General features: G+C 43.3%; 5 protein-coding genes across 8 annotated transcripts; 2 read left to right on the plus strand and 3 right to left on the minus strand.

Moving 5' to 3' along the window:
• Positions 1–13,832: 13,832 nt before the first annotated feature.
• si:ch73-111k22.3 (pleckstrin homology-like domain-containing protein) lies at positions 13,833–19,935 on the minus strand. The gene is made up of 2 exons (XM_046291259.1): positions 19,764–19,935; positions 13,833–14,143 (listed from the first exon to the last, which is right to left on the minus strand). Exons 1-2 carry the CDS (start codon positions 19,929–19,931, stop codon positions 13,928–13,930), a joined length of 384 nt encoding a protein of 127 aa, XP_046147215.1. The 5' UTR covers positions 19,932–19,935; the 3' UTR covers positions 13,833–13,927.
• Positions 19,936–20,216: 281 nt separating this feature from the next.
• On the plus strand, positions 20,217–94,588 carry LOC123990620 (serine/threonine-protein kinase D3-like). Of its 2 annotated transcripts, none has more exons than XM_046291258.1 (19): positions 20,217–20,528; positions 20,972–21,825; positions 65,776–65,914; positions 70,595–70,726; positions 71,277–71,434; positions 73,672–73,861; positions 74,269–74,346; positions 74,770–74,950; positions 75,708–75,831; positions 75,959–76,036; positions 77,227–77,503; positions 78,715–78,767; positions 80,352–80,424; positions 80,878–80,984; positions 84,776–84,937; positions 86,728–86,826; positions 87,104–87,371; positions 91,224–91,309; positions 91,509–94,588. In XM_046291258.1, exons 2-19 carry the CDS (start codon positions 21,472–21,474, stop codon positions 91,680–91,682), a joined length of 2,733 nt encoding a protein of 910 aa, XP_046147214.1. In that variant the 5' UTR covers positions 20,217–20,528; positions 20,972–21,471; the 3' UTR covers positions 91,683–94,588. The 2 variants fall into 2 exon arrangements, with proteins under 2 accessions (XP_046147214.1, XP_046147213.1); XM_046291257.1 differs by having other exon boundaries at positions 20,218–20,528; positions 73,669–73,861.
• Positions 94,589–95,989: 1,401 nt separating this feature from the next.
• Positions 95,990–112,585, minus strand: ndufaf7 (NADH:ubiquinone oxidoreductase complex assembly factor 7). 2 transcript variants are annotated; one of them, XM_046291261.1, is made up of 11 exons: positions 112,322–112,585; positions 111,654–111,739; positions 111,383–111,546; positions 109,490–109,570; positions 109,207–109,317; positions 108,659–108,872; positions 100,642–100,700; positions 100,398–100,511; positions 99,261–99,404; positions 97,445–97,618; positions 95,990–97,189 (listed from the first exon to the last, which is right to left on the minus strand). In XM_046291261.1, the coding sequence occupies exons 2-11, from the start codon at positions 111,721–111,723 to the stop codon at positions 96,950–96,952; spliced, it is 1,371 nt and encodes a 456-aa protein (XP_046147217.1). In that variant the 5' UTR covers positions 111,724–111,739; positions 112,322–112,585; the 3' UTR covers positions 95,990–96,949. The 2 variants fall into 2 exon arrangements, with proteins under 2 accessions (XP_046147217.1, XP_046147216.1); XM_046291260.1 differs by having other exon boundaries at positions 111,654–112,584.
• A 2,405-nt stretch (positions 112,586–114,990) lies between these two features.
• LOC123990623 (protein CEBPZOS-like) lies at positions 114,991–117,731 on the minus strand. Of its 2 annotated transcripts, none has more exons than XM_046291263.1 (5): positions 117,653–117,731; positions 117,334–117,451; positions 117,197–117,241; positions 116,697–116,778; positions 114,991–116,570 (listed from the first exon to the last, which is right to left on the minus strand). In XM_046291263.1, the coding sequence occupies exons 2-4, from the start codon at positions 117,449–117,451 to the stop codon at positions 116,699–116,701; spliced, it is 243 nt and encodes an 80-aa protein (XP_046147219.1). In that variant the 5' UTR covers positions 117,653–117,731; the 3' UTR covers positions 114,991–116,570; positions 116,697–116,698. The 2 variants fall into 2 exon arrangements, with proteins under 2 accessions (XP_046147219.1, XP_046147218.1); XM_046291262.1 differs by having other exon boundaries at positions 114,991–116,573.
• A 10,912-nt stretch (positions 117,732–128,643) lies between these two features.
• On the plus strand, positions 128,644–131,202 carry LOC123991582 (forkhead box protein A2-like). Its single transcript, XM_046293209.1, has 2 exons — positions 128,644–128,988; positions 129,710–131,202. The coding sequence occupies exons 1-2, from the start codon at positions 128,920–128,922 to the stop codon at positions 130,892–130,894; spliced, it is 1,254 nt and encodes a 417-aa protein (XP_046149165.1). The 5' UTR covers positions 128,644–128,919; the 3' UTR covers positions 130,895–131,202.
• Positions 131,203–144,179: the final 12,977 nt, after the last annotated feature.

Here is a 144,179-nt window from a genome sequence, read left to right on the forward strand (position 1 = left end):
ACAGCTGTTTAAAACAGTCGTGAGAAGAAGATCTCTTAACGTACAACACCTTGAATAATTCAGGCTGTTGTGAAGGCAGGGGGGTCCTACCCAGTACTAGATAGGTGTACCTAATGAAGAGTGTACAGTAATGTCAAGTCTGAAAACATGGTCTGGAAAAGTGGTACATGGGACAATAGAAACAGTGTCTGATAAAGAATGATGATGAAATATTACATCCATAGATAATGTAGTCCAATTGGTTCACGTTCCACAGTAATTGGTGTCAGTGGATCTCGTTATCCTGAAACTTTCATGATCTAAACATGGAATATTGTTCGTCAGTTTCCATAAAACTATGCATTAAGAGTAATGCAACAGTTACTTTCATATTGAGCAGTTGTATCAATTGATAGTTAGATCATTGTAATGAAATTAATAGACTGTCATCTCAGATGTAATGTGTGAATTGTATTTTGAAATGGTAATACTTTGATGTTTAGTTGTGTCATTTTGAACAGGTGATTTTAGTCCAATGAACAAATGATCTTATCTTTATGTGTATTGTATCCAAGCAATTGGAAAACATGGTAGAGTTTTGAAAAATTTGCATTTTGATCATTGGTTGTGAGTTTTGTGTCTATAGAGTTTGAAAATGACATCAAGATCCCGAAATTAGTGCCAAAGTGATTGTAAAAAACTGTAATAAGACAGAAACAAGGGAGGTTTGTAGGGGGGTATGGGTGGGTGTACAATGCGAACGTCTAGCAATGCAGTGTGTTTGAATCTCATAACGGATAACTAGTATTTTCGCTACTCTGCAACTACTTACTATGTAAGCTAAGCTAACCCTGTAAGCATGTAAGCTAACCCTTCCCATATAACATAACTCCTCAACCTAACCATTTAACTTCTTAGCTAGCATGTTAACTCACCCTAACCTTAAGCCCTAAACCTAACCCTAAACTTAACCCCTAACCTTAACCCCTAGCCTAACTAACGTTGGTAACCTAGCTAGCTTTGCTAATTTTAGCCACAACAAATTGGAATTTGTGTAATGTACCAAATGGGTTATGAAGAAAGAAAATCATGTAATACACACTAAATGCGTAATGATGAAAATCGTGTAACATACATGAAAAAGTGAACTTTTTTGGAAGACTGTCAAAAATGTGTGTCTATTTCACAATAAACTGTCACAGTGTGTCGGAATTTATGTCTGTGCCCATTGGGTAATAACAGCTGTAGGATTTTAATTTGAGCCGGCGTCACAAGGGCACAGCGCTCAGGTTGATCAATGCAGCAGTTTGTCCTTCGGTTGGTTTTGTTGTTAGGAGTGGAAAACCATGTCCTTTATGAGAGCTGCACAGAGAGGGAAAATAGACATTCTCTGTAACAATAGTGTGCACGCGTATACAATTTATTACATAAACAAGCTTCTGAAGCCTTTTTAAACCTCAAATACACTACACGTTTTAAATGTACTGCATTGCAGGAAGGTTCTCCTGCACCAGGTGTACAATGCGAACATCTAGCAACCCAAAGGTTTTCACTAGTACACCCTCTCCAGCCTCTAGGTCATCAGGCTGCTGATTATCCCGCACACCTGTTACCATCGTCTCGCGCACCTGTGCCTCATGACACTCACCTGGACTCCATCACCTCCTTGATTATCTTCTCTATATCTGTCACTGGCCTTGGTTCTTTCCTCAGGTGTTATTGACTCTGTTTTCATGTCGGTGCGTTGTTTGTGTTTCAAGTTTCGTGTTTATTGTTTCTTTTATTTATTAAAACACTCACTCCCTGAACTTGCTTCCCGACTCTCAGCGCACTCGTTACACATCTGTACTTGACTTTAGCAGTTGGAGAACACTTGAAAGGGAAGTCAATGCTAACTCCCACAAAATACATGTACCAACTAGAAAAATTAGTTGGTATTTACATTATCTCCATAGCAAAATTGCTCAGATTGGCTATTTGGAACAAACACTATCTTTACGTGAAACTGTCGGTGAGACTGTTCATTGAGGCTCAGAGTCATATAATTACATACAGAATACAATATAATAGGATCGCTATGCAGACTAAATTAGGACAAGCAAGACATAGCATACAGACAGAGCAACATAGAACAAAAAGCAGCAAGACAAAATTCATAAAAGCAACAAAGTGTTTCCACACCTCACAAGCTACAGACAACAGACAACATGGAAAGCGGCGACACACAGCTAGGGACCATGTTCACAAATCTGATTGACCTTTAGCCATGTCTTCAAGCATTTTGTGAAAGTGTGATATGTGGTGCAGTTATGTGTGTCTGATGGCAGTGTATTCCAGACATGGGAAGCTCTCACAGAGAATGCAGATTTACTAAAGGTGCTTTTCCTTAGGGGAACTATACAGTCACCTCTCATGGCAGACCTTGTGGATCTGCTGCCATATGTCTGGGTTTTCTGTTTAACAAAAATATTGAGTGGAGGGGGAGCCAGGCCATTAAGGATCTTGAATACAAGACATGCGTCGGTGTATTGCACAAGATTTTCCCAACTCAAGAGCTCATGCTTTCTAAGGATGTGACAATGATGATGGCTATTGGGCTTCCTATCAAGCACTTTGAGAGCCTGTTTGTAGACAGACTGAATAGGTTTTAATGTTGTACAGCAAGCTTGGGCCCAACTAGTCAGGCAGTATGTTAAGTGGGGGAGTATCATAGATTTGAAGTACAGTTTTGATACCTCTGTAGTCAAACAATTTCGTATAGATCGGAAATGAGCTAGATTGAATTTAGTTATTTGAATTACCTTTTTCACATGCTTTTTAAAAGAGAGGTTGGAATCAAGTATGATGCCAAGGTACTTAAAATCGGATACCACCTGAAGCTTCTCCCCTGACACATAAACATCTGGCTCAGTAGCATCTGTTGCCCTCTTTGTGAAGAACATGCAAACAGTTTTTTTCACATTGAGATGCAAACACGAGTCACTGAGCCACTTTGTAACCTGGACCATTACAGTAGTGAGTTCTTGTGCAGCTTGTTGTTTGCTCTTTGCATGCACATATATCACTGTATCATCTGCATACATTTGAACTTCAGACCCAGTACAGACAGAAGGCAGATCATTAATGTACAGGCTGAACAGGAGGGGCCCCAGTATTGACCCTTGGGGCATGCCCACATCATAGCTACGAGTGGGCGACAGCTCATTGCTCACTCTGACACACTGAGTTCTGCCTTCAAGGTATGATTTCATCCATCTCAAGGCATCAGGGGAAAAGTTGAACTTGGACAATTTTGTGATGAGAATCTCATGGTTAACAGTATCAAAAGCCTTCCTTAGGTCCAGAAACACAGCCCCAACAGCACCCCTTTGTCCATCTTGGACTTCACATTTTCAGAAGAAAGCAGTTGGCCGTTTCTGTGGAGTGTTTCGCTCTGAAGCCAAACTGCATGGAGTGTAATGTGAAGGGGCTGTTGTTGAGGTGGGCAATCAGTTGTTCTGCTACACACTTTTCAACAACCTTTGACACCACAGGTAGTATACTAATGGGCCTGTAGTTACTCACGTCAGCAGGGTCGCCTGATTTAAAGATGGCCGTTATTATGGCCGACTTCCATACCCTTGGAAACACACCGAGACCAATAGATGTGTTGGTGACCTTAGTAATGGGGCCAATGAGTGACTCTTTGTAGTTTTTAAGAAAGGTAGAGTCCATCCCAAACACATCTTTGGCTTTAGAGTTCTTTAGTGAGCTAATCAGCTTGTTCACCTTTGACTCAGAAACCTCCCTTATGATGAAGACAGGTTCTGAACAATATTTCCCTTTCTATGCTTGACACGCCTGTGTTCCAAGGTTTTGCTATTCTGTAGTTTTCCACAGGCCAAGACTAATAGAAAAAAATAATGATGAAATTCACTGTGGGCCAGGAAAATGTATCGGCGTAACAAGGGCATGGCGCTCAGATTGATCAATGCAGCAGTTTGTCCTTCAGTTTGTTTTGTTGTTAGGAGTGGATAGCCATGTCCTTTATGAGAGCTACACAGAGAGGAAAAATATACATTCTCTTTAACAAGAATGTGTGTGTGTGCTTGCATGCACACTTGCGTGTACAATTTATTGCATAAACAATAATATTTTTTGTACTGTATATGTGTGATAATGAACCGGCAATGTCACAAAAGGTTTTCTTTTTGGTCCTTGACTTAGCATGCCTCCACAATATACAGTACAACCTCCATCACTGCCTTTGTAACACCTGTTACTTTCAGTGCAGTACGCTTTTCGCTTGCAGTGTATCTCTTGACGTCCTGTGTTCAGATGAGACTTCCTGTGTGACTGATGCATTCTTGTTCTGCCTTGAGCATTGGTCATCGTTTGTGATAGCGAAATATCAAACTGTCGGGGCGACAAAACAAACCCAGGCAAGACATAATGTTTAAAAAAACAACAGGCAAGACATCACAACATGCTCTATCTGAGAGTTATCTAGTGGCTGCTGGGCCAGCCACCCTTCGATCCAGCCTGGTCTCATAGACTAGACGTAACATAGTAAATGTAAATCCGACACACTCAAATTAGTATGCTATGTTACGTTTACATAATACAGAAGGTTACTTAGGGCAAAAATGAAAGGAGAGCAGTTGGTTGGTGTGGATGGGTGGGTGAATAATGCAAATGTATAGCAACCCAAAGGATGTGTGTTCAAATCTCATCAGGGACAACTTGAGCTAATTAGCAACTTTTAAACTACATACTACTTTTTAGCTACTTTGCAACTACTTACCATGTTAGCTAAGCCTACCCCTAACCTTAACCCTTTTATCTAATCCTTCCCCTAACATTAACCCTTTAACCTAACTCGTAAACCTAACCTTAACATCTAGCCTAGCTAATGTTAGCCAGCTAGCTAACGTTGGCCACAACAAATTACAATTCGGGAACATATCATACATTTTTCAAATTCATAACATATTGTACATTTAGCTAATTCGTAACATATCATACAAATTGTAATTTGTAACATATTATAAGAAATGGATGATGGACATCCACAAATTAATACATACCATACAAAAACGTAACATATTATACTAAATTAAGTGTCTCGGAGCTACATTCAGAATCATATGAAATGCTCTAAGACCAGGCAGCCAGCATCAGTCAGTATCTGACAGCTAGTGTTCTCATTTGATTGTAGCCTACAACTATCTTGTACTGTAGGTTACTTTACTGTATAAAAATGTACAAGTAGAGTAAGCTATGAATGCAGTAAAATGGAATTCTCACTTACAAATAATTTACAAAGTTCAACAATATAGGCAATCTAATGCGGTGCAACGATAGAGCCGTTATCCGCTTGATCTCTTTCAATGCAAACATGCCAGGAAAAGTAGACCCTTAGCAACTATAGGGTTGAATAAATTCACCATCAAAAGGTTGCCATAGTAAACTCCACATCGAAGAGGAAAACAATTAGCCAGCTAGAAACTCCAGCAAAGTTTGCTCGCTAGCTTGCTTCACTCACCAGTAGACAGAGCTGGCTTTTGTGATTATTATCCATAGTTTTCATCCATAGTTTTCAGCATGTTGCTGGCACTGGTGGTGCTGAGAATTAAGAAATATGGTCAAACTAGCAAGTACTGCATTTGGAAAATATTCTCAATCGTTTGCTGAATGAAAATCACCCACAATTCCAATTTTCATTCATAGCTCCCGCTAGCAACATCAAAGCAACTTTGTAATGACAGACCCAGCAGTGTTTTCAAATCAGACGGACTGACAGCCAGGAGCCAATACGACATGCATTTGTCAGCTAAATTACACATTTATTCTGTATCACTCAACTCTCATTTATGTGTCTCATTTGTATTGAGAGGGATATAGCTAGATACACTACATGTCCAAAGGTATGTGGACACCCATTCAAATGAGTGGATTCGGCTATTTCAGCCACACCCGTTGCTGATAGGTGTATAAAATCGAGCATACAGCATGGCACCATCAACATGGCACCATCATCCTTTCAACATGGCACCATCATAGGATGCCACCTTTCCAACAAGTCACTTTGTCAAATTTCTGCCCTGCTAGAGCTTACCTGGTCAACTATAAGTGATGTTATTGTGAAGTGGAAATGTCTAAGAGCAACAACGGCTCAGCCACACAAGCTCACAGAATGGGACTGCCGAGTGCTGAAGCGCGTAACACGTCTGTCCGCAGTTGTAACACTCTACTACCAAGTACCAAACTGCATCTGGAAACATCATCAGCACAAAAACTGTTGGTCGGGAGCTTCATGAAATGTGTTTCTATGGTTGAGTAGCCACACACAAGCCTAAGATCACAATGTGAAATGCCAAGCACACAAACCTAAGATCACCATGCACAATGCCAGGCGTCGGCTGGAGTGGTGTAAAGCTTGCCACCAATGAACTCTGGAGCAGTGGAAATGCGTTCTCTGGAGTGATGAATCATGTTTCACCATCTGGCAGTCAGACAGACAAATCAAGGTTTGGCGGATGCCAGGAGAACACAACCTGCCACAATGCATAGTGCCAACTGTAAAGTTTGGTGGTTTGGGCTAGGCCCCTTAGTTCCAATGAAGGGAAATTTTAACACTACAGTATATAATGACATAGACAATTCTGTGCTTCCAACTTTGTGGCAACAGTTTGGGGAAGGCTCTTTCCTGTTTTATCATTCCAATGCCCCTGTGCATAAAATGAGGTCCATACAGAAATGGTTTGTCAAGATCGGTGTGGAAAAACTTGACTGGCTTGCACAGAGCCCTGACCTCAACCCAATTGAACACCTTTGGGATGAATTGGAACGTCGACTGCAAGCCAGGCCTAATCGCCCAACATCAGTGTCCGACCTCACTAATGCTCTTGTGGCTGAATGGAAGCAAGTCCCCGCAGCAATGTTCCAACATCTAGTGGAAAGCCTTTTTATTTTTATTTATTTGACCTTCATTTAACCAGGTAGGCCAGTTGAGAACAAGTTCTTATTTACAACTGCGACCTGGCCAAGATAAAGCAAAGCAGTGCTACAAAAACAACACAGACTTACACATGGCATAAACAATCGTACAGTCAATAACACAATAGAAAAATCTGCATACAGTGTGTGCAAAGGAAGTAAGAAGGTAAGGCAATAAATAGGCCAATAAGGGCTAAGTAATTACAATTGAGCAATTTACACGAGTGATATATGTGCAGATGAGGATGTGCAGGTAGAAATACCGGTGTGCAAAAGAGCAGAAAAACAAAACACAAATATAGGGATGGGGTAGGTATTTAGTAGGATGGGCTATTTACAGATGGGCTGTGTACAGCTGCAGCAATCAGTAAGCTGCTCCGACAGCTGATGCTTACAGTTAGTGAGGGAGATATGTCTCCAACTTCAGTGATTTTTTCAATTTGTTCCAGTCATTGGCAGCAGAGAACTAGAAGGAAAGGCGGCCAAAGGAGGTGTTGGCTTTGGGGATGACCAGTGAATATACCTGCTGGAGTGCATGCTACGGATGGGTCTTGCTATGGTGACCAGTGAGCTGAGATAAGGTGGAGCTTTACCTCCCAGAGGAGTGGAGGCTGTTATTGCAGCAAAGGGTGGAGCAAATCCATATGAATGCCCATAATTTTGGAATGAGATGTTCGACAAGCAGGTGTCCACATACTTTTCATCATGTAGTATAAGTACTGTTGATGTGTTGCTGTACTCTTGGAACGGTCAGAGGGACAGGTAGTACGTGTGTGAGATAAACGATCAATAAGCGTAATTACCTGGAGAAATCCCATCTGCAATTTCTAAACAAAGCTGCTTTTATTTTTGTTTAATTTAACCTTTATTTAACTAGACAAGTCAGTTAAGAACAAATTCTTATTTACAATGACGGCCTACCTGTCACGATCGTTGTTGGAATGAGGTGAGGACCAAAGCGCAGCGTGGTAAGTGTTCATGTTTTTTAATTTTAATGAAACAAAACTGAACACTGAAATACAAAACAATAAACGTGACGTAATCAAACCGAAACAGTCCCGTGTGGCACCAACACTTACACGGAAAATAAACACCCACAACTCAAAAGTGAAACCAGGCTACCTAAGTATGATTCTCAATCAAGGACAACAATTGACAGCTGCCTCTGATTGGGAACCATACCAGGCCGAACATAGAAAATCCCAAATTATAGAAAAAAGAACATAGACAACCCACCCAACTCACGCCCTGACCATACTAAAATAAAGACATAAAAAATGAAGGTCAGAACGTGACAGTACCCCCCCCAAAGGTGCGGACTCCGGCCGCAAAACCTGAACCTATAGGGGAGGGTCTGGGTGGGTGTCTGTCCGTGGTGGCAGCTCTGGCGCGGGACGTGGACCCCACTCCACCATAGTCTTTGTTCGCCTCCCCAACAGCCTCCGTGGCCTCTTTGGATTAGCGACCCTCGCCTCGGACTGGGCTCCCTAGCAATGGGTCCCGAATGGACGGGAGATTCCGGCACCACCGGAGTGAAGGACGACTCTGGCAGATCCGGACTGGAGGGAGAGTCCGGCAGATCCGGACTGGAGGGAGGCTCCGGCAGATCCGGACTGGAGGGAGACTCCAGCAGATCCGGACTGGAGGGAGACTCCGGCAGATCCGGACTGGAGGGAGACTCTGGCAGCGCTGGACAGGCGGGAGCACCTGTCGGAAGGAGACGGAGAGACAGCCTGGTGCGGGGGGCTGCCACCGGAGGGCTGGTGCGTGGAGGTGGCACCGGATAGACCGGACCGTGAAGGCGCACTGGAGCTCTCGAGCACTGAGCCTGCCCAACCTTACCTGGCTGAATGCTCCCTGTAGCCAGGCCAGTGCAGTGAGGTGGAATAGCCCGCACTGGGCTGTACTGGCGAACCGGGGACATCATGCGTAGGGCTGGTGCCATGTACATCGGCCCGAGGAGACGCACTGGAGACCAGATGCGCTGAGCCGGCTTCATGGCACCTGGTTCGATGCCCGCTCCAGCCCGGCCGATACGAGGCGCTGCAATGTACCGCACCGGGCTATGCACACGCACCGGGGACACCATGCGCCTCACGGCATATCACGGTGCCTGCCCGGTCCCTCTCTCTCAACGGTAAGCACGGGGAGTTGGCTCAGTCTGCTTCCTGACTCTGCCACACTCCTCGTGTGCCCCCCCCAAGACATTTTTGGGGCTGCCTCTCGGGCTTCCAACCGCGCCGCCATGCTGCCTCCTCATACCACCGCCTCTATGCTTTCGTTGCCTCTAGCTCAGCCTTGGGGCGGCAATATTCTCCAGCCTGTGCCCAGAGTCCCTTGCCGTCCAGAATCTCCTCCCATGTCCAGGAGTCCTGCGATCGATGCTGCTGCTGTCCGTTACTACGCTGCTTGGTCCTTTCGTGGTGGGTGTTTCTGTCACGATCGTCGTTGGAATGAGATGAGGACCAAAGCGCAGCATGGTAAGTGTTCATGTTTTTTAAATTTTAATGAAACAAAACTGAACACTGAAATACAAAACAATAAACGTGAAGTAATCAAACCGAAACAGTCCCGTGTGGCACTAACATGGAAAATAAACACCCACAACTCAAAAGTGAAACCAGGCTACCTAAGTATGATTCTCAATCAGGGACAACGATTGACAGCTGCCTCTGATTGGGAACCATACCAGGCCGAACACAGAAAATCCCAAATTATAGAAAAAACAACATAGACAACCCACCCAACTCACGCCCTGACCATACTAAAACAAAGACATAAAAAACTAACTAAGGTCAGAACGTGACACTACAAAATGCAAAATTGCCTCCTGCGGGGATGAGGCCTGGGATTACAAATAAAAATATAGGTCAAAACACACATCACAACGAGATACCACAACACTACATAAAGACTGTACTTATACCTTGTAAAACCTTCATTTGAATCATTTTGAAGTGATCCAAATGGCAAATTCCTCTTTCATATATACATTTTGAGATACGTAAAACCAGAAAAAAAGTTGTATTTTATTTGGGAGTCTGGCTTTAAGGCTTGTTACTTTACATAACCTGGCCGAGACACCGAATGCATCCCAAATGGCACCCTATTCCCCGGCAAAGTGCACTACTTTTGACCAGATCCTTATTGGCCCTGGTCAAAGGTAGTGCACTATATAGGGAATAGGGTGCCATTTGGTAAGCAGCCTCTCACACTGAGTCTGGAGCCGATGTTTCAACATACTTTGTTGAACTGGATGTCTGATACAGAGCTCTGTGTTTTGCTTTAGAAATGTGTGAATGACTCATACTAGAAAACGTTGGCATATCAAGACTTGCTGTTAAACATAACATTAATTAGTCTTGACAGTCAACTTATTTTTCTGCTGACGATGTAACTTAGGTCTAAAACACTATTTCTCCCTCTCCCTCTTTGTCAGCATGTTTGGATGAGTGTGCATAACCTGGGTAATCAATGTTACATCCCAAATGGCACCCTATTCTCTATATAGTGCACTACTTTTGACAACTATACATAGGAAATAGGGTTCCATTTGGGGATGCAAAAAATGCCTCTCAGAGGGTGGTCTGGGTCTGGCACCAAGGTGTAGGACAACTGGACTATAAGAGGAACATCCATGTAGATATGACCTTCCTTCATTTTCCAAGTGAACCTGAGGTTTGGCGCCAATCTGTATTTTTCTTTCTACATGCTGTCAGATCCAGTTTCATTATGTTGTACCACCTACTTGTCAGTCGTCTCTTTCCTTCATTTAATCTTTAACCTCTAACTACTGTGTTTCCTGTTAAAAGGTCTTTCCATTTCTACTCCATAAAACTCATGCACACGAACACGCACACTCACACTCACCTATTAGGCCAATCTTTTAGGATCAGGATTACTGTAAAAGGGAATTATACCATGGCAACTAACTGCCAATATTTACAATACATTGTGGCCAGGTCCAGTGGTTCTGCTGTATGTAGATGAAGATAGAGGAGGTGGAGGTCAGAACAATGATGTATTATACACGTAGCACAGGAAACGGTTCTACTGGAGTCGAACCACAAATATTTACATAGGCCAATGTTTTTTTTCTTGTAGCATGAAAAGCATAGGTCCTGCAAAAGTCGATTTCCTACCAATGTCTAGTAGAAGAGTATTGCTCTCTAAAGAATAGCATTAAACTGAAAGAAAATACAAAAAGTGAAATAGTGAAATAGTGAAAAAAAACTATTCAGGTTATTTTAGCAGCACTGATTATATGCAAGACTAAAGGCATGTAAAGTAAAAATAAAATAAAATCACATTAATGCCATGCCTCCTATTGCCACATTAACACATAAAAATCAGACATTGCCACAGTCCAGTAGGCCTACATGAGTATAAAAGTATAAAACAATCTATACTGAACAAAAATACACTATATATACAAAAGTGTGTAGACACCCCTTCAAATGAGTGGATTCGGCTATTTCAGCCACACCCGTTACTGACCGGTGTATAAAATCGAGCAAAAAGCCATGCAATCTCCATAGACAAACATTGGCAGTAGACTGGCCTCACTGAAGAGCTCAGTTACTTTCAATGTGGCACCATCATAGGATGCCAACTTTCCAAAAGTTAGTTTGTCAAATTTCAGCCCTGCTAGAGCTGCCATCTAGGAGCAACAACGGCTCAGCTGCGAAGTGATAGGCCACACAAGCTCACAGAACGGGACTGGCAAGTGCTGAAGCGTGTAGCGCTTAAAAATCATCTGTCTTCAGTTACAGTGCTCACTACCAAGTTCCAAACTGCCTCTGGAAGCAACGTCAGCACAAAAACTGTTGGTCGGGAGCTTCATGAAATGGGTTTCCATGGCCGAGCAATCACACTTCACTTCGTCCAACGAAAGAATCAGGGTTTGGTGGATGCAAGGAAAACGCTACCTGCCCCAATGCATAGTGCCAACTGTGAAGTGTGGTGGAGGAGGAATAATGGTCTGAGGCTGTTTTTCATGGTTCGGGCTAGGCCCCTTAATTCCAGTGAACTGAAATGTATGCTACAGCATACAATTACATTCTAGACGATTCTGTGCTTCAAACTTTGTGGCAACAGTTTGAGGAAGGCCCTTTCCTGTTTCAGCATGACAATGCCCTCGTGCACCAAGCGAGGTCCATAAAGAAACAGTTTGTCAAGATCGGTGTGGATGAACTTGACTGGCCTGCACAGAGCCCTGACCTTAACCCCATCGAACACCTTTGGGATGAATTGGAATGCCGACTGCGAGTCAGGCCTAATCGCCCAACATCAGTGCCGACCTCGCTAATGCTCTTGTGGCTGAATGGAAGCAAGTCCCTGCAGCAATGTTCCAACATCTAGTGGAAAGTCTTCCCAGAACAGTAGAGGCTGTTATAGCAGCAAAGGGGGTAGCAACTCCATATTAATGCCCATGATTTTGGAATGAGATGTGCGACGAGCAGGTATACACATGATTTTGTTCATGTAATGTTTAAACACAACATGCAACAATTTCAAAGATTTTACTGAGTAACAGTTCTTATAAGGAAATCAGTCAATTTAAATAACTGAATTAAGCCCTAATCTATGGATTTCACATGAGTGGGAATATAGATATGCATTTGTTGGTGACAGATAGTTTAAGAAAAGGTAGAGGAGTGGATCGGAAAAACACCATTTGCCTCATGCAGTGCGACACATCTCCGTCGCATTGAGTTGATCAGGCTGTTGATTCTGGCCTGTGGAATGTTGTCCCACTCCTCTTCAATGGCAGTTTCTGGTTGTTAGCTGCAACTGGAACACACTGTCAAACATGTCGATGCAGAGCATCCCAAACATGCTCAATGAGTGACATGTCTGGTGGATATGCAGGCCATGGAAGAAGTGGGACATTTTTAGCATTCAGGAACTGTGTACAGATCCTTGTGACATGGGGCCGTGCGTTATCATGCTGAAACATGAGGTGATGGCGGTGGATGAATGGCACGACAATGGGCCTCAGGCTTTCGCCATGGTATCTCTGTGCATTCAAATTGCCATCGATAATATACAATTGTGTTAATTGTCAGCAGCTTATGTCTGCCCATATCATAACCCCACCACCACCATGGGGCACTCTCTTCACAACACTGACCTCAGCAAACCCTTCGCCCACACAACGCCATACACGTTGTCTGACATCTGCCCGGTACAGTTGAAACCGGTATTCATCCGTTAAGAACACACTTCTCCAGCAGGCCAGTAGCCATTGAAGGTGAGCATTTGCCCACTGAAGTCGGTTATGATGCCAAACTGCAGTCAGGTCAAGACTCTAGTGAGTACGATGACCATGCAGATGAGCTTCCCTGAGACGGTTTCTGACAGTTTGTGCAAAAATTATTTGGTTGTCCAAACCCACAGTTTCATCAGCTGTCCGGGTGGCTGGTCTCAGAAGATCCTGCAGGTGAAGAAGCCGGATATGGAGGTCCTGGGCTGACATGGTTACAAGTGATCTTCAGTTGTGAGGCCTGTTGGACGTACTGTCAAATACTCTAAAACTACGTTGGTGGCAGCTTATGGTTGAGAAATGAACATAAAATTCTCTGGCAACAACTCTGGTGGACATTCATGCAGCCAGCATGCCAATTGCACGCTCCCTCAAAACCTGAGACATCTGTGGTATTGTGTTGTGTGACAAAACTGCACATTTTAGAGTGACCTTTTATTCCCCAGCACAAGGTGCACCTGTGCAATGATCACGCTGTTTAATCAGCTTCTTGATATGCCACACCTGTCAGGTGGATGGATTATCTTGGCAAAGGAGAAATGCTCACTAACAGGGATGTAAACAAATGTATGCACAACATTTTAGAGAAATAATATTTTTGTGCGTATGGAACATTTCTGGGATCTTTTATTTCAGCTCATGAAACACTTTACATGTTGCTTTTATATTCTTGTTCAGGGTATGTAAAATCCAATAAGTGATCATCTATTGCACCACACATGCATTAGTAGCATGGTCCCTGGAGCTCAGCTGTGCTTCACATATAGCCTCCATCCATCCCTGCTGTTCTGCTATGGTGCCAGCCTTTAGGAAGAAGGTCCGCTTCCTGTCCTTAGGAGTAATAGTCCATTCGAATGATCCATCGCCTCCTTCAACAACCTCTACCACTGCCCCAACCAGGTTGATGGGCTTCAGAAGCTTCTGGATGAAGGAGAAGTGATGTTGTTTTAGATGGCAGATATGCTGTGCTTCCCAATTGGCACCCTATTCCCTATATATTGTGCGTTCCTATCGGCACCCTGTTCCCTATTTTGGCTGCAGAAAGCCTTTGTTGAACTGAAATTGGTACTTCATGGAAGTAAAACTAAGTGTATGTTATTTTCCAAATCATGTAAAAATGTATCTGAAGATTTATGCATGCATACTTTGGATGGTCCCCTCATTGACCGTGTCCCCGCTTATAAATATCTGGGCATCTGGATTGTCGAAAAGCTATCTTTCCAAAAGCATGTTGATGAGTTAGGTAACAAATTAAGAATGAAAATAGTCTTCTTCTATAGGAACAGGTCCTGTCTTTAGTTAAATAGCAGAAAACAACTAATTCAGTCAACATTCATTCTGGTTATTGACGATGGCAATATTGTTTATATGAATGCAGCCGCCACTGTATTGAAGCCATTGGATGCAGTTTATCATAGCGCATTGCACTTTATTATGGGGGATAAGTTCTGTACACATCCTTGCATTTTGTATCAGAAAGTAGGTTGGCCCTCCTTGAAGTCTCATAGATCGATGCATTGTACTCTTTTTGTCTACAAAGCCCTCGTGCATAAACTTCTGCCATACCTTACCTCATTGTTAAATAGAAGGTGTTGTCATTGTTAAATAAAGGTGAAATAAAATAAATAAATAGTTAACCTTCAGACATATAAATGACCAGACCTGGACTCGTGGAAGACTAACCCTGGAGATCCCTTCAATCACCACTGAGTAGGTACATCTGCTTTTAGTTTTTTTGGCCTCTCATGTTGAATGATCTCCAAAAGTTCTTAAAGTTGATGGAGTTGGTGCCTCTCGGGTAATTCAGGCGGATGTTAGAGGGCCTTTTTACTGAAGAATGTGTATGATTGTGTTTTGATTGTCATGTTTTGTTTGCTTTTCATGTATTGTGTAATTGATGTGTATATAGATATGTATAGTGTAATTGATGTGTATATACATATGTATAGTGTAATTGATGTGTATATACATATGTAGTGTAATTGATGTGTATATACATATGTATAGTGTAATTGATGTGTCCATAGATATGTATAGTGTAATTGATGTGTCCATAGATATGTATAGTGTAATTGATGTGTCCATAGATATGTATAGTGTAATTGATGTGTATATAGACATGTATAGTGTAATTGATGTGTATATACATATGTATAGTGTAATTGATGGGTATATACATATGTATAGTGTAATTGATGTGTATATAGATATGTATAGTGTAATTGATGTGTATATACATATGTAGTGTAATTGATGTGAATATACATATGTATAGTGTAATTGATGTGTATATACATATGTAGTGTAATTGATGTGAATATACATATGTATAGTGTAATTGATGTGTATATACATATGTATAGTGTAATTGATGTGTATATACATATGTATAGTGTAATTGATGTGTATATACATATGTAGTGTAATTGATGTGAATATACATATGTATAGTGTAATTGATGTGTATATACATATGTATAGTGTAATTGATGTGTATATACATATGTAGTGTAATTGATGTGAATATACACTACCAGTCAAAAGTTTTTTTTTAACTCTTTTCTACTTTGTAGAATAATGAATTATGAAATAACATATATGGAATCATGTAGTAACCAAAAAAGTGTTTAACAAATCAAAATATATTTGCGATTTGAGATTCTTCAAGTAGCCATCCTTTGCCTTGATGACAGCTTTGCACACTCTTGGCATTCTCTCAACCAGATTCACCTGAAATGCTTTTCCAGGTGTCTTGAAGGAGTTCCCACTCTGCAGTCTGACTCATCCCAAACGGTGGATTGTGGTCGGGGGATTGTGGAGGCCAGGTCATCTGTTGCAGCACTCCATCACTATCCTTCTTTGTAAAATAGCCCTTACACAGTCTGGAGGTGTGTTGGGTCATTGTCCTGTTGAAAAACAAATGATAGTCCCACTAAACCCAAACCAGATGGGATGGCATATCGTTGCAGAATGCTTTGGTAGCCATGCTGGTTAAGTGTGTCTTGAATTCTAAATAAATCACAGTGTCATAAATACATCACAGCAAAGCACCCCCACCCCATAACACCTTCTCCTCCATGCTTTACACTGGGAAATACACATGCAGAGATAATCTGTTCACCCACAACGTGTCTCACAATGACACAGTGATTGTAACCAAAAATCTCAAATTTGGACTCCAGACCAAAGGACAAATTTCCACAAGTCTAATGTCCATTGCTCGTATTTCTTCGCTGAAGCAAGTCTCTTCTTATTATTGGTGTCCTTTCGTAGTGGTTTCTTCTTTGCAGCAATTCTTTGCAGCAATTCGACCATGAAGGCCTGAGGTGATTGTGGACTAGAGGAAAAAGAGGGCTGAGCACGCCCCCATTCTCATCGATGGGGCTGCAGTGGAGCAGGTTGAAAGCTTAAAGTTCCTTGGTGTCCACATCACCAGTAAACTAACATTGTCCAAGCACACCGACAGTCGTGAAGAGGGCACAACAAAACATAATCAGGAGACTGAAAAGATTTGGCATGGATCCCCAGATCCTCAAAAGGTTCTACAGCTGCACCATCGAGGGCATTGGTTGCATCACTGCCTGGTATAACAATTGCTCGGCCTCCGACCGCAAGGCACTACAGAGGGTAGTGTGAACAGCCCAGTGCATCACTGGGGCCAAGCTTCCTGCCATTCAGGACCTCTATACCAGGCGGTGTCAGAGGAAGGCCCTAAAAATTGTCAAAGACTCCAGTCACCCTACTCATAGACTGTTCTCTCTGCTACCACACGACAAGCGGTACCGGAGTGCCAGGTCTAGGTCCAAGAGGCTTCTAAACAGCTTCTACCCCCAAGCCATAAGACTCCAACATCCCTCTTTCCACTGGGATTCTCTGCCTCTAACCCTATTACAGGGGCTGAGTCACTGGCTTACTGGGGCTCTCTCATGCCGTCCCTGCAGGGGGTGCGTCACCTGGGTGGGTTGATTCACTGTTGTGGTCATCCTGTCTGGGTTGGCGCACCCCCCCCCCCCTGCTGCTCCAGTTTCAACTGACCTGAGCCCTAGGACCATGCCCCAGGACTACCTGACATGATGACTCCTTGCTGTCCCCAGTCCACCTGGCCATGCTGCTGCTCCAGTTTCAACTGTTCTGCCTTACTATTATTCGACCATGCTGGTCATTTATGAACATTTGAACATCTTGGCCATGTTCTGTTATAATCTCCACCCGGCACAGCCAGAAGAGGACTGGCCACCCCACATATGCTCTCTCTAATTCTCTCTTTCTTTCTCTCTCTCGGAGGACCTGAGCCCTAGGACCGTGCCCCAGGACAACCTGACACGATGACTCCTTGCTGTCCCCGGTCCACCTGACTGTGCTGCTGCTCCAGTTTCAACTGTTCTGCCTTGTTATTATTCGACCATGCTGGTCATTTATGAACATTTGAACATCTTGGCCATGTTCTGTTATAATCTCCACCCGGCACAGCCAGAAGAGGACTCGCCACCCCACATAGCCTGGTTCCTCTCTAGGTTTCTTCCTAGGTTTTGGCCTTTCTAGGGAGTTTTTCCTAGCCACTGTGCTTCTACACCTGCATTGCTTGCTGTTTGGGGTTTTAGGCTGGGTTTCTGTACAGCACTTTGAGATATCAGCTGATGTACGAAGGGCTATATAAATACATTTGATTTGATTTAGTCAAATGGCTACCCAGACTATTTGCATTGCACCCCCCCCCTTCCCTCTCCACACCACTGCAACTCTGTTGTCATCTATGCATAGTCACTTTCATTAATTCTACCAACAAGTACATACTACCTCAACTAACCGGTATCCCCGCACATTGACTCTGTACCGGCACCCCCCTGTATATATTGTTATTTTTTACTGCTGCTCTTTAATTATTTGTTACTTTTATCTCTTATTATTATCCAGATTTGTTGAAACTGCACTGTTGGTTAGGGGCTCGTAAGTAAGCATTTCACTGTAAAATTTTCCTTATTGACTGGCTTTCATGTCTTAAAGTAATAATGGACTGCCATTTCTCTTTGCTTATTTGAGCTGTTCTTCGCAAAATATGGACTTGGTCTTTTATCAAATAGGGCTATCTTATGTATACCCCCTTACCTTGTCACAACACAACTGTTTGGCTCAAACGCATTAAGAAGGAAAGAAAAGCACACCTGTTAATTTAAATGCGTTCGAGGAGAATGAAACTGGTTGAGAAACTGGCCAAGAGTGTGCAAAGCTGTCAACAAGGCAAAAGGTGGCTATTTGAAGAATCTCAAATAATAAATATATTTTGATTTATTTAACACTTTTTTGGTTACCACATGATTCCATGTGTGTTATTTCATAGTTTTGATGTCTTCACTATTATTGTGTAGAAAATGTAAAAAATAGTAAAAATAAAGAAAAACCCTTGAATGAGTAGGTGTTCTAAAACTGTTGACTGGTAGTGTAGATATGTATAGTGTAATTGATGTGTATATAAATATGCATAGTGTAATTGATGTGTATATACATATGTATTGTGTAATTGATGTGTATATAGATATGTATTGTGTAATTGATGTGTAAAAAAACAAAAAAAAGAAGAATCTCAAATAATAAATATATTTTGATTTATTTAACACTTTTTTGGTTACCACATGATTCCATGTGTGTTATTTCATAGTTTTGATGTCTTCACTATTATTGTGTAGAAAATGTAAAAAATAGTAAAAATAAAGAAAAACCCTTGAATGAGTAGGTGTTCTAAAACTGTTGACTGGTAGTGTAGATATGTATAGTGTAATTGATGTGTATATAAATATGCATAGTGTAATTGATGTGTATATACATATGTATTGTGTAATTGATGTGTATATACATATGTATTGTGTAATTGATGTGTATATAGATATGTATTGTATAATTGATGTGTATATAGATATGTATTGTATAATTGATGTGCACATAGATATGTATTGTGTAATTGATGTGTTTATGCAGGGCTCAACTGCAAAAAAGAACACAATCTCAGCATGATTCCCTGGCTAAATAAAGGTTAAATAAAAATGTAATAAAATATAGTGTACATCCTATGGGGCCTGGTCAAAAGTAGTACACTACAAAGGGAATAGGGTGCAATTTGGAACATATCATTGACCTAGGCATAGTTTGCTGCCTTGTAATAAAATCCCAAAGTAAATGCAATATAGCCTACTGTCTCGACATTTCAAGCAAACATGTAAACTAAATAACAATAGCATACTTTTAATTGACGTTGTATTCCTTTAACAGTGTTCAAAACACCTAGCTAAGTGAGACCTTGCCACCTTGCAGCTGTAGACGTCAGTAAACGGCCCGCTGCTATGGTAACAGGACAACACTGTAGGAAGTAAGGGAACATGTTGCACTGACACCGCTGAAAGTTACAATGTATGTAACGCTTGGTCGCATAGCTACATTATTTGCTGCTTTGTCATAAACATAGGGGCGAAAATGCTGTCTCCTAAATAACAATTTAGTCCTATCTTGCGTGACAAGTTCCTTAGAAAATTAACTGTTGTCTTCTTACCTCTTCATTTTCACCATAAAACAGTATAGTTTCTTTCAACTGAAACCATGCGCGTTTCCACCGGTGCGTAAAATGAGTGCGCTTGGATAACCATCCTTTTTTGTCCTCTTTTATCTCAACGAGGTTTTCATCTGCGCCGTTAGAGGTCGCAGATACTACAGCCATCATAGAGTTTTGAGAATAACGGGATAAATAGCTGAGAAATTAGCCTATAATTCAAGAGCGTCACACACCCAAAGCCTAGTGGGTAATGTCGTTATTTTTGTCCAGCCGCACCATCAACTGATGGCGCGCGGAACGAAGACTAGAACTTCCAGTCCCAGAAAGCCCTGTGTTGTGTTGTTACCGAATGAGTGGGGACGGGAGGGTTAATGCCGCGTTTAAACACAAGTCGGAAGTAGTAAACACGGACATTTACGACTTGTCGATATACACGTTCGCGTTCAACCAGTTAGGAAGTCGGACATTTCCGAGTGTCCTAGTTCCGACTAGTACATGAACGCGGCATATTACAGTGAGATAAAAGGATACTGACGAACTGGTTGCTATCTGGCTACATGAAGAAAGTTAGGAAAGGAAAGTAGTATAGTTGGCAAAATGTTCAGGCTTTGCACTCATGCCAAAATAGGGAGTTTGGAGCCAAATCTAAACACTCACACCCGACCATCGTGATGTCACAGTTCAAGCGTTCGAACGTCTTGGAAGATAAGAATTAACACACACATTTTTCATCTCCAGAGAGTGAAAACCGTCCTTTTCGAAAAGGTAAATGTATTTCAAAGATTTTATACCTTGTCAAAAAATCACGTCTACGGGCTTTGTGTGGGTATTTATACGTGAAATAGATCAAGCATAGGCTATGTACAGTTAATCCTATTACAAGCAATTACATTAACATGTTTTACCTCTCCAAATCAAATGAGAGCACATTTCCAGATGTGTTAGGCAAGTTTAAATTAATTATGCAAAGGCACAACAAGTGATGATGATAATAATAATACTGTTGTTATATTGTTGTTATTATTGATACCCTTTAAATGGTTATATTAAATGATTGTATACAGTACAAGCTGTTTTGCAACCTATTCATTTACAGTAACTTTTGGCTAATCAATCAATAATCTGACTCATTGATCCGACAGGATAGTTTTTCCCCATGTAAATGTTCTCCATTACCTACTCTCATCTATAGTTTTTTTTGTTACCAGATCATTTACGGGGAATTAGAAACGTTCTACTACATGGAGTTGCAACTGAGGAGAACTGCTCTGTGGCTGTTTCTTCTACTCACCATAAGAACAGTTTTTTGTTGCGCTGAGGCTGAACATTCTCCAATGGTTGGGAACTTTTTGCAGAAGCACTTTGTCCTCGGAATGGTGTAGAGCTGAGAATGGAGCAAGAATCAACATGCTTTCATTGTTTCATTGTCATTATTGTTATGTGCCTCGTGTGAGCTGTCGAAGAGGAACGGACACAATTTACACTTCAGAGTAATTGTTTATTTTTTATAGAGTTGATGTTCAGTAATACATCAAAGATGTCTTATTTGTAAAAGTAAGCTAAACAGTGCTGCTAGAATTCGTTTCCCCCCAAATGATCTATCACTTATTCAACCGACTGGATATTCTAAACAAATGACCAAGATGCTTCAACAAAGCCAATGTTGTTGAATAGAACTTGAGAGCTGCTATTCGAAATAATACATTCGATGTCGGTCAACTTTGACTCTTTACCTCGTCAAGAAGACATAAGACAGCCAATGTCTGCCTGCAGCAGTTCTTCCCCTCCACCCTTACCCAGACTGTGCCCCCTCTCTGTGGCTCCAAATCCAGTCGCCCCACCGACTCCTTCGCCGTCTCCGAGCCCACCGGCGACACTCTACAGTCGACTGTCAAATGGGAGTCTCTGCGCCCCGAGCCCCACCAACTCCGGGTGCTCTTTCCATGGGGTGTCTTTTCTTATCCAGATCGGACTCACCAGGGAAACGGTGAACCTGGATGCCAGCGATCTGTCCGGGATATCTGCGGTGAAGGAGCTCGTATGTTCAATAGTGGACCAAAAGGTAAGGTAACAATTTACACCACAGGGCTGTTATTACTGTGTAACTAATTACAATGTAATTGCAGTGCAACAAATATTATAATGATTCATTATGACAATGTACTTACAGCAGTAACTCTAACTTTAGCTAACCTAACTCTAAAGACAAACCATTTCTTGGCCATATAGTCCTCATGATGGGCATGCATGGAGACAGATCAGATCTCATCAAAACCTGAACAAAACCTATACACTCTAAATTATTTTACAGTTGTCTGTGACTTGCTATATTCATCATATTGTATTGGGATTTTAGTTTAGTTGATTAATTCAACCATTAACAAATATATATACATATAATTGAATATGACACACAATCTCCTTTAGTGGTCTGTATAGCAAATTGTAATACACTTAATTTATTTGTAGGCTACACTCTTTAGACTGTTACACATGACATCGATTTTTAAAGACCTTGCTGCTTTCTAAGAGTTAGAAAACTCATATTTGGACAGTTTTTTGTAGTTATTACTTTTTTATAGAGCGTACAGGTGTGTAGTGTTGAACCATGAGGTGAGGCGTTACATTGTAAAGTAAGCATCAGTGTAAGAAAAAAAACAAGAGGTTGCATTTGAGAGAAATACAATTGAAACAGGGCAGATGTACTGTATAGTTGTGGTTTTCACAGGTGTAATAATTTGTTTTGCTTTCTGCTTATGAGTGTTACACCTGTTTTTGCACACAATAGATGCCCCAGGAGTTGTTTAGGTGAGAGGTGACGGATTCTCCCTCCTACTTTGCAAAATATTGAAATACTCTGGTAGGCTGGAAAACACAGATAACATATGTTTCTCAGAGTAGACTACATTACTCAACAACATCTTCACTTGCTCTTGTAAGGTATATGGCCTTATCACATATACCACTCCCAGTTTCTCATTGTGTGACAAATACACAGAGCAATGTATAACACGTTTTTTCTTGTATGGTTCTTGAGTAAAAGTAGAAAAAGGACATTTTGTTATGATGATGGGGGATTGACACAACAGCGATGGCACAATATACTGTAGAGGCATGTTTTTACTGTCTGTGTTAGATTTCATCAAAGAAAAGGGGTGTAACATTTTTCATTCTGTCTGAGCCATAGTGCAACATCAGCTCTTTTCTATTCCTCAATTTAAACATATGGGGCCTATTGCAACGACCACTGGCCAGCGTACTAACTCAAGGTCATCTCTGGTTAAAAAACATTGCCCTAAAATCACTCGCACAGCTGATCTCAATTGCAACCATCACTTGCCACCGATTTATGTTGAGGTTATCTTTTATTCCTGATTGCTGCCAAAAAAGTTCAAGAACACTCCTCCCTCTGGTGGGTATTATCAATTGAACAAATTGATCCTGATTTTTTAGTAGACTTACGATGAATTATCTATTTCGACAATCAGTCCGTACAACTGAAATAAAGTATTTCCTTGTTTACCACGGCAAATCTATTGTGGCAATTTGCCTGACACCTTGTATGAATGGAAAACTAATGGTCTAACCTATTGTTACTATATATTTTTCTCTCCAATTTATGTAATCCATTAATTACAACTTGTCTTTAAAAAGAAAATGCATCGCAGCGCTTGAGGCGACACTACAGACCTGGGATCGATCCCAGGCTGTGTCACAGCCAGCCATGACCGGGAGACCCATGAGGCAGCGCACAATTGGCCAAGTGTCGTCCGGGTTAGGGGAGGGTTTGGCCGCCCGGGATATCCTTGTTTCATCGCTCTCCGGCAACTCCTTGTGGCGGGCTGGGCGCCTGCAAGCTGCCTTTGGTTGTCAGTTGTAATGGTGTTTCCTCCGACACATTGGTGCGGCCGGCTTCCGGGTTAAGCGAGCAGTGTGTCAATAAGCAGTGTGGCTTGGAAGGGTAGTGTTTTGGAGGATGCATGGCTCTCGACCTTCACCTCTCCCAAGTCCGTACGGGAGTTGCAGCGATGGGACAGACTGTAACTACCAATTGGGGAGAAAAAGTGGGAAAAGTACAACAACAACAAAAATAAGTTGGCTTGAAAAAGTATGGTAATTTCTTATCAAGATCAGGGGGAAATATCCCTGTACTGCAAGGAAAGAAGGAAAGAAATTCCAGAAATAAACTTTTAAGAAGGCACACCTGTTAATAGAAATGCATTCCAGTTGACTACCTCATGAAGCTGGTTGAGAGAATGCCAAGAGTGTGCAAAGCTGTCATCATGGCAAAGGGTGGCTATTTGAAGAATCTCAAATATGAAAATATTTTGATTTGTTTAACACTTTTTTGTTTACTACATGATTCCATTTGTGTTATTTCATAGTTTTTATGTCTTCACTATTATTCTACAATGTAGAAAATAGTCCAAATAAAGAAAAACTCTTGAATGAGTAGGTGTTCTAAAACTTTTGACTGGTAGTGTATGTAGACTATGAAGTGACAACGATGTAGGCTGTGTGTAGCGGTAGGACGGTCATGATATGAAGGGTTGGCTTGTAAAGGTTTTTTGGTCTGGTCACAGAAAGTTGATGTGTTGTCCACAAGCAACGGGAAAAGGTGAGAGGAGGAGATAGTTGTGAGAAGGAATAATATACAGAATGATTAAAGTGCTTATGCTGTTTTTATGCGGCTGCTATGAAAGTGAACTGTGTGTGTGATCAGGGGTGTATTTATTCTGCCGATTCTGTATAAAAACGCTTCTTAAACGGAAGCAAACGGAACGTAACGAGGATAAAAAATACCTGATTTTGTCTAATAGAAACTCACATTTGCAACTTTTGGACTAATGATTACACCTTAGATCAGCTAGATGCAGGCAAGAGTGTGCAAGGCAGTATCGCATGTGTCACTGTCTGTCACCTTGATTACAAAAAAAATTCTCGACCTGTGCACCTACGTTTTAAACTTTCATTCATAGGCTAGGTTGTAGCAACCTCATGGTGGGTAAAGGGAAAATTTGAGTATCATGTAGTAGCCTAAATCTATTGATGTTACATTGTGTTATGCTGGTGAATGAGGACCCAAAAGCGACTTAACGAAAACAGAGTCTTTATTCCAGTTCTAGACAAAAGTGATAATCCTGGATATTATCAAGGTGAAAACAAAACAGGAAAACTGAAATCCACTCGTCAGTAGAGAGGAATGACTGGAGACTCGACCACAGACTGCAGGTTGTTTCGGGAAGGCACCGGCCGTAGCTGACACTGACACCTGCTCACACGCAGCATCTGAAGAAGGTAAAACACGACAGGGCGTAACAAGGACACAGAACAGCGAACATCATACAAGGATCCGACAAGGACAGAAGCGGAAAACAGGGGGAGAAATAGGGGCTCTAATCAGAGGGCAAAATAGGGGACAGGTGTGAAAAGAGTAAATGAGGTAGTTAGGAGAATGAGGAACAGCTGGGAGCAGGAACGGAACGATAGAGAGAGAGAGCGAGAGAGGGAGAGAGGGAGGGGGAGAGAGAGGGATAGAAAGAGGGAAAGAACCTAATAAGACCAGCAGAGGCAAACAAAAAGAAGGGAAGCACAGAGACAAGACATGATAATAAATGACAAAACATGACAGTACCCCCCCACTCACCGAGCGCCTCCTGGCGCACTCGAGGAGGAACCCTGGCGGCAACGGAGGAAATCATCAATCAACGAACGGTCCAGCATGTCCCGAGAAAGAACCCAACTCCTCTCCTCAGGACCGTAACGGGAGACGATGAAGAGGGAATCTAGGGCTACTACTCTTTAAAAAATGAGACACGGGTAGAGAACTGTAAGCGTTAGAGCAATCAGGACCAAACCGGCCAGGAGAGTAACAACTAGGGACAGACTGAGACACAGCAAGGCTAAGACCAGGAACAGGAGAGAGGCGGTGGCTGTGGACAGACTGAGACACAGCAAGTGCAGGAGCAGGACCAGGAGAGATGCGGTGGCAGGGGACAGACTGAGACACAGCAAGGGCAGGAGAGATGCGGTGGCTGGGGACAGACTGAGACCCAGCAAGACCAGGAGCAGAAGCAGAAAAAAGTTATCAGAGTTATTCTGCGCGCAGTCCGAACAAGCAGCCACGAAACGGCGCGTGTCACGCTCCTGAGTAGGCCACCAAAACCGCTGGCGAATAGAAGCAAGCGTACCCCGAACGCCGGGGTGGCCAGCTACCTTGGCAGAGTGAGCCCACTGAAGAACAGCCAGACGAGTAGAGACAGGAACGAAAAGAAGGTTACTAGGACAAGCGCGCGGCGACGGAGTGTGAGTCAGTGCTTGCTTGACCTGTCTCTCAATTCCCCAGACATTCAACCCGACAACACGCCCCTCAGGGAGAATCCCCTCGGGATCGGTAGACGCTACAGAAGAACTGAAGAGACGGGATAAAGCATGAGGCTTGGTGTTCTTAGTACCCGGGTGATAAGAAATAACGAACTCGAAACGAGCGAAAAACAACGCCCAACGAGCATGACGCGCATTGAGTCGTTTGGCAGAACGGATGTACTCAAGGTTCTTTTGGTCAGTCCAAACGACAAAAGGAACGGTCGCCCCCTCCAACCACTGTCGCCATTCGCCTAGGGCTAAACGGATGGCGAGCAGTTCGCGGTTAGCCACATCATAGTTACGTTCCGACGGCGACAGGCGATGAGAAAAATACGCGCAAGGGTGGACCCCATCGTCAGTATCGGAGCGCTGGGACAGAATGGCTCCCACGCCCACCCCCGACGCGTCTACCTCGACAATGAACTGTTTAGTAACGTCAGGTGCAACAAGGATAGGAGCGGATGCAAAACGCTTCTTGAGGAGATCAGTACAACAATCATACGACCGGTGAGGAGGAAGGGAGTTGGCTCTGGACCGACTGAAGACCGTGCGCAGATCATGATATTCCTCCGGCACTCCTGTCAAATCACCAGGTTCCTCCTGTGAAGAGGGAGCAGAAGAAACAGGAGGAATAGCAGACATTAAACATTTCACATGACAAGAAACGTTCCAGGAAAGGATAGAATTACTAGACCAATCAAAAGAAGGATTATGACACACTAACCAGGGATGACCCAAAACAACAGGTGTAAAAGGTGAACAAAAAATCAAAAAAGAAATGGTCTCACTACGGTTACCAGATACTGTGAGGGTTAAAGGTAGTGTTTCACATAATATACTGGGGAGAGGACTACCATCCAAGGCGAACATGACCGTGGGCTCCCCTAACTGTCTGAGAGGAATGTCATGTTCCCGAGCCCAGGCTTCGTCCATAAAACAGCCCTCCGCCCCAGAGTCTATTAATGCACTGCAGGAAGCTGCCGATCCGGTCCAGCGTAGATGGACCGGCAAGGTAGTACAGGTACTTGACGGAGAGGACAGTCTATTAGCGCTTATCAGTCGCCCTCCGCTTACAGATGAGCTCTGGCCTTTAACTGGACATGAAATGACAAAATGACCAGCGGAACCGCAATAGAGACAGAGGCGGTTGGTGATTCTCCGTTCCCTCTCCTTAGTCGAGATGCGAATACCCCCCAGCTGCATGGGCTCAACACCTGAGTCAGTGGGGAAAGATGGTAGTGTCGGGGAGAGGGGGGACACAGTTAACGCGAGCTCTCTTCTATGAGCTCGGTGACGAAGATCTACCCGTCGTTCAATGCGAATAGCGAGTTCAATCAAAGAATCCACGCTGGATGGAACCTCCCGGGAGAGAATCTCATCCTTAACCTTAGCGTGGAGTCCCTCCAGAAAACGAGCGAGCAATGCCTGCTCGTTCCAGTTACTGGAGGCAGCAAGAGTGCGAAACTCTATAGAGTAATCCGTTATGGATCGATTACCTTGACATAGGGAAGACAGGGACCAGGAAGCTTCTTTCCCAAAAACAGAACGATCAAAAACCCGTATCATCTCCTCTTTAAAGTTCAGATAATCGTTAGTACACTCAGCGCTTGCCTCCCAGATAGCTGTGCCCCACTCCCGAGCCCGACCAGTAAGGAGTGATATGACGTAGGCAATCCGAGCTCTCTCTCTTGAGTATGTGTTGGGCTGGAGAGAGAACACAATATCACACTGGGTGAGAAAGGAGCGGCACTCAGTGGGCTGCCCAGAGTAACATGGTGGGTTATTAACCCTAGGTTCCGGAGACTCGGAAGACCAGGAAGTAGCTGGTGGCACGAGACGAAGACTCTGAAACTGTCCTGAGAGGTCGGAGACCTGAGCGGCCAGGGTCTCAACGGCATGACGAGCAGCAGACAATTCCTGCTCGTGTCTGCCGAGCATCGCTCCCTGGAACTTTCGACAGTAGAGTAGAGAGAATCCGTAGTCGCTGGGTCCATTCTTGGTCGGATCCTTCTGTTATGCTGGTGAATGAGGACCCAAAAGCGACTTAACGAAAACAGAGTCTTTATTCCAGTTCTAGACAAAAGTGATAATCCTGGATATTATCAAGGTGAAAACAAAACAGGAAAACTGAAATCCACTCGTCAGTAGAGAGGAATGACTGGAGACTCGACCACAGACTGCAGGTTGTTTCGGGAAGGCACCGGCCGTAGCTGACACTGACACCTGCACACACGCAGCATCTGAAGAAGGTAAAACACGACAGGGCGTAACAAGGACACAGAACAGCGAACATCATACAAGGATCCGACAAGGACAGAAGCGGAAAACAGGGGGAGAAATAGGGGCTCTAATCAGAGGGCAAAATAGGGGACAGGTGTGAAAAGAGTAAATGAGGTAGTTAGGAGAATGAGGAACAGCTGGGAGCAGGAACGGAACGATAGAGAGAGAGAGCGAGAGAGGGAGAGAGGGAGGGGGAGAGAGAGGGATAGAAAGAGGGAAAGAACCTAATAAGACCAGCAGAGGGAAACAAATAGAAGGGAAGCACAGAGACAAGACATGATAATAAATGACAAAACATGACACATTGAGCTGGATGATTGGAATATGAATGACAGGTATTTAATAGATTTGCTGTAATAGAAATAAGGCCACGCTCATAAAAAAGAAAATCATCCTACCTCACTTAAATGACACCGACCGCCACTGCTGTACGGTCCAAACTAGAAATGTGTATTAAATCAATTAAATCGCGATGAGTTAGGCCTATGTCATATTTTTTATTTAAAATATATTAAAAAGGTTTAAATGAAATATATGTTTTAACACACAGGTGCATATCATCTCCCGTTTGTAGAATTTTAAGAAATCCAGCATTGACCTGCGTTCGTTGCAATCGACCCATCTAGTTTAACCACATGGTTATGAGGCTGCTTGCTTGGCCTTCAAACTTGCACTGTGCATTATCCTTAGCCTTCTCTGGAAGCCATGAGTGTATCCAGTATCCACTATTCACACTATATAGGTCAACAACAAAACCACATGTACATCACATTACTGATGGTGGTTCAAAATGTTGATCTCTTCCCACCACCTCACTTTCAAAAACTGTCCCAAATGGCTCTCTATTCCTTATGGGCCCTGGTCAAAAGTAGTGCACTATATAGGGAATAGGATGCCATTTGAGATGTAACCCCCCCCCCTCCCTGGTGTGGGAGTATTGAAACTCTGGGCCCATATTTACGGTATGTTGGACCATGTAATATTTGTTCTCCTGTAGGAGGGGAACAGGAACAGTCCCCGGGGTGTCCAGGAAGACAGTGGGGAAGTTCCCCTCCCTTGCAGGCCGCCATACTGTCCCGGGCTGCACCAGTCTGCCCGGCCCAGCTCAGTAGTCAGCCCCACCCTCCCTGTCCTGTCACATACCACGGTTGCAGGCTGCTGTAGGCAGCAGACAAAGAGGTGCTAGTGTGTGTAAAAGAAAAACTGAGATTGGGGTTCCGATAAGTGATGTGTGTATATTCTGGAAGAAACAGAGTTGAGGCTAAAACCGTTAAGTTAATTGATGCAATATAAATTGCAAGGTAAAAGAGCATGAAATAGAGCAACCTATTCAGACAGAGGGAAAACAATCTGCTTACAGTGTTTACCACTGGTTATGGCTTTCATTCATGTATTGCACATGTAGTCTTTGGGTCATTTTAGGGCATTTCCCGCTTACTACGAAGCTTATTAAAGCAAAGGAGCTGAATTGCAGATTGCTGACCTATTCCTTAATGTCCAAACAATTGCACTTTGCCCTAATACACAAATCTGTCTGTATTGCAAACTCTTAATCCAGTGTTGGAACTACAGAATAAGAAGGTTTTATTCTATCACATCATTCTATTTTCTATGGTTGGAACATTCCAGCTGGTGAAGTTTCACAGAGATCATCATCATCATCATCAGTTCTGAAAATCACTAGGCGATGGGCTACTGAGATACAGTAGGGCTCCTTGCCATTGTAATACTATTAGTCACCACCCAGCTAGCACATAACGTTCTGAGAATCACGTTTCTTAGAGCGGTGTCAGAGCGTTGTTATCTTATGGTCATTTTGCAAACAACCTTCCCACAACTTTCTGAGAATGGTGCAGGATAGTTGCTTGGCTTCAGAACAGTTTCAGCACATTTAAGGAACTTGAGAAAAAAACGTTATTTTCTTTGAATTTCATTACTTTAAGAGAATGTTTCCTAAATGTTCAAACATGGTTAGATCTACATTTAAATTGTGATGATGTTCTATGAATGTTCTCCAACTGGTTTGGCATTGGGAATGTTCTCAAATAGTTCAAAGAAAGTTAAGAAACAATGTTCTTCTGTGGGAATTTCAGTATTTCAGCATAACGTTTCCTACAGGTTTCCTCATGGTTCAATTTAAAGTAATGTTCTCAAATTGATCCAACAAAATTGGGAGAAATAGCGTTCTGACATGAGAATTTCAGCATAAGGTTTTCTGCAGGTTTCCTCATGGTTAATTTTAAAGTCATGTTCTCAGAACCTTAAGAAAACATTAGTAAAGCTCAAAGAATGTTCTAAGAATGTTATTTAAAATGTATACATTCCGTTCTCAGTGTCAACAAAACTCTCTCTATTCTCTATCTTGTTAATTGTGTTGGCCGCACCCACTAATTGGCCGCACCTGATCTTACTGAGTGATTGTTTCCTTTGAAATGGGGTCTGTTTGAATGGACTAAAATGAACAGCTTTGTATTAGTTCAAAAAAGATAACATGTTATCTCCATCCTGGTGGCGCAGTGGACTAATTCAATGGGTAGACAACAGAAGATAATGGGTTTGAATCTCACTGATGCCATATTAACTAAAATAAATGTATGTGTTTTTGTGATTAATGCCTAAGTAAATTCCTTTCAATGCATCCTATCTGTGCTTGCATCTAAAAACAGTTAACCTAAGCTAGCAGTCTTATTGAAATGTTTTAAAAGTTATTCAAAAACCTTCAAATAACCAATAATTTCCGTTCTCAGAACGTTAATAAAATCTCCCAAGAAAATGTTCAGGGAACCATAGTAAAACGTTCTCAGAACCTCCTTGCAAATTAACCTCCCTTCAAATTAACAGGCGACATTTTCACTTCCGTTCTCAGAACGTTGAAAAAAAAGTTATGTTTAAAAAATGTAATCTGTCACCTTTCACACAGATGAGGAAGTGCAACATCGGTGGATGGGGTGGATTGAGACGCATGCAATGAAAAAAAAAGATCTCTAGCTTAAATGTACACATTTTATGGGGATTTTTATATTATGCTAATTTTATTTCCGTGGGGGCGTCAAGTCTAGGGAGTAGGTTAAGTAACTTCATTATTCCGCCATTGTTTTCATGGCCATTATTAGACAACACACATTGTGTGACATGAATGACATAGAACTGTGCTGATGGTGAGTGACTGACTGACCACCCACCCCTCCCACAGTACTGCATGTGGAGCTGTGCCATGTTGGTGGAGTGTATTTCCTGCTCTAAAGTGCCATAGGCTAACAATTAGTTTCAGCCAGTGCACAGGACAAGACTGGAACAGCAGAGAGAACAAAGGTTAACTTTGTAGCCTAGAATCAGGTTTATACATGTTCTAATCCAATTTATCATTAGGAATCTGATGGTGTGGTGTTATAGTATGAAGATAACTGAGGTCCTCCTCTCCCACTACCAACCTTTAAAAAAGCCCTGGTAAAAAGTGCTGCAATATATATGGATTAGGGTGCAATTTGGGATGAACCCCTGGTTTATGGAAGAGTAGAGATGAGAGAAAGTGAGAGAGATAGGGGGAGAGAGAAAAAGAGTGAGGAAGTGAGAGAGAGAGCGAGAGAGAGAGAGAGAGAGAGAGAGAGAGAGAGAGAGAGAGAGAGAGAGAGAGAGAGAGAGAGAGAGAGTGGGGGAAGAGAGAGAGGGAGAGAGAGAGTGAGAAAGAGTGGGAGAGAGAGAGAGAGAGAGAGAGAGGGGGTGGAGGGAGAGAGAGACATTCTATCTTGCAAAACACACAATACATTGCCTTCATACCCCTTGACTTATTCCACATTTTCTTGTGTTACAGCCCAAATTCAAAATGGGATTAAATATTGTTTTTCTCACCCAATACCCCATAATGACAAAGTGAAAATGAAATACAGAAATAATAATACTCATTTACATAAGTATTCACACCTCTGAGTCAATACATGTTAGAATCACCTTTGGAGTCTTTCTGGGTATGTCTCTACGATGTTTTGCACACCTGGATTCTTCGTTTTAAATTCTTCAAGCTCTGCCAAGTTGGTGGTTGATCATGCTAGACAGCCATTTTCAAGTATTGCCATAGATTTTCAAGCAGATTTAAGTAAACTCTGTAACTAGTCCACCCAAGAACATTCAATGTCATCTTGGTAAGTAACTCCAGTGTATATTTGGACTTGTGTTTAAGGTTATTGTCCTGCTGAAAAGTACATTTGTCTCCCAGTGTCTGTTGGAAAGCAGTATGAACCCAGTTTTTCTCTAGGATTTTGCCTGTGCTTAGCTCTATTCAGTTTCTTTATATCCTAAAAAACTCCCTAGTGCTTGTCGATGACAAGCAAACCCATAACATGATACAGCCACCACCATGCTTGAAAATATGAAGAGTGGTACTCAGTGATGTGTTGGATTTGCCCCAAACATAACACTTTGTATTCAGGATATAAAGTAAATTTCTTTGCCTCTCCAGCAACTGAGTTAGGAAGGACGCCTGTAATCTTTTTTTAGTGGCTTGGTGTACTGATACACCATCTAAAGTGTAATTATTAACTTCACCATGCTCAAAGGGATATTCAATGTCTGCTTTTAAATTGTTTACACAACAACCAATAGGTGCCATTCTTTGAGGCATTGGAAAACCTCCCTGGTCTTTGTGGTTTAATCTGTGTTTGAAATTCACTGCTTGATTTAGGGGCTTTACAGATAATTGTTTGTGTGGGGTATGGAGATGAGGTAGTCATTCAAAAAGTATTGCACACAAAGTGATTCCATGTAACTGATGTTATTTAGGCTTGTAATAACAAAGAAGTTGAATATATTTTGACTCAAGACATTTCAGCATTACATTTTTTGATCAATTTATTAATTTATTAACAATTCAAAAACATAATTCCACTTTAACGTTATGGGGTATAGTGTGCAGGCTAGTGATACAAAATCTAAATTGAATCAATTTTAAATTTAGGCTGTCAAGGGGTGTGAATGCCTTCTGAAGGCACTGTAATAAAGGAATTCAGGGATAGCCCATAGGGAATAACAAGTGTTTTATAGGTCATGTTATCAACATTTGGTAAATGTACATGGTGTCTGATTGTGATTTCTCTGGGTACAACCTGTATTATTTGAGACAGTACACTGGGGAACCCCTTTAATGCATTGGTGATGCTGCTGCTGCTTGTGCGTTGGAGAATAATAATTACGTTTCGCTGTGAGATACATACAATGGAATTGCCGTTCTTTCAGCATGTTGTCATCTGTGTACGCTACTAATAAACATTGATTTGATTTGTTTAGTACCACGGCACAGTTCCTAAGGATTTATATGAACTTTTATGATTGCTCTTTTTGATTGATAAACCAGGCCTATTACTAGAGTAGAGGGAGGCACACTCATTTCATAATCTCCACAAATCATCTTATATAAAGCCCTGGTGGATTTGGGGAAATCACTTGAGCAGGTTTCGTTCAGTCTTTCTTTGCCTTGTTCCTGTTTCTTAAAATTCAGGATCACCAGAATGGAGGACTGTGCTTGGTGGGACACTATGTCTATTCTAGCTCTGGTCCAGGTCGTTATTGCGGCTTGCTAATGTTTAGGAAGGCTCTGCATTAGTAAGCCACACTAACGGCCTAGAACAGAGCTACATCCGACACTGTTGGCATGTTACCTCTTTATTGGACAGGCGAGGGTCATTATCACATTCCTGTAGAATGTGTTCAGCTTTAAGGGCTTCGATCTCTGTAGGAGCCTTAGGCCTTGTATAACATCCCTGGCCTGTTGGCATCCCAAATGACACCCTATTCCCTATATAGTGCACTGCTTATGACCAGAGCTCTGGTCAAAATTAGCGTACTATGTAGTGAATAGAGAGCTATTTGGAACGCACCCTCTGTGAAATGTTTAATGTAGAAAAGATTGTGCTGCCGAGGGGCTTGAACTCATCTGAAATCCCATGGTTATTCAGACTATGTACTATGAACTGTGTGTGATATGTTGGACCATGTAAGGGTGGCAGTGGGATCTCTGGTTTTGGAGTCTAAGGCGGCGTCCCAAATGACAACCAATTCCATTTATTCCCCTATGGGTCCTGGTCAAAAGTAGTGCACTACAGTGCCTTGCCTTTAGGACGCTTTTATCCAAAACTTACAGTCATGTGTGCATACATTCTACGTATGGGTGGTCCAGGGGATCGAACCCACTACCCTGGCGTTACAAGCGCCATGCTCTACCAACTGAGCTACAGAAAGTACTCACCCTCTTGGCATTTTTCCTATTATGTTGCCTTACAACCTGGAATTAAAATGGATTTTGGGGGGGGTTGTATCTTTTGATTTACACAACATGCCTCTTTGAAGATGCGAAATAATTTTTATTGTGAAACAAACAAGAAATAAGACAAAAAAATAGAAAACTTGAGCGTGCATAACTATTCATCCCTCCAAAAGTCAATACTTTGTAGAGCCACCTTTTGCAGCATTTTCAGCTGCACGTCTCTTGGGGTATGTCTCTATAAGCTTGGCACATCTAGATTTTTGCCCATTCTTCAAGGTAAAATTGCTCCAGCCCCTTCGAGTTGGATGGGTTCCGCTAGTGTACAGCAATCTTTAAGTCATACCACAGATTCACAATTGAATTGAGGTCTGGGCTTTGACTTGGCCATTCTAAGACAATTAAATGTTTCCCCTTAAACCACTCGAGTGTTGCTTTAGCATTATGCTTAGGGTCATTGTCCTGCTGGAAGGTGAACTTCCCTCCCAGTCTCAAATCTCTGGAAGACAAACAGGTTTCCCTCAAGAATTTCCCTGTATTTAGCACCATCCATCATTCTGACCAGTTTCCCAGTCCCTGCCGATGAAAAACATCCCCACAGCATGATGCTGCCACCACCATGCTTCAGTGTGGGATGGTATTCTCGGGGTGATGTGAGGTGTTGGGTTTGCGCCAGACATAGCATTTTCCTTGATGGCCAAAAAGCTCAATTTTAGTCTCATCTGACCAGAGTACCTTCTTCCATATGTTTGGGGAGGCTCCCATATGCCTTTTGGCGAATACCAAACGTGTTTGCTTATTTTTTTCTTTAAGCAATGGCTTTTTTTCAGACTACTCTTCCGTAAAGCCCAGCTCTGTGGAGTGTACGGCTTAAAGTGGTTCTATGGACAGATACTCCAATCTCCGCTGTGGAGCTTTGCAGCTCCTTCAGGGCTATTTTTGGTCTCTTTGTTGATTCTATGATTAATGCCCTCCTTGCCTGGTCTGTGAGTTTTGATGGGCAGCCCTCTCTTCGCAGGTTTGTTGTGGTGCCATATTCTTTCCGTTTTTTAATAATGGATATAATGGTGCTCCGTGGGATGTTCAAAGTTTCTGATATTTTTTTATAACCCAACCCTGATCTGTACTTCTCCACAACCTTGTCCCTGGCCTGTTTGGAGAGCTCCTTTGTCTTCATGGTGCCGCTTGCTTGGTGGTGCCCCTTGCTTAGTGGTGTTGCGGACTCTGGGGCCTTTCAGAACAGGTGTATATATACTGAGATCATGTGACAGATAATGTGATACTTAGATTGCACACAGGTGGAATTTATTGAATTAATTATGCCACTTCTGAAGGTAATTTGTTGCACCAGATCTTATTTAGGGGCTTCATAGCGAAGGGGGGAATACATATGCATGCACCACTTTTCCGTTTTTTTTTTGTGTTTAAAAAAAAAAAAAAGTTGTTTTTAATTTCACTTCTCCACAACCTTGCAATTTGGACTATTTTGTGTATGTCCATTACATGAAATCCCCCCCCAAATCCATTTAAATTACCGGTTGTAATGCAACAAAATGGGAAAAACGCAAAGGGGGATGAATACTTTTGCAAGGCACTGTAGCGTTGTTGAGGGAGTGTCACACTGTATAATGATAGGAGACAAGTGCAGGATTTTTAAATATATTTTTTTACCTTTACTTAACTAGGCAATGAACAAATTCTTATTTTCAATGACGGCCTAGGAACAGTGGGTTAACTGCCTGTTCAGGGGCAGAATGACATATTTGTACCTTGTCAGCTCGGGGATTTGAACCTGCAACCTTACGGTTACCAGTCCAAAGCTCTAACCACTAGGCTACCCTGCCACCAATTACATAATAGTGGGATTTATTTTCTCCACCCAAACAAAAGAGCGAGGTGTAATCCTTTAAACAATACATAGGACAAGACCCGTAAAACAAGTGCACAATAACACGCAGCATGGAAGCCGATACAACAGAACAGGTGCTCACAAGACCAACGGACATGGTAACAATAACCGACAAGGACAATGGGGAACAGAGGGCACATATATAACATACTCAGGGGGAATGGGAACCAGATGTGCGTAATGAGACAAGACAGTCCGGGGTTGGTGGTAATGAATCCAGTTCAGTGATGCCTAGAAGGCCGGTGACTTAGACCTCCGGAGCTGGTGAACGGAATGAGCAGCAGTACCAGGGGGATCCGTGGCAGGGACTATTGTTGAGGGAGCATTTTTGAGGGAGTATTGTTGATGGAGTTAGCACACAAGCATTTCTCTGCACCTTTTATACCTGCTGTAAACTGTGTATGTGATGAATAACATTTAATTTGATCTGAATTTCAGGCAGTCCCTGTCAGACAGTGCTATTTGTTTCTACATTGAAAGCCCTTTGTCCTTCACTGCGAAAAGGAACAGGAATAGACTCAGTACAATACAGAGTAAAAATAGCCTAGGATCTTTGGAGCTGTACAGAAGTGTGTTTATGAGTATTTGACTCAAACACTTGGAAATGGAATGACGTTATCTAAGTTGTCTCAGTAGTCAATGCCATGTAGTCAGTCTGACATTCCCTAAGGTATAGCTCGCTGTCAACATCATGTGCTCCTTATCGTTAATCATACTGATACAGTGGGGTTAGGAATGACATTTTGGGATTAGGTTTAGGACTGATACAGTGGGGTTAGGAATGATATTGTGGGGTTAGGTTTAGGACGGATACAGGGGGGTTAGGACTGATACAGTGGGGTTAGGGCTGATACAGTGGGGTTAGGAATGATATTGTGGGGTTAGGTTTAGGACTGATACAGGGGGGTTAGGACTGATACAGTGGAGTTAAGACTGATACAGTGGGGTTAGGTTTTTGGACTGATACAGCGGAGTTAGGACTGATACAGTGGGGTTAAGGCTAGGACTGATACAGTGGGGTTAGAACTGATTCAGGGGGGTTAGGACTGATACAGTGGGGTTAGGGCTAGGACTGATACAGTGGGGTTAGGGCTAGGACTGATACAGGGGGTTTGGACTGATATAGTGGGGTTAGGGTTAGGACTGATACAGCGGAGTTAGGACTGATACAGTGGGGTTATGGTTAGGACTGATACAGTGGGGTTTGGGTTGGGACTGATACAGTGGGGTTTGGGTTGGGACTGATACAGTGGGGTTAGGGTTAGGAGTGATACAGTGGGGTCGGAGTTAGTACTGATACAGTGGGGTTAGAGTTAGGACTGATACAGTAGGGTTAGGGTTGGGACTGATACAGTGGGGTTAGGACTGATACAGTGGGGTTAGAGTTAGGTGTGATACAGTGGGGTTAGGTTTAGGTGTGATACAGTAGGGTTAGGGTTGGGACTGATACAGGGGGGTTAGGACTGATACAGTGGGGTTAGGGTTAGGTGTGATACAGTAGGGTTAGGGTTGGGACTGATACAGTGGGGTTAGCGTTAGTACTGATAAAGTAGGGTTAGGGTTGGGACTGATACAGGGGGGTTAGGACTGATACAGTGGGGTTAGGGTTAGGTGTGATACAGTGGGGTCGGAGTTAGTACTGATACAGTGAGGTTAGCGTTAGTACTGATACAGGGGGTTAGGACTGATACGGTGGGGTTATGGTTAGTACTGATACAGTGGGGTTAGCGTTAGTACTGATACAGGGGGTTAGGACTGATACGGTGGGGTTATGGTTAGTACTGATACAGTGGGGTTAGCGTTAGTACTGATACAGGGGGTTAGGACTGATACGGTGGGGTTATGGTTAGTACTGATACAGTGGGGTTAGCGTTAGTACTGATACAGGGGGTTAGGACTGATACGGTGGCGTTATGGTTAGGACTGATACAGTGGGGTTTGGGTTAGGAGTGATACAGTGGGGTCGGAGTTAGTACTGATACAGTGGGGTTAGAGTTAGGACTGATACAGTAGGGTTAGGGTTGTGACTGATACAGTGGGGTTAGGACTGATACAGTGGGGTTAGGGTTAGGAGTGATACAGTGGGGTCGGAGTTAGTACATACAGTGGGGTTAGGGTTTGGACTGATACAGGGGGGTTAGGACTGATACAGTGGGGTTAGGGTTATGAGTGATACAGTGGGGTCGGAGTTAGTACATACAGTGGGGTTAGGACTAATATAGGGGGGTTAGGACTGATACAGTGGGGTTAGGGTTAGGAGTGATACAGTGGGGTCAGAGTTAGTACTGATACAGTGAGGTTAGGGTTAGGACTGATACAGTGGGGTTAGCGTTAGTACTGATACAGGGGGTTAGGACTGATACAGTGGGGTTAGGGTTGGGACTGATACAGTGGGGTTAGGACTGATACAGTGGGGTTAGAACTGATACAGTGGGGTTAGCGTTAGTACTGATACAGGAGGCTTAGGGTTAGGACTGATACAGTGGGGTTAGGGTTAGGACTGATACAGTGGGGTTAGGGTTAGGAGTGATACAGTGGGGTCGGCGTTAGTACTGATACAGTGGGGTTAAAGTTAGGACTGATACAGTAGGGTTAGGGTTGGGACTGATACAGTGGGGTTAGATTTGGGACTGATACAGTGGGGTTTGGGTTAGGAGTGATACAGTGGGGTTAGGGTTAGGACTGATACAGTGGGGTTAGGGTTGGGACTGATACAGTGGGGATAGGGTTAGGCGTGATACAGTGGGGTCGGCGTTAGTACTGATACAGTGGGGTCGGAGTTAGTACATACAGTGGGGTTAGGGTTAGGACTGATACAGGGGGGTTAGGACTGATACAGGGGGGTTAGGACTGATACAGTGGGGTTAGGGTTAGGACTGATACAGTGGGGTTAGAGTTGGGACTGATACAGTGGGGTTAGGGTTAGGACTGATACAGTGGGGTTATGGTTAGGACTGATACAGTGGGGTTAGGGTTGAGACTGATACAGTGGGGTTAGGGTTAGGACTGATACAGTGAGGTACAAGGGGGTTAGGACTGATGCAGTGGGGTTATGGTTAGGACTGATACAGTGAGGTTAGGGTTGAGACTGATACAGTGGGGTTTGGGTTAGGAGTGATACTGTGTGGTCGGAGTTAGTACTGATACGATGGGTTTAGGGTTAGGACTGATACAGTAGGGTTAGGGTTGGGACTGAAACAGTGGGGTTAGGACTGATACAGTGGGGTTAGGGTTAGGAGTGATACAGTGGGGTCGGAGTTAGTACTGATACAGTGGGGTTAGGGTTGGGACTGATACAGTAGGGATAGGACTGATAAAGTGGGGTTATGGTTGGGACTGATACAGGGGGGTTAGGATTGATACAGTGGGGTTAGCGTTAGTACTGATACAGGGGGTTAGGACTGATACAGTGGGGTTATGGTTAGGACTGATACAGTGGGGTTAGGGTTAGGACTGATTCAGTGGGGTTAGGACTGATACAGTGGGGTTAATGTTAGTACTGATACAGGGGTTAGGACTGATACAGTGGGGTTAGGTTAGGACTGATTAGGACTGATACAGTGGGGTTATGGTTAGGACTGATACAGTGGGGTTTGGGTTGGGACTGATACAGTGGGGTTAGGGTTAGGAGTGATACAGTAGGGTTAGGGTTGGGACTGATACAGTGGGGTTAGGACTGATATAGTGCGGTTAGGGTTAGGAGTGATACAGTGGGGTTAGGGAGTTAGTTCATACAGTGGGGTTAGGGTTAGGACTGATACAGGGGGGTTAGGACTGATACAGTGGGGTTAGGGTTATGAGTGATACAGTGGGGTCGGAGTTAGTACATACAGTGGGGTTAGGACTGATATAGGGGGGTTAGGACTGATACAGTGGGGTTAGGGTTAGGAGTGATACAGTGGGGTCGGGTTAGGAGTGAGTTAGTACTGATAGGACAGTGGGGTTAGGGGGTTAGGACTGATACAGTGGGGTTAGGGTTGTGACTGATACAGTGGGGTTAGGACTGATACAGTGGGGTTAGGGTTAGGAGTGATACAGTGGGGTTAGAGTTAGTACATACAGTGGGGTTAGGGTTTGGACTGATACAGGGGGTTAGGACTGATACAGTGGGGTTAGGGTTATGAGTGATACAGTGGGGTCGGAGTGGGTTTAGGGTTGGGACTGATTAGTTACTTAGTACTGATACAGTGGGGTTAGGACTAATACAGTAGGGTTAATGGGTTAGGACTGATACAGTGGGGTTAGGGTTAGGAGTGATACAGTGGGGTCAGAGTTAGTACTGATACAGTGAGGTTAGGGTTAGGACTGATACAGTGGGGTTAGCGTTAGTACTGATACAGGGGGTTAGGACTGATACAGTGGGGTTAGGGTTGGGACTGATACAGTGGGGTTAGGACTGATACAGTGGGGTTAGAACTGATACAGTGGGGTTAGCGTTAGTACTGATACAGGAGGCTTAGGGTTAGGACTGATACAGTGGGGTTAGGGTTAGGACTGATACAGTGGGGTTAGGGTTAGGACTGATACAGTGGGGTTAGGCGTTAGTACTGATACAGTGGGGTTAAACTGATACAGTGGGGTTAGGTTAGGACTGATACAGTAGGGTTAGGGTTGGGACTGATACAGTGGGGTTAGACTTTGGGGTTTGGGTTACTGATACAGTGGGGTTTGGGTTAGGACTGATACAGTGGGGTTAGGGTTAGGACTGATACAGTGGGGTTAGGGTTGGGACTGATACAGTGGGGATAGGGTTAGGACTGATACAGTGGGGTTAGGCGTTAGTACTGATACAGTGGGGTCGGAGTTAGTACATACAGTGGGGTTAGGGTTAGGACTGATACAGGGGGTTAGGACTGATACAGGGGGTTAGGACTGATACAGTGGGGTTAGGGTTAGGACTGATACAGTGGGGTTAGAGTTGGGACTGATACAGTGGGGTTAGGGTTAGGACTGATACAGTGGGGTTATGGTTAGGACTGATACAGTGGGGTTAGGGTTGAGACTGATACAGTGGGGTTAGGGTTAGGACTGATACAGTGAGGTACAAGGGGTTAGGACTGATGCAGTGGGGTTATGGTTAGGACTGATACAGTGAGGTTAGGGTTGAGACTGATACAGTGGGGTTAGGGTTAGGACTGATACTGTGTGGTTAGAGTTAGTACTGATACAGTGGGGTTTAGGGTTAGGACTGATACAGTAGGGTTAGGGTTGGGACTGAAACAGTGGGGTTAGGACTGATACAGTGGGGTTAGGGTTAGGAGTGATACAGTGGGGTCGGAGTTAGTACTGATACAGTGGGGTTAGGGTTGGGACTGATACAGTAGGGATAGGACTGATAAAGTGGGGTTATGGTTGGGACTGATACAGGGGGGTTAGGATTGATACAGTGGGGTTAGCGTTAGTACTGATACAGGGGTTAGGACTGATACAGTGGGGTTATGGTTAGGACTGATACAGTGGGGTTAGGGTTAGGACTGATTCAGTGGGGTTAGGACTGATACAGTGGGGTTAATGTTAGTACTGATACAGGGGGTTAGGACTGATACAGTGGGGTTAGGTTAGGACTGATACAGTGGGGGGTTAGGACTGATACAGTGGGTTGGGACTGATACAGTGGGGTTTGGGTTGGGACTGATACAGTGGGGTTAGGGTTAGGAGTGATACAGTAGGGTTAGGGTTGGGACTGATACAGTGGGGTTAGGACTGATATAGTGCGGGGTTAGGGTTAGGAAGTGATACAGTGATACAGTGGGGTCGGAGTTAGTTCATACAGTGGGGTTAGGGTTAGGACTGATACAGGGGGGTTAGGACTGATACAGTGGGGTTAGGGTTATGAGTGATACAGTGGGGTCGGAGTTAGTACATACAGTGGGGTTAGGACTGATATAGGGGGGTTAGGACTGATACAGTGGGGTTAGGGTTAGGAGTGATACAGTGGGGTCAGAGTTAGTACTGATACAGTGAGGTTAGGGTTAGGACTGATACAGTGGGGTTAGCGTTAGTACTGATACAGGGGGTTAGGACTGATACAGTGGGGTTAGGGTTGGGACTGATACAGTGGGGTTAGGACTGATACAGTGGGGTTAGAACTGATACAGTGGGGTTAGCGTTAGTACTGATACAGGAGGCTTAGGGTTAGGACTGATACAGTGGGGTTAGGGTTAGGACTGATACAGTGGGGTTAGGGTTAGGGAGTGATACAGTGGGGTCGGCGTTAGTACTGATACAGTGGGGTTAAAGTTAGGACTGATACAGTAGGGTTAGGGTTGGGACTGATACAGTGGGGTTAGATTTCGGACTGATACAGTGGGGTTTGGGTTAGGAGTGATACAGTGGGGTTAGGGTTAGGACTGATACAGTGGGGTTAGGGTTGGGACTGATACAGTGGGGATAGGACTGATACAGTGGGGTTAACGTTAGTACTGATACAGGGGGGTTCGGACTGATACAGTGGGGTTATGGTTAGGACTGATACAGTGGGGTTTGGGTTGGGACTGATACAGTGGGGTTAGGGTTAAGCGTGATACAGTGGGGTCGGCGTTAGTACTGATACAGTGGGTTTAGGGTTGGGACTGATACAGTGGGGTTAGCGTTAGTACTGATACAGGGGGTTAGGACTGATACAGTGGGGTTATGGTTAGGACTGATACAGTGGGGTTAGGGTTAGGACTGATTCAGTGGGGTTAGGACTGATACAGTGGGGTTAATGTTAGTACTGATACAGGGGGGTTAGGACTGATACAGTGGGGTTATGGTTAGGACTGATACAGTGGGGTTTGGGTTGGGACTGATACAGTGGGGTTAGGGTTAGGAGTGATACAGTAGGGTTAGGGTTGGGACTGATACAGTGGGGTTAGGACTGATATAGTGCGGTTAGGGTTAGGAGTGATACAGTGGGGTCGGAGTTAGTACATACAGTGGGGTTAGGACTGATATAGGGGGGTTAGGACTGATACAGTGGGGTTAGGGTTAGGAGTGATACAGTGGGGTCAGAGTTAGTACTGATACAGTGAGGTTAGGGTTAGGACTGATACAGTGGGGTTAGGGTTGGGACTGATACAGTGGGGTTAGGACTGATACAGTGGGGTTAGAACTGATACAGTGGGGTTAGCGTTAGTACTGATACAGGAGGCTTAGGGTTAGGACTGATACAGTGGGGTTAGGGTTAGGAGTGATACAGTGGGGTCGGCGTTAGTACTGATACAGTGGGGTTAAAGTTAGGACTGATACAGTAGGGTTAGGGTTGGGACTGATACAGTGGGGTTAGATTTGGGACTGATACAGTGGGGTTTGGGTTAGGAGTGATACAGTGGGGTTAGGGTTGGGACTGATACAGTGGGGATAGGACTGATACAGTGGGGTTAACGTTAGTACTGATACAGGGGGGTTCGGACTGATACAGTGGGGTTATGGTTAGGACTGATACAGTGGGGTTTGGGTTGGGACTGATACAGTGGGGTTAGGGTTAAGCGTGATACAGTGGGGTCGGCGTTAGTACTGATACAGTGGGTTTAGGGTTGGGACTGATACAGTGGGGTTAGCGTTAGTACTGATACAGGGGGTTAGGACTGATACAGTGGGGTTATGGTTAGGACTGATACAGTGGGGTTAGGGTTAGTACTGATTCAGTGGGGTTAGGACTGATACAGTGGGGTTAATGTTAGTACTGATACAGGGGGGTTAGGACTGATACAGTGGGGTTATGGTTAGGACTGATACAGTGGGGTTTGGGTTGGGACTGATACAGTGGGGTTAGGGTTAGGAGTGATACAGTAGGGTTAGGGTTGGGACTGATCCAGTGGGGTTAGGACTGATATAGTGCGGTTAGGGTTAGGAGTGATACAGTGGGGTCGGAGTTAGTACATACAGTGGGGTTAGGGTTAGGACTGATACAGGGGTTAGGACTGATACAGTGGGGTTAGGGTTATGAGTGATACAGTGGGGTCGGAGTTAGTACATACAGTGGGGTTAGGACTGATATAGGGGGTTAGGACTGATACAGTCGGGTTAGGGTTAGGAGTGATACAGTGGGGTCAGAGTTAGTACTGATACAGTGAGGTTAGGGTTAGGACTGATACAGTGGGGTTAGCGTTAGTACTGATACAGGGGTTAGGACTGATACAGTGGGGTTAGGGTTGGGACTGATACAGTGGGGTTAGGACTGATACAGTGGGGTTAGAACTGATACAGTGGGGTTAGCGTTAGTACTGATACAGGAGGCTTAGGGTTAGGACTGATACAGTGGGGTTAGGGTTAGGACTGATACAGTGGGGTTAGGGTTAGGAGTGATACAGTGGGGTCGGCGTTAGTACTGATACAGTGGGGTTAAAGTTAGGACTGATACAGTAGGGTTAGGGTTGGGACTGATACAGTGGGGTTAGATTTGGGACTGATACAGTGGGGTTTGGGTTAGGAGTGATACAGTGGGGTTAGGGTTAAGACTGATACAGTGGGGTTAGGGTTGGGACTGATACAGTGGGGATAGGACTGATACAGTGGGGTTAACGTTAGTACTGATACAGGGGGGTTCGGACTGATACAGTGGGGTTATGGTTAGGACTGATACAGTGGGGATTGGGTTGGGACTGATACAGTGGGGTTAGGGTTAAGCGTGATACAGTGGGGTCGGCGTTAGTACTGATACAGTGGGTTTAGGGTTGGGACTTATACAGTGGGGTTAGCGTTAGTACTGATACAGGGGGTTAGGACTGATACAGTGGGGTTATGGTTAGGACTGATACAGTGGGGTTAGAGTTGGGACTGATACAGTGGGGTTAGGGTTAAGGACTGATACATTGGGGTCGGAGTTAGTACTTATACAGTGGGGTTAGGGTTAGGACTGATACAGTGGGGTTAGGGTTGGGACTGATACAGTGGGGTTAGGGTTAGGACTGATACAGTGGGGTTAGGTTTAGGAGTGATACAGTGGGGTACAGGGGGGTTAGGACTGATACAGTGGGGTTATGGTTAGGACTGATACAGTGGGGTTATGGTTAGGACTGATACAGTGGGGTTAGGGTTGAGACTGATACAATGGGGTTAGGGTTAGGACTGATACAGTGGGGTCGGAGTTAGTACTGATACAGTGGGGTTAGGGTTAGGACTGATACAGTAGGGTTAGGGTTGGGACTGATACAGTGGGGTTAGGACTGATACAGTGGGGTTAGGGTTAGGAGTGATACAGTGGGGTCGGAGTTAGTACTGATACAGCGGGTTTAGGGTTGGGACTGATACAGTGGGGTTAGGATTGATACAGTGGGGTTAGGACTGATGCAGTGAGGTTAGGGTTAGGACTGATACAGTGGGGTTAGGACTGATACAGTGAGGTTAGGGTTGGGACTGATACAGTGGGGTTAACGTTAGTACTGATACAGGGGGGTTAACGTTAGTACTGATACAGGGGGGTTAGGGCTGATACAGTGGGGTTAGGGTTAGGAGTGATACAGTGGGGTCGGAGTAAGTACTGATACAGTGGGGTTAGGACTTATACAGTGGGGTTTAGGGTTAGTACTGATACAGTGGGGTTGGGACTGATACAGTGGGGTTAGTACTGATACAGTGGGGTTAGGACTGATACAGGAGTGTTAGGGTTAGTACTGATACAGTGACGTTATGGTTAGGACTGATACAGGAGTGTTAGGTTTGGACTGATACAGTGACATTATGGTTAGGACTGATACAGTGGGGTTAGGGTTCGGTCTGATACAGTGAGGTTAAGGTTAGGACTGATACAGTGACATTATGGTTAGGACTGATACAGTGGGGTTAGGGTTCGGTCTGATACAGTGAGGTTAAGGTTAGGACTGATACAGTGACGTTATGGTTATGACTGATACAGTGGAGTTAGGGTTCGGTCTGATACAGTGAGGTTAAGGTCAGGACTGATACAGTGGGGTTAGGACTGATACAGTGGGGCTAGGACTGATACAGTGGTGTCAGGATTGATGCAGTGGTTTAGGACTGATACAGTGGGGTTAGTACTGATACAGTGGTGTCAGGACTGATACAGTGGGGTTACGACTGATACAGTGGGGTTAGTACTGATACAGTGGTGTCAGGACTGATACAGTGGGGTTAGGACTGATACAGTGGTGTCAGGACTGATACAGTGGGGTTAGGACTGATACAGTGGGGCTAGGACTGATACAGTGGTGTCAGGACTGATACAGTGGGGCTAGGACTGATACAGTGGTGTCAGGACTGATACAGTGGGGCTAGGACTGCTACAGTGGTGTCAGGACTGATACAGTGGGGTTAGGACTGATACAGTGGGGCTAGGACTGATACAGTGGGGTTAGTACTGATACAGTGGGTTAGGACTGATACAGTGGGGTTAGTACTGATACAGTGGTGTCAGGACTGATGCAGTGGGGTTAGTACTGATACAGTGGCGTCAGGACTGATACAGTGGTGTCAGGACTGATACAGTGGGGTTAGTACTGATACAGTGGGGCTAGGACTTATACAGTGGGGTTTAGGGTTAGTACTGATACAGTGGGGTTGGGACTGATACAGTGGGGTTAGTACTGATACAGTGGGGTTAGGACTGATACAGGAGTGTTAGGGTTAGTACTGATACAGTGACGTTATGGTTAGGACTGATACAGGAGTGTTAGGTTTGGACTGATACAGTGACATTATGGTTAGGACTGATACAGTGGGGTTAGGGTTCGGTCTGATACAGTGAGGTTAAGGTTAGGACTGATACAGTGACATTATGGTTAGGACTGATACAGTGGGGTTAGGGTTCGGTCTGATACAGTGAGGTTAAGGTTAGGACTGATACAGTGACGTTATGGTTATGACTGATACAGTGGAGTTAGGGTTCGGTCTGATACAGTGAGGTTAAGGTCAGGACTGATACAGTGGGGTTAGGACTGATACAGTGGGGCTAGGACTGATACAGTGGTGTCAGGATTGATGCAGTGGTTTAGGACTGATACAGTGGGGTTAGTACTGATACAGTGGTGTCAGGACTGATACAGTGGGGTTACGACTGATACAGTGGGGTTAGTACTGATACAGTGGTGTCAGGACTGATACAGTGGGGTTAGGACTGATACAGTGGTGTCAGGACTGATACAGTGGGGTTAGGACTGATACAGTGGGGCTAGGACTGATACAGTGGTGTCAGGACTGATACAGTGGGGCTAGGACTGATACAGTGGTGTCAGGACTGATACAGTGGGGCTAGGACTGCTACAGTGGTGTCAGGACTGATACAGTGGGGTTAGGACTGATACAGTGGGGCTAGGACTGATACAGTGGGGTTAGTACTGATACAGTGGGTTAGGACTGATACAGTGGGGTTAGTACTGATACAGTGGTGTCAGGACTGATGCAGTGGGGTTAGTACTGATACAGTGGCGTCAGGACTGATACAGTGGTGTCAGGACTGATACAGTGGGGTTAGTACTGATACAGTGGTGTCAGGACTGATACAGTGGGGTTAGGACTGATACAGTGGGGCTAGGACTGATACAGTGGTGTCAGGACTTATGCAGTGGTTTAGGACTGATACAGTGGGTTATGACTGATACAGTGGGGTTAGGACTGATACAGGGGGTTAGGACTGATACAATGGGGTTAGGACTGATACAGTGGGGTTAGGACTGATACAGTGGGTTAGGACTGATACAGTGGGTTAGGACTGATACCGTGGGTTAGGACTGATACAGTGGGGTTAGAACTGATACAGTGGGGTTATGACTGATACAGTGGGGTTAGGACTGATACAGTGGGGTTATGACTGATACAGTGGGGTTAGGACTGATACAGATCTACATGAGAACACACTCAGTAGATCAGCTACTGATTGTCCTTGTCCACAAATGGTTTGATGCAACACATAGAATCATTTGAACATTATCAGAAAATGACTGCTGATGTTCCGTGGTCAGATGCGATAGGACAGCCGGATGCGCTGCTTTTAACCGTTCGTCAGTGCAGTCTGTTTAGTCCTTTAGGTTTAAATGTAATGACCCTGCTGGTCTCACTATCTCATGAGGAAATATCAACCTGACTTGCTGATAACTTCCCATATGAGGAAATATCAGCCTGACTTACTGATAACTTCCCACACAAGAAATGAGAACATAGGATTTGACTGGCATCAATGTCAAGCCCATTATCTTGTTGTGAGGGCTGGAGGACAAGCATTGACCCAGCTGATGAGGAACAGAAAAGTGATGTGGTGTGTTTCTATCATGCAGATTACTGTCATTGATAACAGTGCATCGCTTCTTATATGACCTGTTTTGCTTATTTAATTCCAATAGGCTACAGCATGCCTGAATGCTTGGCGTGATTTGACCTACACTTATTGGAGTGTCAGTACACTGTATCAGAACTGAATCAGTACTGTATCCGAACTGTATCAGTACTGTATCGTACTGTATAAGAACTGTATCAGTACTGTATCGTACTGTATCATACTGTATCGTACTGTATCAGAACTGTATCATACTGTATCGTACTGTATCAGAACTGTATCAGTACTGTGTCAGAACTGTATCGTACTGTATCAGAACTGTATCGTACTGTATCAGAACTGTATCAGTACTGTATCGTACTGTATCAGAACTGTATCGTACTGTATCGTACTGTATCAGAACTGTATCAGAACTGTATCAGTACTGTATCAGAACTGTATCAGAACTGCATCAGTACTGTGTCAGTACTAGAGGTCGACCTAATATGATTTTTCAATGCCGATACCGATTATTGGAATACCAAAAAAGCCAATACCGATTAATCGGACAATTTTTTTTTTTTTTAATAATGACAATTACAACAATACTGAATGAACACTTATTTTAACTTAATATAATACATCAATAAAATCAATTTAGCCTCAAGTAAATAATTAAACATGTTCAATTTGCTTTAAATAATGCAAAAACAAAGTGTTGGAGAAGAATGTAAAAGTGCAATATGTGCTATGCAAGAAAGCTAACGTTTCAGTTCCTTGCTCAGAAAATGAGAACATATGAAAACTGGTGGTTCCTTTTAACATGAGTCTTCAATATTCCAAGGAAATAAGTTTTAGGTTGTAGTTATTATATGAATTATAGGACTATTTCCCTTGATACCATTTGTATTTCATTAACCTTTGACTATTGGATGTTCTTATAGGCACTTTAGTATTGCCAGTGTAACAGTATAGCTTCCTTCCCTCTAGTTAGCGCGCGCTAACTAGCTAGCCATTTCACTTCGGTTACACCAGTTGATAGGCTTGAAGTCATAAACAGCGCAATGCCTGACGCACAACGAAGAGCTGCTGGCAAAACGCACGAAAGTGCTGTTTGAATGCTTCTGCCTACCACCGCTCAGTCAGATACTTGTATGCTTGTTTGCTCAGTCAGATTATATGCAACGCAGGACACGCTAGATAATATCTAGTAATATCATCAACCATGTGTAGTTAACTAGTGATTATGATTGATTGTTTTTTATAAAATAAGTTTAATGTTAGCTAGCAACTTACCTTGGCTTACTGCATTGCGATGGACTAGTTAACTGGTTGCAAGATTGGATCCCCCGAGCTGACAAGGTGAAAATCTATTGTTCTGCCAATGAACAAGGCAGTTAACCCACCGTTCCTAGGCCGTCATTGAAAATAAGAATGTGTTCTTAACTGACTTGCCTAGTTAAATAAAGGTATAATAAATATATATATATATATTTTCAAATACAGATTTCCCAAAAATACAGATTTCTGGCCATTCTGATTAATCTGTCGACCTCTAATCTGTACTGTATCAGAACTGTATCATACTGTATCAGTACTGTGTCAGTACTGTATCAGAACTGTATCAGTACTGTGTCAGTACTGTATCAGAACTGTATCTGAACTGTATCAGTACTGTATCGTACTGTATCGAACTGTATCAGTAATGTATCAGTACTGGATCGTACTGGATCGTACTGTACCAGTACGGTATCAGAACTGTATCAGTACTGTATCAGAACTGTATCTGAACTGTATCGTACTGTATCGTACTGTATCAGAACTGTATCAGTACTGTATCAGTACTGGATCGTACTGGATAGTACTGTACCAGTACGGTATCAGAACTGTATCAATACTGTATCAGTACTGGATCGTACTGTATCGTACTGTATCAGTACGGTATCAGTACGGTATCAGAACTGTATCAGTACTGTATCATACTGTATCAGTACGTTCTCAGAACTGTATCAGAACTGTATCAGAACTGGATCGTACTGGATCGTACTGTACCAGTACGGTATCAGAACTGTATCAATACTGTATCAGTACTGGATCGTACTGTATCGTACTGTATCAGTACGGTATCAGTACGGTATCGTACTGTATCGTACTGTATCGTACTGTATCAGAACTGTATCAGTACTGTATCAGTACTGGATCGTACTGGATCGTACTGTATCAGTACGGTATCAGAACTGTATCAGTACTGCATCATAACTGTATTAGAACTGTATCAGTACTGTATTAGAACTGTATCAGTACTGTATTAGGACTGTATCTTCCAATGTAGAATAGCCTCAGTATTTTAGACCCATAGTTTGACGGGCCTATTGTGGCATCAACCCCTCCCGGTCTGAAATAATATTATTTTAAATAAATTACTTTACACAAGATGAGCCAGACCTTGTGCTGTCCTTATCTCTCCCAGAAAAGAGAGAGACATACAGTGTGTGAGAGAGAGAGAGAGAGATAGAGAGAGAGAGAAAGTAAGAGAGAGAGAGCAAGAGTGAGAGGGAGTGAGAGAGAGAGAGAGAGAGAGAGAGAGAGAGAGAGAGAGAGAGAGAGAGAGAGAGAGAGAGAGAGAGAGAGAAAGTAAGAGAGAAAGTAAGAGAGAGAGAGATAGAGAGAGAGAGAAAGTAAGAGAGAGAGAGCAAGAGTGAGAGGGAGTGAGAGAGAGAGTGAGAGGGAGTGAGAGAGAGAGAGCGTGAGAGTCAACTAAATAAATAGAGAGGGAGTGAAGTAGAGAGAGAATGCGAGAGAGAGAGAGAGAGCAGAACAGAGGGAGTGAGAGAGAGAGAGAGCAAGAGAGATAAATAGAGGGAGCGAGTGAGAGAGAGAACACACGCATGAGAGAAAGAGAGAGAGCTCTCTTTATTGCTTATCTGAGTCTAATAGGGGTGTATATGGCTCCAGTTTACCACCCTCAGAGACCAGCACTCTTATCTGGTCAATATAGTAGTCAATGTGTGATCAGTCTCTCGTGTATTGTCAGCCTGTTAAGGGAGAGTTATCCCTGTGCATGTGATCATGCTTAAAATAAGCTTCTGTCAATGAGAATCTCCCCTAAATGTTTAATAGCACCCTATTCCCTACATAGTGCAATACATTTGACAAGAGCCCCCTGGTAAAAAGTAGTCCACTATATAGGGAATAGTATGCCATTTGGGAGGCAAACATGTGCTGGTATATCATACTTGTCTCCTAAACCTTAATACAAAAGATAATCTTTTTAGTGAGATTTGATTATACTGTACGTTGTTTATCCTGCCATTTACAAAGAGCTTCTAATTTGCACAGGGAGGGATATATGGGGTTTTTGGCTTACGAATTGGAAAAACTGTCCCAAATTGCCCCTAAAGGCAGTTTAATGAATAGCTTTACCTCGCTTCAACTCCCTGGGATGTACATGTGTTACCTCTGTGGTTGAAAGGCCAGTGTTTGTTGATGTCTTATAGCAGGCAACAGTTTGAGTGTGTGGCTTCCTCTCCTCTCCTGGTTGGTGCACTGCATAGTGAGTGATGGTTACACAACTGTAGCCCTAATTCAATCAATTTACCCTTGTGACTTTTTTACATTCTGTTGTTCCAATTCCTCTCAGCTTTTATGTTTGACTCCCCGTAATGGCTTTTAAGCATATTGGGAGCAAACAGGTAATTCATTGTTTCCAATTCCATCAGTATGTTGTGTTTCATAAGGTGTCTATCCATTTTTTATTATGCTGAATAGCTTGTTTACCTCTATCAAAGACTATAAAACATCACCAGAGAGAGAAAACCTCAACCATCCCACCCCATTCAGTTCTCTATGAGTCTCCCACTCTTTAACCAAAAGGTCCTTGTCGGTCGGGTATCACTTTTAAGTGTGTTGAGTGTTGCCCCGGTAACAGAGTCTAGGCCAGGGAATAGGCAGGACAGTGTAGTGGTGGTATCTAGGGAGGTATCCAGGGAGGTATCCAACAAGAAAGCACACCGCTGCCATGTGGACAGGGGTGTGTGTACCAAATGACATCCTTTCCCTTATATAGAGCACTGATTTTTGACCAGAACCCTATGGGATTCCTTACAGGCCCTGGTCAGAAGTAGTGCACTACATAGTGAATATGGTGCCATTTGGGGCACAGACATGGACTGACCTCTCTTCATACCTACCAGGAAACATTCACTTTGCCTCAAAACACTTTCTTCACATAGGATGCATACCAAATGGCACCCTATTCCCTATATAGTGCACTACTTTGGACCAGGATCTGTAGAGAATAGGGTGCCATTTAGGATGCAGACTCTTTGTTTTTTCACATAGTTTTCTCTGCTAAATGGAAGTTGTCACGGTGACCTTGACAAGCGATCTCATTCAGGGCTGCTTTTCATACTGTAAACAAGTTCTTGGAAAACCAAGTTCTTGGAAAACCAGAAAAAGTACATTTTCTCATAATGAATGTCATGAACTATACTTTGTAATTAAATTGTGTTAAAGGTTTTATAGTGAATTGAATTGATACCGTAATCATACAACTATATCTTTGGCTGCAGTCTTCCATGTAGATTCAATTGAGAGTCGAGGAGATTTGCTATTTACAAGTATCTCTCACAAACTAATCTAACACTGCATGAAATAACTAGTGTGTGTTGGGGTGTATATGTGTGTGTGTGTGTGTATATATATATATATATATATAAATGTGTATGTGTGTGTATGTGTGTGTGTGCGTGCGCGTGCGCGTGTGCGCGTGCGCGTGTGCGCGTGTGCGTGTGTGTGTGTGTACAGTACCAGTCAAAGGTTTGGACATTCCTACTCATTCAAGGGTTTTTCTTTATTTTTACTGAATTAAAATATTTTTTGGTTACTACATGATTCCATGTGTGTTATTTCATAGTTGTGATGTCTTCACTATTATTCTACAATGTAGAAAATTGTAAAAATAAAGAAAAACCCTTGAATGAGTAGGTGTGTCCAAACCTTTGACCGGTACTATATGTGTGTGTGTGTAAGTATATGTGCATCAATGTGGTTTTATGTACTGTATGTGTGTGTGTGTAAATAAACCTGCCCCACTGCCATACACACACGCACGCACGCACGCACGCGCACACACACACACACACACACACACACACACACACACACACACACACACACACACACACACACACACACACACACACACACACACACACACACACACACACACACACACACACACACACACACAGGTGTCTTTATTCCCTGGAGGTCCAGGGATGAGTTCCAAGTGGGCCAGGCAAGGCCATGTGCCGTAACCCTGCAGCCCCACAGACCTGTTTCAAAGCTGGCTTTGTGCTACGGAAACATGGCCTGCGACTCAAATAACACCCTATTCCCTATATAGTGCACTACTACTTTTAACCAGAGCCCTGTGGGCCTTGATTAAAAGTAGTGCACTATATAAGGAATTTGGGATGCTGCCATGGGCTTCTGCACTGAGATGGGATTATCCCTGTGGCCAGGGAAGGGCACGATTATACAATCCCCATTAAGAGTAGCCGAGTTTCATCCACTAGGTTTTAAGTGATTATTATATTAAAAGTGCCCTTCAGTCCATAGGCAGGCAGCCTGGTAATATTGGAGAGTGTAATTGTAATTTTGTAAATGGGGGGTTGATGATCTCTAGTCACCTCACACATTGTTCCTCACCTGTGTGTATCTGCTGTGCTCTTAAAACACACCATAATGAATGTTGGCCATGCACAGTAGACGCCTGCTGTCTGTCTACAAATGGTAGCGGTTCAACATTGTAGAATCATCTGGAAATGAATAGAAAATGACGGCCGATGTTCTGTGGTCGGAGGCAACCGGACAGCTACCTGCTGCGCTGCCACTGTTGGTCTGTCTTCTCCTCTAGGTGAAGTGTAGGAAGTGGATAGAGCTCTGTCTCTCAGTATGTTATCCTATAACAGGACAAGAAGGAAATAAGTCACGACCATATACCTTACTTCATTGTTTATTCCATGCTGCTGAACGTGCTAAAACTGACAGGGACATCTGAAGCTTTCAAGGCTAATTGGCATCTCTACCTATAGGTTTAACCTGCTTAACTCCTGATGACATACTCTTTGGTGTAGGACTGGATGCATAAATAACCTCTCTGTCACTAGATGAGACATCGACAGCTCCTTGTACTACACTGGTATTTACGGTGTTGAGGCTGTCCTAATATGGGCACCGTAGATATTGAGAGGTGTTTGTTTCCCTGGAACAGTGAATGTGTCTATAAACTCATTGCCCCCTCATCTTCTCAACAATGCAGTACATCCAGAGCAACCGTTAGTGGCAGTGATGTCACTGATATCACAGAAACAACAGTATAGTCCTCCTCCTTCAGTTGCTTTGAAACTGTAGCGTAATTTGCAGTGAATGTATTGCAATAAACTGGTGGTGTGTTGAAATCTGAGATGACTTTTCCTCACATACTGACCTGCTGGAGTCATTTCCTGGGACTGCTTGTCTTTGTGTGTGTGCATGTGTGTGTGTGTGTGTGTTTTTTCTTGTGCGTGTGTTCACTAATCTATCCTTACAACCAGCTAGCAAGGAAGCATAAGAGATTGTGTAAACTAAGCATCAAATTAAATCAAAGTGCATTTTTCAGTTTGATGTTTTAGTAACAGACTTTTAGGCCATTTTAAAGAAACTTGATCACTGGCTGTGACTCATACTAAACCAATCAAATCAACTAGCACGCCAGTGTGTTTTCTTCTTCTAAGCATTGACATGACACCATCACTCTCCTGGGCTACAGCCCAAATGGCACCTTATTCCCTACATAGTGCACTACTTTCGACTATTTTCCTATGGGTCCTACTCAAAAGTAGTACACTATGTAGGGAATAGGGTGCCATTTGGGAGGCAACCCTGTAGTTATGTTATTAAAAAAACACTCGCTGGTGATGTCATGAAGGACTTGTTTCTCTTCCTCCTCTGGTCTGTGGAAAAGGAGGGATGAGAACTAACATCCGTTGAAGGAAGGGTGAAGGGTTTCTATGGATGTGACGAGGCTGTGTGTACCCCTTCTCCTCTGGTCTGATGTGACGAGGCTGTGTGTACCCCTTCTCCCCTGGTCTGATGTGACGAGGCTGTGTGTACCCCTTCTCCCCTGGTCTGAAGTGACGAGGCTGTGTGTACCCCTTCTCCTCTGGTCTGAAGTGACGAGGCTGTGTGTACCCCTTCTCCCCTGGTCTGATGTGACGAGGCTGTGTGTACCCCTTCTCCTCTGGTCTGATGTGACGAGGCTGTGTGTACCCCTTCTCCCCTGGTCTGATGTGACGAGGCTGTGTGTACCCCTTCTCCTCTGGTCTGAAGTGACGAGGCTGTGTGTACCCCTTTTCCTCTGGTCTGAAGTGACGAGGCTGTGTGTACCCCTTCTCCCCTGGTCTGAAGTGACGAGGCTGTGTGTACCCCTTCTCCCCTGGTCTGAAGTGACGAGGCTGTGTGTACCCCTTTTCCTCTGGCCTGAAGTGATGAGGCTGTGTATACCCCTTCCTCTCCCCTAGTCTGAACTGTGTATGGCTCGGTGTATGATAGGTGTATTGCTTGGTGTATGGTGTGTGTATGGCTCGGTGTATGGTGTGTGTATGGCTCGTTTTATGGTGTGTGTATGGCTCGGTGTATGGTGTGTGTATGGCTCGGTTTATGGTGATATGGCTTGGTGTATTATGTGTGTATTGCTTGGTGTATGGTGTGTGTATGGCTCGGTTTATGGTGTGTGTATAGCTCGGTTTATGGTGATATGTCTCGGTGTATGGTTATATGGCTCGGTGTATTGTGTGTGTATGGCTTGGTGTATGGTGTGTGTATGGCTTGGTTTATGGTGTGTGTATGGCTTGGTTTATGTTGTGTGTATGGCTTGGTTTATGGTGTGTGTATGGCTTGGTGTGGGTCAGCTGCCTGCCTTGCCTTGCAACTCAAGAAAGCAGTGACTTCCTGAGTCACAAACAAACATGACGACTGATGGCTCAGAAGGAAGAGTGACAGAAGGGAACTGCTATTTGGAGTAGTTGCTAAGAACGGCATGTCTCAGAATCTGAGAAGAAGAAGAAGATGGAAGATGGCTGACAGTTGGTGTCTTTTGAGCCTCAAATCACTCTTTCCTCTTTTGAACAATTTATCCCATTTTAAATAAATGACATAGGGATAGCAAAAGTTCTGCAGTCACACACATTAGAGCACACACTTACACACACACATACTCACACAAATGCGTGTGTAAACACACACACACACACACACACACAAACACAATCCCATCCCTTAAGGGGGCAAGAGGGGCACAGGAAGAGCTCTGCCATTTGAAAAGAATGCCGGCGAGGGTCATAAACAGGTCATGGATTAGAACTAAAACACAAAGTCAAATCACTGGTCTCATAGGGACCCTCTTTATACACATTTAGTCCACCATGCAGTCTGAATTTATCAACAGCATGTTATTAAAACATGATATGTGTCTGGTATTTTTGTCAAGCACTGCATTTTCTCAATGCTACCTCTCAGACTCCTACATACACACAGGACGCATCCCAAATGACACCCTATTCCCATACATAGTGCACTATATTTGACCTGAGCCTTATGGGCCCTGATCAAAAGTAGCGCACTAAACAGGGAATAGGATTCCATTTGGGACGGAGATACAGTCAGACTCTGCAGCAGTCAGAGTGTGTTTACATATTCTCCACATGTCCAACTGTCTCTAAATGATTAGGTAAACTCTGTCTGTCTGTCTGTCTGTCTGTCTGTCTGTCTGTCTGTCTGTCTGTCTGTCTGTCTGTCTGTCTGTCTGTCTGTCTGTCTGTCTGTCTGTCTGTCTGTCTGTCTGTCTGTCTGTCTGTCTGTCTGTCTGTCTGTCTGTCTGTCTGTCTGTCTGTCTGTCTGTCTGTCTGTCTGTCTGTCTGTCTGTCTGTCTGTCTGTCTGTCTGTCTGTCTGTCTGTCTGTCTGTCTGTCTGTCTGTCTGTCTGTCTGTCTGTCTGTCTGTCTGTCTGTCTGTCTGTCTGTCTGTCTGTCTGTCTGTCTGTCTGTCTGTCTGTCTGTCTGTCTGTCTGTCAATGTCAATGTCAATGTCAATGTCAATGTCAATGTGTCTCTGAGGGCTGGGTGGTGGTGTTCTCAGATAGCTGTTCTTTGTATGATTGTGATGTTGTGTGTGTGTTGATTGTTTCAAACTTTTCACATCATCATAGATCTTAAAAGTATACGACTATTTTCTTAAATTTGTACCCTTAAATGAGCCTTGTTCATGGCCCCATTTCAGAGCAGAAGAATGGAATGCACAAACACTCTACCTCTGTTCCACAAAGAGCCACAAAATACACTTTTATCTCTCAGTTGTTAGGCTGTGAAGACTCAGAGCTATGTACCTTCTACAGACGACAGCACTTCCTCTGCACAGGAACAAGCGGTTTGTAACTTGGCAACCATATACTCAGGCTATGGTATGCATGGAAAAAACACAATTTTCTCTACCTAGACAATTGGGAGTTTTTAAAAATATATATATTATTAGCTTGTTCTGTCATATAGGGCTGAATCCATGAGATCTTGAGGTCTGCATGCGTGACTCGATTTCTCTCACAAATATACTATTGACATGATTTATGCTTAAGTCAGAGTTGCGTGATCGAGAGACACACCTGTCTATATGAGGTCCCACAGTTGACAGTGCATGTCAGAGAAAAAAAACAAGCAATGAGGTCGAAGGAATTGTCTGTAGCGCGCCAAGACAGGATTGTGTTGAGGCACAGATCTGGGGAAGGGCCCAAAAATGTCTGCAGCATTGAAGATCCCCAAGAACACAGTGGCCTCCATCATTTTTAAATGGAAGATGTTTGGAACCACCAAGAGACTTCCTAGAGCTGGTCGTGTGGTCAAACTGAGCAATCGGGAGAGAAGCGCCTTGGTCAGGGAGGTGACCAAGAATCTGATGGTCACTCTGACAGAGCCCTAGAGTTCCTCTGTCGAGATGGGAAAACTTTCCAGAAGGACAACCGTCTCTGCAGCACTCCACCATCAGGCCTTTATGGTAGAGTGGACAGACGGAAGCCACTCCTCAGTAAAAGGCACATGAGAGCCCGTTTGGAGTTTGCAAAAGGCACCTATAGGATTCTCTGGTCTGATGAAACCAAGATTGAACTTTTTGGCCTGAATGCCAAGTGTCACGTCTGGAGGAAACCTGGCACCATCCCTACAGTGAAGCATGGTGGTGGCAGCATTATGCTGTGGGGATGTTTTTCAACAGCAGGGACTGGGGGACTAGTCAGGATCGAGTCAAAGATGAACAGAGCAAATTACAGAGATCGTTGATGAAAACCTGCTCCAGGCGCTCAGGACCTCAGACTGGGGCGAAGGTTCACCTTCAAACAGGACAATGACCCTAAGCACACAGCCAAGACAATACACTTAACCCTAATTGCTCATGTAAGCTGCTCTGAATAAGAGCATCTGCAAAATAACTAAAGTGTAAATGTAATGTTCATTTTGCTGCCTCCAACTTTGTTTTGGAGAATTTGGCAGTAGGTCCAACCGGCCTCACAATCACAGACCATGTGTCAGGACCTCCACATCTGTCATTTTAACCTGCGGGATCGTCTGGGGGGTGCTGAGGAGTATTTCTGTCTGTAATAAAGCCCTTTTGTGGGGAAAAACCCATTCTGATTGACTGGGCCTTTGTGGGTGAGCCTGGCTGCCAAGTGGGTGGTCCTATGCCATCCAAGGCCCACCCATGGATGCACCAATGCCCAGTCATGTGAAATCCATAGATTAGGGCCTAATGTATTCATTTCAATTTCAACTGTAACTCAGTAAAATCTTTGAAACTGTTGCATTTTGCATTTATATTTTTGTTCAGTATACATTGCTGTAATGCCAATTGAAGATGTTCAAAACGATGGCCAGACAAAAACAATGGATTTTTCCCCCTTTAGAATAACAAATAAAACTATTTCATAGTCGATACTAATTCAGAGGGGAATGCCTTTACCATCCAAATTAATGAGGCCCTCTGGTTGACGGGGCTGTGGACGTCATGGCAACCTTGTCCCACTTATCTTAACTTCCTGTTGTTCTATGACATCTATGCTATGTGTTCTAGTGAGGTAACAGATCAGTGAGGTACAGGGAAACAAGCAAATACCTGTTTACCTTTTGTTTCCTATTGGGCTGCCCTGTCCGGAGCCTCTCCTCTCATCCAACACACTGATAGATGTAGCCTTAATGGCTTATCAAGAGCTATATACGGGGGTAATCTTAGCAACCAGAACCAAATCAGCTATTTACATTTTAGACTAATACGGGAGTGAAATGGCTGTGTCTGATTCAGGGTTTTAGATGTCTCGTTGAGTGCAACCCCAATTTAACTCAAGGTCTTGTTGTGCGTCAGTTGATAGCTTGATTTTGTGTTGAGGCTTGGGTTTTGTTTAACACAATCAAATTTGTCCATACAGTGCAACAGCACACCTATTTCCTGGTCTGTTGCAACTTCAGCTGGTTCTGCATTTGCAGTATCTTCTGTGCGATATGCAAACATAGCAGAAAATAGATCCCCCTGGCCCCTCATACACTCATCTTAAAGTTAAGACGCTACATGAGCCAGTGCCTGTGAGAGAGGAGGACTCTGCTCCGGATGAACTGATATGGCCTGATCTCATTGAAATCAAATTTGATTCGTCACAGGTGCCAAATACAACAAGTGTAGATTGTACAGTGAAATGCTTACTTACAAGCCTTCCCAATGATGCAGAGTTCAAATAAGGAAAAAAAATGAAGCTACACGAATGAAGCTAGAGTATATACAGGGAGTAGCAGTACCAGGTCAAAGTACAGGTTTACGAGGTAGTTGAGCTATTTGTATTTTTTTATTTGACCTTTATTTAACTAGGCAAGTCAGTTACGAACAAATTCTTATTTTCAATGACGGCCTAGGAACAGTGGGTTAACTTGTCAGCTCAGGGATTCGATCTTGCAACCTTTCGGTTACTTGTCCAACGCTCTTACCACTAGGCTACCTTCCACCCCTAGAGGTATGTACATGTGGGCAGGCATCCATCCTAGTCTGACGTGAACCACACATCGGTGTGTGGTTCACGTCAGAGTCTGATTATTTACCCTCGGTAGAGACTTACTGAGTCAATGGTCTCAGATAATGGCACATGAGTACTGTAGAGATTAGAGGGTGTACGACAAGACGGGGAGGTGGGGCTCAGCTGTTTAGATGGACTTATGTACCAAAGGCATCCTGTAACGGAACCAGGCCACCGCTGATGCTCAGTCTGCTCTGCTGTGGTTCTTGGGTAGTGAGCCGAGCAGGGATGGGATGGAGGAGGAGGGTTCAGACATGACCCAGACCTCTCTCTCTCCCAGTCTCCTCAGTGATCTGATCATGTTTAACGTCTTACTAGCGTGGCGGACTGAGTCGTCAGAATCAGAAAATCCTCTTTAGGGTCTGATGAGAGGGTGATAATAGAGTGGAGATTGTGTGTCTGCCAGAGTTAAGCTTGGTTAATAGTGGTTTAACACAGAGGGGATCAACTGTCTTCACATCGCTGCTTAGTTTTTCCCATTAAAGTCACACTCTGTAAGATGTGCTCACCCAATCAACGACTAGGCCACCGGCAAAATTGTAAACGTTACGGGGTAGCAAAAGTATCCCATGACATTTTCACATGCAAATAGCACTTGATTTTAAATGATATATCTGTGGTGCTCATTCCTTATGTGAGTCGAAGAATCAAACAATTGCTTATCGTTGTGGCAAGTATGTGGATTACAGATACATTTACATTACATTTAAGTCATTTAGCAGACGCTCTTATCCAGAGCGACTTACAAATTGGTGCATTCACCTTATGACATCCAGTGGAACAACCACTTTACAATAGTGCATCTAAATATTTTAAGGGGGGGGGGGGGGGGTGAGAAGGATTACTTTATCCTATCCTAGGTATTCCTTAAAGAGGTGGGGTTTCAGGTGTCTCCGGAAGGTGGTGATTGACTCCGCTGTCCTGGCGTCGTGAGGGAGTTTGTTCCACCATTGGGGAGCCAGAGCAGCGAACAGTTTTGACTGAGCTGAGCGGGAACTGTACTTCCTCAGTGGTAGGGAGGCGAGCAGGCCAGAGGTGGATGAACGCAGTGCCCTTATTTGGGTGTAGGGCCTGATCAGAGCCTGGAGGTACTGAGGTGCCGTTCCCCTCACAGCTCCGTAGGCAAGCACCATGGTCTTGTAGCGGATGCGAGCTTCAACTGGAAGCCAGTGGAGAGAGCGGAGGAGCGGGGTGACGTGAGAGAACTTGGGAAGGTTGAACACTAGACGGGCTGCGGCGTTCTGGATGAGTTGTAGGGGTTTAATGGCACAGGCAGGGAGCCCAGCCAACAGCGAGTTGCAGTAATCCAGACGGGAGATGACAAGTGCCTGGATTAGGACCTGCGCCGCTTCCTGTGTGAGGCAGGGTCGTACTCTGCGGATGTTGTAGAGCATGAACCTACAGGAACGGGCCACCGCCTTGATGTTAGTTGAGAACGACAGTTTGTTGTCCAGGATCACGCCAAGGTTCTTAGCGCTCTGGGAGGAGGACACAATGGAGTTGTCAACCGTGATGGCGAGATCATGGAACGGGCAGTCCTTCCCCGGGAGGAAGAGCAGCTCCGTCTTGCCGAAGTTCAGCTTGAGGTGGTGATCCGTCATCCACACTGATATGTCTGCCAGACATGCAGAGATGCGATTCGCCACCTGGTCATCAGAAGGGGGAAAGGAGAAGATTAATTGTGTGTCGTCTGCATAGCAATGATAGGAGAGACCATGTGAGGTTATGACAGAGCCAAGTGACTTGGTGTATAGCGAGAATAGGAGAGGGCCTAGAACAGAGCCCTGGGGGACACCAGTGGTGAGAGCGCGTGGTGAGGAGACAGATTCTCGCCACGCCACCTGGTAGGAGCGACCTGTCAGGTAGGACGCAATCCAAGCGTGGGCCGCGCCGGAGATGCCCAACTCGGAGAGGGTGGAGAGGAGGATCTGATGGTTCACAGTATCGAAGGCAGCCGATAGGTCTAGAAGGATGAGAGCAGAGGAGAGAGAGTTAGCTTTCTCCGTGATACAGAGAAGAGCAGTCTCAGTTGAATGACTAGTCTTGAAACCTGACTGATTTGGATCAAGAAGGTCATTCTGAGAGAGATAGCGGGAGAGCTGACCAAGGACGGCACGTTCAAGAGTTTTGGAGAGAAAAGAAAGAAGGGATACTGGTCTGTAGTTGTTGACATCGGAGGGATCGAGTGTAGGTTTTTTCAGAAGGGGTGCAACTCTCGCTCTCTTGAAGACGGAAGGGACGTAGCCAGCGGTCAGGGATAAGTTGATGAGCGAGGTGAGGTAAGGAGAAGGTCTCCGGAAATGGTCTGGAGAAGAGAGGAGGGGATAGGGTCGAGCGGGCAGGTTGTTGGGCGGCCGGCCGTCACAAGACGCGAGATTTCATCTGGAGAGAGAGGGGAGAAAGAGGTCAGAGCACAGGGTAGGGCAGTGTGAGCAGAACCAGCGGTGTTGTTTGACTTAGCAAACGAGGATCGGATGTCGTCGATCTTCTTTTCAAAATGGTTGACAAAGTCATCTGTAGAGAGGGAGGAGGGGGGGGGGAGGGGAGGAGGATTCAGGAGGGAGGAGAATGTGGCAAAGAGCTTCCTAGGGTTAGAGGCAGATGCTTGGAATTTAGAGTGGTAGAAAGTGGCTTTAGCAGCAGAGACAGAGGAGGAAAATGTAGAGAGGAGGGAGTGAAAGGATGCCAGGTCCGCAGGGAGGCGAGTTTTCCTCCATTTCCGCTCGGCCTTCCGGAGCCCTGTTCTGTGAGCTCGCATTGAGTCGTCAAGCCACGGAGCGGGAGGGGAGGACCGAGCCGGCCTGGAAGATAGGGGACATAGAGAGTCAAAGGATGCAGAAAGGGAGGAGAGGAGGGTTGAGGAGGCAGAATCAGGAGATAGGTTGGAGAAGGTTTGAGCAGAGGGAAGAGATGATAGGATGGAAGAGGAGAGAGTAGCGGGGGAGAGAGAGCGAAGGTTGGGACGGCGCGATACCATCCGAGTAGGGGCAGTGTGGGAAGTGTTGGATGAGAGCGAGAGGGAAAAGGATACAAGGTAGTGGTCGGAGACTTGGAGGGGAGTTGCAATGAGGTTAGTGGAAGAACAGCATCTAGTAAAGATGAGGTCGAGATAGTTCTGCAGTACCATGAAGTTGGCTTTTTTTATGCCTCTAACATAAAACAAGATAATGTCATGGTGCATCATGTGATCAGGCAGCCCACTGGGTACACACCAGTTGAATCAACATTGTTTCCACGTCATTTCAATGAAATGACGTTGAACCAAGGTGGAATAGACATTAAATTAAAATCAAATCAAAATCAAATCAAATTTTATTGGTCACATACACATGGTTAGCAGATGTTATTGCGAGTGTAGCGAAATGCTTGTGCTTCTAGTTCCGACAGTGCAGCAGTATCTAACAGGTAATCTAACTATTGACGTCTGTGCCCAGTGGGAGACCTCCACTCATGGGGCTGATAGATATATCCTGAGATTTCTATTTCCCTATCGCCCCAAGATCATAATCTTTCATTTTTATGATATTGAATCATGATGAGATTGACTTTATCCTTAAAGTATAACATGAGATGACCCTCTGTCTGACATAAAATACATGGGGACATATCACGTTGAGGGATCAACCATAAACAATCATCCACCCTGTGGGACATCACATTTACATTATTCCATGCAGGCTCCATCCAATGGGAGACCTAAATACCTCATTCTGATAGGATAGACAGAGGACATCTCACTTCCTTGTTTGCCTTGCTCAGTTTAGTCTGATTTGCATGTACATTATCTCTGTTACAGATTTCGGAGTCAGATTAACGTTCTGATTCTAACTCCTACAGATACTGTGTCCTGTCCCCTGGGTTGTTGGCTGTCCATTGCTGATGTGTCGATAAAGTTTGGACTGTAATATAAATGACACTGCCTTTGTACTATTAGCAGAGTTCAACAAGCAGTTGACCTCTATAGACACAAAGTATTGTCTCTTGACATACACAGGACTGTGTGGTTTTGTCTTCATGGGCTACTGCTTAACTGATGACTGCATCTGAATATTTTATGTGTTATTTGTGGTCACCGTCCCTTTTAGTAGTTCAGTGTGTCAAGTGGTGGGTTATTGCTTCTGGGGGGCGTCTGTATGCTGTTGGGTTGAACTGGGCTGGTTGGCTTGTGGTGTGGTGTATTTTAGTATGTCAGTCAATCAGTCAATATGGCACATTGTTTGGGATTCCCTGTGTGTTATGGTCAGTTGGGTGTCATATTGTTTGGGATTCCCTGTGTGTTATGGTCAGTTGGGTGTCATATTGTTTGGGTTGGGGATGTGTTATGGTCTTGTCAGTTGGGTGTCATATTGTTTGGGCTGTACTGTATCTGCAGCTGTAGGAGGACAGATGGCTAAAGGCAGGAAGGTGTCAATGACAGGACCTCATCATAATTCATGACTAGAGGAGATTCATCTCTGCAGCTCCTAATGAGAGCTGTGCAGCTACCAGTCCAGAGCCTGTGGGTTCAATTTCCTGCTGTCACTCGCTCTGTGCTGTGCTGGCTGCTGCACACACACTCCATGCAAACTGCAAACACACTCCATGCAAACTGCAAACACACTCCATGCAAACTGCAAACACACTCCATGCAAACTGCAAACACACTGCATGCAAACTGCGCTTCACTCGTTTCCTGCTAGTAGTGTAGGTTTACAAGGGCCCCATCCACAATCCCTTCTCAGAAAAAAAACGTTGCTCTATATGCCTTAACTAAAAATAACTTTTAATTGAGAATCCCAGGCCTGAGTTATACATACTATCAGTTATTGGAAGCACTGCACCATATTGTGTAAACTAAACATACCTGTAATACTTCTCCTCCTCCTCCCAGTTCCCAGAGTGTGGATTCTTTGGCATGTACGACAAGATCCTTCTGTTCCGCCATGATCTAACTTCAGAGAACATCCTGCAGCGACTGACGTCAGCGGAGGACATCCATGAGGGAGACCTGATCGAGGTGGTCCTCTCCGGTGAGACCTGGAAAAGGGTTGGAGATACTCCATGTCACAAGAAATGAGGTTGATATCGAGAGATGAGGTTGATATCGAGAGATGAGGTTGATATCGAGAGATGAGGTTGATATTGAGAGATGAGGTTGATATTGAGAGATGAGGTTGATATTGAGAGATGAGGTTGATATCAAGAGATGAAGCAGATTAAGGGTAGGGTAGTAACATTATGAATTGGGATTATGGTTTGTTGTTTAGCTAGCTAGCTACACGTCTAAATAAAAGACTCCACTATGCAAGTAACCATTTCAATAGAATGTTCATGATATCACTGCGAAAACTGTCAATAGACGGAGATGGTAAATTCTGGCTATCTACTCTTTCAGACCACTCTCTTCTGATTGTGCCATAATAACAGAATCAATTTACGAATGCTCAACACCCATTGAATATGGCCAGTGTCAGTAAACGTTGGCCAAAAAAATCATAATTAAATTGTTGCCAGCAGCACAGTTACAGTCACCTACTTTCTGGATAACATGAAAACAGTCAAACCAGCTCTGCTACGGTGAGTAAAATGGTCAGAGTTCTCTCATTGTCTGGAAGTAGCTAGCAAGCTGGCCAACGTTAGCCAGTTAGCTTGGGTGCTTGATTGCTGTTGTTAGGTCAGAACGCTCGGATCAACCATACTCCTAAGCCAGTGTGTCCAGTGTGCACTCTGAATGCTCCGAGAGCGAAACGCTCTGAATTTACGAACCGGTCGATCTGACAACGCTCTGAGCACACTCTGGCACTCCAGATTTATTTTATGAACGCAAGCGTAGTATAAACCAGCCTTTAGTCTTGACATTTTTGGTTGTTCAGTACATGGCCTCACATGTGAATCCTCAAAGAGATGGGTGGGGCTAAGGATAAAGAGGGTGTGAACGATGCTGTATGGGTTTAGACAAAGAAGTGCTCTCCCGTAGGTGTACCAAAACATTCAAGGGCCATTTTCTCAAAAGGGATGTTACAAGTCTTTTAACTTTCAAAGCAGATTTACATTCCCATTGTTCCTCAACTGTAGTGTATTATATAGTTTTCTAGCTCTGAGTCTCTACTTAATTTTTTTTTAAACACTATTTAAAATGTTGCTACATAAGAGTGAATCGAGCCAGACTGTCACATTTAGGATATGCCACATTATAGGTACAGGGATCTCTTTGTTTACCCTGTAACACCCCAGTGTTCCAGATCTCTCCAGTGTAGCTACTATTTTGTCCATATGCCCACCCCCCATGTCTTTCCTATGTATCCCCTTCAGTATTCATCCCCTATGTCAACCTATGACAACCCCACAACATTTTCGGTGGGCATATTCCCTTTCAATGGCAGTGCCTTGTGGTCTGTTGTTGATCATCCTAGGTGTGAAACTCAACCAACACCTGAACAGCTACACACCCCAGAGTAGTATTCATTTAGAATTCCAACACACAAGATGAAATGTATGAACTCACAGCCCAACCACACAAGACTCAACCCCAGACCACTTCCTGATCCTCTCTGCTTGTTTTTGGTGCAGCACGGCCCCACAGTCAGTGCAGATGTAGTGTTGATTAAGTTTTAGTCTGACTGTTCTATACGTTTCTCCATCGCCTGCTACTCTGTGTGCTCAGGATAAACGACTAAAATGTTGTGTTTTTCCCTCTCTGGTTTTGCCCAGACAGGGCTGCTGAGTTCAGCTCGGTTCAGATCCCTGTCACCTTCTTTGTTCTGCTCTATTCTGCTCTATTCTGCCCTGTTCTGCGCTGTTCTGCTCTGTTCAGTTCTGATCTGTTCTGCCCTGTCTGCTCTGTTCAGTTCTGACCTGTTCTGCCCTGCTCTGCTCTGTTCTACTCTGCTCTGTTAGCCTCTGTTCTGGTCTGCCCTGTTCTGCCCTGTTCTACTCTATTCTGTTCTGTTGTAATGTGTTCTGTTCTACTCTGCTCTGCTCTGTTGTGTTCTGCTCTGTTCTGTTCTGCTCTGTTCTACTCTGTTCTAATGTGTTCTACTCTGTTTTTTGCTGTTCTACTCTATTATGTTCTGCTCTGTTCTGCAAGGTCTAAGCTGGTGTCTCTCAGAGACCGTGGCAGATTACTCTTGACTCCCAATTTCAAAGCCATGCAATTTATATTTCTGCAGTTGCTGATTCTCTGTGATTGATGAGGACGTTGATCCTGACCTGATTCATGTTGCTCATGCACTTTCACATCTATCCCCACCTAGTAATTGTTAGATTAAGGATAGGATAAGACTATTATTATCATGTATAGTCTTATGAATACATTTTAGGTACCTAACCTGTGTGTCATTTAGAAAACCAATAGCAGAGCAGTGTGTTTTTTTCTGAGTGCAGAATGCTCTCATCTCTCCTCTAAAGTGAATAATTGCCCTTTCAGAACGCTGTCTGGTTTGTTGTGTACTCACTGAGAATGCGGTTGCTATGGTCGCTGTTTTTCATTTCAACCACTTGGCCTTTATGTTCGCCTATTGATAAAAAGACAGAGAGGGGTTTATGAACAGTAAATCTATTTTCTTTGAAAACGGACATGAAATTAAGGGTTGGACAGCAAAGAGCAAAGGTGGCTAGACTTCAGAGAGAAAGAAGCCAATTTGTGCCCTCAGAGAAATGTCCAACAGGGAGAGAACAGGCATGTCACTCAACAGTTCTCAATGTAACTACATTAAAGTGACTCATGAATACCCCAATTAACTATGTCTACGTCCCAAATGGCACCCTATTCTCTATATAGTGCACTACTTTTGATCAGGACCCATACTACAGTTAAAGTCGGAAGTTTACATACACCTTAGCCAAATACGGACAGTTTTTCACAATTCCTGGCATTTAATCCTAGTAAAATTCCCTGTCTTAAATCAGTTAGGATTACCACTTCATTTTAAGAATGTGAAATGTCAGAATAATAGTAGAGAGAATGATTTATTTCAGCTTTTATTTCTTTCATCACATTCCCAGTGGGTCAGACGTTTACATACACTCAATTAGTATTTGGTAGCATTGCCAAATACTAATTTGGTAGCATTGCCAAAATTGTTTAACTTGGGTCAAACGTTTCGGGTAGCCTTCCACAAGCTTCCCACAATAAGTTGGGTGAATTTTGGCCTATTCCTTCTGACAGAGCTGGTGAAACTGAGTCAGGTTTGTAGGCCTCCTTTCTTGCACACACTTTTTCAGTTCTGTCCATAACATTTCTATAGGATTGAGGTCAGGGCTTTGGATAGCCACTCCAATACCTTGACTTTGTTGTCCTTAAGCCATTTTTCCACAACTTTGGAAGTATGCTTGGGGTCATTGTCCATTTGGAAGACCCATTTGCGACCAAGCTTTAACTTCCTGACTGATGTCTTGAGATGTTGCTTCAATATATCTACATAATTTTCCTCCTCATGATGCCATTTATTTTGTGTAGTTCACCAGTCCCTCCTGCAGCAAAGCACCCCCACAACATGATGCTGCCACCCCTGTGCTTCACGGTTGGGATGGTGTTCCCCTTTTTCCTCCAAACATAACGATGGTCATTATGGCCAAACAGTTCTATTTTTGTTTCATCAGACCAGATTACATTTCTTCAAAAAGTACGATATTTGTCCCCATATGCAGTTGCAAACCATAGTCTGGCTTTTTTATGGTGGATTTGGAGCAGTGCCTTCTTCCTTGCTGAGGGGTCTTTCAGGTTATGTCGATATAGGACTTGTTTTACTGTGGATATAGATTATTTTGTACCCGTTTCCTCCAGCATCTTCACAAGGTCATTTGCTGTTGTTCTGGGATTGATTTGCACTTTTCGCACCAAAGTACGTTCATCTCTAGGAGACAGAACTCGCCTCCTTCCTGAGTGATATGACGGCTGTGTGGTCCCATGGTGTTATACTTGCGTACTATTGTTTGTACAGATGAACGTGGTACCCTCAGGCGTTTGGAAATTGCTCCCAAGGATGACCCAGACTTGTGGAGGTCTACAATTTTTCTTCTGAGGTCTTGGCTGATTTCTTTTGATTTTCCCATGATGTCAAGCAAAGAGGCACTGAGTTTGAAGGTAGGCCTTGAAATACACCCACAGGTACACCTCCAATTGACTCAAATGATGGAAATTTGCCTATTTGAAGCTTCTAACGCCGTGACATCATTTTCTGGAATTTTCCAAGCTGTCGAAAGGCACAGTCAACTTAGTGTAAGTAAACTTTTGACCCACTCATATGTCTGAATAGTAACACAACCACAAAGGCACAATGTTCAAGTCAACCATAACCGTCAGACAGTAGGTTACATCCTGGATGTCGATAAATGGTGATTCAATATGTAGCTAAGAGTCGTCAGAAAAGGAACAGAAAATGACGGGGGAGACGTTTTGTTGTCAGAGGCGATAGGACGGCCACCCATTCATCAGCTGGGTCTGTTTTGTACTTGACATGCATCTGAAAGGAATTAACAACACTCTGAATCGGAATGACAGTTGAAAAACATCATGACAGTCTTGTAGGATTGGGGCGATTTCTACTGGCTTTCTGCTAAAGGATTGGCCCACTTCATTTCAAACATTCTAATGGTTTGATCATGACTCATCACAATCCAATCTGGTATTCATGTCCATGCTTGTCTCGCCTCTTTGTTAATGTTGTTTTTCTTGCAGTACACTAACCCAGTGTGTGTTTGTGTCTCAGCTCTAGCCACTGTCGAGGACTTCCAGATCCGGCCCCATGCCTTGTATGTGCACTCCTACAAGGCGCCGGCCTTCTGTGATGACTGTGGGGAGATGCTGTGGGGCCTGGTCCGACAGGGCCTCAAATGTGAAGGTATGTCTGGACCCTGCCCCAGTGCCCCCTCAGCCCAGAGCTACTGATCCCAGTCAAATCACTCCTGACCTAGGTTTCACCTCAAGTAAAACTCCTGTCTCACATAGGCCAGAATCAAAGCCTGGGGAACTGTACAGAAGGGTATCTTGATTGACGGTGTATCTCCCTGCTTTCAAGTCCTGGTCAGAACAGCCTTTGAGTGCTTCTCATTGTAGTGATGCCAAACAGTGGATGGGCTTTGTGGAGCGGGATGATTGTCAGAGGAGACAGTTGAAGTTTTCATCATATGTAACCTGATAGAAGAGTAAAACAGCACTGAACATTCACCTTGATACAGGTCATTCACATGACCTACACTATAAGTCAGAGAGAGAGAGAGAGAGAGAGAGAGAGAGAGAGAGAGAGAGAGAGAGAGAGAGAGAGAGAGAGAGAGAGAGAGAGAGAGAGAGAGAGAGAGAGAGAGAGAGAGAGAGAGAGAGAGAGAGAGAGAGAGAGAGAGAGAGAGAGAGAGATGCATGTATGGTTTCTAAGTACTGTGCCTCCTCTATAGGGTGTGGGCTGAACTACCACAAGCGCTGCGCCTTTAAGATCCCTAACAACTGTAGCGGGGTGAGAAAGAGACGGCTGTCCAACGTGTCCCTGCCTGGAGCCGTGCTGTCCGTCCCCCGCCCAGCCCCCATCGAACATGTCCCTGTTTCCCAGGAAGAGGTAGGGAGACACTCTGTCCTTGTCCCAAATAGGACTCTGTTCCCTATTTAGTGTCCATAGGGCTCTGGTCAAAAGCAGTGCACTATGTTGTGAGTACACACGTGGACGAACACACACATACACACACGCAAACTCACACACATACATTCCGTATGCAGGCAGGCACTCAGTCAGGCTGGCCAATTAGTGGTTGGGAGCCTAAAGAGAGTGTTTATGTCAGAACGCTGTGTATACATACCAAAACCCAGGGACCATTTTACTGAAGAAAGAAGGATCTTCATGTTAATCACTTTCATAAAGTCACTTCAGCCCCTCATGCAGTATTGTAAAGTCTAAACAAAGGATTATTTGTGATATTATTAACTTAATCCACTTCTCACTCATTCAATATATAATGTTATATATTAAATAACATGATGCTAAAAACAAATACTCTTGATTATTTTCATTCCCACGCAATTTGTGTCTCAAAATATTTCTGTAGTGTGCACTTTTGTTCTGGTCAGTTAAGTTGATGTTGTGATGTTTAAAATGACCACCAAGATGTGAAATAGCTTTTTAACAAATGTGCCTACAGTGTTGTGGAAACTACTCTGAAAATATAGTTTACCAAGCTATCAATTACTGGAAGAAGTTAAGCTACACAAAGTTACCCTTAAGAAAAATATAGTTTACTTCACTAAAGTTACTATGAAAAAGTACTTTGTGAAAAATTATTATATCTAAAATGTCATAGACTACAAATTGCAAGAACAGATCTCTCTGGAGTCAGGTGTTAACAGGATGTGTTCTTTAGCTTATTAACCACAGTGAGATTTAGGCAGGTCTGATGCTGAAAAAGAAAGGAAATTCTTGCCTACTTCACCCATATTTTATTTTAGCAAAAAAACGTTGTGTGTAGTAGCTCCAGTAGCTAGCTACACCACCACATGTCAATAAGTAATGAAGTTCTGAAAACACTACCAAGATTTGAATTTAGTTCAACTACCACCAAGCTACTGCAAAATCTAATTACATTTCTAGTCAAATTACATTTAGTTCACTACTCCAACACTGTGTACCTAGCTATGTATGAAAAGTATTACAAAATGAAAAGTATTACAAAGATACAGTAAAGGTGATACAGCATGGTTGACTCTGCTTTGCTGCCTCCCAGTCAAGACAGACCAGCAGCATGGTTGACTCTGCTCTGCTGCCTCCCAGTCAAGACAGACCAGCAGCGTGGTTGACTCTGCTCTGCTGCCTCCCAGTCAAGGCAGACCAGCAGCGTGGTTGACTCTGCTCTGCTGCCTCCAGCGTGGTTGACTCTGCTCTGCTGCCTCCCAGTCAAGGCAGACCAGCAGCGTGGTTGACTCTGCTCTGCTGCCTCCCAGTCAAGGCAGACCGACATCATGGTTGACTCTGCTCTGCTGCCTCCCAGTCAAGACAGACCAGCAGCATGGTTGATTCTGCTCTGCTGCCTCCCAGTCAAGACAGACCAGCAGCATGGTTGACTCTGCTCTGCTGCCTCCCACTCAAGGCAGACCGACATCATGGTTGACTCTGCTCTGCTGCCTCCCTGTCAAGGCAGACCAGCTGCATGGTTGACTCTGCTCTGCTACCTCCCAGTCAAGACAGACCAGCAGCATGGTTGACTCTGCTCTGCTGCCTCCCAGTCAAGACAGACCAGCAGCGTGGTTGACTCTGCTCTGCTGCCTCCCAGTCAAGGCAGATGAAACAAAGCCTTTTCATAAGCTCTGTTCATCGTCACCCAATGAAATCTCTTCTTTTTTGTTTTACACCCGGCTACTTCTCTCCTGCCTGTGTGTCCAGTACCTTTCTAAAGAAATGGTGACTGAAAATACTGTAAAATAAAATCTGTGTGAGATGTTATTCAGAACATTACAGTCTGTAGAGATGATACAACATAAAATACACAGTATGGTAATATCTGGAATGATTTTCCTATTTTTTTTAACAAATGTACTCTTTCTTTCTCTTGTGCTATCTGTTATCTTTTCCTTCCCTTTCCCCATTCTGCTACTTCCCACTATCCCCTACCCTCTCTCGGTCTCTCGGTCTCTCGGTCTCTCGGTCTCTCGGTCTCTCGGTCTCTCGGTCTCTCCTCTCCTCTCCTCTCCTCTCCTCTCCTCTCCTCTCCTCTCCTCTCCTCTCCTCTCCTCTCCTCTCCTCTCCTCTCCTCTCCTCTCCTCTCCTCTCCTCTCCTCTTCTCTCTCTCTCTCTCATCCCCTCAGCAGCGCCCTCTCCAGGGGACAGGGAAGGGTAACAGCCTGTTGAGCGGCAGGCCTATCTGGATGGAGAAGATGGTGCTGGGAAGGGTCAAGGTGCCTCACACCTTCTCTGTGCACACCTACACCAGACCAACCATCTGCCAATTCTGTAAACGCCTGCTGAAAGGCCTGTTCCGCCAGGGCATGCAGTGCAAAGGTGAGGCACTCCAAACACTGGAATGATGTTGTGTAGATAAAGGGATACTGAGTGGCACAGCGATCTAAGGCACTGCATTGCAGTGCTAGAGGTGTCACTACAGACCCGGGTTCGATCCCGGGCTGTATCACAACCGGCCGTGATTGGGAGTCCCATAGGGCGGCGCACAATTGGCCCAGCATCGTCTGGGTTGTGCGAGGGTTTGGCCGGGGTAGGCCGTCATTTTAAATAAGAATTTGCTATTAACTGCCTAGTTAAATAAAGGTTCAATAAAATATATAATCTAATTCAAATGATTAACAGTAGATGTAAGATCTTAATGTGACTATGATGTGCACAGATATGTCCATATGACATCTTCGTACAGTCGGTTGAGTGAACGTGATGTTGAATCTTCATGTTTTCAGATTGTAAATTTAACTGCCATAAGAGATGTGCAGCCAAGATACCAAGAGACTGCCTTGGTGAGGTTTCCTTTAATGGAGGTAAGTTTGTCTCAAGTGTATAGCTACCTAAAATTGCCTCCATAACTTGTCCCCACTATTTAGTCAAAAGCATTTCTGCCCCCAGTGTATTGGATGTATTGATGGATATGTGGAAGAATGCCTCCCCCATGTAGTAGGTAGTTCCCATACGCTATGTACTGTAGCCAACTCTTCACATGTACTGTTCATACAGTAGGGACCCAGGCTAGTAAGCAGTACATACCTTTACCACATGTACAGTTCATACAGTAGGATACCAGGCTAGTAAGCAGTACATACCTTTACCACATGAGGACTACAGTGGAAATAAGTGTGTTTAATGTGTCATCCTCTGGGATTTGTTGTACTTAATTGTTTCAAATCAATCAATCAATCCATTCATGAATCAATATCACGCCCCTCCTACTGTGTCTCCTGCCCCAGAACCAGCCAGTCCTGGCCCCGACTCTGAGACTACCATGGAGGTGGACAACAGTGATGTGAACAGTGAGGGCAGCCAGAGCTTGGAAGACCCAGAGGAGCCTTCCACCCCAGACGACAAGTTCTACATTGAAGGGCCCTGTCTGGATGGGGACAAGGACGAGGACACAGTGAAGGCTATCAGGTACTTACTTAGGGCCATATTCAATCTGTATCACCGAAGTGTTACAGATTGGGCAATAGAAACTTAAAAGGTCATTTCCGATTGAGCCGACATATGCAGCATTTACCATGAATGCATTCTGTGCTAACGCAGGAACATTGCCTTTAAATGAGCTGAACTTCTGCGATACAGATTGAATAGAGCCCTTAGTCCTCTTCTCCCCGGGTGGGACATAAGGCTGTAACATACTTCTGGCACTGGAGTTGGTCTTTGGCTACATTTGTGTCATGTCCCGTGAGAGTCTCATCTCTCCCGACTTAGCCACCACAGGCTAGCACTGGACTGGAAGGAGTATGATGTTAAATGAAATTAATACCTATAATGTGTGCAGATGCGTTCAATTGTGGAGTTCCTTGTGTTCTGTTGCATTTCCTATATGAAAATAGTTGTGAGTTTGTTGTTACATCACATAAGCGTTATGAATGTATGTCAATGATTTGGCAATTGACATTACCTAAAAATGGGTTGATCCAACGTTGTTTCCACGTCATTTCAACCACCCTAAAAAAAGTGAATCAATGTGGACAACTCACTGGAGTTGCAAAAAGTCATCAACTGAAGGGCATTTCCTATTTTTTTCACCCAACTTTTAACCTAAATCCAATGACATGGTGACATGTCTCAACCAAATGTAAATCAAAACTTGTCGTTAAACTGATGTCTGTGCCCAGTGGGTAGGCATACATTTGTTCATACGTGCTCTTGTCATTTTGTGTAGCCCCATGACAAGCAGTTTCATCCCCCTAATGCGGGTGGTTCAGTCCATAAAACAAACCAAGCGGAAGAGCTCAACCATGGTTCGGGAGGGATGGATGGTCCACTACACCAGCCGTGACAACCTGGTAAGAAACCTCTTGGATCATCTAAAAACAAAGAGAGAGAGCGAGATTGCGATTCAATAGTATTTTTCAGAGATGCTATTTGAGGTTTTGATGATAACTCACTGCTTTGATCGTTTTTTGTTTTCAGAGGAAGAGGCATTACTGGAGGCTGGACAGCAAGTGTCTGACCCTGCTGCAGAACGAAACGGGAACCAAGTATTACAAGGTACAAGACCGGTCATCACATCTCTTATTAGACGTCTCTGTCCAATTATAGAAGTTACACAGACAATAAAAAGTCATTGACAGGTCAAAAGTGACAGGTCTAAAGTGTAGTGTGAAGCTTGGAGACAAGCTAGAAAAGGTCCTGTCATTCCAGTTATTGCTTTCTATTTATGTAGTGAACATTTTAGTAACGCTTATGGTGTTATTTGAAGAAAGTAAGGTGTTGCCCTCATCCTCCCACAGACAGACAGGCAAGGCTGTCTTTTCCCTCTCTATTCTCTCCTCCTTTCATGTTCTTTTTGCATCAGAGAGAGAGAAAGAAAGAGAGAGAGAGAGAGAGAGAGAGAGCGAGAGAGAGAGAGAGAGAGAGAGAGAGAGAGAGAGAGAGAGAGAGAGAGAGAGAGAGACACACAGAGAGAGAAAGAGAGAGAGAGACAGAGAGAAAGAGAGAAAGAGAGAGAGAGACAGAGAGAAAGAGAGAGAGAGAAAGAGACACACAGAGAGAGAGAGAGAGAGAGAGAGAGAGCCCTGTGGCTGAATCTCTGAGCGTCCTTCTCCTGTGGCAGACTGACCGTCAGGGCCAGGACTGGCCTGGGGGGCTTCCCTGTGGTGTCTCTGGCCGTTCCTCCCTCCCTGCCTGCCTGGCAGGCTGCCAGCATGCCTCGTGCCCAGAACGGGGAGGCACGTCCTGCCTTTTAATCAGGGGAGCGCTTTGCTTCCCCCCTGACCCGGCGGAGCGCCCTGTCATGTGGCACGCTCGGCAAACCACAAGCAGTTAATCTTATACTGGCGACAGAGGCCCGGATGGGCGCAGCAGACTGGGCTGACTGAGAGACGATTGGCTGGCCAGCAATTCTCTCTCTCTCTCTCTTCTCCTTGTGGGTGTGTTGGTTTGCTCGGCTACAGCAGCGGAATGTTAAAACGGACTTGAAAAGCCCCACACACTTCATTCCTCAAAGGCTGTCAGAGAGTGAGGAGAAGAGAGTAGAGACCATAGCTGAGGAGAGGAGAGAGGGGACCTGGTAGAGCTGAGAGTGTAGTTATTCCTGGGACAGTTAGACGTTAGGACGCTATAGGTGTACTTTTTAGCAGCTGATTGGAGTACCTCAACCTCACGGATCGTTTGATTGGCTGACAATCCATTGTGACCTTTGGTGACCTTTGACCCTGCTCCTCTGACTCCATCCTCAGGAGATCCCCCTGTCAGAGATCCTGCAGGTGGAGCAGGCTCAGGACTTCCACAGCCTGGCCCAGGGCAGCAACCCCCACTGCTTCGAGATCATCACTGCCACTATGGTCTACTATGTGGGGGAGAATAACAGTGGTCACTTCCATAACCCTTCCCTGGCTGCCACGGGTGTGGGGCTGGAGGTGGCCCAGGGCTGGGAGAAGGCCATCCGGCAGGCCCTGATGCCCGTCACTCCGCAACCCAGTGTCGGCACTGGCCCCGGACAGGGCAAGGATCACAGTGAGTAGAATAGTACCCTGGCCTGCTGCTAATGTGATTGAGATCTGCTGAGGAGATCAGGCAAATGTAATGTCACGCAATTTGTATGTTTTTATGAGCGTGTGTGTGTGTGTGTGTGTGTGTGTGTGTGTGTGTGTGTGTGTGTGTGTGTGTGTGTGTGTGTGTGTGTGTGTGTGTGTGTGTGTGTGTGTGTGTGTGTGTGTGTGTGTGTGTGTGTGTGTGTGTGTGTGTGTGCAGCTGTGACCCCCCGCTGCCGACTCAAAGTGTATTACTGGAAAATTAAATGGTGACATTTTAAGACGATTTAAGAGATTTTAGGGGATTTTCAAGCTCTTTTTGATTTCTCTCTGGCTGTGATTAGTGATAGGAAAATTCCTCCCATCATTTAATTAATGGAGAGTGATATAACATCATTCAACTCAAACAATCTGTAGTCACACAAAGGAGTATAAGCGATGTTTGGTCATTTGATGGTTAACTACTCTCACACAAAGAACGCGTCTCACATGCTCAAACTAGTGGCCTATTTACTGCAAGACCAATTATAAAGAAGGCCGTATTGGTCGAGGTCTTTGGGTTCAATTTTGCATCAAGATTGTCCGCATCCCAAATGGAACCTATTCCTTATACTTTTGATTCTTGTCAAAAGTAGTGAACTACATAGGGCATAGGGTGCCATTTGGAATACAGACTTTGTTCCACTGGCCTGTGCATACAATACAGACAGTATTATATATTTCTCTATGGATTGTGTTACATAAACCCAGCCTTTGGTTGACCCAGCTGATTGGTATTTGGTGGCCCACTACTGGGACAGAGTGCTGGTATAGAACACTGGATACGACCTTAACCACCATGGCTGGGCCTGGGTTCAGAATCAATGGAAACCCCAATGGAAACGTACTGAACGCACAGGCTGGGCTTTCGCCTTGCGGGTTTCTACTACTGAATAGTAGCTCTAGCCTGGTCCCAGATCCGTGTTCTCTTGCCAACTCCATTGCTGTCAAGCCATAGCATGAAAACGAGTTGGCATTAAAGCACAAACAGACTCTGCCACTCAGGCCAGTTAGGATTTAGTTGTTATTCAAATATATATCAAAATATACTTAACTAAGAAAATTACCATGTGTCCTTGGTGTGTCCTGCTTCAAATAATGCTTGATCATTTACTATTTTTGAAGCACCACATAATCTGTTTCTTGTCTCTTCAGAGGACATTTCTATCAGCATATCAGTGTCTAACTCACAGATCACAGAGAATGTGGTAAGTGTCTATCCAATACAGCATATTAGCTGTGTATAGCTACAGCTCCACAAGCATTCCTGATAACTAAGGAATTTAGGAATATAAAAAATATATTTCCTCATCAATCTACATAATGACAAAGTGAAAACAGGTTTTTAGAAATGTTAGCAATTTTATAAAAACTTTAAAACAGAAATTCCTTTATTTACATAAGTATTCAGACCCTTTGCTATGAGACTTGAAATTGAGCCCAGGTGCATTCTGTTTCCATTATTCATCCTTGAGATGTTTCTACAAATTGATTTGCATCCACCTGTGGTAAATTTAATTGATTGGACATGATTTGGAAAGGCACACACATGTCTATATAAGGTCCTACAGCTGACAGTGCATGTCAGAGCAAAAACCAAGCCATGAGGTCGAAGTTATTGTCCGTAGAGCTCAGAGACAGGATTGTGTCGAGGCACAGATCTGGGGAAGGGTATCAAAAAATGTCTGCAGCATTGAAGGTCCTCAAGAACACAGTGGCATCCATCATTCTTAAATGGAAGAAGTTTGGAACCACCAAGACTCTTCCTAGAGCTGGCCGCAAGGCCAAACTGAGCAATCGGGGGAGAAGGGCCTTGGTCAGGGAGGTGACAAAGGACACAATGGTCACTCTGACAGAGCTCCAGAGTTCATCTGTGGAGATGGGAGAACCTTCCAGAAGGACAACCATCTCTGCATCACTCCACCAATCAGGCCTTTAAGGTAGAGTGACCAGACAGAAGCCACTCCTCAGTAAAAGGCACATGACAGCCTGCTTGGAACTGGCACCTAAAGGATACTCAGACCATGAGAAACAAGATTCTCTAGTCTGATGAAACCAAGATGAATGCCAAGTATCACGTCAGGAGGAAACCTGGCATCATCCCTACGGTGAAGCATGGTGGTGGCAGCATCATGCTGTGGGGATGTTTTTCCACAGCAGGTACTGGGAGACTAGTCAGGAAAGATGAACAGAGCAAAGTACAGCGGGATCCTTGATGAAAACCTGCTCCACAGCGCTCAGGACCTCAGACTGGGGCGAAGGTTCACCTTCCAACAGGACAATGACCCTAAGCACATAGCCAGGACAACGCATGAGTTGCTTCGGGACAAGTCTCTGAATGTCCTTGAGTGGTCCAGCCAGAGCCCAGACTTGAACCTGATCGAACATCTCTGAAGAGACCTGAAAATAGCTATGCAGTGATGCTCCTCTTCCAACCTGACAGAGCTTGAGAGGATCTGCAGAGAAGAAAGGGAGAAACTCCCCAAATACATGTGTGCCAAGCTTGTAGCACAATACCAAAGAAGACTCGAGGCTCACAAAGGTGCTTCCGCAAAGTAACGAGTAGAGGGTCTGAATACTTATGTAAATGTGATTACATTTTTTATTTTTTTAAATAAATTGTCAAACATTTCTAAAAACTTGTTTTTGCTTTGTCATTATGGGGTATTGTGTGCAGATTGATGAGGGGGGGGGCAATTTAATCAATTTTAGAATAAGACTAACTAAATGTGGAAAAAGAGAAGGGGTCTGAAAACTTTCCGAGGACACTGTATGTCTTTTCTCTTCTTCAGGATATCAGTTCAGTCTACCAGATCTTTGCTGATGAGGTCCTTGGATCGGGCCAGTTTGGGATTGTGTATGGAGGTAAGTCAGACTGACTCCACAGTATTTCTGTTGGCTTCATGTACATGGTGAAATGGAGATGAAATTCAGTCCTGATGAAGGCTAAAGGGCCGAAATGGTTTGGTTTTACTTTTACCAATAACAAAGCACTTTTATCAACTCCCACTGTCCTCCAAGAGTTCAGTTTGCTCCTCAATTCATGCACCTTAGTTGGAGAGCGAGGTAGAGGAAGTGTTCCTTCCGTTTGGCCTCATGTACATCCATCCATCCACGTTTCCTCTCTTTAAAGTTTCAATCACTGGGAGGGGAAGACTACTTATTTTTCTTTCTATGTTACGCAAATCAACTTTCATTAGTAGAATTCCTTTCTCTGTCTGTTCTATAGTTAGAGACAGAGGAAGAAATACAGACAGTTAATTTGCTACAGTCTGCAGCGAGTAGTCTGTGATTTATCTGGTTCATTCTCATGTGTAGGTAAACACAGAAAGACTGGGAGAGACGTGGCCATCAAAATCATCGACAAGATGAGGTTCCCTACCAAGCAGGAGAGCCAGCTGAGGAACGAGGTGGCCATTCTCCAGGTAGATACCTGGAGCCACCCTGATAGCCTGGGAATCTAAAGTAGCTATGTTTCACTATTGTTTCACTTCACAACAGTAGTGAAACATAAAGATTTGGTTCATGCTAGAATTGTGAAAGACTGTTGTGAAGACAGGCAAAAAAGTATTTAGACAGCCACCAATTGTGCAAGTTCTCCCACTTAAAAAGGTGAGAGAAGCCTGGAATTTTAATCATAGGTACACTTAAACTATGACAGACAAAATGAGAAAAAAAATCCAGAAAATCACAATGTAGGATTTTTTATGAATTTATTTGCAAATTATGGTGGAAAATAAGTAGTTGGTCAATAACAAAAGTTTATCTCAATACTTTGTTATATAACCTTTGTTTGGAAATGACAGAGGTCAAAAGCTTTCTGTAAGTCTTCACAAGGTTTTCACACACTGTTGCTGGTATTTTGGCCCATTCCTCCATGCAGAACTCCTCTAGAGCAGTGATGTTTTGGGGCTGTTGCTGGGCAACGCAGACTTTAAACTCCCGCCATAGATTTTCTATGGGGTTGAGATCTGGAGACTGGCTAGGCCACTCCAGGACCTTGAAATGCTTCTTACGAAGCCACTCCTTCGTTGTCTGGGCGGTGTGTTTGGGATCATTGTCATGCTGAAAGACCCAGCCACGTTTCATCTTCAATGCTCTTGCTGATGGAAGGAGGTTTTCACTCAAAATCTCACAATACATGGCCCCATTCATTCTTTCCTTTACACGGATCAGTCGTCCTGGTCCCTTTGCAGAAAAACAGCCCCAAAGCATGATGTTTCCACCCCCATGCTTCACAGTAGGTATGGTGTTCTTTGGATGCAACTCAGCATTCTTTGTCCTCCAAACACAACGAGTTGAGTTTTTACCAAAAAGTTATATTTTGGTTTCTTCTGACCATATGACATTCTCCCAATCTTCTTCTGGATCATCCAAATGCTCTCTAGCAAACTTCAGATGGGCCTGGACATGTACTGGCTTAAGCAGGGGGACACGTCTGGCACTGCAGGATTTGAGTCCCTGGCGGCGTAGTGTGTTACTGATGGTAGGCTTTGTTACTTTGGTCCCAGCTATCTGCGGGTCATTCACTAGGTCCCCTCGTGTGGTTCTGGGATTTTTGCTCACCGTTCTTGTGATCATTTTGACCCCACGGGGTGAGATATTGCGTGAAGCCCCAGATCGAGGGAGATTTATCAGTGGCTTGTATGTCTTCCATTTCCTAATAATTCCTCCCACAGTTGATTTCTTCAAACCAAGCTGTTTACCTATTGCAGATTCAGTCTTCCCAGCCTGGTGCAGGTCTACAATTTTGTTTCTGGTGTCCTTTGACAGCTCTTTGGTCTTGGCCATAGTGGAGTTTGGACTGTGACTGTTTGAGGTTGTGGACAGATGTCTTTTATAATGATAACAAGTTCAAACAGGTGCCATTAATACAGGTAACGAGTGGAGGACAGAGGAGCCTCTTAAAGAAGAAGTTACAGGTTTGTGAGAGTCAGAATTCTTGCTTGTTTGTTGGTGACCAAATACTTATTTTCCACCATAATTTGCAAATAAATTCATTAAAAATCCTACTATGTGATTTTCTGGATTTTTTTTCTCCTTTTGTCTGTCATAGTTGAAGTGTACCTATGTTGAAAATTACAGGCCTCTCTCATCTTTTTAAGTGGGAGAACTTGCACAATTGGTGGCTGACTAAATACTTTTTTGCCCCACTGTATATATACACTACCGTTCAAAAGTTTGGGATCACTTAGAAATGTCCTTGTTTTTGAAAGAAAAGCTTTTTTTTTGTCCATTAAAATAACATCAAATTGATCAGAAATACAGTGTAGACATTGTTAATGTTGTGAATGACTATTGTAGCTGGAAACGGATTCTATATGGAATATCTACATAGGTGTACAGAGGCCCATTATCAGCAACCAACACTCCTGTGTTCCAATGGCATGTTGTGCTAGCTAATCCAAGTTTATCATTTTAAAAGGCTAATTAATCATTAGAAAACCCTTTTGCAATTATGTTAGCACAGCTGAAAACTGTTGTTCTGATTGAAGAAGCAATAAAACTGTCCTTCTTTAGACTAGTTGAGTATCTGGAGCATCAGCATTTGTGGGTTCGATTACAGGCTCAAAATGTCCAGAAACAAAGACCTTTCTTCTGAAACTCGTTAGACTATTCTTGTTCTGAGAAATGAAGGCAATTCCAAGCGAGAAATTGCCAAGAAACTAAAGATCTCGTACAGTTCTGTGTACTATTCCCTTTACAGAACAGCGCAAACTGGCCAGAATAAAAAGAGTGTGAAGCCCCGGTGCACAACTGAGCAAGAGGACAAGTACATTAGAGTGTCTAGTTTCAGAAACAGACGCCTCACAAGTCCTCAACCGGAAGCTTCATTAAATAGTACCCACAAAACACCAGTCTCAACTTCAACAGTGAAGAGGCGACTCCGGGATCCTGGCATTCTAGGTAGAGTTCCTCTGTCCAGTGTCTGTGTTCTTTTGCCCATCTTAATCTTTTATTTTTATTGGCCAGTCTGAGATATAGCTTTTTCTTTGTAACTCTGCCTAGAAGGTCAGCATCCCGTAGTTGCCTCTTCACTGTTGACATTGAGAATGGTGTAACCCTAACCCTAGTCTCCCTTCCCCACAGCATGATGCTGCCACCACCATGCTTCACCGTAGGGATGGTGCCAGGTTTCCTCCAGACGTGACGCTTGGCATTCAGGCCAAAGAGTTCAATCTGTGTTTCATCAGACCAGAGAATCTTTATTCTCATGGTCTGAGAGTCTATAGGTGCCTTTTGGCAAACTCCAAGCGGGCTGTCATGTGCCTTTTACTGAGGAGTGGTTTCCGTCTGGCCACTCTACCATTAAGGCCTGATTGGTGGAGTTCTGCAGAGATGGTTGTCCTTCTGGAAGCTTCTCTCATCTCCACAGAGGAACCCTAGAGCTCTATCAAAAATGAAGGACACCTTCTTAATATTGAGTTGCACTCCCCTTTTTGCCCTAAGAACAGCCTCAATTTGTCGGGGGATTAGATTGTACACAGTGTCGAAAGCGTTCCACAGGGATGCTGGTCCATGCTGACTCTAATAATTTCCACAGTTGTGTCAAGTTGGCTGGATGCCCTTTGGTTGGTGGACCATTCTTGATACACATGAAAAACCTAGAAGTGTTGCAGTTCTTGACACAAACCAGTGCTCCTTAACACCTACTACCATACCCCGTCCAAAGGCACTTAAATATCTTGTCTTGCCCATTCACCCTCTAAATGACACACATACACAATCCAGGGCTCAATTGTGTTAAGGCTGAAAGATCATTATTTAACCTGTCTCCTCCCCTTCATCTACACTGATTGAAGTGGTGACATCAATAAGGGATCATAGTTTTCACCTGGATTCACTTGGTCAGTCTATGTCATGGAAAGAGCAGGTGTTCCTAATGTTTTCTACACTCTCTCTGTGTGTGTGTGTGTGTGTGTGTGTGTGTGTGTGTGTGTGTGTGTGCGTGCGTGCGTGCGTGCGTGCGTGCGTATATATATATATATATATATATATATATATATATATATATATATATATATATATATATATATATATATATATATACATATATATACTGTGTGTGTGCATCCCTTTGCTCATTATAGTTGAGGTCATCTGTCACCCTGCCCATAGTGTATTTGTCTCTAAGGTCTTCTCCCTCTAAATGCACATCAGGGATAAATTATCTTTGAAACTAATTGAATTGAATCCCTGTCTCCCTGCCTGTCAGAACCTTCACCATCCTGGCATCGTCAACCTGGAGTGCATGTTCGAGACCCCCGAGAGGGTCTTTGTTGTCATGGAGAAGCTCCATGGAGACATGCTGGAGATGATCCTATCCAGTGAGAAGAGCAAGCTCCCGGAGCGTCTCACCAAGTTCCTGGTCACACAGGTCACTACTCAGTACTCAGTAATATCTGTGATCTAAATAGCCCACCCAATTTACCTACCTCATCCCCATACTGTTTATATTTATTTACTTTTCTGCTCTTTTGCACACCAATATCTCTACCTGTACATGACCATCTGATCATTTATCACTCCAGTGTTAATCTGCTAAATTGTAATTATTCGCCTACCTCCTCATGCCTTTTCCATACAATGTATATAGACTCTCTTTTTTTTCTACTGTGTTATTGACTTGTTAATTGTTTACTCCATGTGTAACTCTGTGTTGTCTGTTCACACTGCTATGCTTTACCTTGGCCAGGTCGCAGTTGTAAATGAGAACTTGTTCTCAACTAGCCTACCTGGTTAAATAAAGGTGTTCTCAACTAGCCTATCTGGTTAAATAAAGGTGTTCTCAACTAGCCTATCTGGTTAAATAAAGGTGTTCTCAACTAGCCTATCTGGTTAAATAAAGGTGTTCTCAACTAGCCTATCTGGTTAAATAAAGGTGTTCTCAACTAGCCTATCTGGTTAAATAAAGGTGTTCTCAACTAGCCTATCTGGTTAAATAAAGGTGTTCTCAACTAGCCTATCTGGTTAAATAAAGGTGTTCTCAACTAGCCTATCTGGTTAAATAAAGGTGTTCTCAACTAGCCTATCTGGTTAAATAAAGGTGTTCTCAACTAGCCTATCTGGTTAAATAAAGGTGTTCTCAACTAGCCTATCTGGTTAAATAAAGGTGTTCTCAACTAGCCTATCTGGTTAAATAAAGGTGTTCTCAACTAGCCTATCTGGTTAAATAAAGGTGTTCTCAACTAGCCTATCTGGTTAAATAAAGGTGTTCTCAACTAGCCTATCTGGTTAAATAAAGGTGTTCTCAACTAGCCTATCTGGTTAAATAAAGGTGTTCTCAACTAGCCTATCTGGTTAAATAAAGGTGTTCTCAACTAGCCTATCTGGTTAAATAAAGGTGTTCTCAACTAGCCTATCTGGTTAAATAAAGGTGTTCTCAACTAGCCTATCTGGTTAAATAAAGGTGTTCTCAACTAGCCTATCTGGTTAAATAAAGGTGTTCTCAACTAGCCTATCTGGTTAAATAAAGGTGTTCTCAACTAGCCTATCTGGTTAAATAAAGGTGTTCTCAACTAGCCTATCTGGTTAAATAAAGGTGTTCTCAACTAGCCTATCTGGTTAAATAAAGGTGTTCTCAACTAGCCTATCTGGTTAAATAAAGGTGTTCTCAACTAGCCTATCTGGTTAAATAAAGGTGTTCTCAACTAGCCTATCTGGTTAAATAAAGGTGTTCTCAACTAGCCTATCTGGTTAAATAAAGGTGAAAAAAATGAATAATAATAAAATAAAATCTACCTCGTAATGACCAACACGGTAACACTTTGCATACAGTGTTTGTATTACTTTATAATTGTTCCTGTCAGTACAATGTAATAACTATTGTAATGAATCATTATTACACTGTACCTATAACAGTTACCCAAAACCTTACCCTAGGCCAGTGGTTCTCAACCAGGGGTACTAGGACGCCTGGGGGTACTTGGCCAATCAACAGGGGGTACTTGAGAAGACTCATGAGACCATAGACCTACTGTTAAAATGTACATGAGTGGGTACTTCAGGGTTACTCTAGGCAGAGCAAAATTCAGTTGTTGGAACCACTGCCCTAGTGCCTTTTAGAGGTAATTACACAATACAGTCCAGCCAGTGGACAGCCACTGTAATGATAAGTACCATAGCTCAGCTAGAAGTAAGTCACCCCATGTGCTTCCTGACCCGCAGATCCTAGTGGCTCTGAGGCATCTACATTTTAAGAACATCGTCCACTGTGACCTGAAGCCTGAGAATGTGCTGCTGGCCTCCGCGGAGCCCTTCCCTCAGGTGAGTGCATGAGCTGTCCACCACAACATGATGCAATGCAATACTGATTATGTTACTATGTTCTATTTACGTTGTGGTGGTGGTGGACCACAGACTTACGTATAATCATAATCAGACTCATTATGCTATTGCTTTATTTAACCAGGTTGTTATTGTAAAAGAGAATTTGTTATCAATCACTTATAATTACTTTGCTAACTAAATAATAGAAAATGGAACTTACCCATAAGGAATGACAGCTCAGTGATGGCCATGGTTCCAATGTGTGTTCCTATAGGTGAAGCTATGTGACTTTGGCTTCGCTCGCATCATTGGCGAGAAGTCGTTCAGGCGCTCTGTGGTCGGCACACCCGCCTACCTGGCACCCGAGGTCCTACGCAGTAAAGGTTACAACCGTTCCCTGGACATGTGGTCGGTAGGTGTGATCGTTTACGTCAGCCTCAGTGGGACATTCCCCTTCAATGAGGACGAGGACATCAACGACCAGATCCACAACGCTGCCTTCATGTACCCTTCCAACCCCTGGAAGGACATCTCTGGAGAGGGTAAGAGAAGTGCATGCACCCCAAATGGCACCCTATATTTTGATCATGGCCCATATGTATTATAGGGAATAGGGTGCCATTTGGGATATAGCCTGTGTGGGTCGACCTGTAGACCACCTATCTACCTATCTCCCGAGTGTTGCAGTGGTCTAAGGCACTGCATCTCAGTGCAAGAGCTGTCACTACAGTCCCTGGTTTGATTCCAGGCTATATCATATTTTTTTTTTTTTTTTTTTTTTTTTTTTAGTCAATAAGATTCTTGCTACGTAAGCTTAACTTTCTGAACATTCGAGACGTGTAGTCCACTTGTCATTCCAATCTCCTTGCATTAGCGTAGCCTCTTCTGTAGCCTGTCAACTATGTGTCTGTCTATCCCTGTTCTCTCCTCTCTGCACATACCATACAAACGCTCCACACCGCGTGGCCGCTGCCACCCTAATCTGGTGGTCCCAGCGCGCACGACCCACGTGGAGTTCCAGGTCTCCGGTAGCCTCTGGAACTGCCGATCTGCGGCCAACAAGGCAGAGTTCATCTCAGCCTATGCCTCCCTCCAGTCCCTCGACTTCTTGGCACTGACAGAAACATGGATCACCACAGATAACACTGCTACTCCTACTGCTCTCTCTTCGTCCGCCCACGTGTTCTCGCACACCCCGAGAGCTTCTGGTCAGCGGGGTGGTGGCATCGGGATCCTTATCTCTCCCAAGTGGTCATTCTCTCTTTCTCCCCTTACCCATCTGTCTATCGCCTCCTTTGAATTTCATGCTGTCACAGTTACCAGCCCTTTCAAGCTTAACATCCTTATCATTTATCGCCCTCCAGGTCCCCTCGGAGAGTTCATCAATGAGCTTGATGCATTGATAAGCTCCTTTCCTGAGGACGGCTCACCTCTCACAGTTCTGGGCGACTTTAACCTCCCCACGTCTACCTTTGACTCATTCCTCTCTGCCTCCTTCTTTCCACTCCTCTCCTCTTTTGACCTCACCCTCTCACCTTCCCCCCCTACTCACAAGGCAGGCAATACGCTCGACCTCATCTTTATTAGATGCTGTTCTTCCACTAACCTCATTGCAACTCCTCCAAGTCTCCGACCACTACCTTGTATCCTTTTCCCTCTCGCTCTCATCCAACACTTCCCACACTGCCCCTACTCGGATGGTATCGCGCCGTCCCAACCTTCGCTCTCTCTCCCCCGCTACTCTCTCCTCTTCCATCCTATCATCTCTTCCCTCTGCTCAAACCTTCTCCAACCTATCTCCTGATTCTGCCTCCTCAACGCTCCTCTCCTCCCTTTCTGCATCCTTTGACTCTCTATGTCCCCTATCTTCCAGGCCGGCTCGGTCCTCCCCTCCCGCTCCATGGCTTGACGACTCATTGCGAGCTCACAGAACAGGGCTCCGGGCAGCCGAGCGGAAATGGAGGAAAACTCGCCTCCCTGCGGACCTGGCATCCTTTCGCTCCCTCCTCTCTACATTTTCCTCCTCTGTCTCTGCTGCTAAAACCACTTTCTACCACTCTAAATTTCAAGCATCTGCCTCTAACCCTAGGAAGCTCTTTGCCACCTTCTCCTCCCTCCTGAATCCTCCTCCCCCCCCCTCCTCCTCCCTCTCTGCAGATGACTTCGTCAACCATTTTGAAAAGAAGGTCGACGACATCCGATCCTCGTTTGCTAAGTCAAACGACACTGCTGGTTCTGCTCACACTGCCCTACCCTGTGCTCTGACCTCTTTCTCCCCTCTCTCTCCAGATGAAATCTCGCGTCTTGTGACGGCCGGCCGCCCAACAACCTGCCCGCTCGACCCTATCCCCTCCTCTCTTCTCCAGACCATTTCCGGAGACCTTCTCCCTTACCTCACCTCGCTCATCAACTTATCCCTGACCGCTGGCTACGTCCCTTCCGTCTTCAAGAGAGCGAGAGTTGCACCCCTTCTGAAAAAACCTACACTCGATCCCTCCGATGTTAACAACTACAGACCAGTATCCCTTCTTTCTTTTCTCTCCAAAACTCTTGAACGTGCCGTCCTTGGTCAGCTCTCCCGCTATCTCTCTCAGAATGACCTGCTTGATCCAAATCAGTCAGGTTTCAAGACTAGTCATTCAACTGAGACTGCTCTTCTCTGTATCACGGAGGCGCTCCGCACCGCTAAAGCTAACTCTCTCTCCTCTGCTCTCATCCTTCTAGACCTATCGGCTGCCTTCGATACTGTGAACCATCAGATCCTCCTCTCCACCCTCTCCGAGTTGGGCATCTCTGGCGCGGCCCACGCTTGGATTGCGTCCTACCTGACAGGTCGCTCCTACCAGGTGGCGTGGCGAGAATCTGTCTCCTCACCACGCGCTCTCACCACTGGTGTCCCCCAGGGCTCTGTTCTAGGCCCTCTCCTATTCTCGCTATACACCAAGTCACTTGGCTCTGTCATAACCTCACATGGTCTCTCCTATCATTGCTATGCAGACGACACACAATTAATCTTCTCCTTTCCCCTTCTGATGACCAGGTGGCGAATCGCATCTCTGCATGTCTGGCAGACATATCAGTGTGGATGACGGATCACCACCTCAAGCTGAACTTCGGCAAGACGGAGCTGCTCTTCCTCCCGGGGAAGGACTGCCCGTTCCATGATCTCGCCATCACGGTTGACAACTCCATTGTGTCCTCCTCCCAGAGCGCTAAGAACCTTGGTGTGATCCTGGACAACACCCTGTCGTTCTCAACTAACATCAAGACGGTGGCACGTTCCTGTAGGTTCATGCTCTACAACATCCGCAGAGTACGACCCTGCCTCACACAGGAAGCGGCGCAGGTCCTAATCCAGGCACTTGTCATCTCCCGTCTGGATTACTGCAACTCGCTGTTGGCTGGGCTCCCTGCCTGTGCCATTAAACCCCTACAACTCATCCAGAACGCCGCAGCCCGTCTAGTGTTCAACCTTCCCAAGTTCTCTCACGTCACCCCGCTCCTCCGCTCTCTCCACTGGCTTCCAGTTGAAGCTCGCATCCGCTACAAGACCATGGTGCTTGCCTACGGAGCTGTGAGGGGAACGGCACCTCAGTACCTCCAGGCTCTGATCAGGCCCTACACCCAAATAAGGGCACTGCGTTCATCCACCTCTGGCCTGCTCGTCTCCCTACCACTGAGGAAGTACAGTTCCCGCTCAGCCCAGTCAAAACTGTTCGCTGCTCTGGCTCCCCAATGGTGGAACAAACTCCCTCACGACGCCAGGACAGCGGAGTCAATCACCACCTTCCGGAGACACCTGAAACCCCACCTCTTTAAGGAATACTTAGGATAGGATAAAGTAATCCTTCTCACCCCCTCCCCCCTTAAAATATTTAGATGCACTATTGTAAAGTGGCTGTTCCACTGGATGTCATAAGGTGAATGCACCAATTTGTAAGTCGCTCTGGATAAGAGCGTCTGCTAAATGACTTAAATGTAAATGTAAATATCACATCCGCCCGTGATTGGGATTCCCATAGGGCGGCACACAATTGGCCCAGCGTTGTCCAGGTTTGGTCGGGGTAGGCCGTCATTGTAAATAAGAATTTGTTCTTAACTGACTTGCTTAGTTAAATAAAGATAACATTTGCTGTGATTTTACCAGTGGTCTTCACCTCTCAGGGTGTGTTCTCTTTCAATCTTCCACCTCAGAAAAAGGCCTACTGCTCATCTCTTTGGAACTTTGAGGCTGAGAACAGCAGAATAGTTTTTAGTCCTAATTGACTCAACCTAAAGGTAGCCATGTATTTCTTTCTAGTCTGGAGTGGCCAGAGTAAAGGGATGGATGGAAATGTAGATATCACTTGTTTCTGATGTCAATGTTGTCCATGTTGGTCCATCCATACCCACAGCCACAGACCTGATCAACAACCTCCTCCAGGTGAAGATGAGGAAGCGCTACAGTGTGGACAAGTCTCTCAGTCACCCCTGGCTCCAGGTAATACACCTGCACAGTGACTACTTTGTCACACTACATTCATCACGTCATTAAATGCAACATGTCTATGATGTTCAGTTCACTCTGCTGTGGAAATAGAACTTACTCCATCTAAGGATCTATGAAAGTCCTCCTGTACTTCTCCTTGCAGTTTAGTAATGACAATACACTCCCCCTACACTTCCCTTCCGTCCTCCAGGACTATCAGACGTGGCTGGACCTGCGGGAGTTTGAGACACGCAGAGGGGAGCGCTACATCACCCACGAGAGCGACGACGCCCGCTGGGAGGAGCACGCCGACGAGCGGAACCTGCATTATCCCAAGCACTTCATCATGGCGCCCAACCTGGACGACATGGAAGAGGACCCCTAGTGGCTGGGAGGACTACCTGCAGGCTGCACGTTTCAGAAGGAGTTCACAGGGCATCCTGGGACTCGGAGACCCATAGCTAGTGCTTGGGTCCCTGGAACCTGCTACTGCTGGCTGAGACTGTAAGCTTAAACAGGGGGAGATGCATGTACCCTATATGTTTGTGCATAAAGGTGTCATTGTGCATTACCACATGGAACAGACAGGAGGCGCTGCAGTGGACAGGCAGCTGTATGGTGGTACAGTAGCATGGGAACACATTCGTGGTGTTGTGAGGAAAGGCGCGACGATCGAGATCGAGTATCTTCAGGTCGTTTGGTTTTCATCACATTCCAGAGACCGTACGTATGTGGATTCTCTCTCCACTGACTGTGTTCTCTACAAGCCATAATATACAGACCTCATATTCAACTCTGGACCTAGATGCCATTTCCACTGCATTTTTTCATTCTTTCCCTCTAATCAAGGACTGATTTAGACCTGGGACACCAGGTGGGTGCAATTAATTATCAGGTAGAACAGAAAACCATCAGGCTCCAGACGTCGTAGGGTTAGAGTTGAATACCTCTGATATACAGTCTGTCTCTTGAGCCTGAAAGACGAACCCTAAGTGGTTGGTTAGTTGGGGAATCCCTCAGCAACAGTAATAAACATTTGCACTGCCATTCAACCCAGAAAAATGGCTACAGTAAAAGATGGTTTGGACCAAATCCAAGAGACATTTCAGCTTTTCGGCTTCTATAGCATATTTTTCTAATGTTGTTAGTTTATCATGTGTATTTGAAATCTCACGACTACATTGATTTGTTAATTTACCATGAGTGCTATTTTTGGAAAACATTTATTTCCAATGGTTTCATGTAAGGCTGTTGAACTCGAAAGCATACAAAATATGCTGATGTTTTGAATATATATTGAATATATTTTTCTTATTCGATAGGATGTTTTTGCACTATTTGTTAACACCTGTAATCTCTGGCTCCCTTATTGGATGCTTTGAATGAAGTTGTGAACCAATCAGCAGCTGCTACACACGGTCTTAACCCCCCCCCCCCCTTAGAAAAGTACCTGAGAAAAACCCCCAACAAAAATGATACCGGTCTAACCAAAGCCTGAGAAATCTTCCCATAGAAATAATTACATTTTTTAAGATTCTACCTTTATTTTTGTATCAAATTCTGGATGTCAAATGAATGGAGTAGAGTGCTAAGTGTCAGAAAAACATTGATAGGACCAAGCCTAGATAATTGTAGATGTTAATTCTCTGCTCTCAGCCATAGCTTACAAATGTGTTTTTTTCTCTCCAATGAAGTAAAGATAGTTGAGAAATGTTTTTTTTTATTCAAGAACTGATGTGACGACCTCGGGGCTCTGCCTTATTTATTTTCCTTCTCATTTCATTACATGTGTTGTGTTTGTACGGATGATTGAGTGGATTCCCACTCAACGCTAGACCTGCTGCTGTACCCCAGTGAGGGAGCTGCAAGGCCAAGCAGTCCGGCAGATTCACAAAGGATTTTATCCCAAATGGCACCCTATTCCCTATATAGAGCACTACTTCTGACTTAAGCTGTGGTCAAAACCCGTGCACTATATAGGGGATAGGGTGCCATTTGGGATGCTGACAAAGTCTGATCAGTGACAAAGTGACAAAGCATGGTAGGATAAAAAGACTGCAGCAGATAAATGGACTGAGTACTCTGTACTATGTCAAACAAGCCAACAGCAGATAAATGGACTGAGTACTCTGCACTATGTCAAACAAGCCAACAGCAGATAAATGGACTGAGTACTCTGCACTATGTCAAACAAGCCAACAGCAGATAAATGGACTGAGTACTCTGTACTATGTCAAACAAGCCAACAGCAGATAAATGGACTGAGTACTCTGTACTATGTCAAACAAGCCAACAGCAGATAAATGGACTGAGTACTCTGTACTATGTCAAACAAGCCAACAGCAGATAAATGGACTGAGTACTCTGTACTATGTCAAACAAGCCAACAGCAGATAAATGGACTGAGTACTCTGCACTATGTCAAACAAGCCAACAGCAGATAAATGGACTGAGTACTCTGTACTATGTCAAACAAGCCAACAGCAGATAAATGGACTGAGTACTCTGCACTATGTCAAACAAGTCAACAGCAGATAAATGGACTGAGTACTCTGTACTATGTCAAACAAGCCAACAGCAGATAAATGGACTGAGTACTCTGTACTATGTCAAACAAGCCAACAGCAGATAAATGGACTGAGTACTCTGTACTATGTCAAACAAGCCAACATGTTGGTTGAAGACAGAAATCCATCATTTGTGTGTGTGTCACATTTTGGCTTTGTTTGGCGTTTCTCCCATCCCAAAACATGGGCACGTCCATTTGAATGATGACCTCACAGCTTGTCCACGCTAATAGCAGTTGACATACAAACACATTTTAAATCAAATAGAACGTTTAACACCACTAGCTGACACCAATGGAACCAAGTGCAGTCATATGCAGGATACTAACCCAGTTACATATTAATGACAATACAGAATACAATGAATGCATTCATTTAATTTATAGTATCAAATGATTTAAATGTTGTGTGCAGGGACAAAAATGATGATTGTTGTTTTATGTTTAAACACCAAATGATTCAATTGAAATTCCAGTATGTTTTCTTCACACTCCCTATTTTGGTATTAGTCTATTTTCAGTCTCAATCCACCCCTTTGGATTGTGAAACAATGTTGTGGTATGATGTTTTCCATGCTGTATGTTCAGTACAAAGCACACGTAGAAGGGTGATGATTTCAACCTGAGATTCATTTCGTCTGTGCTGCCACTGGATTGGCAGATGTCAATGTTTTCTATATTCCAATATTCACATATCTAATAATAAATAAATGCCTCGGACAGTACCGTAGAGAATTTACTACTTATTTCATTTGCAGCTCGTGTCCCCTTGGTTTTATTTATCAGATTATATTGCGGTGTTCCAGACAAAGGAACATATTCTACCTTTATGTAAGAGAACTCACGGAAACTACAGTGAATCATTATCTGCCTAAGATAGGCCATACAACATAACACACAAATGCATCCTATTTTAGTGAAATGTTTTAAACGAGCAATTATTCTTGATCATTTAATTGGTCGAGGGACTGAGGAAACTATGGGACGCCTGCATCCCTAATGGGACCCTATTCCCAATGTAGTGCACGACTTTTAATCAGTGCCCTATATGGGGAATAGGGTACCATTTGGGAGACAACCAACAGAGTCAGAAGAACTGGGGTAAAGAGCTCTCTTTATGTCGCTAATCTGTGTAGTTAAATCCAACTGTCACAGTGCCAGTGTAGCCTGCCACATTTCATTGTGCCATATGTTAGATGAACAGAGCCGTTTGTGGCTGGGGAAGAAAATAAATGGCTAACTACTGCTGTGTAACGATAGCACCATATGTTGAGGCCTATAGATGGCCCCAGAAAATGCTTCCTATCGCTCTACAAGTTTGAGCAGGAAAACATTTCTGTTGCCTTTCTAAGAAATCTTCTAAGATTTCTTTCAAAATGTAAATATGCTGATACACTGGATTAATACCAGAATATTTTCAGTCTTAATCGTATGAAAATGTGGTTCCAAGACAAAGAGAACAATAATATACACCGGAAAATGTTTTGTAATGACTTTTAATCATTAAGTCTTTAATATGATATGACTCATTAAGTCTTTAATATGATATGACTCATTCAGTCTTTAATATGATATGACTCATTAAGTCTTTAATATGATATGACTCATTCAGTCTTTAATATGATATGACTCATTAAGTCTTTAATATGATATGACTCATTCAGTCTTTAATATGATATGACTCATTCAGTCTTTAATATGATATGACTCATTCAGTCTTTAATATGATATGACTCATTCAGTCTTTAATATGATATGACTCATTCAGTCTTTAATATGATATGACTCATTCAGTCTTTAATATGATATGACTCATTCAGTCTTTAATATGATATGACTCATTCAGTCTTTAATATGATATGACTCATTCAGTCTTTAATATGATATGACTCATTCAGTCTTTAATATGATATGACTCATTCAGTCTTTAATATGATGACTCATTAAGTCTTTAATATGATATGACTCATTCAGTCTTTAATATGATATGACTCATTCAGTCTTTAATATGATATGACTCATTCAGTCTTTAATATGATATGACTCATTCAGTCTTTAATATGATATGACTCATTCAGTCTTTAATATGATATGACTCATTCAGTCTTTAATATGATATGACTCATTCAGTCTTTAATATGATATGACTCATTCAGTCTTTAATATGATATGACTCATTCAGTCTTTAATATGATATGACTCATTCAGTCTTTAATATGATATGACTCATTCAGTCTTTAATATGATATGACTCATTCAGTCTTTAATATGATAGCTTTATGTTAGGGTCGCTCAGTTTTTTGGGCTGGTTATTATGGCTACGGTAATCGGCCTGTGTAATAGTATCCTTTAATTGCTACTGGTGCAGTGAGGGAGAGCCTGTCAGAGCAAAACACAGCATGCTGTGAGTGGCTGACTGTGTCCCAAATGACACCCTATTGCCTATGTAGTGCACAACTTTCGACCCGAGCCCATAGGGCTCTGTTCAAAAGTAGTGCACTATATAGGTAATAGGATGTCATCTGGGATGCATCGCTATCTACTAACTCCACGTTCACCAGATTGCTTCAAGATGTGGAGACAGCCAGGCACCACGTGGCCAAGGGCCATGAATGGTTTCCTATAGCTTCAGACACTGTGACATAGAGTGAAGTTCTTCTGACTGATCAAAGTTACATTGTCTACCACTCCCTCAGTGAGGCACGGTATGTTGGTCTAATGAACATGAAGATGATAGAGAAAGAGAAAGATGGCAACCACCATCTTCCCTCAGTGAGGCAAAGTACATAATTCTTAGGATTTTATCAGCACTTCAGTTAAACTTTTCAAACCAAAAGTCTTGTGTATTTAATCCTGTGTGGCTCAGACATGGCGCTTGAAATGCCAGGTTCGTGGGTTCGATTCCCACTGGGGACTAGTAAGAAAAAAAGTATGAAAATGTATGAACTCACTATTCTAAGTTGCTCTGGATAAGAATGTCTGCTAAATTATAAATGTATAATCAAGGTATAGTGCAACTTTTAAGTGAGTTGATACACAGCCTCTGCAGTGCAGAAGAACCCGTGGTGAGTCTCTATGTCTGTTCTTTACGAAAGGCCAAGCTCACTGAAGCCAGCCACAGGCAGGGGCGCTGGGCCCTTCTTGGGCACTGGGGCCATCTTCTTCCCCCCTTTGGACTGCTCAGGCTCGGGCCTGGTGAGCCGACTGTGGTTGAGCATGGTGAAGAACTGGAACCTCTCGCCCATCTTCAGGGGGTTGGTCAGCATGTCATAGCCCTGGATCAACTGGGCCCTTGTGGACGGGTCTGCACAGTTCCTCAGCAGCACCTGAAGACACAACATTGCACAACATTGCAATTAGACAAAGATAATTGAGTGGAGGGCAAAGTAAAAGTAAAATACCAAGTTATCTTGAAAGCCCCGATTGGCAGTTGAAAACCATGAGCTTCCACTTAACTTAATGCTTTGACAGAAACTGATACAGATGCAAGCGGATTGTTATGATTGTTTATATAGTGGTCACCTTAGCCCCATGTACAAAGAAGTGGAACAGGGAAGTGTGCACACAGGGTTCCTACTCACCTGTAAGCGTGTATCGATTCCCATATTTTTCAGGAAGTCTTTCTGAGAGACAGGGCCCATGCAGGCCACCGTAGCTCCAGCCATCCTCCTCAGGTAACTGTAGTCCACATCAGCAGTCAGGTCAGCAGAGCCGGGCGAGGCTAGGACATCATGGAGCTTATGACCTTTAAAACCCTGGGGGTGGGGGACAGGTGGTGTTTTGATGTTATGACAGAAATGGTAGACATGACTACTACAGTTCATTATTTGTGTATCGTTACATTTTCATTTGATTTAATTCATTTGTTAAAAAATTACATTGATCTGAAATCATTTCCTTTTTTATACCAAATCAGGTCTCTCCTCTCATGAGCAACGATTGATAACATTTTCATCTAGTTACATAAATGTGAGCCTGCCTGAAACATGGCTGCCTTGTTAACCTCTTGAAGCTAGGGGGCACTATTTCTATTTTTGAAAAAATAACGTTCCCAAAGTAAACGGCCTATTTCTCAGGACCAGATGCTAGAATATGCATATAATTGACACATTATGATAGAAAACACTCTAACGTTTCCAAAACTGTAAAAATATTGTCTGTGAGTATTACAGAACTGATATTGCAGGCAAAAGCCTGAGAACAATCCAATCAGGAAGTGACTCTTATTTTGAAAGCTCTGTGTTCCTATGCATCCCTATTGACCATTGAAAGGGATATCAATGAGATTCCTTTTTTCTATGGCTTCCCTAAGGTGTCTAAATTTTTTAGACATAGTTTCAAGCCTTTATTTTGAAGAATGAGCGTGAACAACCACATTACGTAAGTGGTCAGGTGGGGGCTCTCAGAGTGATTTTTGCTCAAAAGAGAGAGTCGGCCATTGTTTCCCCCGGTCCTAGTGAAAAGCCAACTGTCCCAGTTGATATATTATTGAATAGATATTTGAAAAACACCCTGAGGATTGATTATAAAAAACGTTTGCCATGTTTCTGTCGACATTATTGATATAATTTGGAATTTTTGTCTGTGTTGTCGTGACCGCTATTTCCGGTGGATTCCTGGGCATAACGCACCAAACTAACGGAGGTATTTGGATATAAAAGATATCTTTATAGAACAAAAGGAACATTTGCTGTCTAACTGGGAGTCTCGTGAGTGAAAACATCCGAAGATCAAAGGTAAACGGTTAATTTGATTGCTTTTCTGATTTTCGTGACCAAGCTTCCTGATGCTAAGTGTACATAATGCTATGCTAGGCTATAGATATACTTACACAAACACTTGTATTGCTTTCGCTGTAAAGCATAATTTCAAAATCTGAGACGACAGGGTGATTAACAAAAGGCTAAGCTGTGTTTCGCTATATTTCACTTGTGATTTCATGAATATTAATATTTTCTATAATTTTTTTTTGACGCTATGCTATTCAGCGTTGCTGATGGCAAATATACCGGATCCGGGATGGGTAGTTCTTTAACAGATGGAGTTCTGTGTATCCCTGTCTTTTGAAGGAGGGGGTCACTTGCTTGACCCCCCCCCCCCTTTTCATCACACACATCAGTGAGTCCCAAAGCCTGGAAGCCAGGCAGGGAGAGCCCACCCCTCTTAATAGGGGCCAGATGGGGCTGGGTTAGGGTGTAGCCCCAGGAACAGAACTGGAGGGTAGTTGACCCTGATTTCCGTGTGCCACCAGCAAAGGGCAAGAGAGGCATGTCGACTTCCTGCATCTGTTTCCTTGTAGCTGAGGCTCACTCGGCTAATCACTTTACCATACACACACACAGACCGTATTAAAACCAGCTGATAAACGGGCCACGTTGGAGACATGATGACACTCACTCTGAACGTGTCCATCTTGGTCCCGTCGTGCCCATAGTCAGCAATCAGTGCAGCACCCCCATCCTCGGTGATCCGATTGGCTAGGCGCTGGACGATGACCCCTCCCTCCGGGCAGACCTCCACGTGCCGTCTCTTTTCATCTGCCTAGGAGGTAAGGGGTTTCAGAACAAAAACAAGAGCGGCTCTGCTTACCTGTCTGGGTGAAGCAGGGGCCTGAGCACACACATCAGCAATCATACATGACTTTGCTTCCAATTCATCTCCACTTAGCAGCACTGGCTCTATGCCCCAAGGCATCACAAAACCAGGAGGGGTTAGCTTTGGTGGGTTAGGATAGATCCCAAATGGCACCCTATTCCCTCTATAGTGCATTACTTTTGATCAGAGCCCCATTGGGCCCGGCCAAAGTAGTGCACTATAAAGGGAATGGGGTGCAATTTGGGAAATACCCTTAGACTATCAGGTAACACATGTTGGGACATCTATGGGGAAAAAATAGACTAAAGTGGAGTATTAAAACCTATAGGCCTGTCTACTTGTAATTGAAAACCCCATTAGACCACAGAGATGACAGAGCAACAGATAAGATTATGTAGGGCTTTTAACTGGCGAGCGCAGAGAGAACAGTTAACAAACTCTACTACAGTATGTGGAACCCGGGATACACAGACAGTCAGGCAGGGGCAGCAGCCATTAGCCAGGATTTAAAACCAGTAAGGGGGTTTCACCCAAGTTCACTCATGATGTAAGGCTTTGGCAGGCTGTTCAAAGCCCCTGCACTCTTCTAGTGAAGCCAGATCAAATAGGTTGGTACTGTATATACTGCAGAAACACTGGTAATAAAAACCAGATGCTGCACAGATGTTCAAACTTTTAAGGAAAAAGGAGTTTGTCGAGCAATTTGACTGTGTTTGTGTCAATGTAGGCTTCAGCAAAGATATAACTGTTTTCAATCTAGGAGACATCCATTCACATTGAACATCAGCGATAGATACATTTTGATGAGTCCGATAAAATGCTTACAATCATTTTTATTTGAATCTTTCAACTGATACATACATACAAACTAAACGTGATAAGATTTTTTTATTTGTTTTTAAAGATGGTCTGAGTTAAGCATCGACATGCAGCACTCACCTGTATGAGTTGAGTAGAGGCCAGAGTGGGAGCTGGCACTATGACAAGCCTCAGCTTTCCCGGCTCATCTGGGTCAATATCCACCATCACCTCCCTCCAGCCCTTCTCTGTTCCCTGGGCCCACATCACAATCAATGCACAACACAATTCAATGGATCAAATGGTAATTACAATAACTTAATTCTTTGTGATCTGCTATCAAGATCTATATGTATAATCAAAACAGCTGGTGAAGTAAATGTACCTGGAATTTGTGGATGGGTAAGGCATCAAAGAACTCATGAGCGAGGTAGATGCTGAAGCCTGTTTGAAATAAAAAATGACAATAAATAGGACAGTAGATAGAATAAAAACTGTACCAGAGGCACACAACAAGTTAGAGGAAAAACAAAAAGAAATGGAGAAACGTATTCATGAAAGATCAAGTGTAATATATTATAAAAAATGAAGCAAACTGGATGGAACACGGGGAAAAATAAAATGCTACCAAAAAATATTTTACTGAAACTTCTGACAAATGATGGAGTCACCCATGAATCAAAAGATACACTGCTCAAAAAAATAAAGGGAACACTTAAACAACACAATGTAACTCCAAGTCAATCACACTTCTGTGAAATCAAACTGTCCACTTAGGAAGCAACACTGATTGACAATAAATTTCACCTGCTGTTGTGCAAATGGAATAGACAACAGGTGGAAATTATAGGCAACTAGCAAGACACCCCCAATAAAGGAGTGGTTCTGCAGGTGGTAACCACAGACCACTTCTCAGTTCCTATGCTTCCTGGCTGATGTTTTGGTCACTTTTGAATGCTGGCGTTGCTTTCACTCTAGTGAAAGCATGAGATAGAGTCTACAACCCACACAAGTGGCTCAGGTTGTGCAGCTCATCCAGGATGGCACATCAATGCGAGCTGTGGCAAGAAGGTTTGCTGTGTCTGTCAGCGTAGTGTCCAGAGCATGGAGGCACTACCAGGAGACAGGCCAGTAGATCAGGAGACGTGGAGGAGGCCGTAGGAGGGCAACACCCCAGCAGCAGGACCGCTACCTCCGCCTTTGTGCAAGGAGGAGCAGGAGGAGCACTGCCAGAGCCCTGCAAAATGACCTCTAGCAGGCCACAAATGTGCATGTGTCTGCTCAAACAGTCAGATGAGGGTGGTATGAGGGCCCGACGTCCACAGGTGGGGGTTGTGCTTACAGCCCAACACCGTGCAGGACGTTTGGCATTTGCCAGAGAACACCAAGATTGGCAAATTCGCCACTGGAGCCCTGTGCTCTTCACAGATGAAAGCAGGTTCACACTGAGCATGTGACAGACGTGACAGAGTCTGGAGACGCAGTGGAGAACGTTCTGCTGCCTGCAACATCCTCCAGCATGACCGGTTTGGCGGTGGGTCAGTCATGGTGTGGGGTGGCATTTCTTTGTGGGGCCGCACAGCCCTCCATGTGCTCGCCAGAGGTAGCCTTACTGCCATTAGGTACAGAGATGAGATCCTCAGACGCCTTGTGAGACCATATGCTGGTGCGGTTGGCCCTGGGTTCCTCCTAATGCAAGACAATGCTAGACCTCATGTGACTGGAGTGTGTCAGCAGTTCCTGCAAGAGGAAGGCATTGATGCTATGGACTGGCCCGCCCGTTCCCCAGACCTGAATCCAATTGAGCACATCTGGGACATCATGTCTCGCTCCATCCACTAACACCACGTTGCACCACAGACTGTCCATGAGTTGGTGGATGCTTTAGTCCAGGTCTGGGAGGAGATCCCTCAGGAGACCATCCACCAACCTCATCAGGAGCATGCCCAGGCATTGTAGGGAGATCATACAGGCACGTGGAGGCCACACACACTACTGAGCCTCATTTAGACTTGTTTTAAGGACATTACATCAAAGTTGGATCAGCCTGTAGTGTGGTTTTCCACTTTAATTTTGAGTGTGACTCGAAATCCAGACCTCCATGGGTTGATAAATTTTATTTCCATTGATCATTTGTGTGATTTTGTTGTCAGCACATTCAACTATGTAAAGAAAAAAGTATTTAATAAGAATATTTCATTCATTCAGATCTAGGATGTGTTATTTTAGTGTTCCCTTTATTTTTTTGAGCAGTGTATTTTGAAAGAGGAAGCAATTTTAAGCACGTTTTCACTTCAGTCTCCTCCATCTTCACTAACCGATGTTAACTGTAAGGATTTTTTTCTATTAATTATGTAAAATTAACAGCTGTACAGAAAGACTCATGTGAAGGCCAAATCACAGAGGAGGAACTTCTTGACACAATTAAAGCCTTTAAGTCTGGGAAAACTCCAGGGTTGGATGGCATACGAGTGGAGGTATACCAAATATTTTTTTGATATACTCAGAGGACAGTTATTAGCATGTTTTAACCACTCCTACAAAAATAATACTCAAGAAGGTGTGTTTTCATTATTTCTGAAACAGGATCCAAGTGGTAAATAAAAAGATCCAGTCCACTTAAAAAATTGGAGGCCCCTTACACTTTAGTGTAAGAATTAGCGCATAGAATAAAAAAGGTATTGTCGGATATTATTCACCCTAATCAGACAGGTTTTTTACAGGGACGATACATTGGAGATAATATAAGACAAGTACTGGAAACAATAGAACACTATGAAAAATCTTGGAAACCAGGCCTGGTATTCATAGCTGACTTTGAAAAAGCTTTTGATAAAGTACGACTGGAATTTATATATAAATGCCTGGAATATTTCTCTTATAAAATAGGTTAAAGTTATGTATAGTAACCTTAGGGGTAAAATAGTAAATAATGGCTACTTAGACTGTCAAGACGAGTAAAACAAGGTTGTCCACTATCGGCATATGTATTTATTATGGCCATCGAAAGGTTAGCTATTAAAGTCAGATCCAACAATCTTAAGGGCTTAAAAACAAAGTTGATTCATGCTTTCTTTTAAATCCACTATTTGGATCCCTCCACAGCCTCAAAGGATCTAGATACTTTTTCTAACCTCTCTCGATTAACCTCGTATTGGATCACAAAAACATTGTACTTTAACATTGCTGTGTAGTTTACCATTAAAAAGGTCTGTCGGTGATGTGGACATACTCGGTATACATATCCCGAAATAAATAAATTATCTTAATACAATATATTTGAATAGAAAGTTAGCAAAAATATATAACACTTTGTTACCATGGAAAGTAAAATACCTATACCTGTCTATTTGTGGAAAAATCCCCCTGATTAACTCTTAAATCATATCCCATTTTACTAATTTACTTATGGTTTTGCCTACACCTAGCGACCAGTTTTATAAATTATCTGAGCAAAATATATATTTTATTTGTAACGGCAAGCCAGACAAATTTTAAATGGGCCTATTTGTATAACAAATATGAATTCGGGGGGCAAAAACGATTCAATATTAAAGCATTAGACATTTTACTAGTTGTCAGTCACACAAGAGTTATATTTCAATCCAAACTGTTTCTCTAGCAGGTTCAAGAATGGCCTTTTCCCCTTTATTCAGATTACAACCTCATTTCCGGTTATTTCAAAATTAAATAATCTCCAAAATATCGCTATTTTTAAAACAAGCCATAGAAAATTGGTTTCAATTTCAGTTTAATCCACCAGAAAAGATAGAACAAATATTACAACATATGTTGTGGTTAAACTCAAATACACTAATTGATAAAAAAATATATATTTTCCCCCCCAAAATAAATAAACAGGTATAATCTCTGTAAAGGATATCAATAGGACTGGTGGAGTTATGTCAAATCTAACAAATATACAGTTGAAGAAGTCGGGAGTTTACTTACACCGTAGCCAAATACATGTAAACTCAGTTTTTCACAATTCCTGACATTTAATCAGAGTAAAAATTCCCTGTCTTAGGTCAGTTAGGATCACCACTATATTTTAGGAATGTGAAATTTCAGAATAATAGTAGAGAGAATTATTTATTTCAGCTTTGATTTCTTTCATCACATTCCCACTGGGTCAGAAGTTTACATACACTCAATTAGTATTTAGTAGCATTTCCTTTAAATTGTTTAACTTGGGTCAAACATTTCGGTTGGCCTTCCACAAGCTTCACACAATAAGTTGAGTGACTTTTGGCCCATTCCTCCTGACAGAGGTGGTGTAACTGAATCAGGTTTGTAGGCCTCCTTGCTCCCACGCGCTTTTTCAATTCTGCCTGCAAATTTTCTATAGGCTTGAGGTCAGGGCTTTGTAATGGCCACTCCAATACCTTGACTTTGTTGTCCTTAAGCCATTTTGCCACAACTTTGAACGTATGCTTGGGGTCATTGTAGCCTAGTGGTTAGAGCGTTGGACTAGTAACCGGAAGGTTGCGAGTTCAAACCCCCGAGCTGACAAGGTACAAATCTGTCGTTCTGCCCCTGAACAGGCAGTTAACCCACTGTTCCCAGAATGTGTTCTTAACTGAATTGCCTGGTTAAATAAAGGTATTAATAATAAAAAATAAAAAAATATATATATATATAAAAATTGTCCATTTGGAAGACCCATTTGCGACCAAGCTTTAACTTCCTGACTGATGTTGCTTCAATATATCCACATAATTTTCCTACCTCATGATGCCATCTATTTTGCAAAGTGCACCAGTCCCTCCTGCAGCAAAGCACCCCCAAAACATGATGCTGCCACCCCCGCGCTTCACGGTTGGGATGGTGTTCTTCGGCTTGCAAGCGCCCCCCTTTTTCCTCCAAACATAATGATGGTCATTCTGTCCAAACAGTTATGTTTTTGTTTCATCAGACCAGAGGACATTTCTCCAAAAAGCACAATCTTTGTCCCCATGTGCAGTTGCAAACCGTAGACTGGCTTTTTATGGCGGTTTTGGAGCAGTGGCTTCTTCCTTGCTGAGCGGCATTTCAGCTTATGTCGATATAGGACTCGTTTTTACTGTGGATATAGACACTTTTGTACCCGTTTCCTCCAGCATCTTCACAAGGTCCTTTGCTGTTGTTCTGGGATTAATTAGCACTTTTCGCACCAAAGTACATTAATCTCTAGGAGACAGAACATGTCTCCTTCCTGAGCAGTATGACGGCTGCGTGGTCCCATGATGTTTATACTTGCGTACTATTGTTTGTACAGATGAACGTGGTACCTTCAGGTGTTTGGAAATTGCTCCAAAGGATGAAACAGGCTTGTGAAGGTCTACAATTTTTCTTCTGAGGTCTTGGCTGATTTCCTTTGATTTGCCCATGATGTCAAGCAAAGAGGCACTGAGTTTGAAGGTAGGCATTGAAATACATCCACAGTTGCACCTCCAATTGACACAAATTGTGTCAATTAGCCTATCAGAAGCTTCTGAAGCCATGGCATCATTTTCTGGAATTTTCCAAGCTGTTTAAAGGCACAGTCAACTTAGTGTATGTAAACTTCTGACCCACTGGAATTGTGATACAGTGAATTAAAAGTGAAATAATCTATCTGGAAACAATTGTTGGAAAAATTACTTGTGTCAAAGTAAATGTCCTAACCTACTGCCAAAACTATAGTTTGTTAACAAGAAATTTGCGGAGTGGTTGAAAAATGAGTTTTAATGACTCCAACATAAGTGCATGTAAACTTCCGACCTCAACTGTATATGGAAATGTCTGCTCTACCCAAAATTACAACCAACTAATTGCAGCATTACTGCAAAAATGGAAGAGGCAAGTGGAAGGGGAAAAAAGTAAGGAACTAGTCTGTCGGCCCTGCATTGAAGACCAACATTTGTTAAAGAAATGTGACAAATAAAAAGTATACGAGTTTCATTTAAGGACTAAAAAAAATTGACAACTGTGTCATATAAATTGCAAAATAGTTGGGAAGTGATTCCCGATGTACCGATTCCATGGCACATTGTTTATGAACTCATATGCAAAACAATGCCGGATTCTAAACTCATAATTTTTCATTTAAAATGATTATTCAAAATTATTGCAACCAATAGAATGTTATATATTGTGGGGATACAACCATCCCAGTTCTGCAGATTTTCCTGCGAAGACAAAATCATTCGATTATTTGTTTTGGTACTGTCCTTGTGTAGCTTTTTATTGGTTGCAGGTCCAGAAATGGTTGAAGATGTGGAGCTAACTCTGCAGATAGCACTACTGGGTGATTTGAAAAGTCATAGTCAAATAGTCAATAATACTTTTAGCAAAAAAAGTGTATCTATAACTTACAATCTATAGAAACTGTGAGAATAGAAAGGTTCAGAACATTGTGAAACATCACAGAACAGTGGAAAAATATATGGCAAATAGAAATAGAAAATGGATGGTGTTCAGAGATAGATGGGAGGGGTTGAGTGGAGCTGAAGGGTGGGATTAAAAACAACAAGAAAACTAATGTCAAATCTGCTGTGTCTGTAAAATGTATATGGGTTCGGAACCTTTGTGAAACAGTAGTTCAAAATATATGGCAAAGTAGAAATACTGGATGGGATTCGGAGATGGATGGGAAGGGTTGATGGTAGCTGAAGGATGGGATTAAAAACCAACAAAACATAACTGTTGCATTGTTTCCGTAAAATGTATATAGTATGTATAAACTGGAAGTAGAAGCCTCAGTGTTGTTGTCCTTTAGTTTACTAAAATTAGGAGAGGTGTGGTAGGGTTAGGTTAAATAATAAAGGAAAATATATATATTTTTAAATATACACAGTACCAGTCAAAAGTTTGGACACACCTACTCATTCAAGGGTTTTTCTTTATTTGTACTAGTTCCTACATTGTAGAATAATAGTGAAGAAATAAAAACTATGAAATAACACATATGGAATCATGTAGTAACCAAACAAGTGTTAAACAAAACAAAATATTTTATATTTGAAATTCTTAAAAGTATCCATCCTTTGCCTTGATGACAGCTTTGCGCACTCTTGGCATTTCCTCAACCAGCTTCATGAGGTAGTCACCTGGAATGCATTTCAATTAACAAGTGTGCCTTGTTAATTTGTAGAGCTTCTTTCCTTCTTAATGCGTTGAGCCAATCAGTTTTGTTGTGACATGGTAGGGGTGGTATACAGAACATAGCCCTATTTAGTAAAATACCAAGTCCATATTATGGCAAGAACAGCTCAAATAAGCAAAGAGAAATTACAGTCCATCATTACTTTAAGACATGAAGGTCAGTCAATGCGGAAAATTTCAAGAACTTTGAAAGTTTCTTCAAGTGCAGTCGCAAAAACCATCAAGCGCTATGATGAAACTGGTACTCATGAGGACCACCACAGGAAAGGAAGACCCAGAGTTACCTCTGCTGCAGAGGATAAGTTCATTAGAGTTACTAGCCTCAGATTGAAGCCCAAATCAATTCTTCCCAGAGTTCAAGCAACAGACATCGTGAATAATGCCTTCATGGTCAAATTGCTGCAAAGAAAACACTACTAAAAGACAACAATTAGAAGAAGAGACATTTTTGGGCCAAGAAACAAGAACAATGTGTGGTTCCACCATGAAGCATGGAAGAGGAGGTGAAATGGTGCTTTGCTGGTAACACTGTCTGTGATTTATTCAGAATTCAAGGCACACTTAACCAGCATTCTCCAGCAATACGCCATCCCATTTGGTTTGCACCTAGTGGGACTATCACAGGACAATGACCCAACACACCTCCAGGCTGTGTAAGGGCTATTTGACCAAGGAGAGTTATGGAGTGCTGCATCAGATGACCTGGCCTCCACAATCACCCGACCTCAACCCAATTGAGATGGTTTGGAAAGAGTTGGACCGCAGAGTGAAGGAAAAGCAGTCAACAAGTACTCAGCATATGTGGGAACTCCATCAAGACTGTTGGAAAAGCATTCCAGGTGAAGCTGGTTGAGAGAATGCCAAGCGTGTGCAAAGCTGTCATCAAGGGAAAGGGTGGCTGCTTTGAAGAATCTAAAATAAAAAAAATTATATTGATTTGTTAACACTTTTTTGGTTACTACATGATATACGTGTATTTCATAGTTTTGATGTCTTTACTATTATTCTACAATGTAGAAAATAGATTTTTTTTTAAACAACAACCCTGGAATGAATAGGTGTCTGCAAACTTTTGACTGGTACTATATATATATATATATATATATATATAGATTTACAAAAATATATATGGGTGATTGGAAATGATAGAGAATTACATTGATGGAATCTACAATCTATCTGCACTATTAAAGCTGATCTAGCCCCTTAAACATGTTTCAATAATAATAACCCCCCCCCTCCCAATTTTTTATTTATTTTTTATTCTAGATTATTACCTCTGGGGACATCATCCAGGTTGCGGTACCAGGAGATGGGGAGGCCTGTGGTGGTGGTTCCATGGCGGTACACAGGCTCATCCTCGCTGGCTGACACCTGGCTCTGGTCTCCTGTTAGACACTGGGCCTGGACCTGGCTCAGCTTAGGACTCACCTCCACCAGGTGCACTGAGACTGCAGCCCCACCCAGGGCCCCACGCAGCTGACTGAAAACCTGAACAACACAGACACAGGGAGACAGACAGACAAACAGAGAGAGACAAACAGACAGGGTGTAGTTTAGTTCATTGGATCCTGGATTATGACTCACTGGTCTGAGTTTAAATGTCCTGATAAAATCCATGATGAGATTCAGGACAGGTTGTGACTGTCTAAAATCACGAGAAATATTTTGATGAAAAAAACAAGAACATTTCAATATATAACAGGCAAAATGGGGAAATGGCTCCCTCAACTGATCATAGATTGAACTGACATGTATACTGTGTACACATTCAACATTTTTGCCATTTAGTAAGATTTAGCAGCCCTGGACTGGACATACATACTCTGAGAATGTCATTGGCTAAGGAGCCTCTTCCTGGTCCAAACTCCACTAACTGGAAGCGACTGGGCTTCCCTGCTCCCATCCACTCACTCAAACACCAGATCCCCAGCAACTACAGGCAGAGAAGGGAGGAGCTCAAACCATTATCATCACTCAGGGCATTGGGACTGGAACAACATCAAGAGACTTGAACATTAAGAGACTGTTGATTGTGTATATGCATACTTATCTACTACACAACAATACATACATGTATTAAAATGTTGTTCTGGATAAATGCTTACCTCCCCAAATATCTGACTAATTTCTGGTGATGTGATGAAATCTCCATCTGGCCCAAGCATATCATTCTGCACATAATAGCCCTGGAACATGAAATAGAGCACTTCATCTCTGAAGCAAACATTTCTATAGAGTAATAGCATAGTCTGGCGGGTTTCTTTACTACAGTTGAAGTCGGAAGTTTACATATACCTTAGCCAAATACATTTAAACTCCGTTTTTCACAATTCCTGACATTTAATCAGAGTAAAATTTCCCCGTCGTAGATCAGTTAGGATCACCACTATATTTTAAGAATGTGAAATGTCAGAGTAATAGTAGAGAGAATGATTTATTTCAGCTTTGATTTCTTTCATTACATTCCCAGTGGGTCAGAAGTTTACACACACTCAATTAGTATTTGGTAGCATTGCCTTTACATTGTTTAACTTGGGTCAAACTTTTCATTTAGCCTTCCACAATAAGTTGGGTGAATTTTGGCCCATTCCTCCTGACAGAGGTGGTGAAACTGAGTCAGGTTTGTAGGCCTCCTTGCTCACACACACTTTTTCAATTCTCCCCACAAATGTTCTATAGGGTTGAGGTCAGGGCCTTGTGATGGCCACACCAATACCTTGACTTTGTTGTCCTAAAGCCATTTTGCCACAACTTTGGAAGTATGCTTGGGGTAATTGTCCATTTGGAAGACCCATTTACGAACAAGCTTTAACTTCCTGACTGATGTCTTGAAATGTTGCTTCAATATATCCACAATTTTTCTACCTCATGATGCCATCTATTTTGTGAAGTGCATCACTCCCTCCTGCTGCAAAGCACCCCCACAACATGATGCTGCCACCCCTGTGCTTCATGGTTGGGATGGTGTTCTTCAGCTTGCAAGCGGCCCCCTTTTTCCTCCAAACATAACAATGGTCATTATGGCCAAACAGTTCTATTTTTGTTTCATCAGACTAGAGGATATTTCTCCAAAAAGTATGATCTTTGTCCCCATGTGCAGTTGCAAACCGTAGTCTGGCTTATTATGGCGGTTTTGGAGCAGTGGCTTCTTCCTTGCTGAGCGGCCTTTCAGGTTATGTCGATTTTTGGACTTGTTTTACTGTGGATATAGATACTTTTGTGCCTGTTTCCTCCAGCATCTTCACAAGGTCCTTTGCTGTTGTTCTGGGATTGATTAGCACTTTTCGTTACCAAAGTACATTCATCTCTAGGAGACAGAACGTGTCTCCTTCCTGAGCGGTATGACGGGCTGCATGGTCCCATTGTGTTTATACTTGCTTACTATTGTTTGTACAGATGAACGTGGTACCTTCAGGCATTTGGAAATTGCTCCCAAGGATGAACCAGACAGAGGTCTACAATTTTTTTTCTGATGATGTCAAGCAAAGAGGCACTGAGTTTGAAGGTAGGCCTTGAAATACATTCACAGTTACACCTCCAATTGACTCAAATGATGTCAATTAGTTTATCAGAAGCTTCTAAAGCCATGACATAATTTTCTGGAATTTTCCAAGCTGTTTAAAGGCACAGTCAACTTAGTGTATGTAAACTTCTGACCCACTGGAATTGTGATAAGTTATTTCACTTATAATGCACTCTGTCTGTAAACAATTGTTGGAAAAATTACTTGTGCCACGCACCGACTTGCCAAAACTATAAGTTTGTTAACAAGAAATGTGTGGAGTGGTTGACAAACAAGTTTTAATGACTCCAACCTAAGTGTATGTAGACTTCCGACTTCAACTGTATGTATGTATGTATGTATGTATGTATGTATGTATGTATGTATGTATGTATGTATGTATGTATGTATGTATGTATGTATGTATGTATGTATGTATGTATGTATGTATGTATGTATGTATGTATGTACGTGTGTGTGTGTAACTAGTAGTTACCATGACTGGGTTGGTAAGAACCTCTCTCATGTACTCTGCCACTGAGATAGGACCTGTGGCTTTGATCTTGGAGGTTAGGTGTCTGAGCATCGAGTTTCCTGGCATTGGTTTCTCTGCTGAGCTGCTTGAGAAACTTTGGCTCTGTGCCACGCTCCATGATCTAACTGTAGAGTAGAAGACGTAAACAATAGAGCATATTAAATATAATTCGCTTAACTATCTGACGGCCTAAAGAGACTAAATAAAGACTAAATAAAGAAATCGCCCTTACCAAATAATGGTGGTGGACAAGGGCGGACAAGGACTCCTCTTAATCTCTGCAGTGCTCGAACAGTCCTCATTGAGACAGCAAGCTAGCTACAACAGTCAATAGTCAAACAATTCCCTACTGTAACTGTACTTCCCAGAAATTGTCATCAAGTCTGAATTTCACAGCAGGTGCTCGTGTTATCAAGTTAGCTATCTATCTAACGAAGATCGATAGCTGCACATGTAGCATGAGAGAAGTAAAAGCACAATCTCGAGGATCAGCTAAAGTGAACTCGTTTCATAAATACAATAACATGTCAAACTCTAGTTCATCTTTATATGACTGACTTTGGCAGATAATGTATTAATTACTCAAAGAACTCATTGGACATATTCAACAATCTAACTACCTACATTTGTGTGCAAGTACATCCGCCTTCTTACGGCAACAACAATTATGATTGGACAATTAACTAGTCGGGTAGTTGTAACAAAGCTTTTGATTGGATCATATTGACTTGTGAACGTCAGGTCAAACTGTCCTGTTCGACACATACAAATCCAAATAGAACCCGGACATTTCTTACAAATATAAGTATGCCGTTTTAGATTAAAATAGCTAATATTGTTCTGAAGTTTTAGTGAGTATAGACATCACAAGGATTTTATTTCAACAGGCAGTTACCGTACATTGTTCTTCCAGGTCCTGTCGTAATTTCTACAAGCGGCTGTCAGCATGGCACCAAAAGCAAAAGAACGTAAGGCGGCAGTAGCCAAAACAAATTATGTTCATGTGAAGGACGAGTTGGAAAATGACAACGATGAAGGAGAGGATGACGAAAAAGAAAACATCTATGGTGATAGTCCTCAACCGGACGACGAATTTAATTTGGACGAGGTTTTGCGTTTGGGTGGAACCCGAGTAAGTATCTGAGGCTAGCAAGCCAACTAACGTCACAAAATTAACCTTCGCAGTAAACCACAACTGCGACTTCTAAATCAAATCTAATTTGATTGGTCACTTACACATGGTTAGCAGATGTTATTGCGAGTGTAGCGAAATGCTTATGCTTCTAAATCTGACAGTGCAGTAGTATCTAACAGGTCATATCTAACAATTCCACAACAAAACCTAATATCTAACAAATTCCACAACAAAACGTAATACACACAATCTAGTAAAGGTATAGGATGAGAATATATAAGTATAAAATAAGGGTGAGGGTTAATAAGGGTTACATTTGGTTTAAATAATGCAAAAACAAAGTTTTGGAGAAGAAAGTAAAAGTGCAATGTGTGCTATGTAAGAAAGCTAACGTTTAAGTTCCTTGCTCAGAACATGAGAACATATGAAAGCTGGTGGTTCCTTTTAACATGAGTCTTCAATATTCCCAGGTAAGAAGTTTTAGGTTGTAGTTATTATAGGACAATTTCTCTCTACCATTTATATTTCATATACCTTTGACTATTGGATGTTCTTATAGGCACTTTAGTGTTGCCAGTGTAACAGTATAGCTTCCGACCCTCTGCTCGCCACTACCTGGGCTCGAACCAGGAACACATCGACAACAGCAACCCTCGAAGCAGCGTTACCATGCAGAGCAGGGGGACCAACTACTCCAAGTCTCACAGCGAGTGACGTTTGAAACGCTATTAGCGCGCACCCTGCTAACTAGCTAGCCATTTCACATCACATCGTTACACCAGCCTAATCTTGGGAGTTGGTGGGCTTGAAGTCATAAACAGCGCAATGCTTGAAGCACAGCACTGAGCTGCTGGCAAAACGCACGAAAGTGCTGTTTGAATGAATGCTTACGAGCCTGCTGGTGCCTACCATCGCTCAGTCCGACTGCTCTATCAAATCATAGACTTAATTATAACATAACACACACAAATACGAGCCTTGGGTCATTAATATGGTCAAATCCGGAAACAAGACATTTATTCTTTCAGTGAAATACGGAACCGTTGCTTATTTCGTCTAACGGGTGGCATCCATAAGTCTAAATATTCCTGTTACATTGCACAACCTTCAATGTTATGTCATAATTATGTAAAATTCTGGCAAATTAGGAGGCCCAAACTGTTGCATATACCCTGACTCTGTGTGCAATGAACACAAGAGAAGTGACACGATTTCACCTGGTTAATATTGCTGCTAATCTGGATTATTTTAGCTAAATATGCAGGTTTAAAAATATATACTTCTGTGTAAGAAAGGCATTGATGTTTATGGTTAGGTACACATTGGAGCAAGGACAGTCCTTTTTCACGAATACGCACCGCATCGATTACGCACACAGGACACGCTAGATAAAATAGTAATATCATCAACCATGTGTAGTTAACTAGTGATTATGATTGATTGTTTTTTATAAAATAAGTTTAATGCTAGCTAGCAACTTACCTTGGCTTACTGATTCAGACCTGGATGATGACTTGGCTGGTGATCTGGATGAAGTGTCCCTAGGCAGTTTGGATGAGGAGGACTTTGGAGATGAACTTGGGGAGGAGGGAGGTGCCTTCATGGACAGCATTGGAGAGGATGATGAGGAAGGTATTATTTCTCTCCTTCCTCCCAAAGTGTGCACTTGCTCACTTCCCTTCACTATTTTGAAATGAAATGACTGGTTTAACAATATGGTAGAAAATCCCACTAACCTATACCTCCACTACAGGTTCACACTTGACTCTAATTTGTCTTTTAGTTCCAGAACTTGATAACACTGGTAAGCAGATTGAATTAACTTAAAAGTACATTTCAAAAGGGCATCCTTAATTGCGAATGTTATTAATGTATAAAAAGGTTGATTCTTATCAAATACATTGGCTTCCCTTCAAGATTCAGATGAGATGGAGGTTCCACACACAAGGCCAGGTTCTAAAAAGAGTAAGGCATCAGAGGATCTTGACTTCAGTGGTTCTTTAGGTTAGTAACTGGGCCTCTGTTTGTACTGTTCAACTGCTCTGAATTTCATTCAGGAGTGTAGAATCTTATCTGACATGTTCATTCTGTCATTGTAGGTTCCAAACCATCTGCTGAAGAGGTGAGATGATCACGCATGTCATATTTCTCACAATGTTAAGTTGGTGTGCTGATGTCTGTTTGTTTAGAGTTAGTTTATTGTTTTAGAGTTAGTTTATTGTATGAAACTAAATGTGTTTTTTTTACAGTTTGTGTATATGTTGGATAAATGCTGGTTCTAAGTTTGACAACATTGGCATGAATGCTATGGCCAACAAAGACAAAGCAGGTAAACCTTGGCTTCATTACAGTCAGTCAACCTATTGAATATATCCTTGTCTTATTGTGTACCACAGTTAGTGCCACCTAACAGAAAAAAACAGACCCGGGCCAATTAATATAAATTACTTTATTTAGTTGGCTAGATACTAGCGGAAAACCACAGTATATCCCCCATGGAGAGAGTCAGTATCTTCACAGCAGTTTAGAGCATACTAGGGAAGCACATTTCGGGCAATTTTGTTGCCGATTAACCAACCCTCATTAACTGGTCAACAAACTGTTACATTTTTTTCTAGACAGTAAAATGACGTGACCAATAGAAAATACTATGCATGCATACAAGAAACGGACGTGTTTCATTAAGCGCTTAATGAAAACATGCAACAATAGCAAGTCTATAGTCTTACAGTCAAAAGGCTATAGCCTATTATTGACCATGCACCTGTTGTAATGAAGCAGATCATTAAAATGTGATTTTCAGACATTTGTTGGAAAATAGCGCTCTAAACAGCACCACTCTATTGCAAGGGGTTCCATATGAAACTCTCCTTTAAGAAACTTAAAGGGGGAATCTAATAGCAACAACTAGGATGGGCTGCTAATATGACTCGGATTGTGCCTTTGGCTTCTGGACAACGACAGAAAGTTTATATGAAACCAATAGAACAGAAATTCTGGGTAATTCTATAAAATAATTGCTTTCACATTTCTATGGTTAGAATTTGGCTAGGCTACTTTGAAGGTAAGACCTTCCTCATTATTTAAAGTGAAAGTTGTGGGTTTCAAACAATTACTGCCTCAAGCTCACATGTAAAGTAATGAGTGACATGATAGCCTATGCACTTTAATAAGAAATAAACCTGGCAGCTCTTTTTAATCGTGGCCATCAAAACCATTAACACACGATTGCATTTAGAATTATTTGCTGCACATAAAAGCATGTTTCACTGCAGTACTAGCTTTTTGAGGACCTGCTCTTGTGCTGTCTGACAGGTGATGGGTCATTCCGATCCTCAAACTAGGGTGTGTGTGTGTGTGTTAAATAAGATGCATGACGACTAATAAAAATACACACGCGCCAATTGAATTCCACCAGATAATACAGGTTAACCTATATATAGATTGATGAGCATGACCGCTCAAATGTATTTTCAGTGGCTAACCGATTAACCATCAACCCCCTATAGCACACCCAGTCATACTCTAGTAGTCCTTTTAACGTTGCACAGAATAGGCTATTCTCTCAAGCATGATGGCTCTAAAGCAGTGGTTCTCCATCCTGGTCCTGGGGACCCAAAAGGGGTGCACATTTTAGTTTTTGCCTTAGCGCTACACACCTGATTCAAATCATCAGGCTTTGATTCCGGTGTGTAGTGCGAGGGAAAAACCAAATGTTTTTGGGTCCCCAGGACCAGGATGGAGAACCACTGATCTAAAGGTAACCCTAAGACGATAACCACCGGGCACATTTCATATGGAGCAGGTTGTTGAATACAGATGATGACCTAACTTTAGTAGAGGATGCAGTCTGGTTTTTGCTCATTGCTCTTCTGTCTTAAGTCGCTCTGGATAAGAGCGTCTGCTAAATGACTTAAATGTAAAATGTAAATGTCTTCTCTTCCTTCAGGTGTCAGGCAGCTCAAGTGGGAAGCCCAGAGAGACGACTGGGTCCGTGGCAGAGACATCAAGACACTACTGAAGAAGAAGGCCATGTTTAACAAGAAGAAACAGTTTGGCAAACCAAGGGCTGGCAAAAAGACTATCAAGAAGAAGTAATACTTTCTGGACCTAAGATTACTTATGTTTGTGTTCACACACCTTTATTCCTTCTTGGACCAATCTTCAAGGTCTTTCTCTCGAATCCCATAAACCCCAGCATATTCGTTGGACTTGTAATAAACTGGAAAGAGAGTGATAGTCTCTCAGCATTCAACACATTTAATCACATGATGGTTCAGTGGGCAGCATGTCCACTGTAGCAAAATGTTTTGCAACTGTTTCCACTGAGGCAATACACCGGTATATTCATTAATCTAACCCTGTTGCCAGTTCCAGGTTGTACTTCCAATCATTGGAGAAACGACTAAATACCAGTGAAATTATGTATTCTCTGTATAGCTATTTTAACTCTGTATTGTATTTTGTATAGGTTTACACAAGAAATACAAAATGAAAACAGTATACTAGGAGATGGTTTGCAGTAATTGTAACTGGGGGGAAAAGTGTAATAATATCGGCTGATTTCATTGCTGTGCAGCTTGGAATTGAGGACCAATTCCTCCAGTTTGTGTGTGTTTTGAACTGTCTACAGCCCTTACCTTCCAGGACAGAGGGAAGCATGTTGTTCATTCTGTTCCTGAAATCTAAAAACAAAAACAGAAAATGTTGTTACAAAGGTGTACATAGCCCAAGGTAGAGTCCATGACGTCCTTTCTATATAAAATGTAAATAATACCTTGACTTGTGTTCATCTTGTAAAAAAGACTATAAGCACCGAGCACACCTGCAACTTCAAGTAGTACTACTCCTTTGAACAGTCTCCTTGCTAACGGTGCTAATGGTTTGGGGGCCATCTAGGAAAGACGGAGGCTTGGGTAAGGTTCACTTTCAATGGAGTCCGCAATGCATTCAAGTTCGCAGACAGCTATTCATTTCAGCAGAGAAGGCGAGTACGCACAGACAACTCAGACCTTTTAGTACAAATATCATAAAACATTAAATGCATGATGTATTACAAATGAACTATGTTGTATTGGTATATCATACCAACCTACCTCACATGCCCTTGTATAATTTTACTTCCTGAGTGCAGTACGGAAACGCAGGTGAGACATTCAGGGCGGTATGAAAAGCATTTATCTGAGCACTGCTCCCTGGTACTGCGAGAACTCACCACAAGGGGTCACTGTACTCAAGATAACAGGCAGGGATAATACATCTGTTTAATTTGGTTCTTAAAATTAACATGAATGGTTGGGGGGGTTCAATTCAATATACACAGAAAATACTTATGTAATATTTAGTCTATTCTTCTTTCACAAGAAAGGTGAGAGACGACCTACAGGCAGCTGCACTCACAGATAGATTCATCTATATGATTCTAAATATGAATGCCTTATGCGTTTATTATGTCTGTTTAGTATTATGCACTATTAAATTAAATGTTGGTCCCACTTCAAACAAAGTACAACTTATAAAGAAAGGCTTTTATATAGCATACATTAAGCCTTTATTAGCACTACATAAATGCTTCACAAATCATCTGGAAGCTTATGTCAAACTCTATAAATGGTGTATAAAGAGTGACATCAAATCAAATTTATTTATATAGCCCTTCGTACATCAGCTGATATCTCAAAGTGCTGTACAGAAACCCAGCCTAAAACCCCAAACAGCAAGCAATGCGGTGTAGAAGCACAGTGGCTAGGAAAAACTCCCTAGAAAGGCCAAAACATAGGAAGAAACCTAGAGAGGAACCAGGCTATGTGGGGTGGCCAGTCCTCTTCTGGCTGTGCCGGGTGGAGATTATAACAGAACATGGCCAAGATGTTCAAATGTTCATAAATGACCAGCATAGTCCAATAATAATAAGGCAGAACAGTTGAAACTGGAGCAGCAGCACGGCCAGGTGGACTGGGGACAGCAAGGAGTCATCATGTCAGGTAGTCCTGAGGCATGGTCAGAACAGCTTCATGGTAAGAACAGCTTCATTACATTTCCACTGTAGGATCAATTGCCAAATGTGACATAATGCACAATGTACATGTAACTGCCAAAATAAAGGCAACACTTCAGTAAATGTTGTACAAAGTGTATTGAAAGCAGGTACTTCCACACAGGTGTGGTTTCTAATTAAGCAATTAACATCCCATCATGCTTAGAGTCATGTATAAAAATGCCCAGTTTTCCCATTATTTTGGCTACCATGCATGGCTAGAAAAAGAGATTTCAGTAAGTTATTGAAAGAGTGGTCTCATAGGAGCATATGGGGTTTAAAGGGTGTGTGTGTCTCAGTCACTAGATCTCAGACCAATTGAACACTTATAACGTGAGACAGCGTTTTCCACCACCATCAACAAAACACCAAATTAAAGAATTTCTCATCGAATAATTTTTCACATCCCTCCGATAGAGTTCCAGACGCTTGTAAAATCTATGCCAAGGTGCACTGAAGCTGTTCTGTCCCGTGGCAGCCCAACGCCCTATTAAGACACTTTATGTTGGTGTTTCCTTTATTTTGGCAGTTATCTGTACATAGTGCATTATGTCACATTTGACAATGACATTCGCTTATAGATTATTTGTGACGCAGTTCTGTAGTGCTTATGAAGCCTTTATGTATGCTATATAAAGCCTTTATAAATTGTACTTTGTTTAAAGTGGGACCAAAATGTTTAGAAGGCAATCTATAATCATACGGTCAAAGAATGCTTTGGTCTTGCTCATGTAGACAATATCAACATATAGACCGGTTGACCACCATTGAATAGGGCAGTTGTTAGTTATCTTTGACTTGACTTTGTCTGCAGGTGAATCCTCCTCAGGACAAAAATGCAACCTGTTTTATAGACCAGTGGTCATGGGAATTGTATTTAAAATATACACCCAAAATGTGATTAAATAGTTTGCTAAATGCATGCTATTTAGTGTATTTTTGTGTTGCAGTGATCATGACTTTTTTTTTTACATAATGTTTCCGCCATTGTTTCCTATGACTGAAAAGAGCTTCTGGACATCAGAACAGCTGTCACTAACTTACATTTGGACGAGGACTTCTACTTCAATGAGTCAGAGGAGAACAACATATTAATTACCGCGGATCAGTCCCAAATCCTGACAATCGAAGAAGGAGGAGACGGCGCTATAGAGGCCGAAGCACGGGATACCCGACGAAACTATGTCAGAGTGGATAAAATCACCTCTACACTCTGTTCAATCACTGGAGAATAAACTGGATGAGCTCCGTTCGAGACTATCCTATCAAAGTGATCTGAATAACTGTAATGTCCTATGAGTCGTGGCTGAGCAACGACATACAGTAGTAAATATAAATCGAGATGTTTTTTCTATACATCGGCAGGACAGAACAGCTGTGTCCCGGGAAGCTCAGAGGAGGGGGTGTGTGTCTCTTTGTTAACAAAAACTGGTGAGTGATCTCTAATATCAAGGAAGTCTCAACGTTCTGCTCACCTGAGTTAGAATACTGTACCACACTATTTACCAAGAGCGTTTTCATCTATATTTTTAGTATCTGTCTATTTACCACCACAAATCGATGCTAGCAATAAGACCACACTCAACGAGCTGTATAGGGCCATAAACAAACAAGAAAATGCTCGCTGGTGATTTTAATGCAGCAAAACGTAAATCAGTTTTACTTATTAACTCCTACCAGCATGTCACCTGTGCAACTAGAGGATAAAAAATGTAACCTTTATTTAACTAGGCAAGTCAGTTATGAACAAATTGTTATTTACAGTGACAGCCTAGGAACAGTGGATTAACTGCCATGTTCAGGAGCAGAACGACAGATTTTTTCCTTGTCAGCTCGGGGATTCAATCTAGCAACCTTTCTGTTACTGGCCCAATGCTCTAACCATCACCTGCCGCCCCAAGATCACCTTTACTCCACACAGAGACGCATACAAACTCTCCCTCGCCCTCCCTCACCCTCCCTCACCCTCCCTCGCCCTCCCTCACCCTCCCTCACCCTCCCTCCCCTCCCTCACCCTCCCTCACCCTCCCTCACCCTCCCTCGCCCTCCCTCACCCCTCCCTCACCCTCCCCCTCGCCCTCCCTCGCCCTCCCCTCACCCTCCCTCGCCCTCCCCTCGCCCTCCCCCTCACCCTCCCTCACCCTCCCTCGCCCTCCCTCACCCTCCCTCACCCTCCCTCGCCCTCCCTCACCCTCCCTCACCCTCCCTCACCCTCCCTCGCCCTCCCTCACCCTCCCTCGCCCTCCCTCACCCTCCCTCACCCTCCCTCGCCCTCCCTCACCCTCCCTCACCCTCCCTCGCCCTCCCTCACCCTCCCTCACCCTCCCTCACCCTCCCTCACCCTCCCTCGCCCTCCCTCACCCTCCCTCGCCCTCCCTCACCCTCCCTAACCCTCCATTTGGCAAATCTGAACATATCCTCCTGATTCCTGCTTAAAAGCAAAAACTCAAACAGAAAGTATCAATACGGAAGTGGTCCGATGAGGAGATGCTAAGCTACAGGACTGTTTTTCTAGCACAGACTGGAATATGTTCCAGGATTCATCCGATGGCATTGAGGAGTACCACATCAGACACTGGCTTCATTATTAAGTGCATCAACGACGTCGTGCCCACAGTGACTGTACGTACGTACATATCTCAACCAGGAACCATGGATTACAGGCAACATCCACACTGAACTAAAGGCTAGAGCAGACGCTTTCAAGGAGCGGGACACTAATCCGGACGCTTATGTGAAATCACGCTACACCAAACCATCAAACAGGTGAAGCGTCAATACAGGACCAAGATCAAATCCTACTACACCGGCTCTGACGCTCATCCGATGTGGCAGGGCATGGAAACTATCACTGATTACAAAGGAAAACCCATCCGCGAGCTGTCCAGTGACGTGAGCTTACCAGACAAGCTAAATACCTTCTAAGTGCGCTTCAAGGCTAGCAACACTGAACCTATGCATGAGAGTACCAGCTATTCCAGACGACTGTGTGATCACTTTCTCCGTAGCTAATGTGAGAACATTCACAAGGATTACCAGGGCGCGTACTCAGAGCATGTGCTGACTTTGATATTTTCAACCTTTCCCTGACCCCATCTGTAATACTTTCATCAGGGATCATTAACTAGAAACACCCGCAGGCCAAATTAATGCCCACAGACCGCCAGTTGGGGAACCCTGACCTACCTGTTTCAAGCAGACCACCATAGTCCCTGTGCACAAGAACACCAAGGTAACCTTTCAAAATGACTATCGCCCCACAGCACTCACATCTGTAGCTTTGAAAGGCTGTTCATGGCTTACATCAACATCCTCATACCAGACACACTGGACCCACTCCAAGTCGCATACTGCCCCAACAGCTCCACAAATGACGCTATCTCTATTGCACTCCACGCTGCCCTTTCCCACCTGGACAAAAGGAACACCTATGTGAGAATGCTGTTTATTTACTACAGTTCAGCATTCAACACGATTGTGCCCTCCAAGCTCATCACTAAACTAAGGACCATGGGATTAAACACCTCCCTCTGCAATTGGATCCTGGACTTCCTTACAGGCCGCCCCCAGGTGGTGAGAGTAGGTAGCAACACATCTGTCACGTTGACCCTCAACACGGGGGCCCCTCAGGTGTGCTTAGTCCCCTCCTGCACTCCCTGTTCACCCACAACTGCGTGGCCATGCACTACTGCAACACCATCATTACGTTTGCAGACAGGATCTCTATACCAGGCGATGTCAGAGGAAGCCACCCAAGTCATAGACTGTTTTCTCTGCTACCACCGACAAGCGGAATCGATGCACAAAGTCTGGAACCAAAAGGACCCTGAACAGCTTCTACCCCAAAGCTATAAGACTGCTAAATAGTTAAGTGGTTAACCAATAGCTACCCAGAATATCTGCGTTGACCCTTTTTGCAGTAACTCTTGACTCATCACATGCGCTGCTGTTACTGTTTAGTATCTATCCCGTTGCCTAGTCACTTTCTCCCTACATATATGTACATATCTACTTAAATGACCTCGTAACCCTGCATATCGACTCGATACCGGTACCCTTTGTATATATTGTTATTCATTGTGTTTTTATTCCTTGTGTTATTATTTTTCTACTATTTCAAAAAAAAATGTCTCTCTGCATTGTTTGGAATGACCGGTGAGCATTTCACTGTTAGTCTACACCTGTTGTTTACAAAGCATGTGACAAATCAAATTTGATTTGAGAATGATCCTGGCTGTGGTGATCGGGAATTGTGAGGATGAAGAATGAAATTAGCTTGGAAAGAGATTGTTGGTGCATCCGAAAAGATATTATGTTCCATACAGTTAGTGCACTACTATTATTTAGAGCCCTATGGGTCTTAGTTAGTGCACTAACTAGTGCACAATTTGGAGAATAGGGTGCCATTAACTATCATACTCAGTTAACTTTAGAACCCAGTTAACTATCGTTAACTATCGTACATGGTTAGTGATGGAGGGTTGAGGTGGGCATCCCTTAGTTTAATTAGCAACCCCCCCCCTGCTGTGCATCTTATAGGTTCTCATTCCAGGGAACTTCACAGTGCTACTTGCACTTCCTGCAGCCCCTAGGAATACACAGCAGCCTCTGTAGGAGGGGAACACAGAAGTCTTAACTAAGTGACAATATTTGCTCACCTGAGATACACACATCTGGCTGGCTGTTAGGGTGGCCTGCATAGCCAGGAAGACAGCTGGCTGCTACTGCTAAGGGTAAGGTCCAGATGGGTCGGCCTAGGAAGTTCTGGGAAGGAGTGGTGGCTTCCCCACCGGGCAGCTGTTTCTCACCCTGCCTACCTCAATGTGCTTCATATGTAGAAGGGCCATGTTTGTCCAGAACTGCAGGAGGCTGCTGTGTATTCCTAGCTAATCTGAGGTTGTGTCCCAAATGGCACCCTATTCCCTAGATTGTGCACTACTTTTTACCAGAATCGTATGGTGCCTAGTCCAAATTAGTGGATTATATAAGGAATAGGGAGCCATTTGGGATGCAGCCTGAGGAGTGGCCATGTCATTGGCCTCCACTGTGGGTAGCCTGTTTGCTGTCAGAGCTTGAAAAGGAGAAGGTTTATTAGGATGTGGAAGGGGCATTCTCTGGTTGACAAACACAGATTGGACACTTATGTTGTTTGCCGGCAGGGAGCTTTGTCATTGAGCTCAGAATGACATCAGTGAAGCTCTCGCTGGTTCTACTGAAGAAGGACCCCACACTGTTTCTCAGTTAACATTGTATCATGAAAATCAGAGGACAATGGGAGGTAGCTTGATGTCGCTGCGATGGATGGAAGTGTCTTTGTGCTGTCATGTTTTGTATTTCCCTTATTCACATGAGGGGATACAACAAATCGCTGTAATGTCCAAGCCAAGAGCCATCGGGCTGATGGGAAAATGGGCACAAAGCCGTCAGCTATAATAGGTTTCAGAAGAAAGATTTACTGTAATGAAAAATGATCAACTACTATCATAGTATACAGTAGAATGCAGTAGATTACACATACATGCATATCTCAATTGTTGAAATAAAACTGTGTTCATTCAACTCATCCACACCAAAAGAAGAGAAAAAAACGTTTTTTTCTATAGGTTAATCATTTATTCCTTAAAGGAGGCTTGTTGCATGACAGGGACCTGGAATGCTGAATTTCATGCTAATGGATCCTGTGAAATCTAAACGGTCTTCCATTTCAACCCACAATATGCTTTCAATGTGAAAAGGAGTGTATTGGTTGAGATACTGCACTCTTCCGGGTCTCGGGCCCCTGTGTGTGTGTGCAGAGTGCATGATGGTCCAGCCAGCTTGTGCAAAACTGCTCTCCTCAGATCTGAAACAGCCGTCTCTTGTTCCCTTTCACCTTGGTTGTGTGTCCTCCCTGTCCCGCTGCCTTTCAGATTCATCTCCAGGTAAACACACTGTGGCAAGCCGCAAACCTGCAGCCAACAGCCGTTGTCACAGCTGCACAGGATAAAGGCCCCGACTCAAGACTCACTCACTCTGGTATATTTGCTGTCACTATAGGCAATTGGCAGAGAGCATTTTGTGGTTTCATCTCACACTGAATAGACTCTTTATGAATTTTGCTTTGATAAATCACAAGCTTAACCTCGTCTTTGTATTTCTTGAAAAGTTGTTTGGGCGGACGAGGGTAACTGGTAGAACAACTAATTAAGGGGATTTTAACTCCCTATGCCACAGTGGAAAACATAATGAAACTGGCACATTCCTGTCCCCACTCTCTGAATATGTAAATGCATGTTAGAGTTTTGTGTTGCTGTTTTTGCTTCTTCTGTCTGTCCTTTACTTTGAGATCGCCACACATCCACAGTCATGCCTGTCCTTTCCTTTGAGATCGCCACACATCCACAGTCATGCCTGTCCTTTACTTTGAGATCGCCACACATCCACAGTCATGCCTGTCCTTTTCTTTGAGATCGCCACACATCCACAGTCATGCCTGTCCTTTACTTTGAGATCGCCACACATCCACAGTCATGCCTGTCCTTTACTTTGAGATCGCCACACATCCACAGTCATGCCTGTCCTTTTCTTTGAGATCGCCACACATCCACAGTCATGCCTGTCCTTTACTTTGAGATCGCCACACATCCACAGTCATGCCTGTCCTTTTCTTTGAGATCGCCACACATCCACAGTCATGCCTGTCCTTTACTTTGAGATCGCCACACATCCACAGTCATGCCTGTCCTTTTCTTTGAGATCGCCACACATCCACAGTCATGCCTGTCCTTTACTTTGAGATCGCCACACATCCACAGTCATGCCTGTCCTTTACTTTGAGATCGCCACACATCCACAGTCATGCCTGTCCTTTTCTTTGAGATCGCCACACATCATCCACCCACAGTCATGCCTGTCCTTTACAGTCATGCCTGTCCTTTACTTTGAGATCGCCACACATCCACAGTCATGCCTGTCCTTTTCTTTGAGATCGCCACACATCCACAGTCATGCCTGTCCTTTACTTTGAGATCGCCACACATCCACAGTCATGCCTGTCCTTTTCTTTGAGATCGCCACACATCCACAGTCATGCCTGTCCTTTACTTTGAGATCGCCACATCCACAGTCATGCCTGTCCTTTACTTTGAGATCGCCACACATCCACAGTCATGCCTGTCCTTTTCTTTGAGATCGCCACACATCCACAGTCATGCCTGTCCTTTTCTTTGAGATCGCCACACATCCACAGTCATGCCTGTCCTTTACTTTGAGATCGCCACACATCCACAGTCATGCCTGTCCTTTACTTTGAGATCGCCACACATCCACAGTCATGCCTGTCCTTTACTTTGAGATCGCCACACATCCACAGTCATGCCTGTCCTTTACTTTGAGATCGCCACACATCCACAGTCATGCCTGTCCTTTACTTTGAGATCGCCACACATCCACAGTCATGCCTGTCCTTTACTTTGAGATCGCCACACATCCACAGTCATGCCTGTCCTTTACTTTGAGATCGCCACACATCCACAGTCATGCCTGTCCTTTTCTTTGAGATCGCCACACATCCACAGTCATGCCTGTCCTTTACTTTGAGATCGCCACACATCCACAGTCATGCCTGTCCTTTTCTTTGAGATCGCCACACATCCACAGTCATGCCTGTCCTTTACTTTGAGATCGCCACACATCCACAGTCATGCCTGTCCTTTACTTTGAGATCGCCACACATCCACAGTCATGCCTGTCCTTTTCTTTGAGATCGCCACACATCCACAGTCATGCCTGTCCTTTTCTTTGAGATCGCCACACATCCACAGTCATGCCTGTCCTTTTCTTTGAGATCGCCACACATCCACAGTCATGCCTGTCCTTTACTTTGAGATCGCCACACATCCACAGTCATGCCTGTCCTTTACTTTGAGATCGCCACACATCCACAGTCATGCCTGTCCTTTACTTTGAGATCGCCACACATCCACAGTCATGCCTGTCCTTTACTTTGAGATCGCCACACATCCACAGTCATGCCTGTCCTTTACTTTGAGATCGCCACACATCCACAGTCATGCCTGTCCTTTACTTTGAGATCGCCACACATCCACAGTCATGCCTGTCCTTTACTTTGAGATCGCCACACATCCACAGTCATGCCTGTCCTTTACTTTGAGATTGCCACACATCCACAGTCATGCATGTCTGTTCCCTATTCTATGAGTGCATTCTCTTCAAACTCATCCTTCACAGAATCAAAGAGACGATAGGTAACTTGTTCTGAGGGTAATGCTATTTTCTACTCTACTTCTCATGTCATTCTTGATTTTAAAACCATTGTGGTGCCTTTGTTGACACCCTTTGTGATTGATCAGCCTCAGCACATTTGGCAAGAGCAATAGGCCACTATAGTACTGTATTTCACTGCTTGTGAGAGGACCCTGATTGACCCAAAGGTGCAGCTATCAACAGTGGCCCATAAGAATGTGAGGCCACACAATGTGATCTGACATGAACGTTCATCTGTGAACTATCCATGTGGCAGCAGCAACCCATTGTCACAAGTTGCCATTGATTATAGTCTACATAGTAGCCTTAATAAAATGGCACATAATTACTTCATAACATATCCATGAGCTATATATATTTATAACAGCATTAATAATTTGTTGACATAAGCGTTTCGTAAATGCGTGTATGGTTCTCCTGTTATGTTTATTGCGTATGGCTTAAGTTTTCGTTGCATTACTCTCATAGTCATTAGGAATAGTTTGTTATGAAAGTTATCACAATTAAATATCAGACATTCTTCAATCTAAAGATTCCATCGTGATGTAGGCTGGCCTGTGCGCGTGCACTCGTGTGTATTCGGCAAATACAACACCAGTTAAACTGCTCCGTTAATATCCCCTCAGTAGTATCCTTTTTTTCCGAAGCTGGTTTTATCAGCAATTGCTGTGGACATCCATTCCATCTCTAGTGATCAAACACATTAGATAAACTTCTCTTGTAACCGTCATATCAAACAGCAAGGCCCTCGCAAAAGTCAATAGAATTATGGCCAAAGACAGAGAGTATAGACAGTGCTATGCTATGTTTGAATAATCTCTATTCTCCAAACAGCCACTAAAGAAATCAGGGGAAATTAAAATAGGCCTAGGAAAAACTGTTTTTCCATTTTGCCTGAAATGTAATTTAGTTTAGAGCTCAATCATTTGTAACCGACTAATGTATTTTCTATTATTATTATATTATTACACAATGGACATACAATAAAATAAATACAATTACATTAGTTGAAGTAACAATTATATAATTCAAGAGGCAACTATGCACAATATTCGGCAAGTAAACGAATGACGACTTTCCAAAATGTAATAAAGTCCCTCGAGTTGACCCCAAAATGTTTGCAATGTTTCGAAATTCAAATAGGTGGAACACAACGTTCTACGAATTTCTGCTTCGATGTCAACACCACTGTGTACCCTATTCCTCCCTCACAGCAGAATTTAATCGATGCATGGACCCCTGTACTTACCATGTTATAGTTCAAATCTGTATTCAACGTGGCCTAAATAAGTATTTAAAGTGGTGGTTTATACCCATAATGTCCCATTATCAATTGACCTATTTCTTACATCGGTATATTATTGTGGTTTTGTGAAAATAACTGGTTAGTAAAAGCCTTGTTCATTTTCACATTTTTTATTTTATTACATTTTTGATTAAAACTGTAAAATGTGAAACGCATATAAATTAAGTGAGTTGATGTCTACACTCCTTGATAGAAACAATAATACTCGGTTGGTCAGAATATGCTAAATCACATTAATAAGGCTAACACAGAGAAAGGGAATAACATTACAATGAAGCCCTTAATGTAAAGCACTCTTATAATTCTAAATTCCTTGTCGTTTTTTTCTGGAGGGAAAACAATCCCATTTGATGTATTGGATCCTTTTAAACGGGTCTGGCCTTTTCAGCCAGCGCAGGTGTAAACTACAATATACGGTCAACGGAGGAGTCTCGTGTCTAGGTGTGAGCAGATTATTCAAATAGGGCACTGAAGGAGTGAGGATTGGAGGGTTGAGCGCTCAGCGAAACACAGTGCTGCTATACCACAGCAAGGCGAGGAGCCAACGTCATTAACTCCTGTCATCGTCAGTCGCTTTACAGTGTCTGAAGGCACTCAGGGTAGAAAGATACCCATGAACCAACCAGTCACGAGGCAGCAAGCAGACTAAACGACCTGGGTAGCCTGTGGTCCCAAATCGGTTTTAGGGACGTTTTTCACTTCATTTTCTGCGGAGACTGAGGCTTTTGAGGGAAATTTGTTTTGGACTGTCCACAATGCTAAGCGCTGTTAAAATGGAAGGACACGAGCATTCAGACTGGAGTGCTTACTACGGAGAGCCCGAGGTGGGTAGAGTTTATATATGTATTTTGCTGAATATACAACTCAATACTTGCCTTGAGATAATATTAACTTTGTGATCAAATATTGACTTGAGGCACCTACAAATCCTCCCAGATCTCACCCCCATTGGCCACAGACGTCAATTCAACGTGTATTCCAAGTTGATTCAACGTAGGCTAATATCATTTAAATATTTAAAAAACGTTGATTCAACCAGTGTGTGCCCAGTGGGTCTTTTTCGATATCCTGACGAATTTCTAGTGAGAATGGAAAGGACATTTACGAAAAATATGACCTGAATAGTCTATTTAATATTTTGAAAATCTAATTGAATCTGAAATGTATTTCTAATTATTCAATCCTATAGGCACATTTCTATTTTGACTATCGAATGATTACGGAGAACACAGTGATCAGTTCGCCTCATTGGGCTATTCGTTTATCCATTCCTTCCCTTTTCAACCGTTTTCGTTTTGCTGTGTAATCAGACTTGGAATAAAATATATTTACAATATTCCTTATGATGTATATGCACTTCACTGTTTGAACGTAATTGTGACGTTACAATTTATAGCCTAAAATTGGATATTTAACCGAGTGAAAAATACATGTTTATCTAAGTGACAATTAATTTATGTAGGCCTAATTATTTCGTTGTCATTTTACTGGAAGTCTTTATTTCACATTGTTAAAGCTATTATTGACGTCGTGCCCTCTTTTCAGTGCTACACCTCAGTTGGAAACATGACACAACACACCGGTCTGGGAATGAACTCGATGAGCACCTATATGAGCATGCCTGGAATGACTTCAACCAGCAACATGACAGGCAACCCCATGAACATGTCATACGTCAACACGGGTGTGAACCACTCCATGGCCGGGATGTCACCGGGCTCCGGGGCCATGCACGGTATGGGAGCAGGGATGGTGGGCATGAGCGCGACGCTGAATCCGAATATGAGCCCCATAAGCACCCAGTCTCCATCGATGAATGCCCTGACCTCCTATAGCAATATGAGCGTTATGAGCCCCATGTATGGACAGTCCAACATAAGGTCAAGGGACCCCAAAACATACAGGAGAAGCTATACGCACGCCAAGCCCCCATATTCCTACATTTCTCTCATCACCATGGCCTTACAGCAGTCTACCACAAAGATGCTGACGTTGAATGAGCTATACCAGTGGATCCAGGACCTCTTCCCCTTCTACAGACAGAACCAGCAGCGCTGGCAAAACTCTATCCGCCACTCCCTGTCCTTCAACGACTGCTTCCTCAAAGTGCCCAGGTCCCCGGATAAACCAGGCAAAGGATCTTTCTGGACTCTTCACCCGGACTCAGGGAATATGTTTGAGAACGGCTGCTATCTCCGAAGGCAAAAGCGGTTCAGATGCGAGAAAGACCTCGGCAGGGAAACCGGGAGGAAAAATTCAGAGGGAGGCCCTAACAGCAGCCCAGAGAGCTGTAACGGTAACGAATCACCCCATCATACCCTATCCGTTAAAGACGTCAAACGGCCCGTATCTGACCCAAAACATCTGCAGCAGGTAATGAGCCCCGCCGAGCACGCGCCCACTCCTGTCCCACAGACACACCATCTTCCGTCTCAACATCACTCGGTGCTCGTGCACGAAGCGCACCTGAAACCCGAGCACCACTATTCATTCAACCACCCTTTCTCCATCAACAATCTAATGTCGTCGGAGCAGCAGCAGCATCACCACAAAATGGACCTAAAATCGTATGAACAGATGATGCAGTATCAGGGTTATGGTTCACCGATGACCGGGGCACTGTCCATGGGCTCAATGTCAACTAAAACCGGCTTAGATGTTGCTTCGACACCCACAGACACTTCTTACTACCAAGGTGTGTATTCGAGGCCAATCATGAACTCTTCTTGATTTTTTATCTGCATTCAATTAACTTTTTCTAGCAATTACAATTTGTACATTTGTAAATTGGTAGTTTTTTGTTTTTATGTGTCACATTTTATGGACATTGGACATGGAAGGGATTGTCTCAGTGTCAAATTAAGTTGATATGGGAAGAAATGATTTCATACAGCCATTTTTACATGAATTTGAAGGCGTAACTGTGCTACAAATTGTGAGACCATTTTTTGTGTATCCCTTATAACTTATACGTTGTTCATGTGTATTCATGTAGCTGCTGAAAATCTATATTAAAGTATTATTTGATGTTTTTTTTACATGACCTTTATGTGTGCATTACTATAAGGAAACATGAGAATACAGGCTAACTGCATGATTCAAAATGTTAAAAACATCGAGCATCTTTATTTAAGAAAGGATAGCAATTATGGCAAATATAAAACAATGACAGATAAGCACCATCAATGATTAAAGTAAGGGTTCTGTATTTATAGGCCGACACACACACACACACACACACACACACACACACACACACACACACACACACACACACACACACACACACACACACACACACACACACACACACACACACACACACACACACACACACACACACACACACACACACACACACACAACACTACATATAACCCTATATATACCGGGGATGGGAAACTCCAGTCCTCGGGGGTCTGATTGGTGTCACAGTTTTTCCCCAGCACCAGCTAACCCACCTGACTCCAACAATCAACGTATCTTCACTTTAGAAGGCAATTAGTTTGATCAGCCGTGTTTGCTATGGTTGGGGCAAAGGTGTGACACCACTCCGGCCCCCGAGGACTGGAATTGCCCATCCCTGATATATAGTATTAAATACTATTCAATAAGACAATATAGCATATCCAATTGCCCACATTTAGGAAAAAGGTTTCAATTTTCGCCAAGAAACGAAACGAAAAGCACCACACCAAAAATAATGTATAATACAGCATTATTCATATTATTAAACGTAACTTAACCACATGATTTATTATTTATCAAGTTTGGTGAGCCTATTATTAATATGACATGTTATACAATGGACGGACAACCATGCCGATTCCCGAATGATTTCCTGTTATATGTCCCACACCAGTCTTTCCCTGAACCCCACCGAGCACCAACATCATTTGCATATGATGCATGACATTTGTGTCGATTTTAACACAATAGCTCCTGTAAAATAGACAAGTGCACGGGAGGGAGAAAAAACAGTACACAATGAAAGTGCTGGTGATGTTAGTCTCACATGGAGCCCTTGACACTGTGTTGCTCTTAAACTTATTAACGTGTGACTCACCACTGATCCTAACTGATAAACTGAACCCATGTCAGAGCCACTTCTGATTACATCAACAACTTCGGGGTGGAATGGTAGCCCATGTTACGTTCACCGAGAAAACGTGAACATGTTCACAAAGAACGAACTAACGCGTATTAACCTTATTTTTAAAAAAATACTCCCCCCCCAAAAAATAAAGTGAAGCCCTACGTGTGAAAATGACTATAATCTCATCCACATTTGGCCACACTTTGGGCCAACAGTTTTCCCTAATGCAGGGCTGCCCAATTTCCGCCCATGTCGGGCCGAAAAACTTCTGGTATTCATCCTCTTCTTCTAATAAGGGACTAATTCTGACCTGGGACACCAGTTGATTGCAATTCACTACCAAGGTAGAAACAAAAAAGAGGATTATTTCGAGTTTAGGCCGTCCAGAATCGGAATTGGGTCGCCCTGCCCTAATGTGACCGATGATCATCATTTATCCGTGCAAAATGCGTCGGATAATAACCTGCAAACAACATACACTTACAGTAAACGCCTCAAAGTCACATGTGCAATTTTTACATTAGGCCATATGCCTATTAGTCTCGATAGCTACATTTACACAAATATTTCAAATGTCTCTCTTATACAAAGTTTATTTAAAAAAATATATATAATCAGTTTAAAACAATATTGTTTTATTCTTAACCGACAAGGCAGTGACATCTTTGCGTTGTGGGTAAATAAACGGACAGAGAAAGCTTTCAAATAAATGCTGCGATGACTTCAGTCCAAGATCTCATCGCTTTCAATGTCCAACGGCAACAAACCTATCCAGAAGTAGGCATTCAAAAATGCCAATGGACAATTTCTCTTGAGCCTTGTTCATGCCTGTGGTCTTTCTGTGGATAGATTTTTATGTTTTTATTTTCATTAAATGTTGATTCGTTCGGGGGAACGTGGAGAAGAAAATGTATCTCTTGAAAAGGGATGGAGAGCATCTCTGATTGATGCATTTTGGCAAGAGAGTGCATTGTGCTTTATCGGCAATTACTTGCCAGATTGAAATTTCTTTCTAGTGTTGAATTAATATTCGTTTTTCTTCGAATATAAATTTATACCGTGAATGAAATATGAACATTATGTGTAGGTCTATAAGCAATATTTATATAGACACAATATTGATAATGATATAAAATATATACAATAATAATATGAATAATGATAATATTGTTAATAGTTCATTATTATTATTTTGTGTTATAAATTGCATTATCGTTATAGGCAAATGTTTGTTTAAAGCAGTCTAGAAATAACCAATGCAGGGACACGTTTTAGGTGTATTGATGGAGGTGACCCCTCTGCTATCCGACATGGTTTCATCTGGTAGAGTTCATCTTCAGCATGAGATGTGATCAGTACCTGACACTGGCTGACAGCTTCTGTCTTTAAATAATTGATTCACTCCAATTCCACTGGTAATGCAGATCCTGGATTTGTCAATTATCCTACTAAACATTAAATTAGTGTATGCTCACAAACCTAATCTCAGAGCCTCGGTTCAAATAACGCACCAGCTGAAATATAGCCCTTCGACGGTTTGAAAAGGGTCAGAACAAGACCTTCGAGATGAAAATAAGTCCATAAAGTTCACAATAGCCTGCCTATTTTGCATCTTGCTCAACCGAATACAAATAATGATTTTAGTATCTTATTTTTTATTAAGGATAATACTTTTATTTTGAATGTAATCTAATCCCATTTAGATGCTCGAAAATGTTAGCTTCACATTGTACCCATTGGCACAGTATATTGCCCATTGATTCCATGGAAGGCACTAGTACCCAACTATGATGCCCTCATGAGCCATTTTGGCTGGACCTAGTCCTGGAACACCCAAGTAGAGTGGTCTCCAAGGTGATTTGTGATACCAGTTTTACAAGCTGTAGCCTAATACTGCTTTAAGCTATTGGAGGGTGTGGCTGTTAACTCCACTCTGGTTTTAGGCCTAAATCTAATTTTTGTTATGGGCCCAACGCTCTAACCACTATAGGCTACCTGCTGCCAAAACCTGCCCCCATTACCCGGGGAGAAATAGGCAAATTGGAAACAAGTAGTTGTATTTTTGTGTGTACTGTATAAACAAGAGGAGTTTTAGATGGAGGGCTCAGGTTTGGGACACCCTCTCTCCATTAGGTGTGTGATACCTAACCTGATTCCTATCAGACTGCAAGGGGTGAACCGTGTTCCATCCACAATGACAACAATCTTAGGAGCAACTGTGCCTTTTATCACATAGCATATCCCCCTTTTGGACATCACTGAAAAGTGGCAAACCATGACAGGAGAAGCTGGATAAGGGAAGGCACTTGGTCCATAGGGTGAGAATGTGTGTGACAGAGGAGGACTCTGCTTGCCAGAGTTGATTGCTTGATCTTTTATGGCAGCCTGGTGCGAAATTCCTGCCGTGGGGGAGCCTTTCATAGGCGGTCGGCACAGTGGCGTTGATGCTCGGGGATGGAGGGACGGAGCCCTCTCTCACACACAGCTCTGTGTCAACACTGTCCCATTGACTGGGCTGAGAGTCCTGCCAGCAGTCTGAACCACCCTGACCTCCTCACTGGCTCCCCTTTACGTTCCTCCTCAAGGCTCTCACACTGAGGAAAAAGTCAATCCATCAATAAATCCATCCATCTATCCATCATGGGAGGAGGGGGATCTCTAGTCTGCATGGTCTGCACTGCAAGCTGATGACAGAGTGCTCCTGTCAACTCAAGAGGCCTGTGTGCAATAACAACCTGGGAACCTTGTGGTTTAGCAAAGGAGTGTGGGAAAACAAATGTCAGCCGGTGGTTACACTTTGGTTATAAATGAAGCCGCAGGTCATTGAGGTATATTGAGATGGCAATGTAATAAAAAATACATTTCTGATATTGAAAGTGTTATAATTAACTGTAAGGTTGTGAAAAAAATCTAACATTTCAAAAAGCTACAGGAAAACTAGCAATTTCCCTGCATTTCATAGCCTTCTCATTTCACACATTATCATGTATCATTATCGCACATACCCCTGACTACAGGAAAGTATAGTATAGGTTGGTGCTTTGAGAAAGACATCATTTTCAAAGCCGTGGGTTGTGTATTGGGCTCTATGGCAGAAAGAAAGGCCACAGGCTCTCTGCAGACAACTCCCCTGTTGCCCACACAGTGTTTCAGAGGTTGACAATTAAAGGGATCCATTTTAATTATCTGCCAGATTAAATGAATTGTCCATTGTAATGCCAATGCCCCCATAGCACCCAAAACCTGATTTATCTAATGTGATTGGAGCTTGTTTTACCATTAGCAACAGAAAGACCTGTCATCAGTGGGAGATTTAACATGGAGATTTTCCCCACTGCAGACAGGCTCAGTTCCCCACTGTATGGAGGTTCCCACTGGGAAGCCTGCTGAGTGGTGTGAAAGAGACCGTGCCAATACACAAAATAATGACCTTGGCTGGATCTACACTGTAGACAGAGATGCTGAGGACAACAGAGAGGAGATGTTATGTTGGGGCCCGCTAAATCTAACCCTTCAGAGGTAGTGCTATGTAACAAAAAATAAAATAGGGAATAGGGTGCCATTTGGGATGCAGTCATTGTAGATGCAGTTAGAAGACTGCAGAGAGAGCAGAGGACAGGTTTGGACCTGCCTGGTTGGGAGAATGGTCAGTTAAGGGTGGGTCGTGGTACCGACACGGTGAGTTACTCAATAACCACCGGTCTTCTTTGGACCTCAGACTGGATCGATGGGTTTTCCCATGCATGTACGCAGGCCATGGTTGCGTCCTAAATGCTTTTTCCTAATTGGTGCAGTACTTTTGACCAGGGCCTATAGGGTAATATAGGAAATAGGGCACCATTTGGGATACTACCCTACGAGGCAAGGCAAGGTTATTAGATGCCTGATGCTTTAGTAATTACTCTGTCTTCAGACTCAAGAAATACCATATTCAGCACATGACAGAATTCCAAACACTTTGAGATCTATCAAAATTAAATCAATGTGCTAATTTAGAGTTCCATGAAGATCACAAAAAATCTCACACCACAAAATAAGAAAAACAACGAAGGATCAAATAAATTATTTGCCATTGAAACCCATGACAACCAGCCACACTGAAATTACTGTTCTCACAATGGAGGCAAACTGTGAAATGAACCTCTATGGGGCAATGGAGGCAACTGTGAAATGAATGCAGAATTTTTTTATCCAAACATTTGTAAATGTTTCAATATTCCGTGCAGCGGTTAGACGACAGTGGAGGACCAGAGGCATATAATAATCTGCAGGAAACATTTAACGGAGCATTTGCTGATAAAAGTGGCGGTGGCCAGCCTCCCGGCTTAAAGCAATTCATTCAGAATCCTGACATAAACTCTTGGCTCCTTTGACAGCTTGGAGCTGAAATAAAAATGCTAGTTCTCCAGGGAACAGAGGAAGATGGCAGGCTCCTTTCTCCACTGTTTGCTCAGTGGCTCTGAGAGCAATCTTCCCCAGTCAAAATGAAATGCAAGGACACAAACAATGTGCCGGGAGAGAGAATGGGAGACGGCCAATGAACAGTTTGGACTATTTGCACAGCAGAAGGGCAGCCACAAAGGCAGGCCGATGGCTTTCCCATGAATCAAGCGTGGTGTCCTAGGCTCCTTTTGTTGGGGCCGGTTTGCATCCCCATCGGTTAGATAAGACTATAGATGTATTATACTTTTAAAAGCCTTTTCTCTGCAAAACTCTAGCGTCATGTGACCACATCTGTCCTATCTGCCCTGATTATGCTCCATTTGACTCCATGACAAACTGTGCTCATTGTTTTATTGGCTTAGATCAGCCTTGCACGTGCCATGGTTTAGCATGGGCTATAGTATGCTTCGGCGGTGCCAAGTGTGGTGAATGATATTGGATTCCCTATGATCCAGCCCCTTCATGTAGCAGACACGTTACAAGCCTACATGGGTGCATCAATGGAATTCTCATAATAGTAGCTACGTCATCAGTTACAGGGGTAAGTTACTATAATTGTGGACCTAAACAGACTTTTATACAGTGGGTTTAGTACCTCTCTAACCACCCTGTCATCCCCACCAAAGCCCCCCAGCCCAGATCACTCTGGGTGGCCAGACCTGTGGTCTGAAAGGCAAACAGATAGGCGCTTAAGCTCTCTTTGCCTTAAAAAAGTGACATTGTACGTCCCAATGAATGGCAAACAGCTGTTAATCTAGAGTGAACTAGATAGGTTTAGAATAGTTTTGGGATATGTCTGGCACAACAATGTTTTGGTGGCACCATTAATGTTTCTGCATCTTTTCTGTCCAAAACACCTTTGCCCTTTACAAGACACTCCATAGTTTCTGCCTACACACAGGTTTCTGGACAGTAGTCTATGGTTTCTGGACAGTAGCCTATACAAAGGTTGATGTGCGATGTCTTCAAGGTCCGAGCAATATTTAAGTGGGAAACCAGCAAAATGCTTTCCCGATATCTGTGTAGCTGATTCCGCATCTTCTGTGATGCTGTAACATTGAATGTTATACATCCCTGTCTGCGTTCCAAATGGCACCCTTTTTCCTATATACAGTAGTGTGCTACTTTTGTCCTGAGCCCATAAGGCAAAAGTAGCACACTATGTAGGGAATAGGGTGCCATTTAGGACGGACTCATTGGTTAGTCCCATTGCATTTTTGGCTGTTTTAATTAACTGTCTGGGTGGCTTTATGATAAGAAGTCATGAGAGACCTACAACATAACAATTTAATCGCCGTATATGCTGTTGTATAGCAGAAAATATCTCATGGCGCGCAGGCCTATAGTACGTCTGTGTGATGACGTTTTGAAAGGCCCATTGGTAATTCTGGGATGGGTGTGTGCCGATGGTGTAACCCTTCTTATAGGGAGAGACACTTAGGTATGCATTTTCTCAGTGTGTGAGTGAGTGGGCTAGGTTACTGGGTGGTGCAGGACCCCTCCTTCACGACTCGCTGGTGCTGAAACACAGCTCTGTTACAGGGTTGTTGTCCCAAATAGCACCTTATTCCCTATATAGAGCACTACATTAGGTGCTCTACACAGGGAATGGGTAGTGCACTGTGTAGGAAATAGGGTACCATTTGGGACACACCCAGGATCTCACCACTCACTCACAGTCCTGTTCACAGTCCTCAGTGCCATGAATTGAAATTATTTAGGAGTGAGTGCTTGGAGCTTGGCGTGCTCAAGAACCTAACAACATTCACTGAAAACTCGTGCTGAGCTTGACCATTACCAACAAGTAGCTTATGACCCCTTATGTAACACTGAATCCCATCTATGGAGTCCTGGGATGTAATATTTTCCTTATATTACAGATATAGGACTGAAGAGGCCATTTCCAATCACAATTCACTGTTATGGCTTTTTCCACTGATGAGTTGTGGTTGTGAGGTCTCTGTAAACAGACTTTGGAGCACAATGTCTTGGGCGTGATGAGCAGATGACTCCAACATTCCTCTCCGGGTTATTCTCTGGATGTTTTCACCTTAGGACTGACTAACGAATGACCATCGAAGGTTATCTGCAGGGACCATAATACACGTCACCTTTAGGACGAAATAACAAGTGCATTATTACAATGTCACAATTATTGTAATAAAAATGAAGTCAGGGAGGCAAGAATTGTGGTGGTCTGTATATTTTATTACATGTTAACAAAGGTGGATATAGCACATTTCGGCCAAGAGGCCTTTCTTCACAATGAATGTGATCCCAGGAAGAAATGGTCTCACAGCTTGGTATTTAATGCAGATACTGAGGAAATCTACTCTAGAGACGCATGTCAAACAATAGGACGCAATGCTTTTAAAGAGACCAAACACCACGTCTCTGTTTACACTTATCTGTGCATCAAGTCTGTGTGAATGTTATTGCGAAGTGTACTCTCTGAGGATAGTGAGAGACGGGATGGGTTTATGAAAGATTTAACACCAGACCTTAAGAAGCTCAAGCTCTCTCTTTCTCCCCAAAGCAGGTTTCATCTCAGCACACCCAGGAGGGGTGGTGCAGTCTGACAGAAAGCCGGAGGAAGATAAGATGGGGAGAAAAATAGAGAATGATAAAAAGAGAAGAGAGAGAGAGAGAGAGAGAGAGAGAGAGAGAGAGAGAGAGAGAGAGAGAGAGAGAGAGAGAGAGAGAGAGAGAGAGAGAGAGAGAGAGAGAGAGAGAGAGAGAGAGAGAGAGAGAGAGAGAGAGAGAGAGAGTGTAAAAGAAGCCTATTGTATCGACCAGTGGTTCTCCATCCTGGTCCTGGGGACCCAAAGTTTTTGCACGTTTTAGTTTTTGCCTTAGCACTACACACCAGATTCAAATTAAGGGGACTGCTAATCTGTAATATTGTACACTACATCTCATATTTATTTTATTTACTTACGTAGGCCTATGTATGTATTCATCATTTAGCTGCAAATCTGTACAACTTGAAATAAACCTTAAATATATACTGAACAAAAATCTAAACGCAACATGTAAAGTGTTGGTCCCATGTTTCATGAGCTGAAATAAAAGATCCCAGAAAGCTTATTTCGCTCCAATTTTGTGCATTTCTCCTTTACCAAGATAATCCATCCACCTGACAGGTGTGGCATATCAATAAACTGATTAAACAGCATGATCATTACACAGGTATACCTTGTGCTGGGGACAATAAAAGGCCACTAAAATGTGCAGTTTTGTCACACAACACAATGCCACAGATGTGCATCAAAGCTGGGACTGAGACTGAAAAATAGCTTCTATCTCAAGGCCATCAGACTGTTAAACAGCCATCACCAAAACAGAGAGGCTTCTGCCTACATACAGACTTTAAATTATTGGCCACTTTAATAAATGGAACACTAGTCACTTTAATAATGCCACTTTAATAATGTTTACATATCTTGCATTTCTCATCTCATATGTATATACTGTATTTTATACCATTTATTACATCTTGCCTATGCCACTCTGTCATTGCTCATCCATATATTTATATGTATATATTCTTATTCCATCCCTTCACGTATACTTGTGTGTATTAGGTAGAATTGTTAGATTACTTGTTAGATATTTCTACACTGTCAGAATTAGAAGAACAAGCATTTCGCTACACTCACAATAACATCTGCTGACCATGTGTATGTGATCAATCACTGTGCTAACTAACCTCCAGACGAGCTTCAATGCCATACAACTCTCCTTCCGTGGCCTACAACTGCTCTTAAATGCAAGTTAAATTAAATGCATGCTCTTCAACCCGATGGTTGCCCGCACCTGCCCGCCCGTCCAGCATCACTACCTTGGACGGTTCTGACTTAGAATATGTGGACAACTACAAAAACCTAGGTGTCTGGTTAGACTGTAAACTCTCCTTCCAGACTCACATTAAACATCTCCAATCCAAAATCAAATCTAGAATCGTGTTATGCAACAAAGCATTCTTCACTCATGCTGCCAAACATACCCTCGTAAAACTGACCATCCTACCGATCCTTGACTTTGGCGATGTCATTTACAAAATAGCCTCCAACACTCTACTCAACAAATTGGATGCAGTCTATCACAGTGCCATCCGTTTTGTCACCAAAGCCCCATATACTACCCACCACTGCAACCTGTACGCTCTCGTTGGCTGGCCCTCGCTTCATGCTCGTCGTCAAACCCACTGGCTACAGGTCATCTACAAGTCTCTGCTAGGTAAAGCCCCGCCTTATCTCAGCTTACTGGTCACCATAGCAGCAGCCACACGTAGCACGCATTCCAGCAGGTATACCTCACTGGTCACCCCAAAAGGCAATTATTTTTTTGGGCAGCCTCTCCTTCCAGTTCTCTGCTACCAATGACTGGAACAAACTGCAATAATCACTAAAGCTGGAGACTCTTACCTCCCTCGCTAGCTTTAAGCACCAGCTGTCAGAGCAGCTCACAGATCACTGCACCTGTATATAGCCCCCCTGTAAATAACCCATCCAATCTACCTCATCCCCATACCGTTATTTATTTATTTATCTTGCTCCTTTGCACCCCAGTATCTCTTTTTGCACATTCATCTTCTGCACATTCTACCATTCCAGTGTTTAATTGCTATATTGTAATTACTTCACCACCATGGCCTATTTATTGCCTTACCTCCCTTATCCTACCTCATTTGCACACACTGTATATAGACTTTTCTACTGTATTAGTGACTGTATGTTTGTTTATTCCATGTGTAACACTGTGTTGTTGTATGTGTCGAACTGCTTTGCTTTATCTTGGCCAGGTCGCAGTTGCAAACGAGAACTTGTTCTTAACTAGCCTACCTGGTTAAATAAAGGTGAAATCTTTTTTACATAAAAAAAAACAATTTGATTTGACGTTTCAGGTTTTGTGGGAGCATGCAGTTCGCATGCTGACTGCAGGAATGTCCACCAGAGCTGTAGCCAGATGATTTAATGTTCATTTCTCTACCATAAGCCATCTCCAACGTTGTTTTAGAGTATTTGGCAGTACGTCCATCCGGCCTCACAACCGCAGACCACTTGTAACCACGCCAGCCAAGGACCTCCACATCTGGCTTCTTCACATGCGGGATCATCTGAGACAGGCTAGCCGGACAGCTGATGAAAGTGAGGAGTAATTCTGTCTGTAATAAATCCCTTTTGTGGGGAAAACCTAATTCTGATTGGGCCTGGCTCCCTAATGGGTGGGCATGGCTCCCAAGTGGGTGGGCCTATGCCCACCCATGGCTGTGCCCCTGTCAATCGTGTTAAATTCATAGATTAGGGTCGAAGGAGTTGATTTAAATGAACTGATTTCCTGATATGAACTGTAACTCAGTAAACTCGTTGAAATTGTTGCATTTATATTTTTCTAGTATATACACAACCGTTAAAAAGTTTGGGGTCACTTATAAATGTCCTTGTTTTTGAAAGAAAAGCAATGTTTTTTGTCCATTAAAATAACATCAAATTGATCAGAAATACAGTGTAGACATTGGTAATGTGGTAAATAACTATTGGAGCTGGAAACGGCTGATTCTTTATGGAATATCTACATAGGCGTACAGAGGCCCGTTATCAGCAACCATCACTCCTGTGTTCCAATGGCACGTTGTGTTAGCTAATCCAAGTTGATCATTTAAAGGGCTAATTGATCATTAGAAAACCCTTTTGCAATTATGTTAGCATAGCTGAAAACTGTTGTGCTGATTAAGGAAGCAATAAAACTGGCCTTCTTTAGACTAGTTGAGTATCTGGAGCATCAGCATTTGTGGGTTCGATTACAGGCTCAAAATGGCTAGAAACAAAGACCTTTCTTCTGCAACTCGTCAGTCTATTCTTGTTCTGAGAAATGAAGGCTATTCCATGAGAGAAATTGTCAAGAGACTGAAGATCCCGTATAACGCTGTGTACTACTCCCTTTACAGAACAGCACAAACTGGCTCCAGAATAGAAAGAGGAGTGTGAGGCCCCGGTGCATAACTGAGCAAGAGGACAAGTACATTAGAGTGTCTAGTTTGAGAAACAGACACTTCACAAGTCTTAACATCAACAGTGAAGAGGCGACTCTGGGATGCTGGGCTTCTAGGCAGAGTTGCAAAGAAAAAGCCATATCTCAGACTGGCCAATAAAAATAAAAGATTAAGATCGGCAAAAGAACACAGACACTGGACAGAGGAACTCTGCCTAGAAGGCCAGTATCCCGGAGTCGCCTCTTCACTGTTTGCTGAAGCTCCTTTGGCAACAATTACAGCCTCGAGTCTTTTTGGGTATGATGCCACAAGCTTGGCACACCTGTATTTGGGGAGTTTGTCCCTTCTTCTCTGTAGATCCTCTCAAGCTCTGCCAGGTTGGATGGGGAACTGCACAGATATTTTCAGGTCTCTCCAGAGATGTTCGATCAGGTTCAAGTGTGGGCTCTGGCTGGGCCTCTCAAGGTAATTCACAGATTCTGTCCCGAAGCCACTCCTGTATTGTCTTGGCTGTCTGCTTAGGGTCGTTATCCTGTTGGAAGGTGAACCTTTGCCCCAGTCTGAGGTCCTGAGCGCTCTGGAGAAGGTTTTCATCAAGGATCTCACTGTACTTTGCTCTGTTCATCTTTCCCTCAAGCCTTACTAGTCACCCAGTACCTGCTGCTGAAAAACATCCCCACAGCTTGATGCTGCCACCCCATGCTTTACCATGGGGATGGTGCCAGGTTTCCTCCAGGCCAAAGAGTTCAATCTTCATTTCATCAGACCAGAGAATGTTGTTTCTCATGATCTGACAGTCCTTTAGATGCCTTTTGGCAAACTCCAAGCAGGCTGTCATGTTCCTTTTACTGAGGAGTGGCATCCGTCTGTCCTTATATATACAGGTGTGTGCCTTTCCAAATCATGTCCAATCAATTGAATTTACCACAGGTGGACTTCAATCAAGCTGTAGAAACATCTCATGGATGATCAATGGAAACAGGAGCTCAAACTCCAGTCTGATAGTAAAGGGGCTGAATACTTATGTAAATAAGGTATTTACATTAAAAAAATGTTTAATACATATGCGAAAATGTAAAAAAAATGTTTTCGCTTTGTCGTTATGGGGTATTGTGTGTAGACTGAAGAGGACAATAGTTATTTAATCCATTTTAGAATAAGGCTGTAATGTAACAAAATGTGAAAAAAGTCAAGGGGTCTGAATACTTTCAGTAGTTGCGGCTACATTTCCATATTAAGTAGTTGTATAGTTCACCCCAGAGGAAAACAGGAGGCTTGCTTCCCATAAAGAGATTAAACTTGACTAAACACCAATGACTTCTCAGTTCCATCATTCGTTTCTCCAGCCGCTCCATACTCTTCAGTATCATCTTACTGTGCTCATGCTGCCATGGTACTCTGTCCTAAACCCCTTGAGAGCAGGCCACTCAGATCACTGTGGTAAATGATTGACCTGACACTCCCACACACTAGAGTCCTCC

Source organism: Oncorhynchus gorbuscha, linkage group LG12 (genome assembly GCF_021184085.1).
Source record: "Oncorhynchus gorbuscha isolate QuinsamMale2020 ecotype Even-year linkage group LG12, OgorEven_v1.0, whole genome shotgun sequence".
Lineage (NCBI taxonomy): Eukaryota > Metazoa > Chordata > Actinopteri > Salmoniformes > Salmonidae > Oncorhynchus > Oncorhynchus gorbuscha.

Excerpts from the sequence above, each read along its gene's own strand:
- si:ch73-111k22.3 (XM_046291259.1), bottom strand. The coding sequence starts at position 19,931 with ATGATGGCTGTAGTATCTGCGACCTCTAACGGCGCAGATGAAAACCTC. Across the intron at positions 14,144-19,763 it reads TTTATGGTGAAAATGAAGAG|AAGCTTCTGAAGCCCATCAA; the intron begins GTAAGAAGACAA and ends TCCTTCATCCAG.
- LOC123990620 (XM_046291257.1), top strand. The coding sequence starts at position 21,472 with ATGTCGGTCAACTTTGACTCTTTACCTCGTCAAGAAGACATAAGACAG. Across the intron at positions 78,768-80,351 it reads CACAGATCACAGAGAATGTG|GATATCAGTTCAGTCTACCA; the intron begins GTAAGTGTCTAT and ends TCTCTTCTTCAG. Across the intron at positions 80,985-84,775 it reads ACGAGGTGGCCATTCTCCAG|AACCTTCACCATCCTGGCAT; the intron begins GTAGATACCTGG and ends CCTGCCTGTCAG.
- ndufaf7 (XM_046291261.1), bottom strand. The coding sequence starts at position 111,723 with ATGAGGACTGTTCGAGCACTGCAGAGATTAAGAGGAGTCCTTGTCCGC. Across the intron at positions 97,619-99,260 it reads CCAAGATGGACACGTTCAGA|GGTTTTAAAGGTCATAAGCT; the intron begins GTGAGTGTCATC and ends CCCCACCCCCAG. Across the intron at positions 97,190-97,444 it reads GAATCGATACACGCTTACAG|GTGCTGCTGAGGAACTGTGC; the intron begins GTGAGTAGGAAC and ends TTGTGTCTTCAG.
- LOC123990623 (XM_046291263.1), bottom strand. The coding sequence starts at position 117,451 with ATGGCCCCCAAACCATTAGCACCGTTAGCAAGGAGACTGTTCAAAGGA. Across the intron at positions 117,242-117,333 it reads CAAGATGAACACAAGTCAAG|ATTTCAGGAACAGAATGAAC; the intron begins GTATTATTTACA and ends TTTTGTTTTTAG. Across the intron at positions 116,779-117,196 it reads GCTTCCCTCTGTCCTGGAAG|TTTATTACAAGTCCAACGAA; the intron begins GTAAGGGCTGTA and ends CTCTCTTTCCAG.
- LOC123991582 (XM_046293209.1), top strand. The coding sequence starts at position 128,920 with ATGCTAAGCGCTGTTAAAATGGAAGGACACGAGCATTCAGACTGGAGT. Across the intron at positions 128,989-129,709 it reads CTTACTACGGAGAGCCCGAG|TGCTACACCTCAGTTGGAAA; the intron begins GTGGGTAGAGTT and ends CCCTCTTTTCAG.